At 43.8% G+C, this 141,583-nt stretch overlaps 7 protein-coding genes across 16 annotated transcripts; 6 read left to right on the forward strand and 1 right to left on the reverse strand.

Moving 5' to 3' along the window:
- Positions 1–14,839: 14,839 nt before the first annotated feature.
- Positions 14,840–16,813, forward strand: SPEM2 (SPEM family member 2). The gene is made up of 3 exons (XM_044000364.1): positions 14,840–14,977; positions 15,203–15,260; positions 15,486–16,813. The coding sequence occupies exons 1-3, from the start codon at positions 14,840–14,842 to the stop codon at positions 16,811–16,813; spliced, it is 1,524 nt and encodes a 507-aa protein (XP_043856299.1).
- An 8,270-nt stretch (positions 16,814–25,083) lies between these two features.
- TMEM102 (transmembrane protein 102) lies at positions 25,084–27,568 on the forward strand. 2 transcript variants are annotated; one of them, XM_044005527.1, is made up of 3 exons: positions 25,087–25,201; positions 25,564–25,800; positions 25,909–27,568. In XM_044005527.1, the coding sequence occupies exons 2-3, from the start codon at positions 25,587–25,589 to the stop codon at positions 27,216–27,218; spliced, it is 1,524 nt and encodes a 507-aa protein (XP_043861462.1). In that variant the 5' UTR covers positions 25,087–25,201; positions 25,564–25,586; the 3' UTR covers positions 27,219–27,568. The 2 variants fall into 2 exon arrangements, with proteins under 2 accessions (XP_043861461.1, XP_043861462.1); XM_044005526.1 differs by having other exon boundaries at positions 25,084–25,800.
- On the forward strand, positions 27,470–35,503 carry FGF11 (fibroblast growth factor 11). Of its 4 annotated transcripts, none has more exons than XM_044005530.1 (6): positions 27,470–27,599; positions 31,777–31,887; positions 32,079–32,145; positions 32,277–32,380; positions 34,362–34,560; positions 35,141–35,503. In XM_044005530.1, the coding sequence occupies exons 1-6, from the start codon at positions 27,558–27,560 to the stop codon at positions 35,233–35,235; spliced, it is 618 nt and encodes a 205-aa protein (XP_043861465.1). In that variant the 5' UTR covers positions 27,470–27,557; the 3' UTR covers positions 35,236–35,503. The 4 variants fall into 4 exon arrangements, with proteins under 4 accessions (XP_043861465.1, XP_043861464.1, XP_043861463.1 ...); XM_044005529.1 differs by lacking the exons at positions 27,470–27,599; positions 32,079–32,145 and adding exons at positions 27,840–28,233; positions 29,493–29,793; XM_044005531.1 differs by lacking the exon at positions 27,470–27,599 and adding an exon at positions 29,781–29,793.
- A 2,326-nt stretch (positions 35,504–37,829) lies between these two features.
- Positions 37,830–43,861, forward strand: CHRNB1 (cholinergic receptor nicotinic beta 1 subunit). 4 transcript variants are annotated; one of them, XM_044000647.1, is made up of 11 exons: positions 37,830–37,917; positions 38,027–38,166; positions 38,441–38,485; positions 39,255–39,364; positions 39,512–39,620; positions 39,953–40,100; positions 40,337–40,546; positions 41,032–41,255; positions 42,140–42,315; positions 42,644–42,794; positions 43,415–43,861. In XM_044000647.1, exons 1-11 carry the CDS (start codon positions 37,863–37,865, stop codon positions 43,553–43,555), a joined length of 1,509 nt encoding a protein of 502 aa, XP_043856582.1. In that variant the 5' UTR covers positions 37,830–37,862; the 3' UTR covers positions 43,556–43,861. The 4 variants fall into 4 exon arrangements, with proteins under 4 accessions (XP_043856582.1, XP_043856584.1, XP_043856586.1 ...); XM_044000649.1 differs by having other exon boundaries at positions 41,032–41,102; XM_044000651.1 differs by having other exon boundaries at positions 40,541–40,546.
- Positions 43,862–44,614: 753 nt separating this feature from the next.
- ZBTB4 (zinc finger and BTB domain containing 4) lies at positions 44,615–65,192 on the reverse strand. Of its 3 annotated transcripts, none has more exons than XM_044000645.1 (5): positions 65,062–65,190; positions 54,991–55,063; positions 51,917–51,975; positions 49,709–50,796; positions 44,615–49,236 (listed from the first exon to the last, which is right to left on the reverse strand). In XM_044000645.1, exons 4-5 carry the CDS (start codon positions 50,785–50,787, stop codon positions 47,277–47,279), a joined length of 3,039 nt encoding a protein of 1,012 aa, XP_043856580.1. In that variant the 5' UTR covers positions 50,788–50,796; positions 51,917–51,975; positions 54,991–55,063; positions 65,062–65,190; the 3' UTR covers positions 44,615–47,276. The 3 variants fall into 3 exon arrangements, with proteins under 3 accessions (XP_043856580.1, XP_043856581.1, XP_043856579.1); XM_044000646.1 differs by lacking the exon at positions 65,062–65,190 and adding an exon at positions 55,526–55,991; XM_044000644.1 differs by lacking the exon at positions 54,991–55,063 and having other exon boundaries at positions 65,062–65,192.
- Positions 61,192–68,565, forward strand: SLC35G6 (solute carrier family 35 member G6). The gene is made up of 4 exons (XM_044003346.1): positions 61,192–61,201; positions 64,808–65,006; positions 65,336–65,384; positions 67,528–68,565. Exons 1-4 carry the CDS (start codon positions 61,192–61,194, stop codon positions 68,563–68,565), a joined length of 1,296 nt encoding a protein of 431 aa, XP_043859281.1.
- A 1,510-nt stretch (positions 68,566–70,075) lies between these two features.
- POLR2A (RNA polymerase II subunit A) lies at positions 70,076–99,508 on the forward strand. Its single transcript, XM_044002806.1, has 29 exons — positions 70,076–70,605; positions 80,094–80,226; positions 80,388–80,524; positions 80,612–80,785; positions 81,041–81,322; positions 81,433–81,594; positions 81,821–82,041; positions 82,367–82,499; positions 82,788–82,912; positions 83,031–83,241; positions 83,506–83,715; positions 83,803–83,971; positions 84,202–84,296; positions 84,499–84,702; positions 85,211–85,433; positions 85,972–86,155; positions 87,474–87,645; positions 87,975–88,080; positions 88,201–88,406; positions 93,717–93,941; positions 94,158–94,404; positions 95,249–95,349; positions 95,508–95,612; positions 95,870–96,052; positions 96,560–96,763; positions 96,957–97,143; positions 97,263–97,376; positions 97,655–97,804; positions 97,899–99,508. The coding sequence occupies exons 1-29, from the start codon at positions 70,513–70,515 to the stop codon at positions 99,053–99,055; spliced, it is 5,913 nt and encodes a 1,970-aa protein (XP_043858741.1). The 5' UTR covers positions 70,076–70,512; the 3' UTR covers positions 99,056–99,508.
- Positions 99,509–141,583: the final 42,075 nt, after the last annotated feature.

The following is a 141,583-nucleotide window of genomic DNA, read 5'->3' on the forward strand; positions in this document are numbered from 1 at the left end:
CATTAGAATTGGCTTAAACAGGGAATAATGTACACACTCAATAGGGTGGAGTAATCTCTCTAACCCTGCAGGAAAATAGGAGGGGAAAGGGATAAAGAGAGAGGGGCAAAAGAAGGAAGGGCAGAGTGGGGGAGGGGACACACAAAAGCAAATCCCTTTTGAAGAGTGATAGGATGAAAGAAGATGGATAATAGAATAAATATCATGGGGAAGGGAATAGGATGGAAGGGAAACAGTTAACAATAGTAATCATAAAAAAGAAAAAAGGGGGGGAAATTGTACAAAAAATATTTATAGCAGCTCTTGGTGGAGGCTAAGAATTGAGAATCAAGGGAATGTCCATCAATTGAGGAATGATGGAAAAAGCTGTGCTATATGATTGTAGTGGAATGGACTTGTGCTACAGGAAATGACAAACAGGATGATCCCTGAAAAACCTTGAAAGACTAATGAACATTGATGTATAGTGAAGTGAGCAGAGCTGAGAGGACATTGTGCATAGTGACAGCAGTATTGTTCAATGAGTAATTGTGAATGACTTAACTACTCTCAGCAGTGCAATGATCCAAGACAATCCCAAGGAACTAATGAGGAAGCTTACTATGCACCCCTATAGAAAGAACTGATAAAAGAACACTTGTGGATTGTACATATATAACCTGATTGCAATCTTGTGGAGGGGGAGGAAAGGGAGGAAGGGAGGGAGAAAAATTTAGAACTCTAAATCTTATGAAAATGAATGTTGAAAACTACCCTTACATGTAAATGGGAAAAAAATGTTTGTTGAAAGGGAAAAAAAAAGCCCCAAAAGGAAAAATTCCAGGAATATCATCCAAAGCTTTTGTGTCAAAGAACAATCCTACAAGCAGTCAAAAAGAAAAATTTAAAGTACCAAGGAGCTACAGTCAGGATCACACAAGGCTTGGAAGCTTCTGCTAAATGAGAGCTCCTGGAATACAATATTTCAAAAAGCAACTCTGAATGTAATACTAGAGGAAAAAAATCAGAACAGAGAATGAACTCTGAAATGTAAACACAAGAGTCAAGAGAAACTTAGAAAAGTAAATTTATTTCAGCATTTGGAAGGTTTTAAGATGGAAAATAAAATGGAGGGTAAAAGGAATGCAGTGGTGTAGAAAGGAGGAAGAGATGAAATTTACTATTTCTCAGAATTGGGGTATATGAGAAGAGTCTACAAACACTGAGGAAGAGGTGATAGGAAGGACATCAGATAAAACTCATTCTTATCTGAAGTGAACAGAGCAGAGTTAAACACATGCAAACATGCTCATACACACACACACCACAAAAAGTTTGTTGCATAAACATATCAAATTCAACAGGGAAACATAGAGAATTGGGTTTTAAGAGAGAAGATAATACTGTCAATGGAAGTCACAAGCAAAACAAACTTTCTGATCCTTAAGAGGAGATAAAAGGGGGAAAAAAAGAAAATAACTGGAAACCAAAGGGAAACCCATTAATTGGGGAACAGATATATGAACAAGTTGTATCATATGAATGGAGTAGAATATTGTTGCATTCTAAGACATGATGAAAAAACATCCTAGGAAGCATGAATTGATGCAGTGAAGTAAGAAGACAAGAAGAGCAATTTATCCAATGACATTATTAAAAAAAAAAACAACTTTGAAAGACTTAAGAAATGTGATCAAAACCATGACCAACTATGTCTCTAGAAGACCTATGATGAAGCATACTACCAACCTCCTGACAAAGAAGTGATGGACTCTGAGGTGTGGAAGAAAACATGCATTTTTCAATGTGTACTATATGAATTTGTTATTATATATACTTATTACATATCAAACAGGGTTTTTCACTCAGTTTTTAATTGGGAGGAAATGGAGGATAATGATGATATGAAAAGAAAGAAAAAAGATTCTAACATTTTGAGAAGCACATGGAGAAGTAGAGAAGAAAGTTTAGAAAGAAACACAGACAAGAAAGACCTTTTTTACATTTATTTATTTTTCTCAATTATATGTCAACATTTTTCAATATTCTTTTTTTTTTTGGTGGGGCAATGAGGGTTAAGTGACTTGCCCAAGGTCACACAGCTAGTAAGTGTCAAGTGTCTGAGGCTGGATTCGAAATCATGCGTTTCTACATTCAGGGCCAATGCTTTATCCACTATGCCACCTAGCTGCCCCTCAATATTCACTTTAAAAAAAAAATTGAGTTCCATATTCTGTGTTCCTTCCTCCCCAGTCTCCTCCTTGAGAAGGCAAACAATTGGATATATATTATATATGTGCAGTCATGCACATAGTCTTGTTGCAAAAGAAAGTACAGACAAAAAAACCCCAACAAACAAATCAAGAATAATAAAGTTTTAAAAAGTATGCTTCAGGGGGCAGCTAGGTGGCACAGTGGATAAAGCACCGGCCCTGGATTCAGGAGTACCTGAGTTCAAATCCGGTCTCAGACACTTGACACTTACTAGCTGGGTGACCCTGGGCAAGTCACTTAATCCCCGTTGCCCTGCCAAAAAAAAAAAAAAAGTATGCTTCAATCTGCATTCAGATTCCATCAATTCTTTCTCTGGAAGTAGATAGCATTTTTCATCATGAGTCCTTCAATATTGTTCTGGATCACTGTATTCCTGAGAATAGCTGTCATTCACAATTCATCATTGTACAATATTGTTACTGTATACAATAGTTTCCTGGTTCTGCTCATTTCACTTTGCATCAGTTCATATATCTTTATGCATTTCTGAAAGCATAAGCAGGACCATTTAAAAAGTAATAGGATAAATTCCTTATGTATTTTTAAAGAGCAAACAATATGATATAGAAATTCCAAGTTTCATATACAATCCTCTTTTTGTGTTCTATTTTGTATATGAAAATACTTGACTTTTTAAATTATTAGGTTCAGAAAAAAATTAAGAAAATTACTTTGGTAGCAATGTGGAAGATGAACTAGAGTGAGAAGACAGTTGAGGTAGGGAGGACAATTAATAAACTATTGCATTAATATAGATAAGAGGTTCTGAGGGCCTGAACTAAATTGGTGACTGTGTGAATTAGAAAAGAGATAGTTGAGAGATGTCAAGGAAAGCAAGGAGTCAAGAATATGGCCAAGGTCATCAACCTAGGAAACTAAAAGAATAGTGGTTCCTTTAACAGAAATAGGGAAGTTTGGAAAGAGGATTGAATAAGGAGGGAGGGAGACAATGAATTCTGTTTGGGAATTATTGAATTTGAAATATCTATGGGATATCCAGTTTGAAATGTCCAGTGATGTAGGAGTGAAACTCAAAAGAGGTATTTTGTGTATATCTAGATAGATATGTAGTCATTTACCTATTTATTTATGAGTCACCTTCATAGAGATGACAATTAAACCCATGGGAGTTGATGAAGTCACCAAGGAAGAGAGCACAAAGAGGTAAGAGTTCTCAAGACAGAGTTTGGGGGAGCCCTCACAGTTAGAGGGTGTGAAGTGAAACAAGAGCCAGCAAAGAAGACTGGAAAGGAACAATTAGAGAGGTAGGAGGAGGACCAGGAGACAGTAGTGTCATGATAAACCAGAGAGGAGAATATCCAGGAGAGGTTGGTCAACAGTGCCAAATGCTAAGTCATGAAGTATAAGGACTGAGTAAATTCCATCAGAAAGGTACATTGTTGCTGTATGCTTAAGCTATAGGATGTACCAAAGGGACAACAGATGGTCTCCATCAATGGCTTCCAGCTTTTTTGAGAGAACTCACACAAAAATTCCCCTCAAAATAGAGCAGGATTAATTTAACAAGAATGAACTTTAAAAAATACAAACAGGATCAATAGGATTAAGGGAAAGAAAATAAAATGAAGAAAGGGAAATTATACAACCTGAACAACACCACTGGGCAGGAATCAGCTGAGAACACACAGCAGCGTCCTGTCGCATTCCAGCTTCAAGCTAGAATGGCAAAAAAACTTCTCTTCTTCCCAGCAGACCCCAGGCTGACAACCTTACATGACCCATAATGATTTAGTTATTGTTTATGATTTCTAGTCATATTATTATACTTGATGTAAATATAAATCCAAAACCAAAAAATCACCACCCCAAAAAAATCAGTATCTCTCTCTTGCCTCTGTGATAAAATAGAAACTCCTAACATTGGCATTTAAAATCTTTTACAATCTGAGTCCAGGGGGCAGGTAGGTGGCGAAGTGGATAAAGCACTGGCCTTGGATTCAGGAGTACCTGAGTTCAAATCCAGCCTCAGACACTTGACACTTAACTAGCTGTGTGACCCTAGGAAAGTCACTTAACCCTCATTGCCCTGCAAAAATTAAAAAAAAAACAAAACCAATCTGAGTCCAGCCTACATTTCCAGGATTATTTCACATTACTCCCCTTAATAAACTCTCTATTCCAGACAAACTGCTGGGCTTTCTCCTCCTCAGACTTGTCATTCTATCTTCTGCCTCCATAACTTTCTACCCATCGCCCCAATGCCTGTGTTAACATGTCTATTCAATAAATACAATTCTTATGAGCCTGTACAGAGGGCATCAGCTTATCTGGCTTATGCAATTTCCCATATATGGAAACCCTGCTTCTGGGACAGTTGTGATGATGTTTATTTACACATGGAGATGCCTTGGGGAGACTATAGCATGGGTAGACATTCTGTAACTGGTTCAGGTGGGCTAACCCCATGGTGAATGGCAGTCTCTGGAACAAGAACCAAAGGCCTTTTTAAAAGGCTTTAATTGGCTTCAGCCACTCTCTTGGTTGGATCTCTATCTGGAGTTTAACTCCTTCAATCATGGCACCTGGTGAGAGATAGTGCTGTAAGGTTTGAGAAGTATACAGTCTTTTCTCCACCTGAGACCAACATGTAACCTGTGAAAAAAGCTTTGGTTCTTTATCTTGGAAATTGTTTTTTGCTGTCAATGAGATTAATTTGAAGTCTCTAACCTTGTGAGTTTCTAAAGGTCAAGGAAGCAAGCTTCCCAGAATCTTAGTTGATTGGTTTTGTAGCCAGTCCAGTACATATGCCCTCAGCAGGAACTGAAACAATGACCCATCTAGCAGAGATTCTGCATTTTGAGATGAACTTGGTACCAATGCTATGTAGAAACTGTGTTAAGAGTGCCCAGAGACTGAAGTGGTTATAGGAGAGTATGTCCTTGTATTCCAGAGAAAATGTTTGCACTTTGGTTATTGCTATATCTTCAAAGTAAATATCTATTTTGTTAAGGGCTAAAATTCTAGCTAAACTGTCTAAAATATCTAATGAGTGGTCACCAATAAATTATAAGCTTTAGCAAGAGTTAGACTTTTAAGCATTTATTAAGGAGAATAAGAGTTTAGTAAAGAGAGAGAGAAAGGCCTAGATTCCTCTATCTATTAAAGGGAGAGCACATTTCTAGCTCCCCTCTCTACCAGCGTCCTCAGGAAAAGAGCCTCAGTCTCTTCCTTCCTCCTCCCACTAGCCTGCGTCACTTCCTGACGCCAAAGAAAAGACTCCTGGTCTTGCCCTCAAAGACCTTCGCTTCATGGGCGGAACTCTTCTACAGTAAGTCTCCAGCAGGTGGCGTTATTCCAATTGTTACAATTTGTAAAAGCTATTGGATGTTGAGTTAAATGGAACTGGGGTGCTAGCAACTCACCATTATCGAACAATGAGAGGAGGATTGTAAAGAATTGTTCTTTTTCCAGAGGTGAAGATCTCCTCGTGCCAACATGCCTCTCACGAAAGATCTCCTGCACCCCTCTCCCGAGGAGGAGAAGCGGAAACACAAGAAGAAGAGTCTGGTGCAGAGTCCGAACTCAACTCGTATTTCATGGATGTAAAGTGCTCGGGCTGCTATAAAATCACCACTGCCTTCAGATGGTTCTCTGTGTCGGATGCTCCACTGTACTTAGGCAAGACTTGCAGAAGGATGCTCTTTCAGAAGGAAGCAGCACTAATGACTGAATCAAGATGAATGAGGAAGTGTAAAGTGTAAAGAATAAAACAAATTTGGTACAGTTTTTAAAAAAAGAATTGTTATTTGAGGTTTTAAGACTCTTTTGACTAGAATTAAAAAAAAACACCTCAGCATGCACACTGTCCTCTGGGGCACGGTGCTCCACCCACTGGTTGTAGCTGTTGCCATGTTGCTGGCACCTCACATCATCACCACTCGCTGATGCCTACATGGGCCTGGCAAAATTATAATGATTGGAAGTCCGGTGAGGGCAGTCATGTGACTGAGCGGCCAGCCACTTGGCTGGGGGCTGTGTGTGGTCAGCCTGGGGTCTGCTGGGAAGAAGAGAAGTTTTTTTGCCATTCTAATTTGAAACTGGAAGGCGACAGGACACTACTGTGTGTTCTCAGCTGATTCCTGGGCAGTGGTGTTGTTCAGGTTGTATAATTCCCCTTTCCTCATTTTATTTCCTTTCACTTAATCCTATTGATCCTGTTTGTGTTTTTTTAAGTTCGTTCTTGTTAAATAAATCCTGCTCTGTTTTGAGGGAGGCTGTCTGTCCTTCCTTGCCCCAATATTGCGACGAGCTGCTTAGCTAACACGCCCCAATTAAAAATTGGTCCCCACAGGACACAGTTGGTGGCATTTTGAGCTGATGGCCTTAGAGAAGTGACATCCCAATCCCTCAGTGGTACTCTTACAACTCTCAGGAGGTGATGTACCTGGCCTGGCCCTAGGAGAGTGAGGCAGAGCATACTCACTATATCTTCATTTAAGTCTTTGATGAAAATGTTAAGCAACATAGAACTATGGATAAATCCCTAGGGCACCCTATTAGAAATCTTCTAAATTGATATCCATCCTTTTAAAAAGTTGTGACTCGTGAAGAGCCCAGGGCTTTGCTTCAGGACATGAACATTTAGAGGATCCTAACAGAAAGGTGATAGAGTCAGGATACAAAGTGAGACACACATTTTCAGACATGGCCACCGTGGGTATTTGTATTGCTCCACTATGCATGTTTGTTACAAGTTTTTTGTTTTGTTTTGTTTTAAGGAGGAGAAGAGTAGGAAGAAGAAGATGGGTTAGGGATAGGGTTCCTCTCCCCACCCCCCAAAAAAAGGAAAGTCAGAAGGAATCACAAATAAATAGAACTCTGAAAATTATGTTAAATTTATTGCCTATTTAAAAAGAAAAAGCAAAGTATAGATAATAGAATCCTACCATTTCACATATAATCCTCTCCTGTTCTATAATGTATATAGAAATGCTTACAGCATTTGGTGCTTAAGTTCAGAATAAAAATAAAATTAAATGAATATTTTAAACTAACAATTGGCTGTGGAGCTGGAAAAAAACTGATGCCTCAGGGATTTCTGAGCCAGAACTCAATGAATATATGAAATGAATGACATGCCTTTCAGTAGTCTCTTTCCTTTGAGGCTGAGAGAGGAGGCAAGACTACATTGAGCTCTGACTCCAACCCAGACAATGATGGCCATGAATACCGGACTGCCTCTATCTTTTCAGTGTTTCTTCGATGAAACCACCAAGCAGCAATTTCAACCTAAACATATCCAGGCAATGCCTTTTGAGTTTGGAAGGTGTCAGGTGTCAGGTGTGTGTGTGTGTGTGTGTGTGTGTGTGTGTGTCAGGGGTCCCATTGGAATGAAATGGCAGTGGTGGCAGCGATCATCAGAGTAGTACTGGATAACACTAGTGAAAGCAGCAGAAGCCAGAACAAAACCAAGATGAATAAATGTGAATTTCAGATGATCCCTCATGGCAGAATAAAGTGCTGACTATGAATCCTAGAAAGGCAGGGATCCTAGGAGCCACATGGGTAGCAACATGTTCTCTGTAAATGTGACTCACCATCATACTCTAAATTTGATTACATTCTCCCCATGACTATAATATATATTTGTGGGAGAGTGCAGCTCAGGTTTTGGGGAGAATGTTTTGTACCAAGTGGTCTTACTAACTTTAGCTGGATAAATGGGAATCACACCAATGGGGGCTCATAAGAAATAGTACTAGAAACTCAAATCTTCTGGGGTTACACCCAGGACCCTGAGAGTAGTAAGTGGACCCCAAACCAAATGTAAGTGCAGATTAGAGAAATGGTTTCAGAGGGGGTGCTACATTAAGGATTCTGAGAGGCGAGAGTGAAGAAGAGACTTGAATTGCTGACTAGTCCAATTTGGCAGCCATTTTTGTCAAGGGGGTGGGAGGGAAAGATCTTTTCAAGAATTGAACTATGGAAGAAGGATGCAGTATATGTAGAAAGAGTGAGCCACATGTGGTGGGTGAGGCCACATGTGTGGTGAGGGCTTGCCCCCTGCCTGTACCATGGAGGGTGTTGCTATATGTGGCTCAAAAGGAGACTCTTTTGACCCTACCTTTCTCCAAGGGAGATTTTAATTTCTACCACAAGAAGAAGTTGGGGCTGGAGACTCTTCTCCTCAGAGAGGGGTTACTGGGCTGGAATTATAACTACCTGATCCCTTAAATATAGTTCATCTGGAGCAGGACTTCTTAAACTTTTTCTACTCACAACCCTTTTTTGCCCAAGAAATGTCTATGTCAGGCAGCTAGGTGGTGCAGTGGATAAAGCAGCAGTCCTGGATTCAGGAGGACCTGAATTCAAATCCGGCCTCAGACACTTGGCACTTACTAGCTCTGTGACCCTGGGCAAGTCACTTAATTCATATTGCCCTGCAAAAAAAAAAAAAAGTTTACGTGACTCTGGGTCTATATAGGTATATAAAATAGGCATACATAGCTTTTGGCTGTTGCCAAATCTTTCACAACCTTCACATTCAGTTACATGACCCCATATGATGTTGTGACCCACAGTTTAAGAAGCTTTGGTCCAGAGTATATAATCAGGTTCAGTTTAACTTCTGATTGCTCTGTGTCATTATCAAGGAGGTGTTAAGGGCTAAAATTCTAGCTAAACTGTCTAAAATATCTAATGAGTGGTCGCCAATAAATTATAAGCTTTAGCAAGAGTTAAGACTTTTAAGCATTTATTAAGGAGAATAAGAATTTGGTAAAGAGAGAGAGAAAGGCCTAGATTCCTATCTATTAAAGGGAGAGCGCATTTCTAGCTCCCCTCTCCACCAGCGTGCTCAGGAAAAAGAGTGAGACCGAGCGCCAGTCTCTTCCTTCCTCCTCCCACTAGCCCGCGCCACTTCCTGACGCCAAAGAAAAGACTTCTGGTCTTGCCCTCAAAGACCTTCACTTCATGGGCGGGAATTCTTCTACAGTAAGTCTCCAGCAGGTGGCATCATTCCAATCGTTACAGTTCTCCGCTTTGTTTCCTCAAGAAACGGTCCGTTTCCTTGATGAAACGGTCAAAAATAACAGAATATAATAACCTATGCTAACTAACAATATAACATCAATACAGAAAAGGGAGAGAGGAAAGTTTTGTCCAGAGGGGCTATTTTTTGTCCTCATGATCCGATGCTTTGACATTGGTCTTGCAAAGGGAGGGCCCTGCAGAGAATACATGTTACAGATGGTGTATATTATAACAGAAAGAAAAAAGAGAAAAAAACCCAACAAAACAAAACTGTTCATTTAAAGTCTCTGAAAGTCTTTTTTCAGATGTCCTCTAGGTGTAGTCGTGGAATGGAAGTCTTTTCAGGGGTTGATGTGTGGATGCTGGTAATCAGCCAGGAAAACTTCCTACAAAATTGAGCTTAACACAACTTTAAAATAGCTTTGTCAATAACCAAATCAAACAATGAAAGTTCTCAAAAACATGTCTAAGGGAATTCAGAATCTTAGTTGTTACACATGAAACATATAATAAAACAAAAATTGAAACATTCTTTAAAATTATATTACTATAGTCCCCCCTTATCAAGGGTAATTGAGAAGACAATTGCTGCGATATTAATTTTTAAAAATAATTTTTATCTTTGTTTCATCACTTTTTGCATCATCTGCCTAATTATCCTCATGCCATTATGAGAAATTTTAAAATCTAATATAATTGGTAACAGATGTCAAGGCCAAATTCAACACTGTATTTATCATGACACCTGAGATAATTATGGGGGTTACCATAAAAGAACAGAGAAATGATGGGATATGAGCATTCCCAAACTTGAGCAATATGTACTGCCCATACAGTATGCCAGGCTTAAAATAGGTGGATGGAATATATGTCCATGCCACCAAACATATTGGAGGAAACTGAGTCAGACAATCAAATGCATGGGATTGAGATGTCCATGGCATCGGGCATATAGGAGGGAGCATAAAAGCCAGGTGTAGAAGTGAGATGGGTGGGATCAAAACTTCCAGCCATCTGTACAGTATTGTGGGGAAAAAGAAAATAAAATGTTAAACCAAGAGAATCCAACCTCAACATTTGTCAAAAGCCATTCTCTCAGCCATACCTTGACTTCATGCATGTCTCCCCTCATGTGACAGTTCAGTGTCTGTTTTTGCATGTATTCCTCTTGTGACTGGATGGCATCTTGGCCAACTGGCATCTGATAACTCAGAATAAAGGCAATTAATGTCTTAAATGATAAGTTCCCATAATCCAAGTCTCATATGGATTTAAAAATTGAGGATAATAAATGATTGCAAAAAATGCGAATACATCTTGACTCAGAACACAATATATAATTATATAACAATTTCAAATAATACCCCTTTTTTTACTTAGTATACAATTACTTTTGTGAAAAATCAGAACATATTTAAATACAAGTTAAAGCACAACACAATCTCAATGAAAACTTTTTTTTGAAAAAACTTTTACAAATGTTCCCCTCTTTTTTTTTAATATGCTTATCAAAAATAATACTTCTAGAATCAATTTACACTTGCCATGGCAACCAATTTGCCAGGGAAATGCTTTAAAGAGTTTGATCAAATAATCAGTTGAGAAAAAATAACAAAAACAAACAACTCAGAATATGGGAGCACGGTACTCCTAGAATTAACATTGTATTATGAAATCAAAACCATGTTTCAAAATTAGATAGATGAATGAATAGAAGAAAATACACGTGGAATAATAAAAGACAATGAAATTCAAACTAGGGAAATCTAAATGAATATTAATTTAATATTAATAAGAGTCTTATAAAATATAAACTTGATCACATGACTATAAAAAGCTTTTACAAATATTCTCCTTGTTTTAAAAACTAAGTATAGGGCAGCTAGGTGGCACAGTGGATGGAGCACCAGCCCTGGAGTCAGGAGTACCTGAGTTCCGTCCGGCCTCAGACACTTAACACTTACTAGCTATGTGACCCTGGGCAAGTCACTTAACCCCAATTGCCTCACTAAAAAAAAACAAAAACAAAAACAAAACAAAAAACTAAGTATAAAACACAATCTCAAAAGCATGAATATTTATGAAAATAAACCCATACCATTAATTTCAAAATGTAGATGTAATAGCATAGAAATCCTATGTAACCTCTGAACTAACATTAATACTCTGAGTGAATTCAGAACACTTTTGATTCCGATATTTAAAATCCCCAATATTCATATCAATACCTTGCTGTTTACTTCTACATTTCTGTAAAATATATACCCTTCCATGGCAAAAGAAGCAGAGTCTTGAACTATGTTGATGGTTGTCATTCTTATTCAGCTTAAGTTTTTCTTCTTTAACCCCTCTATATTGTATGTTTCTTCTTTAACCCCTCTATATTGTCTGTCAGTCTTTTCACCATACAAATGCTTTATAAGATTACTAATTAAAGACAAAAGCAGATTAGCAAAATTATGAACAAAACGAGCATATCTGGAATTTAAAGGGTTTTCTAAGGTTGTCTCAGAAGCACAGCCAGGCTGGGGAAGGGCTGAGCCTGAAGCTGCAAATGTAGTTAAAGAAAGTTGCGCATGAGCATTAGATCTCTGGACTTCCCAGGCCGGGGAAGCAATGGGCTTGGCCATGGGAGGAGTAGAGGGTGGGGTCTGGAGAGGAGGGGAAGGACCAGCGCAATTTGAATCAGACTTGATTTTGAACTCAGGCCTGGATTCCTCTTCCCCCACTTTGCCTCCAGGTGCTAGGGGATTAAAAGCTTCTAGAGGGTGGGTCATTGCCTCCAGGCATGCAAAATTAGAGCAACAATTAGTGTTAGAACTGGGAAAAGCTGCAGGAATCTCTTCAGGTTTCTCTGAAAAAGCATGGTTGGGAGAGGGGGAGATATTTCCTTGTGTGAGTAAATTGCTGGCTCTTTTAACAAAAATAAAAAGAAAAATCCACAAAAACAAAGCATTAACATGATCTTATCCCCCATTTGTCTGGTTAAACAGACTAAAATCAAAAATAGGGTCATTAGGGAGTTTAAAAGGTCCATTTGAAAAGATTTAAAGGGAAAACACAGCCAGTACGCCAGTACTTAGCAATTAAAGGGAGAGGGAGGGGAAATTTCTTACCCAACCAGAAGATCAGAAGACTGAGGTTTAGCTTTCCTCTTTGTGGTCAGCCATCTGTTAAGGGCTAAAATTCTAGCTAAACTGTCTAAAATATCTAATGAGTGGTCGCCAAGACTTTTAAGCATTTATTAAGGAGAATAAGAATTTAGTAAAGAGAGAGAGAAAGGCCTAGATTCCTATCTATTAAAGGGAGAACGCATTTCTAGGTCCCTTCTCCGCCGGAGTCCTTAGGAAAAAGCATGAGACCGAGTGCCAGTCTCTTCCTTCCTCCTCCCACTAGCCCGTGTCACTTCCTGACGCCAAAGAAAAGACTCCTGGTCTTGCCCTCAAAGACCTTCGATTCGTGGGCGGAACTCTTCTACAGTAAATCTCCAGCAGGTGGCGTCATTCCAATCGTTACAGAGGAGAACCCAAGCTAAAGCTTGACCCCTTTCCCACCACATGATGGAGACTGCCAGCTCCTCCCAAGTCTTCACAGAGTCTTTTCCTTCAGTAACCTGAAGTAGGGTTAGCATCTTATATGTTCCTTCTTGAAGCCAGAAATGCCCAAAGTGAGTAGGAGCTGGAAGAGTCCCAAAGAAGACTGAAGAAGGCTAGAGCTCTGCTGCTCTCACCAATTCCACCCCAGCCCTTCACATGGGGGGGGGGGGTGGCAGTTAAATTAGGTCCAAAACCTGTAAATAAATATATAGTATAAACACAAACATCAGCACTTTAAAACAATAAAGATGATTTTCCTGGTATCCCAGGTAATCATCCTTCAGTACCACTGAAACTAAAATAAAACAAATGTACATAGCATTATAGAAAGCATCACCTGAAATCCGGCCTCAGACACTTGACAACCTACTAGCTGTGTGACCCTGGGCAAGTCACTTAACCCCAATTGCCTCACCAAAAAAAAAAGAAAGAAAGAAAGAAAGCATCACCTGGGAGGTTACTACAGTGACAATGCATCAGAACATATAACATATGTTTATCAACAACAACAAACAAGCTTAAGAAGTCCCAGGTGGTATGATTTAAGGAGGATAAGGTTCTTCACTTGCCTGGCCTGTTCCCTGGTCCTTAGATGACCCCCACACCAACTTGCTAATCAACCAGCTTTGTGTGTTATGATTGTTAGCTCTGATGAGCCTGTGCCCCTCCCCTACCTGGGCCACTGCTACTCAAGCCTACCTCCTGGTTCTCAGCAGGGGTGTAAAATCCAAGTTCTGCCTCAGCACCAGCATAGACCCCTGCAGTCTTCCCCCTGCCCAGGGCTCAGCCCACTTGCCAGATTGTGAGCTTAGAGAGGCTCTGGGGGTCTCCTTCTCTGGTGAGGCCTTCCTGGGACTGGAACTGTGTCAGGGTGACTGTGAGGTTGGGCCTGACTCCTGTATCAGCACAGCAGCTCCCTCCTTCTGACCTTCCAAGCCATTCTTGGTTAGAAAATGATTTCAGGGGGCAGCTGGGTGGCGCAGTGGATAAAGCACCGGCCCTGGATTCAGGAGTACCCTGAGTTCAAATCCGGCCTCAGACACTTGACACTAGCTGCGTGACCCTGGGCAAGTCACTTAACCCCCATTGCCCCGCCAAAAAAAAAAATTATTTCAGCACATTCTTCTGTGAGTTTTGCTGCTCTGGGCATTTTCCTATAGTGTTATTTGGATTTTTTTGGAGCAATTGTGTCATGAGTTCGAGAGCTCACTGCCTTTCCTCTGCCATCTTCATAACACATTTATCAATAGTACACAGGAATCATTCAAAATCAATAAGCATGGCTAATTAACAAAGCCAAGGTAGCTGCAGCAATAACACATCAATAGGCCAATATAAAGTACAACTTGGGGGCAGCTAGGTGGCACAGTGGATAGAGCACCAGCCCTGGAGTCAGGAGGACCTGAGTTCAAATCCGGCCTCAGACACTTAACACTTAACTAGCTGTGTGACCCTAGGCAAGTCACTTAACCCCAATTGCCTCACCAAAAAAAAAAAAAAAAAAGTACAACTTATCTCTAAGCATTAGCATATATGTACAAAAATTAACACGCACACTGCTATAGCATGAAAATAACACAAAACATAATCAAATGAACATACCAGCAAAATAAGAAAAACAAGTATACAGATATGTTAGATGCAAGAGAAACATTTTAAGTGATTCCAATTTTGATACCTGGGAAGATGGTAGTGCTATTTTTCTGAGGAAAAGGATAATGATGCTGAGGACAACACTGATTCAAAGAAGTGGGAAAGATTCATCAAGGCATCTGGAGGAGATATAAGGCAAATGAAAAGATAATGGAAAGGATCAGAGACCTCAGCAGCTTACTCTTCATTGTGACCCCCACTGCCTATCCCTATTATGACCCAATCCTATCCCCTTCAGGATCTACATCTCCCTCCACACAGGAATCCTGGCCTCCTAGCTCTTGGCATGTGTGAGCTGAGGGCAGGGCCCGGGGTGGGGCCAGGTGACCCTGGGACCCCCCACCATGGCTGAGCAGGCCCAGCATGGGTCACAGATGCACTCAGGCCATAGGCCTGCAAGAAATCTTGATACTGTAGACTTGATCCTTCTGCTCCTTACCCTCATCATCCTGCTCAACCTCGGAATCAATGTGATGATTCTGGTCAGGGATGGGCCCTGGTCTGACGATACCTGGGCTTCTAGGGCGGATACTGGGAGGGTGGGAGAGAACAGCTCCAGGTGCCTGATGATTGGGACAGAGGAGAGGAGACAGGGAGGGAACAGGGGCCAGGGGCCTGGGTCTTTATTAAACAATAATAGTCTTAGCACAATATGCTTTCACACCCATTATCTTCTTTGATCCCCCACCCCCACCACTATCCCTCAGATCTGGAGCTGTCTCACGAGGTCATTCCACCGAACATGTGATTTCTTTCAACCTAAAGGTGAGTGTGGGGCCTGGGAAGAGACCCTGATTTCCTTCCTTTCTATCCTCTGACACTCCTCCCAGCCCTCGTCATCTGCCTGCTTCCATTCTCAAAGGGACTCAGGTGTCTGGTCCTAAGACCCCCCCCCCCACATCCCACATAATTACACCCCACAGGGGCCCAGTGTATTCAGCCATCCAGCCCCCCTCCCCAATTTCACTGCCCTTACCCTACTCCCAATAGGTAAGATTCTCAAGAAGCCCCAGCCTTCCATTAAGAAGTCAACAGGGGTCCCAACTCTGTGCATCCACTGCACCCTGGACCCCGTGGCTCTAAATGTGGCCCACCCTGCAACCAACCGACATCGCTGCCACCGTCAGCATTCAGGAATTTGCCATGGCAGTTACTGGGAAAGCCAACAGGGAAGCCGCCACAGCCGCCGACACCATGGCCGCCAACGCCTTCTTCAATACCATCACTACCCTGGAACATCCATTGCTCCACCCCCTCCTCCCTTACCTGCAACTTCACCCACCTCCTTTTGTCACCAAGAAACCTGGGACACAGATGTAGAAGACAATAAAGAGCCTTGGAACCAACAGTCCAACTACCAACAGAGTTGGGACCCAACTTGTAATCCTGGAAACATCAGGCATTACAGGGGATACTGGAGCAGTTACTATCCAAGTGGACCCAAACCCTCTCCTCAAGACCTGAGGGCTCCCAAGAGGGTGGAAGCTAAGTCTGAGTTGAGGTTAGAGACTTATTATCAGTCATCTCCAAACAGCTGGCCTCAAAATCTAAAAGAGAACAAGGAGCCTGGCCCAATCCCCACCTCCCCACAGCTCATACACAGGTTCCCTCCCAACCCATCTTGGATGCCTGGAACCCACAACCCCCTTCTTCCAAGTGGCCAGATTTTTTATGACTGGGAAGTAAAGCAAAGGATCCGAGATGGGAACAAGGGGACCGATGTCCCCAAGACTCCCCAGTCTGGACCTCGAAGCCCTGAGCCCCAAAGCTATGCTGAGAATGTTGTGCCCAGACAGTCTGTGCGGCGTACCACAGTGCCCCTCATCTCAGCACATGTCTCCCCCCTGAACCGGACTCATGTCTCAGCAGGACATCTGCCCTTCAGCAGCCGGGATAGGCCAGAGATAAAACGATGGAATGGAGAGTACGGAGAGCTTTTGCCCCCACGGACCTCGATAGGCTCCTCCCCCTCCTTCAGTAGACTCCCCAACCAGGAGACACAAAACCACCGTGGCTCTGCCCCAAATGAGAACCTGATACCTGAGGTCTCCCAGCCCTTGTCCTACGTCTCAGCACGGGTGCCAGTCAGAGTTCCAGCCCCTGATACAGGCCGTGCATATGCCTTTATCCCCCTTAGTAGGAGCCCGGGGGGCCTCACCAACTACCAAGTGTATGATAGCCAAGAGCTGAAGCGGCAAATTCAGGAAGGACGTGGGCATCGAGGTGAGGCCTTTTCCTGCTCCCCTGGCACACCCCGCATAGGTCCTTCCTCATCCTGGCACTCTCTACACAGAACCAAAGCTGGGAGGCTGAACTGAAAACCTTGAGGACAGCAGATCCATGTCAGAAGAGACACTGTCAGAGATGGAGTGGGGAATAAAGAGGCCAACAGGGATTGCATGCTTCGGTCTTTGGTAGGGAAAGGCAGGAGACCTTGGCTAGAGAGTCTGGTAGGTGCTGTCCCCAAGACCTGATTTCTCTACCCCACCCCCACCTCCCAGGCCACAGGTTTCCATCTTTCTGGGCATGGTTTCTAAGTCAAGTGATAGAAAGGCAAGCAAGGCAATGCCCCCTACCAATAAGACAATAATTTCTTACCTGCTCACCCAAACTGGCCCTATCACCCTTCCCTCCCTCCTTGGATTCTGTCCTCCAGTGTATCTAGAGGACCCTATCAACTCTTTGTTCTTTCTCTCTGCCTCCACTAGGGATCGTATACATCTATCAGGGTTGCAGGAGATGGTATTCCCAGGCCTCACTGTTCTCTTGTAGGGAGACCTGAGGCCTAGATCCTTCAAGTGTGTTATAACAGAAACCAGGAGGCTTCTCCCCCTCCACCCCTCACCCCCCACCCTCCTATTAGTTTAGATGTTGACTGGCACCTAAACCTAGGTAGGCCACCAACACATCTAGTACTAGTTCAAGAACTCAGGGCAGCTTAAAGAAGACATATGAAAGCAGGTTTCTGGCCTCAGTTCTGCCCCTAGGAACTGTGTGACCTTCAACAAGCCACTGGGCCTCAGTTCTCCTCACCTGTCAAATGAAGGAGTTGAACTAAATAGTGCCCCAAGTCCCTTTTCCACCTCTGACATTCTGTGGTTCTATAATTGCTTATTTGAATGAATGAGTCAGCCCAGAAGCTCTGATAACTGCTGCTTCTGGAACTGGCTGCTAAGGAACAGGAGGCCCTAGAAGCCTAAAACTGAGGGAGGCTTCTGTGGGCTCCCTTTATTCATCTCCCACCCTCATTGTGACCCTTCCACCCTTTAAGCCCTTTGTGACCCGGTGCCTCCCCATCTCCTGCCACAGGAACCTCAGCTCCCAGGGTATGCGGGCAGGGGTGGGGGCTGGGGCACCCCAGGAGACTCTGGGACCCCCAACATGGGCAAGCAAGTCCTGCAAGTGGGCCCAAGTATACTCAAGACCCAACCCCAGGAAGTGCCAGGACCTGGGGGACTCGATCCTGTTACTTCTGGGGAGCGTGATCCTGCTGAATGTTGGAATGAATGCGGTGATGCTGGTCAGGGAGGGCACAAGCCCAGTGTCCCTGTAGATAACAGCAAGGGCTGGGGGGAGCTAGGGGTTAGGGAGGGGGAAGACAGGGAAATCGGGTGCTAAGGGAGGAAGGATACCTGGGGTCCTTTGAGGGGAGTAGGGGGTGGAGGTGGGACTAACAACAATGGGAACTGGAAGGCAGGCTATACCTATTAGAGCCTGGAGGTTCAGTCACCAGGATTTACCCTTGTTCACTCTATCCTCTCTCCTCCCTAAACCCCCAGCTCTGGCGCCATTTGAAAGCCTCCCTCCGAATACTGTTCCATCACTTTTGGGAAAAATGTGAGTGTGGGACCTAGGGAGGCACCCTGAATCTATTTCCCTTGTCCTCTATCCTCCTCCCCTTTTCTATAATGACCCCAATTCCCCTTAAAAACTATAGCTTCTCCTCCACCCCCAACTTCTCCCTTCTCCCCTCTCTCAGACCAGCATCGATGCCACCCAACCTGCATCTGCTGTACCATGGACCCCAAGAGCCTAACCCCCCGGGGCTCTCCCCACACCCAGCAGCATCAAGCCTGTTTGATGGGCCCTTCCCACAGCCTGGATTGGGCCCCAGACACAGATGATGAGAAGGTCTCACAATGTCGATGGCTGCCGCCCCAATGTGGCCATTCTGGTGACCCAAAGATCTCCCAAGGACCAAGGAGGCAGGGGAAAGGGTTGGTGTCCAAGGCAGGAAAGTTTACCCATTCTCAGTCTGCTGGAGTCAGTACCACCCCACTCCTACGCCCCGAGACCCTTTTCTACCCTGGCCAAAAGCCTCAAAGCTCAAGGAACAGTGAAGATATAGAATCCCAATCTGCCAGAGACATTCAGAAGCCATGCCAGGTTTTCCTCTCCTGCTTCCCTGTTCCCCACCCTCCAGCTGGCCATGTGGTATATGATGCCAGGAAGATGAAAGGCCCAAACAGCCAGGTGGGAGGATTTGTGGAAGCTTTGTCCCTTTCCACAGGTGGAGGTTCTCAGCGAGAACTCAATGAGAAGAGCGAAAATCTCAACCCCGAGTCCCTGGAGAGGCCCTCCAATCTGCCCACTTTCCCTGGTGACCACCCCATGGGACACACAGAGTACAGGGAACTGAGAGCCAGCCTTCCTGAAGGAAGGAACAAGGGCAAGGTCTCCTGCAAACCGAAGTCCCATATTGATAAAGATTATTCTGAGAGGAAGGTTCTGAACCCCCCAAACTCTGCCTGTTTACAATCCTCTGACTACCCCGCTTTTCCCCACCATACTTCTACCCCTTCCCAGTCACCCTGTCCTTCTGAAGTCTCCCTACCTGGCCAGGCTCCACTGCACCAACAGCAGCCTTCAAAGGTTCTTGTAGAACCTCTTGAGGTTTCAAAGGGTGAGATGGCTTGTGATACACAGAAATTACCAGAGGTCTCCACTCTCACTAAGACCCATTGCCCCCAAGGATGGAACCAAAATTGGGTGTACAAGTCTCTGGAAATGCCCATGCAGAATCGGCCATCCCTCCATCAGATTCCTAAGAGCAAGGGATCTGGTTTGGCAACAGGTCATGTGGTCTTTGATGCCAGGCAGCTCAGACTAAACAAGGAACAAGCCAGAGGCTGTGTCCCCAGGGCTTCCTACAGCCCTGAAACCTCTCTGACAGTTCCAGGGAAAGGCAAAGGGAAGACTGGAAATACAAGTCCATGACGAAGACTTGGGGGAAAACACACCAATAAAGGGACAGGTATAAAAAGGAAAAAGATTTGCATGGTGGTATTCAGGTTCCAGTGAAATCCAAAATGTGATTAGTCTCTATGGTCACAGACAAGAATCAAGACCATATCTTTGAGGTAACTGCCCTTTCTTACCTCTTAGGAAGCTTCTAGAACCCTATCTATTGGGGGTGAAACTGGCACAGAGATAGAAGACATAGGAGGTAGGATTTGGAGCTAGAAGGGACTTAAAGACCAATTTGGTCTAACTTCCTGATTTTTTTTTTTGGTGGGGCAATGGGGGTTAAGTGACTTGCCCAGGGTCACACAGCTAGTACGTGTCAAGGGTCTGAGGCCAGGTTTGAACTCAGGTCCTCCTGAATTCTTGGCCAGTGCTTTATCCACTGTGCCACCTAACTGCTCCTCAACTTCCTGATTTTAAAGTGAGGAAACTGAGGTTCAGTGACTACCCAAGGTCACCCATGTAAGTAAGTAGCAGAGCCAGGAATTTGAAGGTAGTCCTACTGATCTCAAAGCCAAATAAATTGGGTTGGACTAGAAAATCACTGAAGTCCTTTCCAGCTCTTAGACTTTGTGATCGTGTGAAATACAGAGCTCTTGCACCGACTGTATAGTTTATCCTCCAATAAGGCCCAGTGAATCTTGAGGTCTTGGGATTGCTCTACCATAACAATACAGCCCAGGGACCACCATAAATCTGAACACTATCAGTCTCCAGTTCCACCCCTTTCCCTTTCCCAATTCTGGACCTCCTCTAAAGAGGATCCTCCAACTGCCATCCACATTTTCCTTACGGACTTCAGATTAGAACTAAGGCTGAGAGGGAAGGAGGGCACTTCCCCAGCAATAACACTGGGCCTAGAGAGCCCTGTGACCTCTCATTAAAGGGTCAGCTGGGTGGCTCAGTGGATAGAGTGATGGTGGGAGAGTTAGGAAGATCTGAGTTCAAATCTGCTTCAGATACTTATTAGCTGTGTGGCTATGGTTAAGTCACTTGATTTCTGTTTTCTCAGTTGTAAAATGAGGATAATATCTTACCTCACCAGGTTATTGGGAGGATCAAATGAGATAATGTTTGTAAAGCACTTAGCATAGTACCTGTCACACAGTAGGTGCAAAATAAGTGATTGTTCCTTTCTTCTTTCTCTGTTCCCCAGGACAGCAGAATGCTTAGATATTTAAGATACTTAGACCCACAACATAAGCTTTTTGTGTGTGTGTGAAGCAATTAGGGTTAAGTGACTTACCCAGGGTCACACAGCTAGTAAGTGTCAAGTGTCTGAGGCTAGATTTGAACTCAGGTCCTCTTGACTCCAAGGGCCGGTGCTTTATCTACTGTGCCACCTAGCTGCCCCCAACATAAGCTTTTTTAACCTTGACTGAAGCATCTCTTTAATCCTCAGTAGCAGCTTCTTCCCCCATGGGGAATCGTAAAAAAAAAAAAAATCCTTCGATTCTGGAATCAGAAGGACCTGAGTTAAAATCCAATCTCTCTTTCAAACCTGGGTCTCTCGTCTCTCCCAATTCTAAATCCTATGGTCCACACTAAAGAACCAAATCTGGCCTTAGTCAGAGGGGTTCTAAACTGGTAGTTTCCGACTCAGAATCCTGGAGTCCTTCGAATCTGAAAGGAGGGAAGTGGTGACTCAAGTCTTGCTCCTTGTCAACCAATCATTTATTAAATGCTAGGCATTGTGCTAAGTGCTCAGAAAGGCAAAACAGTTCTTGCCTTCAAGAAGTGTCCGTTCTAGGAAGAGACAACACATGAATAACTAGATACATACAAGATATATACAGAGTAAATAAAAGGTAAGCTCGGTGGAGAAACTGACAGCTGGCCACTCCCACTACCACCACAATAGGCAGGTGGGATTTGAGCAGGCTTGAAGACAATGGTGATTATCCTTTTGGGGGGGTTCCCTTCCTCCTACTCTTGTTTTTCCATTTGCTGAGTTCCTGCCATCATCTCCCATTTTCTTAATGCCAGGAGCCTACCCCTTACAAGCAATTGTCTCTTAGATCTTTCTGTGATGCTAATTTGAACTGTTTATTTGGACTTCTGCTCATCAGTAGGTGAACATAGATTTCTCCTTCAGTAAAAAAGCACCTGATCTCCCCTCCTCCCCCCTTCTACTAATGTCCTAGTCTTGGAATGTACTTAATCTACTCCTGACCCCAGAGGTGTATGTCTAGACTGAAGAGCACCTGTTTGTAGCTGACCTCTCCTCTGAATTTATTATGGTCCTGACCTTTCCCATCTGGTCTGGGGCAGCCTCTACCCAAGTCCTAGTTATTACAAACACCCAAGGCCTCCTGTCTTTTTGTCAAAACATTTACAGTTTACAGGGACCTGTTTGGGGGGCTTTCTAGCATGGCCATTTTATCAATACAGAAAAGCACTTCTCTGTAACAGACTCTTGGAAAATTGCTTGGGGGCACTCAGAAGTTGAGATTTGTCCATGACCATGCAGCCAATATATCTTAGAAGCAGGATTTGCACCTGACTCCAGGTTTGGCCCTCTAGAGATCCACTAAGCTAGGCTGTCTCTAAAATAAGGGTTAGATATCTTTTCATGTAATTAGGGAAAAAAATTTAAATAAAAACAATAAGGTCTAGAGATTCATCCAAATCCCTTTATAGATGAGGAAAGGTTCAAAGTAAAGAAACTTGCCCAGGTTCACTCAGTCTTCCTAGATCCAATTCTTATTTACGAACTTCCCTAACCCTCAAGACCATGAGCTGTCAATGATACCTTGGAAATTGTAGAAAATGGGAGAGGTATGGGCAGCTAGGTGGTGCAGTGGATAAACCACCAGCCCTGGATTCAGGAGGACCTGAGTTCAAATCTAGCATCAGACACTTGACACTTACTAGCTGTGTGACTCTGGGCAAGTCACTTAACACTCATTGCCCCACAAAAAGGAAAAAAAAAATAGGAGAAGTATAGAAATAGAGAAGGGTACATGTCCTGATAAAGTGTGAGCCAGGTGGGCCAAAAGTCATGAATATTTAATAACTTCTTTTTTTTGTTTTTAATTTATAACAAAGCATCATATGCAGTATATATAGGAAATGAATTTACATTGTATGAAAAATCAAATCTCATAAATGGCAAAAACTAAACATTTTTTTAAAAGTTACTAAAACATCAGACCCCTTCATGACTTTTGGTCCACCCTGTACAACTAGCCAGATTCAATGCTGGTTCAAAGACCAGACTCAGTCTTTAAGAGTTTCTTTTTTTTTTTTTTGCAGGCAATGGAGGTTAAGTGACTTGCCCAGGGTCACACAGGTAGTAAGTGTCAAGCGTCTGAGGCTGGATTTGAACTCAGGTCCTCCTGAATCCAGGGCTGGAGCTTTAACCACTGCGCCATCTAGCTGCCCCTAGTTAAGAGTTTCCATGTCACTTTAGCAGTAAGTCTCCAGGGAGTGCCTTAGGGATCCATGTTTGGCCATGTTCTGTTTAACATTCTTGTCAGTGCCTTTGATAGATGGCATGTTTTATCAGATTTGTAGATGACAGATCTGAAGATAGACTTGAACTTTGGGTTCAGTCTAATAATGACAAATGTAAAGTCTTACATTTGAATTCAATCAACCAACTTCACAAGTACAAGCAGTTTGTCAGAAAAAAATTGGTGGGAATGAGATCTAGTGTTCTGTAAGATCTCTCATTGCAGAGTGTGGAAACTTTAGTGGATTGCAAGATAAGAGTGTGATAAATTAGCAAAAAAAAAAAAATCCCATGATCTTAGGGTTCATTAAAACATACATAGCTTCCAGGAATAAAGGGCTAGATAGTCCCCTGGTCAGACACTCAAATAGCCTATTGTGTTCAGTTCTGGGGCAGCTAGGTGGCAAAGCACTGGTCCTGCGTTCAGGAGAACCTGAGTTAAAATCTAACCTCAGACACTTGACACTAACTGTGTGACCCTAGGCAAGTCACTTAACCCTCACTGCCCTTCCCCCCCCCACGAGGTTCTGCACTGTATTCAGTTCTAGTTACCCTACTTTAGGAAGGACATTGATGAGCTAGAGAGAATTAGAGGCAACTAAATTAGAGGCACAGTATCCACTGTTAGAGCACCAAGTTGTAGTCAAAGACAAACATGATTTGAAATATCGCTGCAAACACTTACTAGCTGTGTGACACCCCCCCCCCCAATCACTTAACCTGTCTCCCTCAGTTTTCTCACCTGCAAAATGAGGATACAAATAGCTACCTTACAAATTGTTATAGTAACCTACATCCCAAGGTGGCTGTGAGGATAAAATGTAAAAATGTAAAGTGCTTACCAAACCTTAAAGCACTATATAAATGCTATCATTATAATAAGCTAGAGATGGTCCAGAGGAGGGCAAACAAGATGGTGAAGGATAGTTTGAGCTCATGATCAGCTAAAGGAACTGGAGATGTTTTAACCTGGAAAAAAGAATACTTAGCAAGAACTTAATGGCTGTCTTCAAGTATTTGAAGGTTATCATGTGAAAGATTAGGTTGGGGGTTTTTTTGCCCCTGGAGGGCAGAATTGAGATCACTGGGTGGAAGTTTCAGAGATACTTATTAAGTTTGATGTCAGAACAAAATTTCCTAATTGTTATTTAGTCAGTTCTGACTCTGTGGTCCCTTTTGGGGTTGGGATTTGTTTTGGGTTTTTTGGCAGAGATGCTGGAGTGGTCTTGCCATTTCCTTTTTCAGCTCATTTTACAGATGAGGAAACTGAAGCAAAAAGGGTTAAGTGACTTGCCCCAGGGTCACATAGCTAGTGTGAGGCCGAATTTGAACTCAAATCTTCCTGACTCCAAGCCCAGCACGCTATCCACCTAGCCGCCCCTCTTCATTAAGAGAGCTGTCTAAAAGTGGAATGGACTACCAATAAGTCTTAGAATTAGAATCTTTAAGGTGACCATTTGTCCAGTATTTTTATAGTGAGAATGCCTTTGGAGGTTAGAGTTGTACTGCCGAAGTCCCTCGAAACTATCCATTTCAGTTTATACGTCTAGGACGATCCATCCCTATCCTTACTGGACAGTAGGGTGCAGCAGAGGACCAGCTGGCCGAAAAAGACAACTCCCAAACATGGCTTGGATACAGAAACTAAACTATTTTCTAGCATGCATCCCTGGCCTCCCTAGCAAGTGAATTCGGAATACCGTATTTACTGAAAGGAGCTGGAAGAATGGAGGAACAAGTAAGAGACTTCAATTTCCCGAACGATTCTGAAACGTCTTTGGAACCTGGAGCTAGGGAAGAGGAACCAAGGAATGGGGTGTGGCCAGAAGTTTTCCAGTTAGAGTCTAGGCAGAGAGGGGTGTAGCCTCAGGCAAAAGGGGCGTTCCCTGATGGAGAGAAGGAAGTTACCCGTAGGATTTTTTCCGAAGCTTCCTCCCGCTTTCTTTTCCCTCCCCGAGGTCGGCTGAGCTCCTTCGCCATCATCCTCCACCCCTACCCCCAAATAGCAGGTAAGGGAAGGGACCACTAGGGGCTGATAAAGAATTGTTTCTGGCACCCAGAACTAGACCGTAAGGATAGAACTTTGAGTCCGGAGCTGAACTTGGGGTGGGAAAAAAGACAGCTTTTCTTTTTTTATTTAACCACCTATCAGGTCTAACTGGTACTACTTAGAGGACTAAGGGAGCTCGCATGTTGAAGGGGGAGGGGAGAATCTGGGGAAAGGGTGGAAACTGGAGAAAGTTTGCGCATTTTCCATTTAAATAAACAAGAAAGACCTCCTTAGCCGCCCCAGGCGTAGGCCCCTCTAAAACACAGGGTAGGCTGGGGTGCAGAGGAAGGAAGGAGTCCCACTTTCTCTTTCTCCCCACCGTGTCTCCTGCCTCGGCCACCATATGGCTTCCGCGGTCTGGGGGGGTGCTCCCTGGTGGGGTCCGCCACCTCCAGCCCCTGCCCGTCCCCTCACGGACCTCGACTTCTGCTCTGGAGCGCAGCTGCAGGAATTGACTCAACTGATCCAAGAGCTCGGGGTTCAAGATAGCTGGCACGGTGGGCCAAAGCCCGGGGCTGACCTCCTCCGAGCTAAGGATTTTGTCTTCTCTCTGCTCAGTAAGTGTGTCACCTTTGGTTTTTCCTGTCCTCTCTCCAGTGCTCCCACACAAGTTCTCAACTCTACCCCATAGGGAGCCTTGATTAACCCCCACCCCTTATCCTCAGGTCTCATCCACCGACGGGACCCCCGGGTTCCTGAGCGGACCGAGCTTCTGCTCCTCCGCGGTGGAGTCCGTGAGGGCTCTCTCGATCTGGGGCCCGGACCCCTGGGTCCCTACGTCCGGGGGCCCCACTACGACGCCGGCTTCACGCTCCTGGTCCCCTTGCTCTGGTTGGACTGCGAAGGGGTGAGGCCGGATCTCGAGCTGGAGTCCGGCAGCGCGTGGCTCCGCCTCCCAGCGCGAGTGGGCGGAGCATCGGCCCTGGAAGCGTGGCACGATTGCCTCGGGCCCTCCTCCCCAGCGGGGCTGGGCGGGAAAGGGGTGGTAAAAGAGGCGTGCCTATTGGAGAAGCCTCCGCGTGACGTCACAGAGCCCGAGACTGCGGCGGCGTCCCCGACTAAGCTCGAAGACTCCGACCCTAAGTCGCCAGCACCGGCGGAGCAGCGGCGCGGTGACTTCAGGGATTCGGAAGAGAGCGGCTTATTGGAGGAACCTCCAGGTGACGTCACAGAGCAACTCCCTGGACAGCCAGTGACAGAGCCTGAGGGGCAGGGCCCTCAGGAAAACTGGCCCACTTTGTGCCCCACCCAAGTGGCTGCCTGGTTTTTTTCCTCACTATCTGCTGTAGCTGTCTCCTTGACCCCGGACCCCGGCGCCCTGCGTCTGGTACATGCCGCCCGCCATGCCGGAGTCACTACTATCCTTCTTTCCACCCCAGGCCCTCCCCCCCGGCTTCTGCTCTTTGACTTGGTGCCAGCGGTCTCCGTGGCCGGCTGGCCCGAGAGAACCCGGACCCATGCCTGGATGGGTCCCGCGGCCGCTGGGCCTACTGCCTGCTATCTCGTGCCGGGCTACAGAGCCATAAAGGAGGATGGGCTCTGCTGGCGGATTTGCCTCGCCCGCCAGGAGCTGGCTCTCAAGGCCCGCATCCCCCCGCCTCTGCTCCAGGCACACGCCGCCGCCCAGGCCTTGCTGCGCCCCCTGGTGGCCGGGGCTGGTTGCGCGGCTCCCTACCTCCTGCGAACCCTGCTCTACTGGGCCTGCGAGCGACTCCCGGCCCTCTATTTGGGGCGGCCGGAAAACGCCGGGGCCTGTTGCCTCGGGCTGCTGGACGAGTTAAGCCGCGGGCTCGAGGCTGGGTCGCTGCCCGACTACTTCCTGGAAGGGCGGGAGCTGGCGGCCGGGGAGGGGGCCATGGAGCTGGCGGGGGCTCTCGCCCGACTCCGGGGGGACCCTGTAGGGGCTCTCAGAACTGCGGTGGAGGAAGCCAAGACTTCGCGGAAGGGGGGCGGGGTGGTGGGCGGGGGTCATTAAAATAGATGCGGCTGGATGGAGACGAGAATTTTGGTTCTTCCCCTCCCCCCCCTTCATTCCTTCATTCCCATCTCTGTGAGTGACATAACTCATTCTGGGAGACCTAGCCCTCGAACTTTCTGAGGCTGCTGTGGCTGTCTTGGTCCTGACCCTGAAAAAAAAAATGTTTAGTCCCGTCTCACCACCACTCCAAAATGCACACATCAAGACCCTGACCCTGGGACTTCTCATCCCTTCTTTGTCTATTCTTGCCCTGTCACAACCCCTCTTCGAGTTTCTTCTATGTATGACCCTAGGTGGGAACCAAATAAAGGGGTGGAGAGGAGATGCTGACACAGCATGAGAGCGGATGATAAGATGAAGCCTCGCAAATTTGATCAGGTTGAAAATATCAGAGAAAACAGCTACCATGGGGGGGGGGGGGTCCCTTCCAATCGATGCTCCACTCACGCCCACTACCCTAAAACGCTTCTTTATCTTCAGCCACGGTTCAGTTTCTTCCCCCGCACACGCAGTTTAGCCCCTCCCCCTTTCTCATGCAGACCTAGACATTTGTCCCCCTCTTGGGAGTCATGACTTGCTTCCACCACCAGTTTGCTTGTTCCCTTCCTGCATCCCCAGCTACTTCCATTTCCAGGTCCTCTAACAGATCCAGGAGTCCCTTTCCACCGTCCCCCTTTTGATGCTGTCTCCGCCCCCTGCCCCGCCCTCGGGTAGGGTTCTGGGGCTGAGGTGGGGGAGCAAGATGCGAGTTTGCGGCTGCCGCTACTGCTGCCGTTACTGCTTCTGCTGCCTAGGCTTGCTTTCCAATCAGTCCTGCTGCTGAGGCCTGGAGCGCCGCCATCGGGGAACTGGGGACGCCCTGTGAACCCACCCCTATTTCCCTGGGTGGGAGGGATAGAGAGCGCCGAGGTGGACCGCGCGGGGAACCCTCTGCTGACAGGGGGACAGTGAGGGAGGAGAATATGAGAGCCTGAGCCATCCATCACTGCCGGCAGCACGATCAACAGGACAGGTTTGGGGGGTCTCAGGAAAGTGGGGTACAAGCAATCGCTTGGGAACGTGGAAGGGGACCCTGGGGAGCGCAGAATCTCGTGGAGGGGAAATACAGGAGGCAGGTTGATTTAGGGAGAACCAGGAAGAAAATGGGGTGCAACACTTCGGGGTAGCTGGCTGGAGGTCAAATAGCTCCATATTCCGGAAGACTGCATCAAGACTCTCCAAAGACGTTTTGTGGGATACCCAGAGTGAAATTAAAGACTCAGTATTTTGGGGTGACAGGATGTAAGAAGGGAGCTTCCATACCCACTGCACCTTGATAACCCCTAAATTGCTAGGGCTGGAAGGGCATATTTAGAAGCACCAAAGAAGTGAAGGTAAGGATAAGTTGAAAGGATACCTAGTCACCAGAAACTAGGGCCTGTAGGGTTTGGGGGGGCGGGTAGAGGGTGTTGACTTGGTGAAAAGGGGAGGCGTAAGCCAAGTTTATAGTTGATTTGGAAAGCTCAGAACCCTGTCATATGGAACCTCCCAGAAGTTCTGGGCTATAGGTTTTGAGTGATGGGAAGAGGTAGAAGGTGCATTCCAATTTGGAGACTAAAGGGTGGCAAAGAGGACCCCAGCTCCCGTTAACCTCCTCACAGCTGCTGCACCAAGTGTTGCTGTGAATGGGTGATTTGGAGATGTTGTAGCCCTTGTTTCCTTCTCACCCTTTCTAGATTTCTTGAGCTGACAGGGTGGAGTTGTGAGATTAATTTCCGTCAACACCCATAGCGAGTTAGGGTCTACAAAATCTGGGCAGGGGAGATTATATGGAGAGGTGCAGAAAAACGGGGTCCTTGGACTTACATCGATTTAGGGTCAGGGCAGTGAAGGAAAGGAGAGAAAATTTGGGGCTAAGAGGAAGGAGAACCCAGGAATTGGCGGCAAGAGCTGGGCAATCACAAAGCTTGAACTGAGTAAGAGTTCAAGGATTCCCATCAAGTTTAGGGGTGACAGGGGAAGAGGGCGGTTAAAGGGACCCCTTTGAGGTAGACTTAGGAGGGCTTACCGGGTTACTACTTGACGGCAAGGAATCCAGGAACGCAAAGAGGAGTATCGGGGATAAATTTGGAGGTACCACCTTGTTTGAGAGAGGAGATTGGAGGGTGCCTTCCTGGAAGAAGGGAAGGATTTAACGTTCATCCTAGAACTAGCTGCCAGTTTGGAGTGTTTTTCAATTGAGGAAGGGGATTCTGGGAGTCAGGTTGAGACTGAGGTTTGTATCCTATTGAGGTACCTCCATACAATTTGGGCTGTATACCTCCATTGTGAAAGTGGCGGAGTTAGGGGACATCGTAGGGAGATTCGACTGTCCCCTAAAAGGAGGGAAGGTGGTTGGAGATGGCGGCGCTGGCCAGCAGCCTGATCAGGCAGAAGAGAGAGGTACGAGATCCTGGGACTAGCCGACCGGTGTCAGCCCAACGGCGAGTGTGCCCGAGGGGGACTAAGTCCTTGTGTCAGAAGCAGATACTGATTCTGCTCTCCAAGGTCCGTCTGTGTGGGGGGCGACGGGCTCGGCCGGACAGGGCCCCGGGTGAGTGATAACAGTTGGGGTTTGGGGCTCCTGAATAGGTTGAAGTGGGAGCTAGACTAAGGGAAAGATCTCAGGGATGGAAAACTAAACACCCGGGTCTCCAAGGAGAACAGCTGGGCGAGGAGAGCCGGAGAAGGCTGGACGGAAATACTTTAAAGGGCTGAGTTGAGGTTTGGATAAGACAGACGAAAACTCCCTTAGAGGTGGGCAATGGGGAGACTAGAAGTTCAGATACTCTCCTCTGCTGCTCCTCGGTTTCCTTTCTCTGTTCCCGCATAACCCCGAGCCTCTTTTTCTTTTAAAGCTAAGGAAAATGTGAGGGGTTTTAACAGAGTTTAACCCCCGCCCCTCTCAGGAACCCAAGCATCCTGTTTCCCCACCCACCCCACTCCCAGCATTGCCAGGCTACGTGCGTTTCTTCCTGTCCTTTTGCTGCTTTGCTTTAAGCCCCGAACTGAGAGTACTAAGGACTCGGAACGCCTGGGTCACACAACCTGGTTTCTTCGATTCTCCGACGTCCTTTTCCCTTATCCCCCAGTTTAGTTGATCACCCCTTCCCCATTCCTCTGCTCTTCTGTTACCCCAATCTCTAGCTTGGGTCTTTCTCATTTAACCTCATCTGGGTCTGTGACAACCTTCCTAACTCTCCCTAGGGTGTCCTTGCAGATCAGCCCCTCCCCCATCCCTGCCTCTCTGCTTCCTCCCCCGCACCCCACTCTGCTCTCCCTGCCCGATCCCAGAACTCTACTGTGTCCTCCCTCTTTCCCCTCCTTCACACCCTGGGGATGGAACAAGGAATGTCCTCTGGATTCTCCTCCCCAGTTCTTTTCACACCCCCAAGTCCTGCCTCCTCCAAAGAACACAAAGCCCTGGCACCCGCTGGACTGGCTGCCCCTCCCCACAGGAACCCAGGCGTTCAGAACAGATTCTGGGGGACTAGAGGGATGAGGAGGCGGGGGTTGGGGGGTGTGGGGACGGGTACAGGAAAGACTGATTGGGACTGTACCACCTGCAGAAGGGCAGGGGGTACTACACGAGATTCCCCTTGGGGAATTATACTGTGAGAGAGGGGGTGAGGAAGAGACGACCATGTCTCAAAAAGGGGCGCCGTCCCTGTTCTCCCTTCCCCACTTTTCCCAAATTGATTAGGGAGAGTCTCAATAACCCCCACCCCAAGTTCTCGTTGAACGATTCCTCTTCCCACCCACTCTGCCTTTTTCTGTGGTACAGTCCAGAGCCCACCCTTTGGAAATGTCCCTTTGCCCTTCTGTTCCACACCCCTCTAGCCCTTACACACATACACACACATTTACACTCAGTCCTTCACTTACACTCCTCCTTTGTATGCGCCACTACAATCCTCCCTCCCCAGCTTGGAAGTGCAAGGTCCCTAATGCTAATAAGGTCTGGAGAAAGGGAAGAGACTGGAGCCCCCTGACTCCTGGTTCCTCAGGAAGACAGGTTTGTGGCAGTCTGATTAGTGGCACAGATGACCAGGCAGACGGCAGAGGCCCAAGCCAGGCTGGGCAGCATCAGGTGCTGAGTCAGCGAGCCTGCTTCCAGCAGAGTCAGCTCCCTCCCCCCATGGCTTGAGTAGTCCCCTTCCCACAAGGTCCAACCTGGGTTTACCCACCACAAAAACCATAACATTTCTGTCTGCCTTTGTTACTGTCTTTCCCCCTTATGATAATTCCTTCCCCTCCCCCTCCAGCTCAGCTATTGAGCAGGAACTAAACTATTTAAATAAATTTCAATAAATTAAACTGAGAGCTAATGGTGGGGGCAGGGACAGGGTGCTGGTTTCTCCAGGAGACAGAGAGGGTTACACTCTGTGAGTTAGTGAAAGAGCAGTTGACCTTAATTCTCCCTAAACTGTTTCCCCCATTTCCCTTAACCCCCCCCCCCCATTTCTAGGATCAAACTTGGAAATAGAAATTTTCACCAAAGATTAATGTCAAGTTCTTCCTGTCTCTCTCTCCTTAGAACCCCAGCTCAAAGGCATCATCACAAAGCTTTTCTGCCGTCAGGGTTTCTATCTCCAGGCCAATCCAGATGGGAGCATCAATGGGACACAAGAAGATACCAGCTCCTTCAGTGAGGGGGAGAAGGGAATTTTGGGGGTGTGGGGAATTAGAGAGGAGAGAATAAATGGGAATCAGAGGCTTAGGGCTTCTTTCCTCTTGCCTGAGGCAACTGAGCCTCTGAAGGAATGGCTTAGCTATTATCTATCCTGTAACTTTCCAATCCTACTTCAGTCTCTGTTTCTATCTGTCATTGACATCCAGGAGTGGGGATGGTCCAGAGTCAGAGTCGATGTCCCTAGCGTGGAGCTGATGGTAGGGTGTGCTGATGGTAGGCTCAGGGTTTTGTTGGGGTGGTTTTTTTGAGGGGTTGGGCACAAGGCATCTGTGTTCTGTACACTTAAGGATTGAGGGGTCAGGGGCTGGATGCTTTGGATCTCTAACTCTCGATCTACCCTCCAGCTCAGTTTAACCTGATCCCTGTGGGTCTCCGAGTGGTCACTATCCAGAGCACCAAGCTGGGGCACTATGTAGCCATGAATGCTGAGGGGCTACTCTACAGCTCGGTAAGACTCCTCCCCTCACTTTCCTCTGTCCTCGTGAACCACCTAACTGGGACCCTCCCGGACCCCAGTCACTTGACCCTCTTCTCAATCCTTCAGATCCTGTTATGCTTACTCTACAATAGAATCATTAGTCTCAAAATCATTTTCCTCCCTTAATTCCCTACCTTTTTTTCTAAGATTTTCCTTCCCAGATCCTACCAGGACTCATTTCAAGCTATGTCCTCAGTATCCTTTCAAAACCCTCATCATATTCACTAACTACACAAGAGGTCCTTAGAGGAGATTCCTTCCAAATCCCTTTATAGCCTCCACAAGGTGACACCCTCACAACCACCTGCCTAGGACCCCTTATGGCTTCTCCCTTATAAGTACCTGTCTACATCCCCAGATAATAATGACCAGGAGAGCCAAGCAGGGCATGTGGAAAGAGAGACCTGAGTTTTTCCAGCTCTGCTAATGCACTCTTTGACCAAATCATTTTCACTCTCTGAGACTCAGTCTCCTCATTAGCAAAAAGAGAAGATTGGACAAGAATATCATAGAATCCCAGGATTGGATCCATAGAGGACCTTAAAGACCATCTATTCCAATCCCCTCCTTTTACAGGTGAAGACACTGAGGAATAGGGAAGTTAGGTGAGACTTGTCCAGTGATACCTGAGCCTATGTTTCTTTACTTCCCACCCCCTCCCTCCAGCTTAGAGCCCAAATCCGCTGCAGTACAAGTTGTCAAATTTTTTGCTTCCACCTTATACTCTTAAAAATTACTGAATAATCCAAAAAGGTCTTGCTTATGTGGGTTATATCAATCAATAGTTAACATATTAGAAATTAAAACATAAGGTTTTAAAAATATTTATTAGTTCATTTAAAATAACAATATTAAACCCAGTACATGTTAACCTTGTTTAAGGTATCAAGGTAGTTCAGTGGATAGAACACTGGGCCTGGAGTCTTCCTGAATTAAAATCTGGCCTCAGACACTTACTAGTTGTATGACCCTGGGTAAGTCACTTCATCCTGTTTGCCTCAGTTTTCTCATCTGCAAAATGAGCTGGAGAAGAAAATGGCAAACTACTCCAATATCTTTGACAAGAAAACCCCAATGGGGTCAGATGTGACTGAACAACCATAAAAACATGTTAACCAACAACAATAACATATTTTATGATAAAATAAGTATATGTTTCCAAAGCATAGAAAATTTAGTGAATGGCATTATTTTACAACTTTTTGCAAATCTCTTTAATGTCTAGCTTAACAGAAAACAGGTAGATTCTCATACATACTTCTGTGTTCAATCTGCTGTGATGTGTTTTTTTCTTGTGATATGAAGACAATATGACTTCACACAGATATGTTGAAAAATCAAGGAGGATTTTAATAGGCAAATTATTTATTAGTATTATTTTTTAAATAGTTTGAAACTTGAGGTTCTCTCCCCCATTGGAGTATTCCCAAGGATGTATAGACTAGGGTTTCTTAAACTTTTTTCCACTCATGACCCCTTTTCACTGGAGACATTTTCACTTGACCCTGGGTATGTAGGTCTGCAAAACAGGTAGACATAACCTTTTACTGTTGCCAAATTTTTCAAGAGCATCACATTCAGTTACATGACCCCTATATGGGGTTTCGACCCACAGTTAAAGAAGCTTTGTTATAAGCCACACTCTGAGAACTGTTATACTGGAAGAAAAGGAAGGGATTGGTTAGAGCAAGGGGGATGGGAGACAAGTTGGAGAGTTATATTACAGTAATACACAGAAATCTAGACCCAACCACACAGGCATCTGGGCTCCCAGAGCTCATCTTTATTTCCTCCCTTCACCACAAAGAGGATTTAATCCCACACTGGAGAGTTTATGTATCATTTCCTAAGAGGGCCTCAAGACGCAGAAACATCAGCTTCTTGTCTAGTAACATCAATTCCTTTCTTTCTCCCTGCCTTTGTTTTGTCTTTCTGTTACCTCATCCTCAAGCCACACTTTACAGCAGAGTGTCGCTTTAAGGAGTGCGTCTTTGAGAATTACTACGTCCTCTACGCCTCTGCCCTTTATCGCCAGCGTCGTTCAGGCAGAGCCTGGTATTTGGGTTTGGACAAGGAGGGCCATGTCATGAAGGGAAATAGAGTCAAGAAGACCAAAGCTGCTGCCCACTTTGTGCCTAAGCTCCTTGAAGGTATGAACATCCTCAGGGATGGGAGGGTCTGTCACATCAAATACATTTCCATCCCACAGAGAGAATCCTGTGTATCTTCACATCCCATGAGGGTTATATATCAAATATCTCAAACTAGGTCATGGGGAGAGGGGAGAAGGGAGAGGGGAGATTCCTGTCCTCAGTCACTGTGCATGGCAAGGCTTCTGCTTCTGTTTGTGGTTTTGTTTCTTTTTCCTAACAAAAACAATTTATATTATGACAGCAAAGTTGTATAGTGATACAACTGTTGGGGCTGGAAGTTTTGTTCTAGAAATACTGTATGTTGGGACAGCTAGGTGGCGCAGTGGATAGAGTGGAGTCAGGCCTCAGACACTTAACACTTACTAGCTGTATGACCCTGGGCAAGTCACTTAACCCCAATTGCCTCACTAAAAAAACCAAAATAAAACCAAAAAAACCTAGAAGGGTCCTTAAAGATCATCTAGTCCATCCTTTTGGCCAAGAAAGGCTCCAGTCATGTCTTTCATATTTCTCCACTGCTTATTTCTGTTTCTTGATCCCTGACTGTTTCTCTTTCTCTGTTCCATCCTCCTCACAGTGGCTATGTACCGGGAGCCTTCCCTGCACAATGTACCTGAGACATCTCCTGCAAATGAGAAGCCTCCTCCAGCCTCTTTGCCTCCTGAAACATAACCCTGTTGTCTGGGAGCAGCCCTCAAGTCTTCCATCAAGACAGCCATACAGATCCCAGACTAAGCCAGTCATTCTGGTCTCTCATCTTTTTTCATTCCTTCTTTGCCATTCCCCTGCCACAATCCCTGACTTAGAATATTTCTTTCTGAAGGGCAGCTAGGTGGCGCAGGAAATAAAGCACCGGCCCTGGATTCAGGAGGACCTGAGTTCAAATTTGGCCTCAGACACTTGACACTTACTAGCTGTGTGACCCTGGGCAAGTCACCTAACCTTCACTGCCCCCCCCCCCCCCCCCCCCCGCAAAAAAAGACTATTTCTTTCTGACATTCCTTAGGCAATTTAGGGAGGACTACAAAAGTGGTGGCCATTACAACAACTATCAGAAAGATGAGGGGTTGTCTGTGACTCTTGAGCTATTGCTGCAGAACCTAAATCCTAGTAAGATCTGCTCTTTCTCTATCAAAGGATCCTTATGGGGGATCTGGAAACATTGCTATATTCCATTAAGGAGCCTGGATAATCACTGTTTTTTTCCTTTTCTGCTCAAGCTCTCAGAAAATTTCCCAAGAGATAAAGTTGTGGGTTTTAAATAAGGAAAGACAAAGCCTGGTTTCTAGGGTCCTTTGTCATTCTTCTACATAACAACAAAGCCACAGTCAAGTAGAGCACAGCCCTTTTCTCTTGCTTATCCCCTCAGCCTTCTGACTTTGTTCTGGATGTATTCTGAAATCTGGATCTTACCCAGAGTCAATTTGGCATCAAAATCTTCTGTATTACAATAGAACCACATTGCAGACTTCTGTTCTGGGTCAATGAAGATTAATGTGGCTGATCAAGATGGATTCTTGATCCAGACATGGAAGAAACCCACATCTAGAGCACAGCACAGATATTGTCCTTGTCTGCACTTGAGTAGACCACTGTCCTAACCTCTGACCTGGAGGAGCCCAGTTCCAGAATCTCTTCTAATGGCCTGTGGTTCTAGCTTGAGGTTGAAGTCATCCCCTGTCCCTGGATGGAGCTAGAGTCTGAATAACCACATGCTTGCTCTAGGAGATGTTCTAAACAATGGATCACACTTCTTCCATGAATGCTACTTGTGGTCCAGAGAGAATTACATTCGATATGGACCAAAACCCACCTCCTTTTTTCTCTGTAGAAAGTTTTCTAAAAATCTTATTCTTCCATGTATAGAAAAAATCATCTTTTTAAACGTACTTTCTAAAGCTTAGGATTCAATCTTTCCCTAAACATGGGTATTTGCAGGGCAATAGGCTGGGGAGTCTAGGGGTAGGGGAAAGGAATGAAAAGTCATATTTAATGAAATTTCAGGGTAAAGGCACTGAGACCCATATACTGTGAGTGAAAGAGGCAGGAAAATATCTGAGGGTGGGGTGGGGAGGTGGGGACTATGGGAACAAATTTCTGGATTATATGGAAATATGAATACTTAGCTACCTCACCAGGGACTCCTTAGGGGTCCTCTATAAATAACATGAAATTCTCAATGTCTGGAATGAAAAGAGGATAATGAGACACTGGGAGATGCTGTCCATAGGAGAGCAAATAGGGAACTCTGAATCAGCAATAACATTCTCATATTGGTCAGGCAATGATGGGGAAATTCAGGGAACTTTGATTCGAGATCTCACTATCCCCAGATGTTTAACCCTGGGTTTTCTAAGAATTTTGCCAGGGGATCAATATTTCTGGAAGGTCCCACCAACTTAGAAAGGCTTCAAGTATGTCCCAGAGACAAGCTGTATGCCTGTTGTCCAAAGATTTCTCTAGCAGAGCTCAGAGCGGCTTGTATTCAAGGTGATGAACTTTTCAGCTAAGGCAAGTTTCAAAGGCTATTTGCTAAATTGCAGGGAGGTTTGTAATCCATGTTTGTGGAGGGATTGCTCGATTGTATTGATGAAATACCTTCAAGTATTGAAAAGAGAATGTCTTTCTAAGTCACAATTCAACTAAGCTAAAAGAAAGGGATGCTTGTAAATAGGACTAAGATGAAACTAGAACCAATCAGTGGTGAGTTGAGGGGTGAGGGGGGATGTTGTACTGTGACTCCCTGGGAACACTAAGGTGATGATGGGAGAAGATTCAAGAACTACTAGGAGGAATTGGGACAGAACTGGAACCCATTGGGAAAGAATTTAGAAGAACTGGGGTCAGGATGAAGGATTATCTCTCAGAACCTATTTCAACCTCCCCAGATTGTTGCATGATTGGTAGAACCCCAATCCCACCCCACTCCCTACTACAGCAGACACCTGCTGCCTGTGGATCATCCCTTTCCGGGGAACAAGGGTCCTTCCCCAGCTAATTTCCTCTATTAAAGGCAATTTGTACAATCTCTATGTCTGTTCTGAGACTGGGAAGATTGAGTGCCTGGAGTTTTGAGTGGGAGAGGGTAGCTGAGCAGGAGATAAAATTACTTTAAGTTTTTAGAGCAGAGGGCAGAAAAGGGGAGGGGAAACACGAGTGTTAGGGCTAGGGTCCCAGCTGCTGCAGGCTGACGAACAGGTGCACATTCCTCAGCGCCTAGTCATTTCCTCTGCCACACGATCCCAGCTCACTTGGGCTGTTGCAGTCAGCCTCGGACGAGCAAAGAGGCAGTGGCAAGCATGACCCTAGGAGTGTTGCTGCTGGGGACCCTAGGGGTCCTGTTCTCCATAAACGGTAGATAATGGGACCTTTGGGTACTGGGCTGAGTTCCTTGGGTCACTAAGAAGGGAGATTGGCATGTGTGTGTGATATGACTGGGGGCCCTTCACGGTCCCATTCCTAGGGACAAGCGGCACGTTGGCTGAGGGTCAGCTCCTGGAAAAGCTTTTCTCGGGTTACGATAGCTCGGTGAGGCCCGCCCGGGATCCTGGGGACCGCGTGCCCGTCAGCATCGGCCTAACCCTAGCACAGATCATCAGCTTGGTGAGCTAGAGGGAACGGGCCAGGGTTGGAGGTGGAGATAAAGGTAGAAGAAGGCATGGGCCCAAGGAGTGATGGATTGGGACATAGGGACAAAGCTCCGGAGTTCGTGGGGGAGGGGCCCTCAAGAGGAGGGGCTTAAATATAATTTCTAAGTATATGTAGAAGGGGTGGAGCCTGAAACTGGCTAGACCAGCCACAAGGAGCGGGACTAACCATGAAATGGGCGGGACCAACGAGCCTTTAGCCCCTTTAAACCTTGCTCCTTCCCTTACAGAATGAAAAGGACGAGGAGTTAATCACCAAAGTATATGTGGACCTGGTACGGAGGAGAATGTATGGGAAGGTTGAGGGGTTAGGGATGGCGGGGGGAGGGGGGAGGGGCCGGGGAAGCCCTAGCCCTTATCTAAAGTGCCTCCTTAGCCTAGAGGAGGTGCTCTTAATCTGGGGTCCACAGACTTGGAGGTTCGTGGAGAGAGCTCAGGGGATCCGTAAGAAAACAAATCACATCTTCATTTTCACTAACCTTTAACTGAAACTGAGCATTTCCTTCCATTACTAATGTAGGCGACAAACATTAATCTGCGAAGGGGTCCATAGACTTTACCATACTAGCAAAGGAGTCCATGAGACAAAAAAAGATTAAGAACTTTTGCACCAGAAGGACCCAAGAATCCGACAGCTCCCTTCCCTCCCACCCGCATCTCCAGGCTATTCATTCAACAACATTTATTAAACGTCTAGTGGGAACTGGACTTGGGGTCAGGAAACCCGCATCCATATACTGGCTCTGACACTATAGCTGTAACACTGCATGCGTATGACATGCGTCACTTCATCTTTCTTGGGTTGTTTTCTTTAAAATGAGGATAATCATGATCCTCCTTATCTCGCAGGATTGTGGTGAGGAACGGGTTTCGTGAACCTTCAAGCTCAATATCAATAAAGCGAGTTGTTAAAAAAAAATTACTGTGTTCAGAACACCAAGTTAGAGGAGATACAAAGTTTAGGTCCCTGTCTCCAAGAACCTTACAATCTAAGGTAAATTGGTTGTCAAGCCCTCGCTAAACCATCACCCTCCACGTCCCTAGGTATGGACAGATTACAGACTAAGCTGGAACCCTGAGGAACATGAGGGAATAGACTCTCTGAGGATTGCATCGGATTCTGTGTGGCTCCCGGATGTAGTACTCATGAACAAGTAGAGGATGGGGGTGGGGTGCGGGCAACATAGTCACTGGGAGGGTATGGGGTGGGACGGGGACGCAGGGGGCAGGGTAAATGGGAGGGTCCCAAGGGCGGGGCTTGTAAAAAATATATACTTGGTTGATCCTGCCGCGCCCCTCAGCAATGATGGAAACTTCGACGTCGCTCTAAATATTCATGTGTTGGTGACCTCGGATGGCTCAGTGCACTGGCAGCCTCCCGCCGTTTACCGCAGCAGCTGTAGTATCCAGGTCTCTGACCTCTGGCCCCTTCTTCACAGAGCTGATCCAGCAATAAATTCAACAATTAATCTGCAGTCTCTCCCCAGCGGCCACTAGTCTCCCCCAACTAATTTCCCAAGGACCATCTCCAGTGATTCTCAGTGCTTCTTCAATAACCCCTCCTCCAAGCTCCCAGTCCTTCCCAATGACCTTCCCTAGTGCTTTATTCCTCTCCTCCCAAGTGACCCTTCCCAGTGTCCCCTAATCCCAGTGACCCAACCACCTCTCTTAGTAACTCCTACTCTTCATCCTGACAAGTAGCTGGGGAATATCTCTCTGATACTTCTTTCCTCACCCCTCAGGTCACCTACTTCCCGTTTGACTGGCAGAACTGCACTATGGTCTTCAGTTCTTACAGTTATGACAGCTCTCAGGTCAGCCTGAGCCCAGGGCTTGGTCTGGATGGACAGCAGAGGAGTGAGATCTACATCCATGAGGGAAACTTCATTGGTTTGTGCTTGGCACAGATAATTAGGGAGGGATACTGTGGTACATACACTGGGTACATATACCACATATGCATGTGCATGACCCATATGAAGATGTGATTTTTTTCCTACTTAAATGAACCAGCTAGGACACACACATGCTAGTGGGGGATATCTAGCACACATGTTATGGAAGTCATCACACAGCAAACCCAAACTGCTGTCATCTATATACCCTTTGCCTACCCCCTCCTCCAGAGAATGGCCAGTGGGAAATTATCCATAAATCCTCTCGGCTGAATGACCCTTCAGGAGAGGGACAAGGAGGGAAGGAAGGAGAACGGCAGGATGTTACCTTCTACCTCATCATCCGTCGGAAGCCACTCTTCTACCTGGTCAATGTCATAATTCCTTGTGTCCTCATCACTCTCCTTGCCATTTTTGTTTTCTACCTACCACCAGATGCTGGTAAGGGGAATCTGGGAGTTGGGGGGGGGGTAGAGAAGAGAGTATCTGTGGACATCTTTTCAGCTGTCACACTCCCTTTCTCCAATTCAACCTTTCCTCAAACTCGTTCAAGGATTCTCCTTCTGTAATCCAAACAACTCAATCCAGCCCACAGCCAGTTACTGAGTTTTCCTTCCCATTTTGCCAGCTCTCCACTTTGAAATGTCCCATTGCCTCTCCACCACACCACCACCATCTGGGCCTCACAACAAGCCTCCTCAGTTCTCATATTCCCTGTGAGACCGATGTCTCTTGCCTTCTCTCTCCCAGCTCTCTCAAAACTGAGTTCCTTCTTTAGCAACTCCCTTCATTAGCATCCTCAGTCTAAGAAAGAAAAGGGAGAGCTATCTGGAAAACACCCCTCTCCCCCTGAAACGCCACATAACTTTCTTGGGATGGGGTGGTCTAACCCAATCTGTTCATTTCATCTCTCACTTACAAACAAGGGGAGAAGATGACACTCTCAATCTTTGCCCTGCTGACCCTGACGGTGTTTCTACTGCTGCTGGCCAGTAAGGTTCCTGAGACATCCCTGGCTGTCCCCATCATTGTCAAGTACCTCATGTTCACCATGATTCTGGTCACCTTCTCAGTCATACTCAGTGTCATTGTCCTCAACCTTCATCACCGGTCCCCTCAGACCCATCAAATGCCCCTCTGGGTTCGTCAGGTAAAAGGGACTCTTCCTCAGAGACATAAATTTCCATCCTTGGCACTCAGCCATCCACCTCCTCAATTTCTGTGAAACTGTGCAAGGGTGGGAAGAAATAGAATCATTTCTTATGCCACCTGTTAGGCAACAGAGGAGCTAAAAGTTTAAAAATGACAAAATCGGGGCAGCTAGGTGGCAAAGTGGATAGGGTACCAGCCCTGGATTCATGAGTACCTGAGTTCAAATCTGGCCTCAGACACTTAACAATTACTAGCTGTGTGACCCTGGGCAAGTCACTTAACCCCAATTACCACACACACACACACAAAAGACAAAATCCCTGCTCCTGAGGAGTTTATAATTGATCAACAATCGACTTATTAAGCAATTCTGTGTCAGACACTTTGCTAGGTGCTGAGAAAGCAAAACCAAAAATGAAATGACTCCTTTTTAAAAGTAGCTTACATTCTATAGCATGTTAGAAAATAATGAAGTGAATTGGGGAGGGAGTTAAATCATGTGGCATAAAAGATTTAAGGAAAAACAGCTGGGATATAGTGGAAAAGGCATCGAGCTGGGTTAATTCCACCTCTGCCACTTACTACCCATGTAACCATTACATAAGCTCCATGTCCACATCTGCAAAGTGATGGGGTGGATTCAATAACCTTTGAGGCCCCTTCCAGCTCTAAATATAGGATCTGATGATAAAATATGTGGAACTAGTTCTTAGAGGAGTAACTTTCAAAAGACAAGAGATAGGATGAGATTGGAGTCAGTGTGGTCAGGGTCCTATTCCTATCCGGGCCCCTCCACCCTCATCCATCCTTTTCTTCAAAGTACAGAAAACATCTTGGAATGGGCTGCACTGGGGTTGGTTCTCAGGCTCTACTCTTCTCTAGATCTTCATCCACAAACTCCCCTGGTACTTGGGTCTGAAGAGACCCAAGGTGGAGCGAACGCTGAAGCCCGAGCCTCCAATTCTGGCGCTCAGGGAATCTCCAAGCAGCGGCTGGGGTCGAGCCACTGATGAATATTTCATTCGGAAGCCTCCAGGGGATTTCTCTAAAATAAACAGGTGAGCCCTGACCCCTCCCCCCACCCCGACTTTGCAAAATGTGAGAAAAGTACAGCTTTAGAAGTTGTCCTGAAAACCAACGCCACTGCCTCATGGAATCGTGGATGTTGTAGTTTTTCGTGTAGGAGGTGTTGGCAAAGAGCCCGGACCCTTCCATTTCTTTCCATCCTCGTCGGGCTTTTGGGAAGGTCCAAAGCTTCTTGGGGGAAGAGTGAAAGGTCTCCGAATAGATCCCCAGAGAAGCCAGACCAGGAAGCCGGGGCAGGGAAACTTCAGAGGGAGCTAGGTTTTGGGCTGCTGTCCAAGTCAAATTAGCCCCACTCCCCAGGTTTCAACCTGAGCTCTCGCCTCCCGACCTTCGGCGTTTTATTAACGGGGGTCAAAGCGGGAGTCGGAGGCTGCCTCCAGAACTGCGGGAAGTGGTGACTTCCATAAACTACATCGCTCGTCAGTTGCAGGAGCAAGAGGACTACGAAGACGTATGTATGGAAAAAAAGAGGGGAGGTTAGGTTCGTTGGTCTGGGCTCCTTACAGTTTGTGGACTTGGAGCCAGAAAGACCTGGGTTCAAATTCTGCGCTTAGATAGTTACTAGAGGGGCGACTGGGTGGCGCAGTGGATAAAGCACCGGCCCTGGATTCAGGAGGACCTGAGTTCAAATCCGGCCTCAGATACTTGACACTATCTGTGTGACCCTGGGCGTCACTTAACCCTCATTGCCCCGCAAAAAAAACAAAACAAAACTTACTAGCTGTGTGACCCTGGCTTAGTCCCTTAACTCCTCTGTTCCTCGGTGTTCTCATCAGTAAAACGAGAGGTTTGGCCTCGTTGGAGTCTAACGTCCCTGTGAGCGCTGTAATCTAAGATTTGAGGATTTCCTTTTCTGTGCCCCACTCTTAGGTTGGTCAGGTTCCCGGCTTCTGATTCGCTCTTCGCTTGGCCCGAGGTCCCGCCCCTTCCCGGGGGGGGGGGGGCTGGATTATAATTGTAGGAATTGGGTGAGGAGGTTCCTGCCTGTTGGACGTCCAGAGCTGGTAACCTAGGTCTGTGCGTTTGGAGTCAGTTGATTCTTCTCTCCCCGCCCCCGCCCCCCCCCCCCAGCTGAAGGAGGATTGGCAATATGTGGCTATGGTGGTGGACCGACTCTTCTTGTGGACTTTCATCATTTTCACCAGCGTGGGGACACTCATTATCTTCCTGGACGCCTCCTATCACCTGCCCCCTTCCGACCCCTTCCCCTAAAATGACGCCTGAGCCCAAAGAAGAGTTCGTGTGGACTAGTCCTCGGGAGCCCGGTGCCTGGATTGTCTGTCTTCCCCTCACTTTCCTCTGTCGGGATCCAGACACCCAATTTAAACTCCTTGCCGGGAAGTGCCCCAACTTACGTTTTCCTTAAATCATGTATCTTCCCCCGCCCTCTCTGCACACAGCAGGTGATTAATAAATGTGTCGTATGTTATATGACATATTTTCTTTTTAAATCTTTTCTTTTTAAAAAATGAGGTAGGATGCTTTACGAACGGGTCGGTGCCTACTTATCGGATGAGGCTTTGGGCAGCACACAAAACAATTTCATAACATCCAGCTATGCCTGAAAACTGTCAACACAGACTTAAGTCTTTTTGCTCTTAAAAGTTTTCCTAGGTTCGAGTTCTCTATTCACATGGGCTCAGGTTGAGTGACACTATATCGTACAAGAGAAAGCTGGTCATAGGAAAAGGTAGGAGGAAGTCCTAAAACCTCCGTTGTTTTGTTTTTTTTTTTTTCCTGAGGCCCGGATGAGGGACATTTATGGGGTAAGGAGAGAAAAGAGGAAGGAGATGACAAAATGAGGGAGAAGCAAGGGGCAGAATAGGGTGAATCCTCAGGCTAGGGACAGTTGAGGCCGACTTATTTCTGTTCTCTCCAAAGGTGGAAGAATGATCCAAATACCAAGGTTAGACTACAGAGAATTGCAAGAGGGGTGTTTTTACCCCGTTCCAGAGCCACTCTTCAGACAGCTAGGATTTCCTAGTTCCCAGCTAGTTCTAGGGACTAATATGCTGAACAGTATTTTGTCATTAAGGGCTGCTGTCACCTTAAGGATTTCACTCAGGGTCAAGGAGTGCAGACCTGCATAACGGTAGGACCCATAAGCCCCCAGGAATGGAATGGTGTGGGGAGGCATCCTCACAGAGCAAATCAGTTGTCAGTTCCCAAGTACCTCCTAGGGCTTGTGGGCTTTGTGGCATCTTTTTTCTTTCCCAGTGAACCTCTTGAACCACCCCTTCCTATGGAAATAAGTGCAGGAGGCAACCCTAATGCAGAGCACAGTCCATTTGTCTCAGTTTATTGACCTAGAAGGTAGAGAGTTGGACACACACAGATGGTGGAAAGATAAATATAATCAGTTTTTCTAAGTCTGTTTCCTTAAAAATATAAAGCTAAAAAGTTTGTATTATCTTAAATCTTTCCTTTCTCTTCGCAGCACTGATCCAGAAGCCTTCCCCTTCTTCACTACAATGGCTTCCCTCTCAGTGAGGGAGTGAAAGGGCTTGGCACAACAGGGATCACAATCATTTTCAATCTAAAACTTCCAATATCTAGTATTTCCACAATTGCAAGATGCCCCATTCTAAAGAGAGCCCTTCCAATTTCCTACAATCTTAATTTAGTCAAAGCTTCCAAATCCTGGAATCTGGATTTTCCCAAATATCAACATTGCCAAACCTTCAAATTCCTGGACTCCTAATTCTTCCAGAATCTCTATGTGTTTGGAATGTCAATCTATTTTGAAACAAAAATTATTTGATAATTTCTCAAGAGTCCCTAACTCTCCTCTTCTTTCTTCCCTACTCTCTCTGGAGAAGGGTAAAGGTAAAGGTTAAAAGGGAAGGGAGGCCCTTAGTGCATCTACTCCCTGCCTCCAGGCATTCTTCAGTCTCTTTTGTGGTTCCACTATATAGCTATATATACACACATATGTATATATACATATACATAATATATGTATATTTGTGTGTAGATATATTTCTTTTTTAATTATGTATTTTCCCACAGTTTTTCTCTAAAGTGCCAGAAACAAGTTCTTTTTTTGGGAAAAGGGGGGGATGTTTTCCTGTATTTTTAGTTTTTTCCTTAAACATTGGGACTTGGTACATTCAGTAGGAAACTCTTTACTTGGGTTTTGGCCAAGACCAAAAAAAAGTGCAAAGAGAGAGGGAGGACAGAGAGAGAGGAATGATACTCCTTAATGTACGAGTGAGGCAGGCCTTCTCTCTCACCCCAATGCCCCTGATTGTTTTGCTTGTGGAGGAATAACAAGCAGTTTGGGACCTGGGGAAATAATCCCTATACTCCAAATCCACCTGCCTCTAGGAGTCATTACCTTGACTTTAGCAGTAAAGCATGCTGAGGGCTGTGATCTTGACCCCTGACTGGTTGTTGGTGGAGAAAGTCTACAATTATAAGCAGAAAGCAGCTTTTGCTCTTTTCAAATGACTTCCTGACCATCAAACTTACTCCCCTACCTGACTCTCCTTGTTTTGTGTTTTCATTTAGACATGGGTAGGGGAAGTTATCTTTCATCTAATCTCAGACAGGGGGAGGCTCAATCTGAGAGGTGAATAGAAATAGGGTTTTAGCTCCAGTTCCCCAGCAGAAAACTGAGATTAGGAACAGATTATTTTTCATGGGCTCAGAGGATTGGGGAATAGTACCCATTTTCCCTACTGGGAGAAAATGAGGCACCCCTTAATGGGGTATCACTAGTGCAAATTAGAGGCTTGGGGGCTATTTGGGGGGTACCTTCTTCCCCATCCCTTATAGAGGATTTTGGGGTATAGGGAATTGGGTAAGGTGCTCTTTTGAATGGAAAGGGACCTCCTGAATAGGGGAGTTGGGGGTGCTCTAATACTCAACCTGGGGAATACAAGTTCCACGTGCATCCATACCAGAGTATTGGTAGACATGACATTGGGAAAAACGGAGCTGTTGAAAGGGCAAGAGGGCATGTGCAAATTTTAGTACCTCTCGTACCCAGACATTACTCCTATAGTTTTCCTGGCTATTTGATCTGGTCCGGGTGAAACCATCACCAAAAGAAAAAAAAATGAAGGTGATTTTGATTATCCCCCACATCTGGCTGAGCAGAGAAAGAGCCTCCTATATATGGCCCAACCAGCAACCAATTCTTTTCACTTGAAAGAGTCTAGGGATGATCAACATTGAATTTGGGGGACAGAAGAACATGACTATTGCTCTGGACAGGGAGAAAATATTCCCCAGCAGCACAGGAGAAGTTATTTCAGAAGGTCCCTGGGTGTGCAGGTGGTGGGTATTACAATGGTTCCGGCATTAGGCCATACTACCCTGTCAGCTGTACTGGGGGGTGGGGGAAGAGGTGCTGTGGAATGTGCTGGGAAAAGTCTTTTTTGGAGTGGTAGGAAGGAAACAGTAGAGGGGAAGTAGGTTACAGGGTGAGAGGTGGCATCCCCCCCAGATCTAGAAACCACAAGTGGTATTTCTGAGGGGGAATATATGCACACACACATATACATATATATGTATATGCATTTATATATGTATGTGTGTACTCCCACTTGTATCTATGTTGCTCCAGTAGCTGGGGATCTGGGTAACTACATTGATACAGCAAGATACCCTTCCCATAGGGACCACCCTGGGCTGATGATGAAGCAGGGACAGGGATTTGGGGAAGAGGGGAAGAAATGGTGAGACCCATCAACCATCACTTCCCATGAAATGGGAAATTGCTCTAAACCCCAAATCAGCCTCAACCCAAGAGATCTCAGGAATCTTCTTTCGTGCTCCTCTCATCTTAGCAGTTACAGCACAGAGGTTACTTGAGATCTCCAGGGGAATTGGGGGACAGCTTAGGGACAGTGGGGCAGGAGCAGGAGGAAAGAGGGTGGGTAGAAAGCAAGGGTGGCTTCTGGTGGAAGGGGCAAACCAAGTAATGAGTTCACCCCACATCTCCCTTCTGGGCCCTCTCAATTCCTTCCCCACCCCCATCTCCCTTGGGGGGGACTGGTGAAGGCATCGACTGAGGGAGAGGGGGTGTAGGGGGTGCTGCCCGAGGATTCACAGCATAGCTGAAGACCCCAGGCAGGAAGGGTAGGGCACCACCACCCTTCTCATCAGGCAGGACCATGTTGAGGGCAACTGGGAGTGCAGTCAGGTTACTAAAGTTGTACGGGTAGGCAGCAAGGAGCTGAGGACCATACACCAGTGGGTAGGGCTCAGGGTAGAAAGTGACTTTGGAAGGTGCAGTCCCCTCCACACCACCCCCTATCAATCCCTCAGCTCCAGCCTTCTCCCCACCACCCAAAACCTCCTGCTTGTCTTCAACCAGGGCCAGGGGGAACTCTTGCACTGGAGGATAGCTCCCACCTCCCATTACTGGGGGTTCCTCCCCTCCTGAGATAACAGGATCCTGGAGAGAGGCAGCCTCAGGACCCCCCCCACCGACTCCCCCTCCTCCACCGGCCTCACCACTGGATGATGACACCTGCATTTCCTGGGGGGCCTCTTCTTTCACCCCACCATCACCTAATCCAAGTCCTGACCCAGACCCACTTCCTCCACTGCTCTTGGAATAAGCAATAACAGGTGTAGGGGTACCCCCTGGCTGCTCCCCAGTGTGCCTCTGTCCATGGCGGCTCAGGGCAGCTGCTGTCTTACACACCTTTGAACAGTGGGAACAGGCAAAGCGGGTCAAAGGCTTTCGGCCAGCCCGGGGTCCCTGGCCCCCCCCACCACCATGGACTTCCTGGTGTTTGTGCAGCTTCCTCAGGGCTGAGAAAGCTTTGCCACATTCTCCACATTGATGTTTCCACTCACTGCTGGCCTGGCCTGAGGGACTCTCAGTGGATCTGCTCTCCTCCCAGCCTCGTCTGTCAAACTTCCTTCTCCAGCGAGGACGGCGGCACTTGGGGGTCCCACCACTACTGCTGGTCCCGCTACTTCCCCCACCAGTGCCAAACAATTTTCGTTTAGGTTTATAGGAATAATATGGCCGCCAGAGTTGGTCCTCACTCCCAGCTTCAGTCTCTTCTTCCTCCTCCTCTTCTTCCTCCTCCTCCTCCTCTTCTTCCTCTTCACTATCTTCTTCTTCAAGGCCACTAGCCTCTCCAGGGTGGAGGTCAGTCTCTGAAATTCTTCGAGTGACAATAGCCTCTTCACCTATTCGAACTGTGATCTGGCATAGCGGTGGGGGAGGCTGAGGTTGAGAAGAGTCTCCGCCCCAGCTGAGCCCTCCAGAAGGGCCCATTCCTGCCCCACCAGCTGGTTTGGCTGTGTATGTCAGAGTCTTTCCTGCCCGGAGATTCCTTCCCTTGGTCTCTTCGGCAGTGGCCCCTGTCGTGGTAGTGGCTGGAGTGGATGGTGTTGCTGTGACCACTGCTACTGCTGGCTGTGGTGGAGGGGGTGGGTATTCCCGTTTCTTGGGAGGCCTTGGTGGAGCTGTGTAGGCAATCACTGAGGCAGCCTGAGCTCCGGTAGTGCCAGCCGTGCTGCTTCCTGTGCTGCTGCCCCCATGTACAATAACTGAAGGGGCTGGGTGAGCAAAGGCAATGACAGAGGGTGGAGGAGCAGGGGTTTGGGGGGGAGGAGGGACAGGGGGTGGGGGTGGTGTTGTGGGGAGGAGTGGGGGGACTGTCGATGCAGATGGAGTGGGTTCTGGTGACAAAGGGGCGGATGCAGGGGCAGAGGGCACCCCTTGGCTATAAGTCTTATAGGGTCGCTTGGCAGACCGCATAGGGAGGAGGCGGTATAGCTTGAGGGTATTCAGCTTGGGTTTGTAGCCACCATTGGGGGTCTTCTCACTGGCCAAGAGGCCTGGGCTAATCCCATGGAAGGCTCGCTGGTGAGTCTTCAAGTTGTAGTAGGTGACAAATGTCTCCCAGCAGAAGATACACTGGTACCTAGACAGAGGCAACGGGTGAATAGGAAAGTGTTACATGGGAAACAGGTTCAGGTCATTTCAGGCAGCTTCCCCAAGGGTCAGGAGTTCAGATTCCTTGTTCCTTTTTGTCTGAGCACACTTCCAGCTGTCTGGAACATTGTCCCAGAGGGGCATCAGATTCTAAGGTTGGAAGAGACCTTAGAGACCCTTTATGTCCAATCCTTTCATTTTGTAAAACATGCTTGAGCATGCATACACACACACACACACATGCACACATGCAATAACAACAACAACCCTATGGCTTTGAATCCAGGTCCAAGGCTCTCTTTGAAATAGAGAACCTTAAAAAGACAGAAGGACCAAGATCTCAGACTTGCTGATGTATAGAACCATAAGCTCTGAGCTGGAAGGGAATCTATAGACAGAGAGTCAGGATTCCCTTCCCCCCCTTCCCCACCCCTCCAAGGCCTGGGGGCCCAGGTACTCACCTGCGTTCCCCTGTGTGCCACACCTCATGCTTGGTCCGGTATTCAGCCAGGGCAAACACCTTTTCACAGTAGCGGCAGGGATATTTCCTCCGCCATGAGTGCACGTTGCTATGCCGCTTCAGACTTGAGAGTGTCACATAGGAGCGTTCACAAGCCCCACATACATATAGCACATGACCCCCCACCACCTTCACCACATGCTCTGGACCTCCTCGGAAACTGGTGCTGGGGGAAGCAGATGAATTTCGGATCCCTTCTGGGCTCTCTTCCTGGGAGCCCCCATCTCCTTGCCCACCTGCTGGTCCCCGAGCCCCTGTCCCTCGCCTACACTGTGCCTCATGTGTCTGCAGCCGTTTAGCATGAATAAAACTTTTCCCACAACGTGGGCAGGGCAGAGACCGCCGGGGAAGGGAAGTCTGAGATGTAGGGACTTCACTTCCACTCCCCTGCCACTCCTTCGAAGGCCCAGTGGTAAAGCTATCAACCTCAGGGGAGGCTTGGGGTGGTGGGGCAGGAGGAACCCAAGCATCCCCACTTTCACTGAGACCCTGAAGTCGTGAGATACCCAGACGCCGTCCCAAAGCCCCAATTTCTGCCATAGCTGCCCCGTCCCCACCACCTCCAGGTAGTGCCAGTCGGGCACTGTAGATGAAATTGAGGACGTCAGAGAAGGCAGCTGCTGGGACTCCTGGCAACTCTAGAACCCGGGGTGGGTGTGAAGCTGTAGGAGAGGAGGATAGTGGCGGTGGAGAGGAGGAAGAGGAAGAAGAAGAGGAGGAAGAAGAGGAAGAGGAAGAGGAGGAGGAGGAAGAGGAAGAGGAGGAGGAGGAAGCAGAAGCAGCAGAAAGGTTTGGGGCAGGGTCTCTTGTTACAGGTGGCAGTGGTGATGGGGCTTGGGCCAATAAGGCCTCTCTGAAGAAGGGGCTGGAGGCAGCCAGGACGCTTCGATGAGCAGGAAATTTGGTGTCTCCAGCAATGAGGGTGACGTCACAGAAGAGGCCACGGAGACGCTGTTCATTGAGTTGGTGCAGCACAGCTGGGGCATGGGACGGGTCTGTCACCTCTGCAGGAGGGGGCATGGCGCCAGCCTGCAGAGGGAAGAGGGAAGGGCAAAGAAGATTCAATCTAGGCTAGAAAGAAGCTGTCCAGGAGGTTTGGAGACATTGGCTGGGGAGGATGCATTAAACCAGAGGGCGATAGGATACCAGGGGATTGGGGGTGGTCAGGGGTAAAAAAGGGAAGGGGATCATAGGAAGCACCAGGGAGACAGCAGTCAGTTGTCAGAGACTGTGGAGAACAAATGTCAAGAAAGAAGAAAGGTAAAGGGAGTCAAAATTAATAGAGATAAATTGGGAAGGGTAAACTGTTGTGGATCAAAGGGCAAATAAGGGGGGAAAAGTTCCTTGAAGCATCTCATCAAAGGTGAAGAATAAAGTGTCCAACACTGGGGGTTCCAAGAATCCAAAGTAGAAAGGCTGGTGGTCAGATGAAAGTCAAAGGTCAAAATGCAGGAGAAATATGGATTTTAGGGTTTGGAGCTAGAATGGGGCCTTAGAGATATAGTTCAACCCCCTTATCTTATAGAAGAGGCTCAGAGAGGTTAAATAGCTTGCCCATGATCACAAAGGTAGCAAGTAGCAAAACCAGGATTTGAACTCAGGATTTCTGACTACAAATCCAGTATTTTTTAAATTAGACCACAATCTGATCTACTCAGAGGCCAGTTACTAGAATGTTGGTCAGAAAGAGAGGGGTTAGAGAGTCTGAGTTTACAAGGTCACAAAGGATGAGGGTCATTGGCAATGACAATCAAAAGCCATGGAGGTCAGAGGGCAAAGGAAAACCAGAGTACCTGAGAAATTGAGGGCAGGAAGAGGAAGCGGCAATGACCCCCATTTTGTATAACTCTAATCCCTGGACAAAATGCCCAATTGCCCATTTGGCACACTGTTCTTTGCCTACCCCACTTCCCTATCCAAATTCTAGATCTTATACCAAGATTATCTGCCCACTTCCTTCTCTTTTTTTTAAACATTTTTTGGGGGGCAGGGCAATGAGGGTTAAGTGACTTGCCCAAGGTCACACAGCTAGTAAGTGTCAAGTGTCTGAGGTCAAATTTGAACTCAGGTCCTCCTGAATCCAGGGCCAGTGCTTCATCTACTTTGCCACCTAGTTGCCCCCCCTCCTTCTCTTGAAACTCCCCTTTACCTGAGGGAGAGGTCAACATGGAGTGAAGGGGGTAGTTCCTTCAGCCTGGTCTCAATTTTCTGTGGAGAAATAAACAGATGAGAAATCAGTGGAATCTTATAGAAGATAGCAGGGGAGCAGAGAAGGAAAGAGCAGAAGTAAGAAGCTACAGAATGGGGAGGGGGGGGGGTCAAAGTAGCCAGGCTGGTTTGACTGCACACTTTCATCTCTCCAAAGGTAGCCCCAGTCAGGTCATTTGCATAGCATGGTTTTATTGGCTCTAAGAAATAAGACAATTCATTTGCATTCTGCAAAATTATTGGCCTAAAAAAGTCTTGTCAGTTAATTTGTATATAAGCATCTCATTGCCCCACACTGATTCACCTACACAGCCCAAATTTGTTAATAACCCTTTAGACAGCCTCACTGGATTGGTTATTTGATTTACATAGTGCTAACCAAGTATTGAAGAAAACTTTAGATCTGTATGTTGCCTTTCATAGAATAGGTTTCTTTATAAACTGATGATTTGCATAATCTTTTCCATAGGTCCCTTACAGTTCTAGAATTCTATGGTTTCAGTTGGCTAGTGTTTCTTTTTTCTTTTGGTGAGGCGATTCTGGTTAAGTGACTTGCCCAGTGACAGCTAAGTAAGTGTCAACTGTCTGAGGCTGGATTTGAACTCAGATCCTCCTGAATCCAGGGCTGGTGCTTTATCCACTGTGCCACTTAGCTGCCCTACTAGTGTTTCTTTCTTTCTTTTTTTTTTTTGGAGAGGCAATTAGGGTTAAGTGACTTGCCTAGGGTCACACAGCTAGTAAGTGTTAAGTGTCTGAGACCTGATGTGAACTCAGGTCCTCCTGAATCCAGGGCTGGTGCTCTATCCACTGCGCCACCTAGCTGCCCCACTAGTGTTTCTTAATACCCAGTTATGGGGAGATTTAATGTCCACAACCATAGACTAGAGGCTTGTTCCATCACAGAGACTTTAATAATAGGCCAGCTAGTAAATTTCAATTTGAGTCCTTCTCTGCTCTTCCCAAAGGAACAGTTGCAAGATTGATATAAGCTTGGTTCCTACTCCATCATCAAGAACTCTGACAGATCTCACACATATGCATGTCCACATACCCTCTATTTCTTAGTAATTTAGGGGAAGAACATAAACGTAGAAGTTATGAGACTTTGGGTTTTAGTCTTGAATTTGTCACTTACTATAATATGTTTATATAGTGCTATAAGTTTTGCAAAGTGTTTGCTTAAAACAACCCTGAGAGCAGGTAGTCCAAAACCTATCATTCCTATCTTACAAATGACAACCCCAGGACCCAAAATGGTGAAGTAGCTTCCCCCAAACCCACACTTCAATCTGAACCAGGGTCTTCTGGCAGCAATTTCAGCCTTTTTGTTGATAACTAGCTATGTCACTTTGACTATACAAAATGAAAAAACACCTGCCCTTATGACATCAAGATCCCATGAAATAATATATGGCAAAGGCCTCTGTAAAACTTTTGGCACCATTTAAACTTGAAGCAGAATGATCTCCTATATGCTACAGCACTTAATATGAAAATGGCTTTCATACAAATGATCTCATTTGATCCTCACAAGGACCTTGGGAGGTAGGTTGTACAAGGGTTATTATCTCCATTTTACAGATAATCAAACTGAGGCCCAAGATCAAACATCTACTAAGTGGCAGAACTCAGTCCAATGCTCTAGCTCTCTCACTTATACACACCCCCTTTATAAAATATATATTTGGGGATGTCTTTTAGGTATCCTTATACAGTTTCCCATAGTCTCTTATGTACATACCATCTTACACACAAACACTCCCCACATAGAGTGGCTTGCAGCTTTCTGCACATTTGTTGAATATTAAAAATTAGAAACTCCTTACAAACTTTATGAATACATATCTACAAATACAGCTTCTTCTCATGGACAGCCTAGCCTTCCCTGAAAAGATACAACTTTCCAGAAAGACATATCACTCTTAGATGGGAAGGGAGAGAGACAGAGATGCTATGAAAAAACAAGACAGCCGTATATTACGAGAGGAACAGCTAGAGACAGAGGCACATAGGTCTACCAATACTAGATCTTTGCGGAGAAAGATGGTATTTTATGTATCTTTATATCTCCCTTAGTGCCTAGGACAGCTTAGGTTGTACATGTTACATGCCTCAAAAATGTTTACTAAATAAATGTTCTATTGCTGTGGAGATTTTGCAGTTACTAAACCCTTTTCTATAGTTACAAAATGTTTCATTTGACCTTCACTGACAATTCTGTGAGACAGGTGGTACGTTATTATCTCCATTTTACAGACAAGGAAACCAATGGCCAGATAAATTAAGTGACTTGGCCAAGGTCACAGATCTGTTGCATGGTTTAATTCTAAATCCTATTTTTTCCATCCTCTCACTCACATGAAAAGAGAATGTGTGTGACATGCTTATTCACATGTGTCTTCTTCTTTACTCCTTTGAAAGTGGAGATAGTATCCAAATGTCCATATTATTATGTATATCATCGTCTCCACATATTTATAGAGAGCATGCTACATGAAAGGCCCAGTGGCAAGTAACAGGCAATTAATGGGACAGGTATATGGCTCCTCCTATCTTTGGGCAAATTGAGTTTTGTGGACCACTGAACCTAATTTTCTCCATCTGTAAAATACTTACACTACCTATCAGGCAGAGTTGTCATGAGGAAAGCAATTCAAAAACCTTAAATTCTTCAGTGGATGTGGCAGCTCATCAAGATAGATACTTCTGCCTGTTGTATAGAATACAACTCATCCATGCCTTCTCATTCTATTTGATTCTTGTCCATGTAGTCCACATAAATCTACCACAAAAGACCTACTCAACATATTGGAGGTACTCAAAGTCTTTCAACCTTCCTTAGGTACCAGTGTAGTGTTAGGCTACCTTATTTCTTTATTCTTCAGTCATTACATGACTATACCACCCCTTTTTTCCCATCACACATTTAATATTTTTACACCATTTCTTGTGCACAAGTCATTGCTGAAAACATGTTATAGCCTACTTATATTCACCATGCATCTTTTCATTTACCTTCAGTGACCTTCAGGTTACTCAAATTTTGATTCTTCAGAGATTTCCCATTATTTATAACCATATATTATCACTGGAAAAACACAAAAATGTGATTTTTGTGTTAATGAGCAATTTGGAAGTATTAAAAAAAATTGCAGCACTTTTCACTTCATTCTTATCTTTAACTTCCCCCATTAGAATGTGAGCTCCCTAAGAGAAGGGGCTGTTTTCTGGTTTGTTTTTTTTTTTGGATCCCCTGTACTCAGCAGTACCTGGCAAATAGCAGCTGCTTAATAAATACTAGTTTACTAGTGACTATTCAATGGTAGGACATGTTGCACTGTTACTCTGAGATATATGGACTGACAGACTAACAATGTAATTCAATTATGTATCAAATAGATATTCTTTATCCACTTGGCTTTTCCTGTGTGGATTGTTAGGCCAAACTCTTTTGGATTTTTGAATCTCAATGGGAAGCTCTCTAGCATTTTGGGACTTGATGCAATCAGTATAATATCATTTGTGAACAGGAACATCTGGAGGACCTTACCATCTATAAGGAATCCCTCCTCTTCCATTTGAACTCTTCCCAGGACATCCTCCACAATTGGTAAACAGCTTTGGCAAGCATACATTCTCCTGTTTTATTTCTTGATTGTATGATCAATATAATCAAAGGAACATTTATCTGTTTCATCCATCTTGTGATCTTGTATCATCTTAACATATACATGAAAGATAAATTTGTTGGAGTAGAACATCAAGGATGAAATTTGCTCTGCCATGAAAAATGTGTTCTCACAATTTAAAAAAATAAATGCAATGGGATCTTGTGTTCTGTGTGATTATGAAAATGTGGTCTCCTAAGCTCTGCATATTTTTCTTTCTTTTAAAAAGTTTTTTTATTTTTTTCAATAAGTGATGATTTTATAACATTAATCTGTCCCTCCCACTATCCCTGACTACACAGAATTTTGTTTGTTTGTTTTTTTTAGCAGGACAATGGGGGTTAAGTGACTTGTCCAGGGTCACACAGCTAGTAAGTGTCAAGTGTCTGAGGCCAGATTTGAACTCAGGTACTCCTGAATCCAGGGCCAGTGCTTTATCCACTGCACCACCTAGCCGCCCCTACACAGAATTAAAAAAAAAAAACATCCCCAGAAAAAAAGAATTTAACAAAAAGCTGCACAGGTTGGTAAAACAAAGTCTCACATTAGCATGTCTGAAAACATATGTCTTTTTCTGTCAGGTGAGTGTTCTGTTTCATCTTCATTCTTTTGGCCTCATGGTTTATCACTTTACTGATCAGAGTTCTAAATTTAAAGTTGCTTACTACAATGTCATCATTGTATAAATTGTTCTCCTAGTTCTGCTCACTTCATGCTGCATCAGTTCAGAGTTCTTCCCACTTTCCTTTGAAATTAACCATTTCATCATCTTTTTTTTTTGGTGAGGCAATTGGGGTTAAATGACTTACCTAGGGTCACACATCTAGCAAGTGTCAAGTGTCTGAGGCTGGATTTGAACTCAGGTACTCCTGAATCCAGGGTTGGTGCTCTATCCACCACTGCACCATCTAGCTGCCCCTATTTCATCATTTCTTATGGCATAATCAATTCAAAACAATTGTTTAGGCATTTCCCAATAGGAGGACACTCTCTTAATTTCCAAGTTTTGGCTACAGTGAAAAGAGCTGCTATAAATGTTTTCATGCATTTATTTTTCCTCTTTTATTTCTTTGTGGTATAGGTACAGTAGTGGTATAGACAGTTCAAAGGATATGCACAGTTTAGTAACTTGGGGGACTTACAAATTGTTAAAGCTCCATACAAATGTTAAAGCATTAGTCCTTGCTCCGCACTAAATTTGCTGTGTGACCTTAGGCGATTCACCTCCCCTCTCAGGAGCTCAATTTCATTTGTAAAAGAAGAGATTAGACTAATGAGCTCTAAATTTTCTTCCAGCTCTAAATCTATGATACTATGAATCTGAGTTTCTTCAAACTCATTTATCACATGAATCTGTGATTAATCATATCCTACTCAGGCTTTCCCTATCATCTGGTATCCATGCTTACTAGCCTATTTCTTGATCTTCCACCAGAAGAAACTGCATGAGGAAGAGAAATTGTAATTGATCTCTTATCAGCTTTAGGTAAAAAGCTGTGTGGGGTGGGGCAGAGGTGGTGGTGGAAGTGGTAGTGGAATGAAATATATGGGATGATATTGGCTTAAAAATGGCTTTGTATTATCTTTAGTTTTCAATATTTCAAGTTCTTCTAGCCCTCTCCTCCCTCTATTTCCAGGAGAGATTAAAATAATTGCTCTTGTCATTTGGGGAGGGGTGGGGTGGGCTGGGGAAGGGAACCCAATAGGAATCAATAGGAATTGGAACACCTGGGTTCAAATGCTGGCTCATGTGACCTTGAGCTAAATCACTGTGTCTCTCTGAGCCTTAGCTTCCTTGTCTGTAAAATGAGAGGGATAGACTGGATGATATTGTACTTTACAATTAACTTTCTCCTTGCAATGGTCAGTTAAGTATTATGCCCACTTAAAACAAAAATAATAATAATAAAAGTATTATGCCTACTTTGTAAAGAAGAAAACAAGCTCAGAGAGGTTTTCACCTCTTCAATCTGGTAAACATTAATTGCCTAACAGGCACTGGGGACAAGAAACAAACAGTTCTTGCCTTGAAAGAACTTACATTCTCTTGGATTCTTGTCCAAGATCATACTATATTTGAGGACTCAAAGCCAAGTCTTCTAGTCTTCTTTTCACTGTTACGCCATTTTGCTAGTTTCACCAGAATTTAGGTGTGACCTTATAAGGAACAGAGTGAAATGCCCTGAAGGGATAATGAAGACTAGTAGTAAATTTCAAAAGAGGCAGAGGTAGGAACCCTGGAAAGCTGGAAGGGTATTCATCATGGAGCCACCAGGGAAGAATCAGTGCAGAACCTTTGTGGGGTTATGTGCATGAAGGGATAGGGCAAAATGCTAACTTCACGATAGTCCAGCTTGGCTTCTATTCACCCCCTTTCCTCATGATGGCAGCTATTGTTTGGTCCCTACTTACCTTCCTTATCATCAATACCCACTGTACTCAGGGTACCATAGAACATTCTGATAATGTTGTGAAGATGTATGAGCCCTCTGAGTAGTCTATGTTTTGTGGAAATTATACTAAAACTGGATCTTGAAGTGAGGGTAGGACTCAGATTAAGAGGTGAAAAGAGTGGACCATTTTGCAGGAAGAGGCTCCAAAGCTATTCCAAACTTGGTCCTGTTCTACTTTTCAAAAAGGCCTTATTTCTCCCCTCCATGCACTATAATTTAGTTAAATGCCCTCTCTGTTTCTCACGAGTCACCGTCTCCCATTTCTATGTTTTGCCACGGGCTGTCCCCCATGCCTGAAATGCATTCTTTCCCCACCTCTGCCTTAGAATTTCTAGCTTTCTTCAAAGTTGAGTCCTTTCTTATTTCCTTAACTAATTTTCTCAGTAATTTGCCTCCTCACCAAATTATCTTTTTAACTCTGGTTTAATTAGTCACAAACACTTTGGATATTATAACTATAGGGAATAGAATCTTGGTGGGGAGTTAGTTGAAGTATCATTTAAGAGTTAACTGTCATGTCTGAGATAGCCTGTGTGAGTTACTAAGAGAGAACTATAGGGGGCAGCTAGGTAGTGCAGTGGATAAAACACTCACCCTGGATTCAGAAGGGCCTGAGTTCAAATTCAACCTCAGACACTTGACACTTATTAGCTGTGTGACCCTGGGCAAATCACTTAACCCTCACTGCCCCACCAAAAAAAAAAAAAAAGGGAGAGAGAACTATGAGAACATCTTTCCTGAGAGACTGAGTTAATTGATACTCTTTTGAGGAAGACTAAAGAGATATTTTGAGAGAACTTCATTTAACTCATCCTGCGAAGACATCCTGAGAAGAGACTTTAACTCCCCTTCTGGGAGAGTTGAATGGTGGGACTATGTCTCCAGTGCCAGTTGAGAAGCCAGCAGTTGCAATTGATGGCTAGAGGTGACTCTATATTTTCTCAGAGCAGATACACTGTTGAAAAATTTAAATGTTTTTTTCATTGTTGGTCTCTTAATAAATCATATTGGCAATAGCACTGATGCTTATGCAAGTCTATGAGAGTGGGAAAAAGAGAAAGGAGAAGGAGGAAGAGATGAAGAAGAGGAGGAGGAAAAGGGGGAAAGGGGAAGGGGAAGGAGAAGGAAAAGGGAGGGAAGGGGAAGGAAAGGAAAGGAAAGGAAAGGAAAGGAAAGGAAAGGAAAGGAAAGGAAAGGAAAGGAAAGGAAAGGAAAGGAAAGGAAAGGAAAGGAAAGGAAAGGAAAGGAAAGGAAAGGAAAGGAAAGGAAAGGAAAGGAAAGGAAAGGAAAGGAAAGGAAAGGGGAAAGGGAAGGGGAAAGGGAAGGGGAAAGGGAAGGGGAAAGGAGAAAGAAGAAAAGAAAGGAAAGGAGAAAGAGGGAAGGGAAGGGAGTTTATTCAGTTTATAAACTGTGGTAAGAGATTCAGAATCAATGAGATTGTACATTTCTATTAATTTAAGAGCAAGTATCAGAAATACCCTTTCATGGCCTTAGAATCTCATTAGAGAATAAGTAAATGAGCCAGTAGCAGTTAGCAAGGGGGTGATGATTGTTAGGTATAGTAGTTGACAACCACACCATAGTGTATCACACAGCCAATCTGACTCCACCCAGGCTACACAACAATTGTTACACCTAAACCTTGTTAGGTCTTTTATTTTGTATATATTTCATATATACTTAGAGTATACGTGTTATGTATGTATGTTCCCTAAGAGAAGGAAATAATTCATTTTTGTCCTTATATGCCTATAGCATCTGGCATTTAATGTGTTGATTGACTGATCAAAAGTATGCTTTGTAGATGTGGGACAATTTTTAAAACATTTAAAAATTTTTATTTATTTTTTGATGTGGGACAATTTCTAAAATTGGTCCTTAAAAGGATGGATAGTACTTAAACTAGGAGAGAGGGTAATGGTAGTAAAAGTGCATTGAAGGTAAAGAAAATGGTTAAGAAAGCAAAGATTTATTATAAGCAAAGGCTCTAGAGAATCCTGCCATTTTCTTCTCTGGGGTAGGGATGCCTGAATGGCCAGTGCTAGGAGTGCAGGGATAGGGACAGAGCCAGACTTAGGCACACACATTCACATGCAACTTAGTAAAACCTTATATTTATACAACATTTCAAACTTTGCAAAACCTTTTCATATATTTTACCTCATTTCACCCTCACAACAACTTTGTTGCATTTGGTAAGTGAGATTTTATTATCCCTGTTTTACAAATGGAAAAACTGGAACACACAGGGTTAAGTGGCTTATCCACAGTTAAACAGCTACCTAGTAAGAGTTAGGTCTCCAGAGTCAGTCCAAGTCCTGTGCTTTTTCCCTTCTATACTACACTGGCTCACACAGCTGTTCACGCTCTAGATATTCCTCTCCCACATAAACAGTCATACCAAGTACACATTTATACTCACAACACAGATTTGCCCCAACATATCTTCTCCAACACCCATTCCATGATGCACGTACATCACTATCCACAGGCACATCAAGTGTGTCCACACCCAGATACTACCACATACATATGTGCACATGCCTCTCATATGAGCCATCATTCACACACACCTCTCCCCCCCCACACACACTATACACACACACACACACACCCCATACATATATATATATATACATACACACACTATATATATATATATATATACATATACACACACACACACACACACACACACACACACACACACACACTTATATAAGGAAGACCAATCCAAAGACCTGAAATACAGACTAATCAGGAAGTGAATTCCCCTTCCTGTCCCCAAAGGCTCAAGATTCTGAATGGTTATCATTCAGAAGAGACTATATAGGCACAAGGAGAGATAGTCACAGAACTAAAGTGAAATAGATTGAAAACTTCAATTTGGTGTTTTGCACTTTGATGACAAACCACATTAAGCATATGAACCCAAAAGCCTACAAATGCTAACATACACACTTGCACACACAAACATACACCCTATTCCTCCCCCTTACCCTAACCTCAAACTTCCTGTCCAACTTTTTTTCTCCAAAGTCCACTGGTCTTCACTAGCTGGGAGGCCTGAACAGACATAACACAATTCCACTCGTATGTACAAAGGTAAATTCAGGGGCACGTTGTATACAAGGGTGATACTGGTCACATGAATAACACCTAGCTCTATCTGTTTCACGGTTTCCCTTATACGCATATCTGTGTTTGGACAGCATTCTTTAAACACACACACACACACACACACACACACACACACACACACACACACACTCTACAAAAGTAAATAATGCAACAGAGATATATACAAAACAACACAAAAAGCACTTCCATACCAGAAGCATACACCCAAACCAACCTAATCATTTTCTTTCTCCGAAAGAACATCCATCAACTAACAAGCATTTATTAAGTTCCTATCCTATACCAGGAACTGTGCTTTAGCACCTACCTTAGCACTGGGGATATTAAAAACAAAAATGAAATAGTCCCTACCCTCAAGTTTAATTTTATGGGTGAGATAACAGGCATATATATATTTAACACATACAAAATATAGGGGGGGAAAGTTAATTTTTCTTTTTTGGCAGGACAAACATATTAGTAGTCAGGGCAATCAGACAAGGCTTTATGTAGAAGGTGATGTTTGAGTCTTGAAACTAAAGATTCTAAGAGTCAGAAGTGAGGAAGGAGTGAATTGTACATATATATGGGGTTAAGTGGCATCTCTATACAGAAAACTTTCAGATTATATATTTCTAGCCCCAATCTCTTTCCTGAACTCTAATTTCATACCAATAATTTCCTCTGGACAGTTCAAACTGAATGTTCTATAGACATCTCAAACTCAACAGTCTTTCCATGAGCTGTTTTTTATGAGAGCATGGTATAGTAATAAGAGTACTGGACCTAAAGCCAGGAAGACTTGGATTCAAATCTTATTTCAACTACTTATAAATTTATAAGCTGTGTGACCATGAGTGAGCTTTAGGCCTCAGTTTCTCATCTATAAAATGAGGGGGGTTGGCCTTAATGGCCTCAGAATTTCTTCTGGCTCTAAACCCTATGTCCAAAATTGAACTCAAAATTTTCTAGGCCCCCACTCAAAATCCACCCCTGTTTTGAACGTCACTATTTTTGTAGAAGACACTATCACCCTTCCAGTCGCCCTGTTGTGCAACCTCAGTGCTGTCCAACTTCTCACTCTCATTCATCCCATATATTATTTTTTTGGGGGGTGGGGCAATGAGGGTTAAGTGACTTGCCTAGGGTCACACAGCTAGTAAGTACCTGAGGCCAAATTTGAACTCAGGCCCTCCTGAATCCAGGGCCAGTGCTTTATCCACTGTACCACCTAGCTGCCCCCACCCCATATATTCAAAGAGTTGCCAAAGAATGTTTCTATTACACAAACTCTTTCCATTATACTTTTTTCTTTCCTCTCACAAAACTACCACCATAGCTCAGTCCTTCATCACCTGTCTCCTGAACTACTATAATAGCTTTCTTTTATTTTTTTTTTAAGTGAGGCAATTGGGGTTAAGTGACTTGCTCAGGGTCACACAGCTAGTAAGTGTTAATCGTCTGAGGCTGGATTTGAACTCAGGTACTCCTGACTCCAGGGCTGGAGCTCTATCCACTGCGCCATCTAGCTGCCCCTATAATAGCTTTCTAATAACCAGGCTGTTTTAAAGTTCTCCTCTATTCACATCTTACTTTTCCAGTCTTATTATTCCTCTCTATGCATTCTACAGTATAGCTAAACTGGCTTTCTTGCTGGTCCAAACCCACAAGGCACTATTTCCCTTCTCTGTGCCCTTTTACTATCCCCGCAAGACCAAAATGCACTACCTCCTCACTTTCCCCACCTCTTGGAATCTCTGGTTTCCTTTAAGACTCATCTCAGGGGCAGCTAGGTGGTGCAGTGGATAGAGCACTGGACCTAGAGTCAGGAGTATCTGAGTTCAAATGTGGCCTCAGACAATTGACACTTACTAGCTGTGTGACCCTGGGCAAGTCACTTAACCCCAATTGCCTCACCAAAAAAAATTAATTAAAAAAAAAAGACATCTCAAATGCCACCTTCTCCTCAATGAGTCCTCTCCTGACCCCCTAGTTGTTAGTTATCCTATATATATGTTTTGTATGTACTTATATAAACATACATGTTATCTTCTCTCTTAGAATGTAAGTCCCTGAGGGCAGGGACTGTTTGACTTTTTTCTTTGTATCCAGCTTATGTGCCTAGCACATAGAGGTGCTTATAAATGCTTATTGATTGAGTTGGTAAAATGTAATCTTCACCTCTCTGAGCTTCAAACTCCTCATCTGTACATTGTGAATAAAGATTTTACACAGGGCTGTATCTCATTAGACTGTTGAGAGGCTCAAATGAGATAATGTGTATTATCTCACTTGGCAAACCATAAAATTCTGTGTACATTGTCAACTACTATTTTTATTCTAGGTATGATATCCATCACACCACAAGGGGACATATACCACAGGAACACACAAACACTACAATCAACATATACATACATACTTCCCAGGAGCACAGAATCACAACTGATTTATCTCATCATAAAGGAATATTACATAGACACAACCTAACATTCAAAACTAGTTCACATATTACCTTTCTCAAGTTTTCTTTCTACAATATGTAAGATTCATATTTGTATATAGATAACACAGAGGCAATAAGCAAGGAGGGGAACCGTATGGTGCCAGGCAAAGAGCTAAGGTGAAATTAAAGGAAGTTGAGTTTGAATACTGGCTGGTTGATTTCTTTCCTGACCTTGGGACAGTTACTTCAATCAATCAATAAACATTTATTAAACTCCTATTAAATGCCAGGCCCTGTGATAAGCACTACTTAACCTCTCTAAGCCTAAGTAACCTCATTTGTGAAATTGGAGGGGTGGACTAATGACCTCGAAGGCCCCTTCCAACTCTGGATCCTTGATCTTATTTATGTACATTTCCCGGAGAGCCAAGTCTACAAGGCATTCTTGTACTAAGTTAAACAAACACGCTATGAGACACACAGACACATGGTAATATCATAGGAACACAGTCTATCCGTATAACAAACTACGTTTGGCAATACCGAATGTCACATACACTAACACACTGTAACATAGCCACGCAGCACTGTACACCACTTCACCTTCCCCAATCGTGGGGGTTGGGGGGGGGTGAAGGAGGGAGAATCCAAGACCCCCACCCCCCCGGGCTATTCCTCTTCCCCACCCAAGAAATCTTAGCGCCCAAAAGAAAACAACTCAATGCCACAGCACACACGCCAGCCACTATACATACTGAACACCCCAGCCGCACAGACCCCCACCTCTTACTCTAGCTAGCTTTCCATCTCCCTACATTACAACTCCATTCGCAGGCTCATAACTCTGCATCCCCTCCCTCCCTCTCCGCTACTACGCCATCACCCTCCTAGCAGAGAGCAGAGCCCAGACCCGGCCCCGCCCCACCCCCACCCTATCCCCTTTGGAGGAGGGGGACGAAAGGGGGAGGAGAGACACTAGGTTGCATAATTAACCCTTCCTCAGCCAAATCCCCCCTTTAATGAAGGGGAGGGTCGGTAGCCCCCCACCACCTAGGCACAAAGGCATCCCAACAGCTCGTTCCCAGTGGAGAGGTTGCCCACCAGATGCCACTAACTCGGGGTCCGTGTTGGCGATTCCCCGGAAGGGAGGCGGGTGCTCCTAGCGGGTTCGGACCAAGAGTTCTGCGCCGCCCTGGGCGGAGCCTGGAGGGGGTCCCGGGGTCTTCCCCGCCCGGACCCCCCTAATCTGGGGCCCACAATCCTCCAGCGCCCCGCGGCCTGGTGGCTAGGGGAGGGCCGGCCGTGCGCGTCCGCGTCCGGGGAACAAGGCCTGGGCCGGTCGGGGTGAGGTGAGGCGGGACGCGGGAAAGGGGCCCAGGCGTCCCTGGCTCCGGCCCACCTGACTGTGATGGCGCCTCGTCCGCCAGGCCCAGTTCATCGCCTTGGCCGCTCCCGGCCACTCCAGCTAAGGCCACTTCTCGCTCCTGCTCCGGCTCCTGCTCTGACTTCGGTTCCGGCCCAACCCCCCCACCCCCCCCACCCCCCCCCCAGTGCCCGGCCCGGCCCCGGCCCTGCCGCCGCTGCCGCCACCGCCGCCGCTGACATCATCGGTCCCCCTCCCTCCTCCCCGGTCCCCCCCTCCCCCCGGAAACACCCCCAACCCCCCCCCCCAGACACACCGTCCCCCACTGCCGCAGCCGCTGCCTGGCCTTGAGAGAGAAGGTTGGGGGGGGGGCGCTCAGCATACACAACCCACACACTCACCCCAGCGCGCTGGGTCAGCAACAACAAGCACAGGGACACAGTGCTACAACTGGGAGGAAAATGTAACATGTTACTCGTGGTGACAGACAGCTGTGCCCCTAACAACATTACACAGCAATACCCACAGTAACTGCTCTCCACTGGGCTAGGCCATTGGGCAAAGGGTACACATAAGGAGCAGCATCTTGTGTGGATGCAAAACAAAGCACTTGAGCACAACTCTGCATGGAAAAGGGGGGCGAGCAGAGAAAAGAACACATATAACACAAGGTTCACATAATGCACCAACAGCAGGAATTAGAAAAATCACCATGCCAGGGAGTCACAAAATGCACAAAACAGGATAAAGATGCACAGGATAGCAATGCAGTCACAAAAAATCAAAAGAAGAAACAGAGACCAATTCTACCCTGGAAGTATACATACCACTACTGGTATTGAGTTCCACAGAAAATGAATGGACAGAAATACACATGACTCTTGGAATGCCTCATAGGCCCTGACAGTAAGACACAACAGGAATGGAAAATAATAATTCTCACATGGGGGAAAGTGGGGAGAGAGTTGGACCAATACACTTTTTTATTCCAATGTGAGCCAGACATTCCTAATACTAGGACATACTGAGACCCCAACAACTTGCCATTCAGCCAAAGTACAAAATACATAGATTCATACACCAGAATAAGTATCCATATATATATGGCTAATATACTCTGTGGTTGGGAAACTCAAAATACTGTAAACACAAGTACCCAAGGAAAAAAAATTATGCAAATGTGGAAATTATGGCTCAGAGAGATGAGGGTCAAAAGCTAGAAATATAGAGGCTGAAGTATACTTGTAAAAAAATTTTTTTTAATTAGGAAAAGACAGCCCCAATCGTACCTCCAAAAAGGCAGGTCATTACACACTCATCCTTCCAGAAACATAGAATAGCAGTAAATGATTTAGCACTCTGTAGAATGATGGAGACTCAAGAAAACAGACAGCAAATAGAGATCTATGATATTTAGACATTTGGAGGTCAGGGATGACAATACATTTAGAGATGAGAAGGCAATCTCAGAGAATCAGACACAGAGTCACAATTAAAAACAAACCTGATGGGACAGCTAGATGGTGCAGTGGATAAAGCACTGGCCCTGGATTCAGGAGGACCTGAATTCAAATCTGACCTCAGACACAAGACACTTACTAGCTGTATGACCTGGGCAAGTCACTTAACCCTCATTGCCCCCCCCCCCCAAAAAAAAACACCTGATAAAACACAGAAAAACTCAGGAAATATGAGTCAGGGTTAGAGACAGAGACAAAGATACCTTGTCTCTTGGTTGGGATGCCCCCCAACCCCCACTCCAAGGAGATTCCATAGGAGAACTTGATCCCCAACCTGAGGTCATAATGGCCAATGGCCCAAGCCCTGAGAAGCCAGGAATAACAGCAGAAGGCAGAGAGCAAACTATGGTGTCCAGAGAACCATGGTGAGTCTAAGGGCCCAGTAGGATATATGCTAACACCTAATCCCCACTTTAGGGGCTGCTTTCCCTCTTCCCCCAGCCCTAAGCTCCTCCACCACCCAGAACCCTGATATATTACAAATATTCCTGAGTCAGATTGTACACAGAGACATGAGATGTCCCTGGAACACACATGACATCACAGATACACATGTGACATCCAGGAACCTCCTACAACCAAGAAAGCACAATATTGAATACCCCACTTATCTAAGGAAGCAAAATGCTTTACCACTTTTTGACTGCCCTTTCCACCTTGTCCATGATCACAGTCACTCATCAAGCATCACAACATCCTCCATTCTCTAGGTCACCGAACTCCTCTTTCCCGACCCTCTCCAACCCCTAGTCTTTCCATAATACATCAGTTATAGGATTATTGAGACTTTGAAGAATGGGGTGGGGGAAGAACTTGTCCACTAGGACCACCTATTACCCTCCTTGGCTTCTCCATGTCCCAAAAAGTCTCCACCCTAACCATATCCATGTACCCCAAGGGACCCTCCTATCTCCTCTCTCCCTCTATCCTTCCTATCCTTCCTGCTCTCTCCTGTCCCCCCTCCATTTCCCCTCTCCCACAGGTTGCCATGCGCCCCTCCTCTTTGACCTTGGATGACTTCACCCAGCCATCACCGTCCCCCTCTCCACCAGGGGAGACAAGGGAGGAGAGCCTACCCTGGCACCAACGATGCCGCCCCACAGATGCCACCAAGGGGCTGCTTGTGGCACTGCTGGGTGGAGGCCTTCCTGCAGGCTTTGTGGGGCCCTTCTCTCGAATGGCCTATCAAGCCTCCCATCTACCCTCCCTTGAGCTTCTCCTTTGCCGATGCCTTTTCCACCTTCCCATCGCCTTGTTCCTCAAACTACGAGGTTGTCCACTGCTGGGGCCTGCAGGTAACCGACACAGAGCCTGGCTCCATGCCCTCCTCAACGTCCTCAGCATTGGTTGTGCCTACAGCGCCGTCCTGGTTGTACCCGCTGGCAATGCAGCCACTGTCCGCAAAGGTTCCTCCACCGTCTGTTCTACGCTCCTTGCCCTGTGTTTGGAGAGCCAGAGACTCAGTAGCTATGACTGGTGTGGCCTGGTCGGCAGCACCCTGGGCTTACTTATCATTGTGGGCCCAGGGCTGGGCACCCTACAGCAGGGATCAGAAGGGGTCTACACAGCACTTGGCTATGTGTTGGCTGTCTTAGGTGGCCTGGCCCTTGCCCTGGGGCTGTTGGTTTACAGATCCCTGGACTTCCCTTCCCGCCTACTGACTGTGACATTTCTCTTTGGTATTGTAGGGGTAATGGGGGCCTTGCCAGGGCTCTTCCTCTTGCAGACACCTGTGATACCCCATGACCCACTAAGTTGGAGCTGTGTCTGGGCTGTTGGGGTCCTGGCCCTGGTTTCATTTGTATGTGCCAGCTATGCTGTCACCATGGCCCACCCAGCACTGGTGTGTGCTGTGCTACATTCTGAGGTGGTGGTGGCATTGATGCTGCAGTACTATGTACTCTGTGAGACTGTGACACCATCCGACATCATGGGGGCAGGAGTTGTATTGGGTAGCATAGCCATCATCACTGCTCAGAATCTCAGTTGTGATCGAGAAAGAGAGGGTCTTAAGGAATGAGGCAGAGTATATGTGTGTGTGTAAATGTGTGTGTGTTTGGGGTAGGAAGTTGGGGCTTGGGAGACTTATGACTCAGAAGTTATTGGAGGGAGGAACTCAGATGTATATAGTATGTGGGTTGTTACTAGTGTAATCCAGAGACAAAGTACAAGACTGAATGTTGGGAACCTGATTGACATTAATGAAAAACAAAGAATGGTTCTGGAGGACCTGGGCAAGAGAATATTAAAAAGGAATATTAAGGGACAAAGTAGTCCTGGAACAATAGGATTGGGGAGAGGGAGGGACAAAAGGGAGGGGTATTAGAAGGCCAGTGGGCAAGAATCAAAGAGCAAATGAAATGGAAAAGAATAGTTGGGGTTTCCAGGATGAAGCGCACACTTTCTGTATGGAACAGGGCAGGTGATCTTTGATAAGGCTGGAGAAGAGAGGCATCCAATTAAAGGGAGAATGTGACAGGTCATAGTGGGGAATGTGGGAAGAAAGGGATTGGTAAGGATTAACCTGAAAAAATGGGTACATGGGAGAGACTCGATGTTGACTTCAAACAAGGAAGAATCTATGCATAACTCTGCTCTTGGTGTCATCTCTGCTTTGGGGCTGAGGGTGGTGGGAGTGCCAACCCCTCTCCAAATGATCCTGAGTCACCCAAGTGACCCCATCACAGGTATTTTTGCTGTCTCCTAAAAATAAAATTAATTAGTGAAAGAAAGGAGCCCCTCTGGGGTATCTCCATCCCTTTCCCTGGGAATATCTCCAAAACCTAAATAACAGGCCCTCAGGATTCTTCTACTGATCTTCTGCTATCGGGAAGGTCGCTTAGTAGACTAGGCCCGGACGCCTCGCTGTGGAACAGGCCTCCAAGCCGCGGGCCTTTCCTGGTGTCATAAGGGACTGGGAGACCCGGACTCAGTGCGGACTTCTCCAGGCGAAACCGAGGTAGTGATGGCTCTTCTTCTTCTGAGGCCCTTAAACCAAAGATGCCAACTTCCGGAATTGCTGAATTAACCCGGCCATCTCGTTACGACAAAACATCTACGGAGTCATTAAATATTCATTACTGTGAGGTGGGCGGGGGAAAAGAGAGGCAAAACTACCTCCCAGGCCATTTTTATCTGGGCGGAGTTTGGGCCGGGCCGCGCCTTCTTTAGCATTCATGGATAAACCAATTTTGTTCCTGACGGTGAGGGGGAGTAGGTGCGATTCAATGAAGATGAAACAATATTTCAGAGTGGGGGAAGCGGTATTCATTGGCCCTTTCTATTTAATGTCTTGAGGGCTTAATATTTAGGGGAGGAAGAAGCCGGGACGGGGATGGAAGTAGCAAAAATAAGATTACAATCGGTTCTCCACCCCCCCGTCACTTTACTGTTATCCACAAGAAAAAAAACGAGTGGCCCGGAAGAGAGGTTTAACGTCCAAAGCACGCGCCCCTTACGCATCCACGCTTGCGGCCTCCTGGCGCAAAGGAGGGCGGGAAGGGAAGGGGCGGGGGAAGTGAGGGGGCGAGTCTATAAAGGATGGTGCTCTGGGGCGCTCTCTTCAGAAGCGCCGAGAGCGCGGCTGGGACGGTTGGCGAGGAAGGGTTTCCCGGAAGCCGAAGAGACAAACTGCTGTCGCTTCGGCCGTTAAGGAGCCCGGTTACTTATTTATTTATTACTCTTTCTTTTTTCTGTCCCAAGGATTTTCCTTTAGCCCCTTAAAAGCATTTTTTTTTGGGGGGGGAAGGTAAAAGCCCTGGAAAAGGGGAGGCGAGAAGGTTCCTTTTGCTTTTCTTCGTAGTTCCCCAGGTCCTTTAAGACCTCCTCCCCTCGCCGGCAGGCATTTCCTCTCGACCCCGGGAGGTCTTACCCGGTGGCCGCCCCGGCGGGGACTGGGCGCCGAGGCAGAGGCAGCGCCGGGTTTTTGTAGGGAGGTTTGCGCCTGCGCGGCGGGCCAGCCTCAGCCATGCACGGTGGGGGACCTCCCTCTGGGGATAGCGCATGCCCACTACGAACTATCAAGCGCGTACAATTCGGAGTCCTCAGTCCTGATGAACTGGTAAGCAACACCCCTTACTCGGGACCTAGCCTCGGGTTGTGGCGGGGCGTGTGTTGAAACATGTTATATTGTATTGCCCTTTATTGTAGCCCTCATACATCGACTGCAAAGTACGAGAGTTGCCATAATGGTAGTTCGAGGTCACCCCCGAAGACGTTGCATCAAAAACTTAATGAGCACTGACCAAGCTGAAGGGCTTGCATAGCCCTTGTACAGTTGGATGGTGGGATAGGGTGCACTTGCAAAGTTCAATTCGGGATGGGTTACACATCCTCGGAAATAAGGATCTGGGTTGCAATGCATCTCATCGCATATACTAGTATTTATTAGATTTTGGGGAAGGGTGATGTAGATTGTAAAACTGGGGGTTGGGAATATAGTGGAGATTTCACTTCATCTGGATATCAAAAAGTGGTATCTGTTGTCAGGAGCGGATTTGTAAGAACGCCTTAGGTAGGGCAAGAAGCAGCATGAGAATAGACATGTATCTTGATACTATAAAGCTTATTAAAAGGATGAAAAAATGATTATTTCTATTAGTCCTGTTTAAGAGATGGAGGAGAACCCCTCAGACTGGTAGTGGAGCAGTCAGTTTTTTGGTTTTGAGGTGGTTGAGAGTTTAAAAGGGAGCCATTCTGGGTTTATGTAAAAATTGGATATTAAAATACATGGATAACAGTGTGCAGGTTGATAATGAAGAGAAGGATGAAAGAAGTTTGGCAGGGCATTATAGAAGGCTGCCAAAAAGTGAGCAGGGGGATTCCTGAAAGATTTGGTATTGATTTTGAGATGGGGTATTGGAGGAAGACTTTAAAAGGCCTGTGAGCTTAGCTCTGTATCCCCTTCAGGTGTCAGGCACTAATAAAGTCATTTTTTCCAAGAATCCAGAATGTTCAAACTTCCAGGTCTTGGATAATTTCTTCAAAAATGAGACTAATAGGGGGCAGCTAGGTGGTAAAGTGGATAAAACACGGGTCCTAGATTAAGGAGGACCTGAGTTCAAATCTGGTCTCAGACACTTGACACTTAGCAGCTGTGTGTGACCCTGGACAAGTCACTTAACCCTCATTGCCCCAAAGGCTGGGGGGGGGGGGATAATAATACCAGTTTTTATCTTGAGAGGCAGTATGGCTTAGAAGGTTGGCTTTGGAGTCAGGAATCATTCAATCAATAGACATTCCTTGTGCCCTGACTATGTGTGATCATGACAAGTCGTTTATTTAACCTCAGTATCTCAGGCAAATCTTTTAAGATTTAATTTGCTGTGCTCTTGATCTTATTGGTAGAAAGAGATTCTACATAAAGAGTCCTCTGCTTTTTTACTTAAGAGTTGTTGTAAGAATGAAATGATAATGAACACAAAACATTCTGTAAACCTTAAAACACTAATAAGGGGGGGCAGCTAGATGGCACAGTGGTTAAAGCACCGGCCCTGAATTCAGGAGTACCTGAGCTCAAATCCGGCCTCAGACACTTGACACTTACTAGCTGTGTGACCCTGGGCAAGTCACTTAACCCCCATTGCCTGCAAAAAACAAAAAAAAACAAAAAAACAAAACAAAACAAAACACTAATAAGGGGCAGCTAGGTGGTGCAGTGGATAGAGCACCGGCCCTGGAGTCAGGAGGACCTGAGTTCAAATACGGCCTCAGACACATAACACTTACTAGCTTAGCTGTGTGACCCTGGGCAAGTCACTTAACCCCAATTGCTTCACTTTTAAAAAACCAAAACTATGTAATATAATAGGTGGTGCAGTGGGTAAAGCACCGACCCTGGATTCAGGAGAGCTTTAGTTCAAATCCAGCCTCAGATACTTGACACTAGCTGTGTGACTCTAGGCAAGTCACTTAACCCTCATTGCCCCACCCAAAAAAACCCCCACTATGTAATATCTGTTATTTTTAGTTTTTGCTAGAAGTAATTGGCTGTATGACTCATGGGAACCCTCTAGGAGTCAGAAGACAAAGGAGAACCATGTGACCCTTGGCCCTCTTCACTCTAGCATTTACTTAACACCTACTCTGTGGTATTAGAGAAACAAATGCAAAGAATAAATCCCTGCTCTGTAGGAACTAAAGATCTAAAGTTGTAAAGGGGGGGAGGGAAGGACATGTATAAGTATATGTCAAATAAATATAAAGATGCTTTTTAAAAGGGGAAAGGAAGGCAGGCACTAACTATCATTGAGGGATTAGGAAAGGCTTCGTGCTTGAACTGTGTCTTGAACAATAGGATTTTCTGAGGTAAATTAGAGGACAGATAACATACCAGGTATGGTGAATGACCAGTGCAAAGCATAGAGGGGAGAGATGGTGACCTATACAAGAACAGAGAGAATACCAGGTTGTTAAATGAGGAGAGGAAGCTGGAAAAATAGGTGGGGACCAGACTTTTTTTTTTTTTTGGTGAGGCAGTTGGGGTTAAGTGACTTGCCTAGGGTCACACAGCTAGTGTGTAAAGTGTCTGAGGCCGGATTTGAACTCAGGCCGGTGCCCTGTCCACTGTGCCACCTAGCTGCCCCAAGAGACTATATTTTTTTTTGGTGGGGCAATGGGGCGGGGGGGGGGGGGGCAGACTTAAAGGTTTTAAAAAACTGAACAGAAGTTCACATTTGGTCCCTGAGGGAATGGAGGAGTCACTGGAGCTTATCAAGTAGGTGGAGTGGTATGGTCAGATCTACCATTAAGGAAAGACACTGGCAGTCAAGTGGAGGAAGAACTGGAGGGAGGAGAGTCTTGATAGGGAGGGGAGACCTTTGTTGTTGCAATGATCTATCTAGGTGATGAGGCCTTGAAGTAAGGTAGTTGCTACGTACATAGAGGGGTCAGTTGAGAGGCGTTTTCTGGAGGAACAAACGAGATTTGATCACTGATCAGATAATATGGGTTGAGTGAGAGTGAGGAATTGAGGATGACACAAACTTGAGAAATAGTTGGTACCTATGACAATAATAGGAAGATTTGGAGGATATGGGGGAGAGTTTGAAGGAAGAGATAATGAATTCCATTGTGGATATTAGTGGGTTTGAGATGTTACTGGCACATCCAGTTTGAAATGCTCAGTAGGCAGTTGGTAATATGAAGCTGAAACTCAGGGAATATACCGGTGGGCAATATGAATATTAAACCCATAAGAGTTGATGAGGTCAGGGCAGCTAGGTGTCACAGTGGATAAAGCACTGGCCCTGGATTCAGGAGGACCTGAGTTCAGATCTGGCCTCAGACACTTGACACTTACTAGCTGTGTGACCCTGGGCAAGTCACTTAACCCTCATTGCCCCACCCCCCCAAAATAAGGCAAATGTTGAAAACTGTCTCTACATGTAACTAGATAATAATAAAATGCTTTTATGATCAAAAAAAAGTTTAGGTAATGAAAAGTCTGGGAAGCACAGTGGCACAGGAAAACCTGGATTCAAGTTCTGCTTCTGACACAGGCTTTATGACCATGGGCGGGTCACTTAATCTCTCTGGATCCCAAGAAAACTATAGAAGAGCTGCTGATCTTCCTAGATAGAGGGAGTTTGCATACTGGGAGTAACTCACTAATGAAATCACAGATTTTGAGTTTATATTCTTATGAGGGACTATGATAGGAATTTCTAGAAAACAAAATGGTAAAATGCTTGTGAGAGATTTAAACATTTATTGTAGGGAAGTTTAGTTTGGGTTGAGGAGATCTGGGAAGTCTTCATGGAGAATGTGAATTGAATTTTATATGGTTTTTAAACTGGTAGGATTTTAGTCAAGGAGGAAGGAAAATAAGGGAATGTGGTGAACATGAAGACAGGGAAGCCAGGCATAATAAAATCTAATGATGTCATCAAAAGTAGGCAATCCTGAGGATTTTACTTAACTGCTTATCCCATGTGAATATTCTTTCAGTGTCTCAGATTAGAACCTATTCATGCCTTCCCATTCTGTTTGACTCCTGTTTATGTTCACCATCTGTCTACTCAACATGGCAGGGACCTTTTACATGTCTTGACATTGCATGGCTGCCAGAAGTTGTACATTTGCGAAATTTCCATTGGTTGTTCCTTGGCCCTTATTCATTGGTCTATTTTGACTTTTGTTCTTACATCTCCAAATGATGTCTTTTAATCCACTTCTGTTGCTAAACTCTGTTAGCCTACTCATCTCTGTTACTTTTTGGGGTTCCCCCCAACTTTTAATTCTTTGGAGCCTGTCCCAATCATAAGTATCACCCTATCTGGTTTTTTAAAAGTTGGATACTTGTTTCAGGGAGAAGTTAGGGGTTACTAAAGACCTGCATTTTTCTCAAAAGTAATTTCAGCTCTCTCTCCTGTCAATTTCTAGTCTCCCTAATTGAACATCACATTGTGTGTACTGATCATCAATTCTTATCAAGTGCACCGAACTTTTTGAGTTGTACGTCTAATTTAGGAAATTCTTTGATGATCTGCACAGTTAGCAAAATGTCATCTGCAAACAAAAACGTCTGTATGACCTCGCGATCTATAGAGACTCCCTCTTGCATTTGGATTCTTGAGTATATAGGTCAGAGATAATCTGTTATCTTTTGGTAATGATCTCATCATTTTTTTCTAAGCCTTTTGGTATCTGTTCTCTCGTTTTATTTATTTATATAGTTTTTGCTTGAGCATCAATCTCAACTCGGAATTGTGTGCTTCCCATTCTGGGTGTACTCTTTATCTCCAGTCAAAATGTTCTTCCCAACTTTGTTTGGTTTGGTTTGGTTTGGTTTGGTGAGGCAATTGGGGTTAAGTGACTTGGCCAGGGTCACACAGCTAGTAAATGTCAAGTGTTTGAGGTCAAATTTGAACTCAGGTCCTCCTGACTCCAGGGCCGGTGCTCTATCCACTGCACCACCTAGCTGCCCCTCAACTTTGTTTTAATACCCTTCCTTCTTCCTCATGCAGAAGTGCTGTGATGTTAAAAATCCAGATGTGGTGATTGCATTAAGTCTTGGAACCAAGTCCTTTGATGAGAAAAAAGTTTATTATAAAGTCTTTATAGATCTTTCCCATTTTAAAAAATCTGTTCTTTTTCCAGTTTTCATTCTTCATTGCCCTCAGGATGCTTTTGCTGAATTGATTATCTCCAAACTTTCTATAAACTTTTTTCCCTCAGCTAATTCTTCTTGTTTTATGAAGTGATACTACTTATAATCTTCCCCCATGGAATCTTACAAATGAATTTTTATTCTAAACCAGTGTTATTTTTATGTCTCTGCATGGCAAAGAAATAAAATGTTTTATGTCTGAGGCAGTTTTTAGGCTCCTTTGTGCTAATCGATTTACATTGGTTAAACTTGGCAACATCTCTCTCTTCCCATTTTTCTTAGCCCTCAAATATGTCAGATTAGAGTTGTCTCAACTTCACCCATATCTTGTCATTTTTATTCTTGAACTTTAGAATTGGTTTTAATCTTTGCTCTAATAAATTGGTCTGACTATACAAAGATGGCTAATTTGAAAATGATTCACATATTAGTAACTAGTCATGTGTCAAGATAGAATGTTTTATTTTTTGTGATGTTATTTGGTACTCATCATAGCCTATCTTCTCAAAGATATCATTCATGAAATATAGGCATGAAGCTATAGTCTAGAAAACGGACCTCTTTCATTTCTTATTCCTTAACTATGTTTTCCTACATATTTTTGGTGGTCTCACCTTTGAATGGAAGTCACTGAGTATTAGAATATATATTGACTTGATGTTGAGGTTCTAATTGAGTTATTCAAAGAATGTATCCACCTCCTTGTTTCTGGTGTGTCATCAACTTCATTTATTTTCACAATGGGCTTTTTGCAAATGCTTCTCACAAGGGCAGTTCAAGATGTCCAAAAGAATGTTTCCAGGAAGGGGGGAGGGAAACTGTTCAAATAAGTATTTTTATTCACAGTGGCTTCATTTGTAATAGCGAAAAGTTATAAACAACATACAAATTCGGTGATTATGGAATGGCTAAATAAATTGTGACAGATCAAGATATTGGGATACCATTGTGCCATTAAAAAAACTGGCTAATATAAATAATACAAAGACAGATGGAAAAGAGTTATAGAAAGTGATTTGTGGCTGTGATAGGAGAATTATCAAACAATAGACACATTGTGATTATATAAAATGAACAGTGGCAATAAAACTAAGCACAACAGAGAATGAATTATTTTGTTAAAAATTTATATTTTCTAATCAAAATGTAAATAATTTGGATAATATGGTTATATTTCTTTATCCAATTTGTTTGCATTTGTTGAGTGTTATATTTATAACTAAAAACTATATATTTAGGAATTGTGGGAAGGTGGCAGGTTGTTAGGATCTAGTGGGAACCCTGATCTCCTGTAAAACAACCCAGTAAAATTAAAAGTATACCAGAAGGAACAATGATGAAACCAAAAGGGGGGGGGAGGTATTGTGGGAAGGTAGCAGAGGAGCCAAGACTCCCCCCCCACACACACACACACAGAGTAAATCCTAAAATGCACTGATTTTTAAAAGAACAGGAATTACCTGTAGACTTCTCTACTTAGTACATGAATGCAGGGAAAGATAGCAACCTGGGGTGAGAGTAAGCTGTGGGGTGGGTGCCCAGCGTAGAGGAAGTTGGAACAGGCCCAGAAACCGGGTTGAAGAGCCCCAGAGAGCCTAATGCTGGGGCCCTTGGGCCCTGGAGTAAGAGGCAAGTCTAAGCAGAGCCCAGCCTGCAAGCAGCACTTGAGTCCCTTGGTAAGAGCCTAACAGGGAGGTAGTCTCAGAAGCCTAGCAGCAAGGGATGGGTCTCAGGCACCAAGGTGGTCATCTACAGCCCCATGACAATAGTCAAGCTTCTTAGCAAAAGAAAGAGGGAAATGGGCCCTGTTTTCATCCCAGTGAGGAAGGCATAAGTCTCACAGTAACAGGTGACTGGTCTCTGTGAAGACAGGTATAAGGGTAGCCTGGAAGTTCTCACAGCAACAGGGGAAAATTACATTAGTGGCAGTGCTGCCAGTAAACCTCTCTGAAGTAGAGAAGCCTAATGGCATCCAGGAAGCCTGGGCCTGCACAACAGGAGACAAGGCCAAACAGTTCCTTCAGGAGGGGCCTGGTCTTGGCTACCACACTCAGGACTAGCCAGAGTTTTTTCCATGACCTTCATTGGGACAGAAACAGATCTCCCCAACCTAGACACTGAGGCTGTCAAGATTAGTGCAGGAGGGGGCGGCTAGGTGGCGCAGTGGATAAAGCATCAGCCCTAGATTCAGGAGTATCTGAGTTCAAATCTGGCCTCAGACACTTGACACTTACTAGCTGTGTGACCCTGGGCAAGTCACTTAACCCCCATTGCCCCGCAAAAAAAAAAAAAGATTAGTGCACCAAGTAAAATATAGGCTGCTATTCGGAAATACCTTGGACTAAGAAGTGCCCATGGGGTAATAAACCTTGAAGAGGACTAACCCCACAATTCCCAGTAGAACCCCAGAGGGGGAAAAAGAATCCTGGCCACATGAGGATTATAAGAATACTTAGAAGAAATGAAACAAGAGGAAAACATTAGAATACCTAGGAAAACTGACACCTTAGAGGTGGTGGGAAAACTTACTTAGTACTTGAATGTATTGAAAATTAGATAACTCAACATATTAAAACAGAAAATTGAAGGAAAAAATAGAAGAAAATGTGTAAGGGTGTGTGTGTGTGTGTGTGTTTTAAATGACTTGGAGTCCAGCCAAAGAGAGAGAATTGAACTCTTTTAAAGAAATAGATTTCCAAACATTCCTGATGAAAAGGTTAGAACTGAATAGATAGATACACATAGCCAAGAGAAACATAGAAAAGCACACATGGGACTGTGCAGGGATGAATTGTTTACATGCTATTAGGGGACTAAGAAACAATTGTTGGGGGCAGCTAGGTGGTGCAGTGGATAAAGCACTGGCCCTGGATTCAGGAGGACCTGAGTTCAAATCTGGCCTCAGACACTTGACACTTACTAGCTGTGTGACCCTAGGCAAGTCACTTAACCCGGCAAAAAAACCAAACCAAAACAAAAAAATGATGAACACAAAAGATAACAAATAAGAGGTATAAGGAAAAAAATTTGCTTTCAGGTAGGGGAAGAGTTAATGACCAATAAGTAATAGAAAGGATCAGAGAAGATAAAGCAGATAATTTTGATTATATAAAGTTTAAATTTGGAGGGGGGTGAAGCAATTGACTTGTAATGCAGAAAGAAACATATATTCTGTTTGTTGAACTTTGCATATTTCTTATGAGGGTTTACTTTTTTCATAAAAAATTATTTAGTGGAGGAGTAGTGAGAGGGAAAGATAATAAATGTTTGTATAAATATTAAAAATTTTTAAAGGAAATTCATCCTGTCCAAGACAGTATAAAAAGACTGCCAAAATCATGATTGCAGAAGACAAACTCAGAACAAGAGACAGGGCCAGGATGCCCAGGGCCCATTAGATTTGTGTGGAGGCCATTGAAGACCTGTGATAGCTGTTTTAGGTGAGGGAGGGCCACATGCATAGACAATCTTTTTCATGAAATTGGGGGGTAGTGGTGAAAATAACACTTTAAGGTTTCCAAAGTGTTTATTTAACTCCCTACCTTGTATTTGTTTCCATTTATGCTGTACATGTCTGTATTGTGTCTCCTGCTAGAATGTAAATGAGCTCCTATAGAGCTTCAAGCTTGTCTTTGTACACCTGTCACTTAGCACAGCTCTTCACATATATTTAATAAGATACTTGTTGATTGATTATCTCATCTGATTCTCACAACCACCCTCTGAGCAGAATTTGCAGCAGGTGTCCTTATTATACAGGTGAGGAAACCTAGCCTTCAAATAAGATAAAGGTCCTACAACTAGTAAGTGTAAGAGGCAGAATTCTCATGAGTCTCTCTCCTCTTTAAGTCCTGAGCTTTTCCCACTACATCATGTTTCTTATTAAATATTTACTTTGTGTGTTTTTGAATGCCCTGCTCTCTGGTAAAGGAGGATGTGGTAGAAGAGTTCAGGGAAGGTTTTAGGATTGGGGTGAGCTGAGCATGTTTTGGGCAGATGGGAGGGAGTCAGTGGAGAGAGAGAGAAGTGATGACTGTTAGAGTAGACAAGGCTAGAGGGAATAGTGTCAACTTTAGCCAAGCTCTTTGGATCTGAGTTATATAGCGTCAAACCTCAAGGGTTTTCTCATCCCTGAACTGTGGTAGCTGTTTGGGCCCAGCACATATGTTCTAGCCTTCGTTTAACTAAAGAGTGACTAAAAGAGCCTCTGGCTATGGTAGTTTATAGAGACCTTCCTAGGTACCTCTTCCTCTCCTAAAGATAAAGGACTAAGCGCTTTGCATATAGTAAGTGCTTAATAGATGGTTTATTCATTCCTCTCAGGTAGGTCCCATTTATTCCAAAGAATCTAATATAGAATTTTGTACATTGATATATCTGCCCACCCCTGCTTCAGGAACTCCAGAAACCCAGTTATTTTTCTCTCTTCCATCCTCTAGAAACGGATGTCTGTGACAGAAGGTGGCATCAAATACCCTGAGACAACAGAGGGGGGGCGCCCCAAGCTTGGGGGACTGATGGATCCCAGGCAAGGAGTGATTGAGCGGACAGGACGCTGTCAGACATGCGCAGGCAGGTGCTGGGAAATCAGGAACTGGGTGTTTAAAGGAAAAGTGGCCTTGGTGGACTGTGTGCATGCACGGCTTGTTGGGGAGGGGAATGAAAGCTAAGGGTCAGGGAGCCTCTGAAAAGAGTGAAATGAATTAAAAGGCTGAGTTTATCTGGTTCTGCAGGTAACATGACAGAATGCCCTGGCCACTTTGGGCACATTGAGCTGGCTAAGCCTGTATTCCATGTGGGTTTCTTAGTGAAGACAATGAAAGTTCTTCGCTGTGTCTGCTTCTTCTGTTCCAAGTTACTTGTGGACTCAGTGAGTAGGGGAGTGGGCTTCAGGTCAGGGGTGGAGAGGGATGATGGCAGTACAGTCCCCTTGATCACCCTGCTCTTTCACCCTCAGAACAATCCAAAAATCAAAGATATACTGGGTAAGTCAAAAGGACAACCAAAGAAACGACTCACCCACGTTTATGACCTCTGCAAAGGCAAGAATATCTGTGAAGGAGGCGAGGAAATGGACAACAAGTTTGGAGTAGAGCAACCTGAAGGTGATGAGGATCTAACCAAAGAAAAGGTAACAACTGCTTTCTGGGGACCCTGAGGGAAGAAAGGACTTCGGGAGAAAAGAGAAGAGACAGGATCTAACTAGCTACATGTGGAGGAGAAGAAGGATGAGGATGAGGAATAGGGGAAGGGTACATCAAAAGAGAAAGGGGAAAGCCAGTGAGGCAGATGAATAACAAGATGGGGTAGCCATAGACTCAGGAAAGGCCAGGATAGTTAGTGTCATTTGGTTCTGACCCATTTTCCTTCTTCCTTCCCCCTGCAGGGCCATGGAGGATGTGGGAGATACCAACCTCGGATTCGACGCACGGGATTGGAGCTGTATGCAGAGTGGAAGCACGTGAACGAGGACTCGCAGGAAAAGAAAATCCTGCTAAGTCCTGAGCGTGTGCATGAGATTTTCAAGCGTATTTCAGATGAGGAGTGTTTCGTCTTGGGCATGGAGCCACGCTATGCTCGGCCAGAGTGGATGATTGTGACTGTTCTCCCTGTTCCTCCTCTCTCTGTGCGGCCTGCTGTGGTTATGCAGGGGTCTGCCCGGAATCAGGTCAGAATGTTACAGGGAAGGAGGGGTGGGGAGAGAAGGTGTGGTAGGAGTGCCTTCCCTTTGATACCTGAGTCCCTTTAAGCCATAACCTTGTAGCCTCTTCTCCCCAGGATGACCTGACACACAAGTTGGCTGACATTGTAAAGATCAACAATCAGCTTCGGCGGAATGAGCAGAATGGAGCAGCTGCTCATGTGATTGCTGAGGATGTAAAGTTGCTACAGTTCCATGTCGCCACCATGGTGGACAATGAGCTGCCTGGCCTGCCCAGGGTGAGTAAAGCACATAATCTTGGGAGACTATAGAAAAAGGAGATTATAAATAACTGGCTGGTAAGTGTTGGTAAGAGCTATTAGAAGATGAAGTTGGCAGAGTGAGGATTCCTAGAGCTTGATAATTGGGGGAGGAAGCACAGAACAGTGATTTTCTAGAAGTATGAGCTAAGAGATGATAAGAATTGCTGGATTCATTCTCCCCACTTTGATCTCTTCCCTTCAGGCAATGCAGAAGTCAGGTAGGCCCCTCAAGTCCCTGAAGCAGCGGTTGAAGGGCAAAGAAGGGCGAGTCCGTGGTAATCTGATGGGCAAGCGGGTGGACTTCTCTGCCCGAACAGTCATCACACCTGATCCTAACCTATCCATCGACCAAGTAGGCGTGCCTCGTTCTATTGCTGCCAACATGACCTTTGCAGAAATCGTCACCCCCTTCAACATTGACAGGTATGACCATAGGAGCCATGGAAGATTAGGATCATGGGTACTTTGAGAAACACTTAAGAACATGTTAGAAAACTCGTCAGTGTCCAGAGTTTCTAATGTAGTGTGGTTTATTTAGAGGAGGGAACAAGGATGGCTCTGGGACCAGAGACAGAGGGGAAGGCATGTGGAACTAGGGAGGAGTTACTGGTACTCTTTCTTCTTTCAATCAATGGGGATATCCTTAGGAAAGGGAAGCCTCATTTGGTGAAAAGGGAGAACAGGAAAAAAAAGGGGGGGGGGGCAGAGAAGGCATTTAGACCTGAGCCATATCTTCTCCTGTCCTTAGGCTTCAAGAGCTGGTACGGAGGGGAAACAGCCAGTACCCTGGAGCCAAGTATATCATCCGAGATAATGGTGACCGAATCGATTTGCGCTTCCATCCCAAGCCTAGTGACCTCCACCTGCAAACTGGCTACAAGGTACTTCGATGCCTCTGTCGTTTTCCTCGACTGGAATACTTCATAGAATGTGGCTTTATTTCCCATAGTCTATAGTGTTAGAAGGTTATTGAGAAATTACTTTGTGTCACCATCACCCTAGGGCATATTAGGAGTTACTAACATTAGACATAGTAGTTATGGGTAGTGTGGTAGTGGTGAAGGAGACAGAACTGAAGGAAGTAGGACAGAGGGAAAAATATGAGTCTCTAGAGATTGCAAATGGGAATGATACTGTTTTATTGACAGATTCCCCACCTTCTTCCTCAGGTAGAGCGTCACATGTGTGATGGGGACATTGTCATCTTCAACCGGCAGCCAACACTGCACAAGATGTCCATGATGGGTCATAGGGTCCGCATCTTGCCTTGGTCTACATTCCGCCTGAATCTCAGGTCAGTCCAGGGATAAAACACTTGAATCCCCCAGAGAAATTAGGACTGGTGAAAAGAATTAGGATTAGAGTACTTTGCTTAGGTCCTAATCCAGATATTGAATTCATGTTTTCCCCAGTGTGACAACGCCCTACAATGCAGACTTTGATGGGGATGAGATGAACTTGCATTTACCACAGTCTCTAGAGACTAGAGCAGAGATCCAGGAACTGGCCATGGTGCCCCGAATGATTGTTACACCCCAGAGCAACCGACCTGTCATGGGCATTGTGCAAGATACACTAACTGCAGTGCGAAAGTTCACCAAAAGAGATGTCTTCCTAGAGAGGGTGAGCTGACTTGGAAATATAAGACCTGGAGTTATAAGAGCTGAATTGCTCTTTGGCTCCAAACTACTTTCTTCTCTTCCTCCTTCCTCTCTTGTTTGTTTCTTTTTGTCAATAGACACCAAGTAATTCTGGTTCCTGCCATTGATTGGGTTGCCCTGCTTTTGGAATAACAGAAAGGCCCAGGAATTTGGGGCAAAACTTATAGGGCCTGGACCAATGGATTAAAGCCATGCATAATGCTTGAATCTTCGTTTTCTCCCACAGGGTGAAGTGATGAACCTATTGATGTTCCTTTCAACATGGGATGGGAAGGTACCCCAACCAGCCATACTGAAACCCCGACCTTTGTGGACAGGAAAACAGATCTTCTCCCTTATTGTGCCTGGGCACATCAATTGTATTCGAACCCACAGTACTCACCCTGATGATGAAGACAGTGGCCCTTACAAGCACATTTCTCCTGGGGACACCAAGGTGAGGCCAAATGCCAGTATTCATGAAAGGTGTGGGACTTGAAAGTATAGGGAACCAAATTGTTATATAAAACTTATTTATTCCTAGGTGGTAGTGGAGAATGGGGAACTGATCATGGGTATTCTGTGCAAGAAATCTCTGGGCACATCAGCTGGCTCCCTTGTCCACATCTCATACCTAGAGATGGGCCATGACACTACCCGTCTCTTTTACTCCAACATTCAGACAGTCATCAACAATTGGCTTCTCATAGAAGGTGAGGAGGGGAGGCAGGAGGCAGTGCTCCAACCAATGCTTTTTTAAATTTAATGCTCTCCCACCCCATGCTGGTAGTTTTCTTTGCACACCTCTTTCTCCTCAGCTTCTTCTTGTGTTCCATACCCACCTGGAGTCTTAAAAGGGTCCTCCACACTGACTCCTCAGACTGTATAGCTCATCTCTAGCCTGTGTGGGGAAACTCTCTCTGATATTACTTATGAATCTTAGGTCATACCATTGGCATTGGGGACTCCATCGCTGATGCCAAGACCTACCAGGACATTCAGAACACCATCAAGAAAGCCAAACAAGATGTAATAGAGGTGAGAGGAAAGGGGGAGGTTGAAGGAAGAAGTCTCTGTGGAAATGACAGGGATGTTAGACATTAGAGTTGGGGATGAAAGGAGAAAAATGAGGAAGGAAAAGGTAAGTGGTGTAAAGGGGGGTGGGGCTGGGTTTTTTACGCCAGGGTACCTCTTTATTCCATGTCACTCTCATCTCCTATCTCCTAAAAAAATTCCTTAGGTGATTGAGAAGGCACATAACAACGAACTGGAACCGACACCGGGAAACACTCTTCGACAGACATTTGAAAATCAAGTGAATCGAATCCTTAATGACGCAAGAGACAAGACTGGCTCCTCTGCCCAGAAGTCCCTGTCTGAGTACAACAATTTCAAGTCCATGGTTGTATCAGGAGCTAAGGGCTCTAAAATCAATATCTCCCAGGTGAGGAAACGTATTTTTTTCTTCATAGATAACAGGGCTGTATTGATAATAGGGAGATGAGAGAGAGAGAACAATGGCAATTGGAGTAAGAGGGAGAACCTTGGGGTCAAAGATGGAAGTGGAACATTCTTTTCTTGAAAGGACAACAGAGGGACAGCTAGGTGGCACAGCGGATAGAGCACTGGCCCTGGAGTCAGGAATACCTGAGTTCAAATCCAGCCTCAGACACTTAACACTTACTAGCTGTGTGACCCTGGGCAAGTCACTTAACCCCAATTGCCTCACCAAAAAAAAAAAAAAAAAGAAAGGACAACAGAGGGTCAGCTAGGTGGTGTAATGGATAAAGCACTGGCCCTGGATTCAGGAGGACCTGAGTTCAAATTCAACCTTAGTCACTTGACACTTACTAGCTGTGTGACCCTGGGAAAATCCCTCATTGCCCTGAAAAAAAAACAAAACAAAAAAAAGGACAACAGATCTCACCTCACTCTTTTTTCCCAACCTTCAGGTTATTGCAGTAGTGGGACAGCAGAATGTAGAAGGCAAGCGGATTCCCTTTGGCTTCAAACACCGGACCCTTCCCCACTTCATCAAAGATGATTATGGTCCTGAGAGCCGAGGCTTTGTGGAAAACTCCTACTTGGCTGGTCTCACACCCACGGAGTTCTTCTTCCATGCCATGGGTGGGCGAGAAGGACTTATTGACACTGCTGTCAAGACAGCTGAAACTGGTGAGACCTTAATCTAATCCAGAAATCTTGGGGAGGATTGAGAATTATAGTTCCTCCATGAAGAAATCCCTTTTCACCCAGGAACTTGAGCTCCCAGCAATCCATGAAAAGATTTTCAGAGGTTGCTTGAAGCTATTGCTGTACTGTGAATGTCATCTAATAACATAATACAAAAATGTGCCCTTTTTGTTACTTTGGGGAGGGTTGAGGACCAGTATTGTAGGCAGCTTTATGCTAGAGGCATTTGGGAGAACTTATACATCTGCCTTTTAGAGATTTAGTCTCAGTCTACTAGAAAGATATAATGATATATATGACCTATGTCAGATTGCCTGCTGTCTAGGGGAGGGAGGGAGAAAAATTTGAAATTGAAAACTATCTATACATGTATCTGGAAAATAATAAAATACTTTTATTTAAAAAAAAACAAAACAAAAGATGTAATGGAGGCACTCCTGCACCCTGGGACAATTAAGTCCCTGAGCACATAGGTGGGGGGTTGTCTCAGGCTTGTCTTAAGGAGTTACATCTTCACCAGGCTATATCCAGAGACGTCTAATCAAATCAATGGAGTCTGTGATGGTGAAATATGATGCAACAGTACGAAACTCTATCAACCAAGTGGTACAGTTACGTTATGGTGAAGATGGACTGGCTGGTGAAAGCGTTGAGTTCCAGAACCTGGCAACCCTCAAACCTTCCAATAAAGCCTTTGAGAAAAAGTGAGTAAGTGAAGGTGACAGGGTCCTAATGTCCCTGAGTATTGAGAACTAGGTATGGAATGAAATACTTGCTCTATCTTACAGAGTGCCTTTTATTTTCTTGTAAAAGTTTTTGTTTTTAAACAATCGTGAACATTTTAATATGCAAAGGCTGTTAGGAAAGAAAATTGTATATGAAACAACTTGTATTAACACCCACTTTTTAAAGGTATTTTAACAACAAAACTGTTATGCCTGTTTATCTCTCTTTATGAATAATTTCTCACTTCTCTGAACTTTTTTAATGTGTCACCGTCATTTTTTTGTATCACCGTCACTCCTATCATTAGAGACAGCATGGTGTAGTGTAGCTACACCTCAAAGCCAGGAAGACCTGGATTCAAGTCTTATTTATAATGTATAGGGACTGGGACAAATCACTTGACCTCAATGGCATCTTTTTGAGAATCTAAGTTGTAGAGAATGTTCCATTCCACATTGATAGAGGGGATTTCATCACCCAGCTGCTCCCCAAATCAACAAAATACAGGTCCAGTTACCAACAATTTCCCACACTCCTTTCTGTTTGTTTGTTTGTGTGAGGCAATTGGGGTCAAGTGATTTGCCCAGGGTCACACAGCTAGTGTCAAGTGTCTGAGGCCGGATTTGAACTCAGGTCCTCCTGACTTCAGGGCTGGTGCTCTATCCACTGCACCACCTAGCTACCCCCCTACACTCCTTTCTAATAAACAGTAGTCGAGGAAAAAGCACACAACATACTGGGTTATGTCTGAAGATGTCTCCTTCCATGTCTCTAGTCTATCACCTCTTTGCTCTCTGAGTTGATTTCCTTTACATTGTTGTGTTCCTCTTGGTTCTGCCCATCCTCTTTATGGAACATACTTTAATTTCTTACAGAGCAATATTCTATCATGTCCTAATGCCATAGTTTGTTCAACCATTTCCCTGTTAATGGGCACCTAATTTGTTCCCACTTCTTTGCTACAACAAAAAGTGCTACTCTGAATATTTTTCTACATGTCCATTCTTTCCCTCTGTTTTTAACTTCTTTGGGGGATATGCTTCCTTATTGTATCCTAAGTCATCATGCTTTATACTTTACAGTTCACTTGCAGATGGATAACCCCATTTTGTCATGCCATTACTGTGCAGTAGGAAAATGTTGAGCAAATGTACCTTTATTCACAGAGGCAGAGTGATTTGCTCAATGACCACAGGGCATTGATGATGACAGTTTTCTCATCTCTCAGGGTGATCTCTCCTGTGACTCCTCAAGCTCTATGGTGCATCAATCTCTGTCTTTGGTCCTGCCACACAGGTTCCGTTTTGACTACACCAATGAGCGAGCACTACGGCGTACTTTGCAAGAGGAATTAGTTAAGGATGTGCTGAGTAATGCCCACATCCAGAATGAGCTGGAGCGTGAATTTGAACGAATGCGTGAGGACAGGGAGGTGCTTAGAGTCATCTTCCCTACTGGAGACAGCAAGGTAAGATGTGCCTTTATGGCATGCTCGGTGAGGGCAGAGGTTGAAATAGGGAAGTGGCAGGGGCAGCTAGGTGGCACAGTGGATAGAGCACCGGCCCTGGAGTCAGGAATACCTGAGTTCAAATCCGGCCTCAGCCACTTAACACTTACTAGCTGTGTGACCCTGGGCAAGTCACTTAACCCCAATTGCCTCACACACAAAAAAGAAAGAAAGAAAAGAAATAGAGAAGTGACATGAAGGAATCTGGCTTGGAACTAGCAACTAGTCTCTGCTCAACTCATTGGCAATCCTCCCACCACCCTTTTTTTTTGCCACCCTTTTTTCCATAGGTGGTTCTTCCCTGTAACTTGCTGCGTATGATTTGGAATGCCCAGAAAATCTTCCATATCAACCCTCGCCTCCCCTCGGACTTGCACCCAATCAAGGTTGTCGATGGTAAGTGGTGAGTCCAGACGCCAGGACTCATGAAAGAAACAGAGTGTGAGAGCAGAGTTGGGCTGGGGGCTGGAAGACAGGTGTCCCAGTCCTGGTCTTCTCCCTTGTTCCTTACCTCAGGTGTGAAAGAGTTGAGTAAGAAATTGGTGATTGTCAATGGAGAAGACCCTCTGAGCCGTCAGGCACAGGAAAATGCCACACTGCTCTTCAATATTCACTTGCGCTCCACTCTGTGCTCGAGACGCATGGCAGAGGAGTTCAGACTGAGTGGGGAAGCCTTCGACTGGTTACTAGGGGAGATTGAGTCCAAATTCAACCAGGCTATTGTGAGTACTGCACCTCTTCCCACAGTCAACTTTTTTGGATCCCTAGGACAAAGATAACCTTTAACTACATTTTGAGGGTTTAAAAAAATTTTTTAATCCTTTGTTTTTACTTCACCTCTACCCTCTCCCAACCAGAGAAGGGAGGAGGTGGAGAAGGAAGTGTTTATTTTGGTATAATATCTTTGACCACCCAAGAATTTAAAAAGAAAGAAAAGCAGCTCAGGAAAACTAATACAACATATCATCCAAGTCCACCAGCACATGCATTGTTCCAAATACTTTGTTTTCTCAACTCTGCAAAGAAGGGAGGAGGGTATTCTCGAATCACTTCTGACCAAGGCTTGGATGTTAAAATTATATAGCATTCCATTTCAATTTTTAAAAAAATCCTTTCCATTTAACACTATTTTCATTGTGTATATGTCTTTTCTGTTTATTTCCTTTTCCATCAGTTCATATAATGCATACTTCTATTCTGTATACATCATTTCAGTAATCTCAGTAATATTCTTTTCCATTCATGTATCACAGTTTATTGACCCATTCCTCAGTCAGTGGACTTTTGTTTTGTTCCAGTTCTACTAAAGATGATTTCAAAAGGTGATAGAACCAACAAAAAGATATTCTATTCTTTTTTTTTTTTTTTTTTGGTGAGGCAATGGGGGTTAAGTGACTTGCCCAGGGTCACACAGCTAGTAAGTGTCAAGTGTCTGAGGCCGGATTTCAACTCAGGTACTTCTGAATCCAGGGCCGGTGCTCTATCCACTGTGCCATCTAGCTGCCCCAAGATATTCTATTCTGGATCAGATTCTCATTAACAGGGAGGACCTCGTTGCTAGAGTGGAAATGAAGGAAATCCTGGGAGCAAATGACCACTCCCTTCTAGAATTTGTGATAGAGGAAAGGAAATTTGGTGTGTAATTTGATGTGTACCTTAGATTTGAGGAAAGAAGATTTCAGAGAATCCAGAAGATAGATTCAGTTCAGGAGGGATGGGATATGCTCAAGAATAAAATTCTGAAAACACAAAGGGAGACAATCAGGAAGGAAAAATGGAGTTTGTCTGAAGAGACAAATGCACAGGAAACTTCATAACCAATGTGAATTTTTTTTTCAAAACATATGCAGAAGATGGAAGCCAGGGCAAAGTAACAGAGAATGAACATAAACACACTGGCTGTGAATACACAGTGTCAGGAATGTGTAAAGAGCAAGAGGAAATGAGGAGACGAAGGACAGTTGTGGGTGGCTTAAAGTTACATTGGGAGAGAGCATTTGGCCTAGAGGGGTACAGTACAGTTTGCTTGGGGTGATAATTACTAACAACAAAGGTGGCTCCATTATAATATTGCTTATTTCCTCTGCTAAGGAAAATGACCATTTACAGGGGAAATAACAGAACAAAAATGGCTAATATGTTGACAACCATAAGGAGAGTAAGAGCACACAGCAGTACCTGGCCCAGGTGAAGGACAACTCATGTACTGAAAGAACAGGCAAATGGAATTGCTGTATAGATAAATCCCTGTCAGTAATATTTGAAAGAGCATGGAAAACTAGAGAGGTGTGCTACAAGATTGGAAAAGGACAAGTTATCCAATTTCCAAAAAAAGGGAAGAGAATAGTCTCTGAATTAGAGGCCAGAGAACTAGATTGCAATTGCAGAGAAAATTCTAGAATAGATCATTTACAAGATGGTTAGTGAACATCTAGAAAAAGAAGCAGTGATTACAAAGAGCCAGCATGGCTTCATTAAGAATAGACCATAGGGGGGTGGCTAGGTGGCGCAGTGGATAAAGCACCGGCCCTGGATTCAGGAGTTCCTGAGTTCAAATCCGGCCTCAGACACTTGATACTTACTAGCTGTGTGACCTTGGGCAAGTCACTTAAGCCCCATTGCCCTGCAAAAAAACAAAAAATACCAACAACAACAAAAAAAGAATAGACCATGGGGGGACAGCTAGGTGGCACAGTGGATAAAGCACCCGCCCTGGATTCAGGAGGACCTGAGTTCAAATCCAGCCTTAGATGCTTGACACTTACTAGCTGTGTGACCCTGGGCAAGTCACTTAACCCCCCTTGCCCTGCAAAAAAAAAAAAAAAAAAGAATAGACCATAGGGACAGCTAGGTGGGTAAAGCACCAGCCCTGGATTCAGGAGTACCTGAGTTCAAATCTGGCCTCAGACACTTGACACTTACTGGCTGTGTGACCCTGGGCAAGTCACTTAACCCCTCATTGCCCCGCAAAAAAAAAAAAAAAAGTAGACCATACCAGCCTAACATTATTTCCCTTTTTGACAGGGTTTTTACCAAACTTAGGTGGATCGGGGAATGTTGTAGATCAGGAGTTGACAGATTGTGGGCTAAGGACCAGATCTGACCCACCACCTGTTATTGTAAAGTTCATGATACTTTTATTTTAAAACATGAGAACCATTTAAGACCAGCATGAGGACTATACAAAATAGGTAGTGGGCCAGATCAGACTATAGTTTGCTAGCCCATGCTGTAAATCAGTAGTATCAAACTCCTAGAAAAAGGAGTCACTAGTCCATCCATAAGGATCCCTGCAGGCCACATATTGACTTCATTTTTTTGTTTTGTTTTGTTTTGTTTTTTGTTTTTTTGCGGGGCAATGGGGGTTAAGTGACTTGCCCGGGGTCACACAGCTAGTAAGTGTCAAGTGTCTGAGGCCGTATTTTAACTCAGGTCCTCCTGAATCCAGGGCCGGTGCTTTATCCACTGGGCCACCTAGCTGTCCCCAAAAAATTACATTTCAAAATGAAGTCAAGGGGGCGGCTAGGTGGCGCAGTGGATAAAGCACCGGCCCTGGATTCAGGAGGACCTGAGTTAAAATACGGCCTCAGACACTTGACACTTACTAGCTGTGTGACCCCGGGCAAGTCACTTAACCCCCATTGCCTAACCAAAAAAAAAAAAAAGGAAAGAAAAGAAATGTAATATTTTCAGTGTTTTACTGTATTTTTATTTATTTTGTTAAATATTTATTGGTTACATCTTTTTTTTTTAACATGTTTTATAATTATTTAATGGTCAATGAATATCCCGTTTAGGTTTGTTTGTTTGTTTGGTTTTTTTTGGTGAGGCAGTTGGGGTTAAGTGACTTGCCCAGGGTCACACAGCTAGTAAGTGTCAAGTGTCTGAGGCCTGATTTGAACTCAGGTACTCCATCTAGCTGCCCCTATCGGTTACATCTTAATCTGGTTCAGGTCATGTATTTGATACCTGCTGTAGATATAGATAATAACAAAACTATTTGTGGAGAAGAAGAGAGTTGTTGACTAAATGATAGTACCATTGAATGGCTTCAGAATTGATCAACTCAAAGTAGTTTTTATTGATTCATTGTTAACATGGGACAAGGTCTCTAATGGAGTACCCCAGGATCTGTGCTATCAAGAAAGTATGCTTGGGGGTGGCTAGGTGGCGCAGTGGATAAAGCACAGGCCCTGGATTCAGGAGTACCTGAGTTCAAATCCAGCCTCTGACACTTGACACTTACTAGCTGTGTGACCCTGGGCAAGTCATTTAACCCCCATTGCCCCGCAAAAACAAACAAACAAACAAAAGTATGCTTGGCATGTTTCTCAGAAATACAAATCATGTTAAGCTGGAAGGAGTAACTAACATCCTGGGTGACAGTCAGGATCCAAAAAGATAAGTTAAAGCATCGGGGTAAATTAATTTACACAATATTCAGTGGGGATACATGTAAAGTTTTACAAAATTGGGTATCAAACAGCCACATACACAAGTGAAGGTATTTTGTCTGGAAAAGATCTAAGAATTTTAGTTGGCTATGTAAGCTCAATAAGAGTGATATGTGAGTGAGAAAAGTTAATCTAATCTTGGTTTACATTCAGGGAAGGCTTACCTGTCAGCCATAAGGAGATGATAGTCCGTTTGTATTCCCTATTTTGTATTTTGGGCTCCACAGCTGAAGAAGGGCATTGACGGTATTTGAAGAGCTATCACATGGAAGAGGGAGTAGATTTGTTCCCTTTGAGTTCACAGGCTCAGGGGGCAAAAATAAAAACAAAGGTACAAGTTACAAAGAGGCAGATTTAGGCTTGATGTCAGGAAAAACTTCCTAACAATTCAAACTCCAAAAGTGGAATGGGCTGCCTCAAAAGATTGTGGTTGGGGCAGCTAGGTGGCACAGTGGATAGAGCACTGGCCCTGGAGTCAGGAGTACCTGAGTTCAAATCCGGCCTCAGACACTTAACACACACTTACTAGCTGTGTGACCCTGGGCAAGTCACTTAACCCCAATTGCCTCACTAAAAAAAAAAAAGATTGTGGTTGTCTGTCTTTAGATGGTTTCAAGTAGAGACTGGATAATCAGTTGGCAGGTATTGTTGTATTGGAATTCCTTTCCTTCCTGTCAGATTAGATGACCGCTGAAATTCCTTCCTATTCTCAAATGATATGATTATGTATAATAGTACTGCACTAAATATTTTGGTATAAGTGGGCCTTTGTTTTCTTTTTTTATATTTTTCAGCACATTGTAATAGTATATACCTAACAATGGGATCCCTAAATATGGGGTATGGACATTAGTCACTTTTTTAGTCTAGTTTCAAATTGCTTTCCAACATGGTTAGACCATTTCACAGGTCCCCTGGCAGTGTATTAGTGTGCCTGTCTTTCTATAGCCTCTCTAAAACTGACCCTCTGAGGCTCTTAGAGATGAAAATAATAGAAGTAGGGTCTTTAGATCAGAAAAAGATCTTTTTACCAGAGTACTATTTTAGATGCTAGAAGGAAATACAAACTTGGGATCAGAAAGCACTTTCCCTGCATTAGGGGAAACTCAGTAATGTCTTACATGCGCATAATACTTCACTGTTTACTGTTTGATCTTGATAACAACCTTTATGTTAGAACCCCATTTTATAGATGGGAACACTGAGAGAAGGGACTTGTCCAAAGAAAGCTTATAGTAAATTTTTTATAACTATTAGTGTTATAAATTTGTGATTATACACTCTCCCTAGAACAGTGCTTTCCACATGGGCACTTAGTGTTTAAATAAAGGAGTAGTGTAGCACACATAAGCAACAGACATGTCAGGTGCTAAAAATGTGCTGTTAGTGGTTGGGGAACAATCCATGAAGGCTTTGATTTATTTAACCCCTCATTCTTTCTGGATTCCAATTTGGAGTCAAAGAATTTGGGAAGAGGGAGTGGAGAGCTACATCCTCTTCCCTCACTTGACAGTGAAATGAAGGAAGGATTAGTTTCCTATTTCATCCTGTTAACACTGATTTTTCCCCACCCACCAGGCCCATCCTGGGGAGATGGTAGGAGCTCTGGCAGCCCAGTCCCTGGGGGAGCCAGCCACCCAGATGACTTTGAACACTTTTCACTATGCTGGTGTGTCTGCCAAGAATGTGACTCTGGGTGTGCCCCGTCTCAAGGAACTTATCAACATTTCCAAGAAGCCCAAGACACCCTCACTTACTGTGTTCTTGTTGGGTCAGTCTGCCCGTGATGCTGAGAGAGCCAAGGTAAGATTGGAAAGCCAGGGAAAAGAGTGATAGCAAAGTCCATCTGCTATAGAAGGCATTTGGAATTCTTTTCAAGGATTTGTAGCCATTGTAGACTTTATCAAGTTTGATGACTGGGTTCCATATAATATCATTTCTAGGCTTTTGGGTATCCAGGTCTTTTGACTCTATTATGATAGAGTCACCCATGTGCCTACCCTTTATCCATGTATCTAGGATATCTTGTGCCGGCTGGAACACACAACTCTGAGGAAGGTGACAGCTAACACTGCCATCTACTACGACCCTAATCCCCAGAGCACAGTAGTAGCTGAGGATCAGGAGTGGGTCAATGTCTACTATGAGATGCCTGACTTTGATGTTGCCCGAATTTCACCCTGGCTGCTTCGAGTAGAGCTGGACCGTAAGCACATGACAGATCGAAAGCTGACTATGGAGCAGATTGCTGAAAAAATAAACGCAGGTGAGCATAGAAAGCAGGGTTTAATTCAGCATTGTCATTTTCCAGTTAGGGCTGGTGACATCTGCAGGCTCATTAGACCCAGCCAAGTGGGAGACACCATCTTCATCCTTGAGATCCTGGAGCTTTGTTTGCATTAACTGCTCATTGTCCTCTTTCATTTTACAAATCCTGCTTAATAGAATAGAAGTGTTAATTTTATCCCCTTCCTCAGCAATCTCTTTTCCCAATAGTTTCTTGTATTCTTTAATTTCTTTCCCACTATTTCAATTTTCTGTCCCATTCCAATTTTCCTCAGAGTCAGTTGTTCACTTCATTTGGTAATGGGATTCTTGAAAGTAAAAGAGAAGACCTAGTTTTTATATTTCTTATATGAGAAAGAAGGGACAGGAAGAGGAGTGAAAAGAGTGACTGTTAAAAAAGAAGCCCTAGGGGCAGCTAGGTGGTGCAGTGGATAAAGCACTGCCCTTGGATTCAGGAGGACCTGATTTCAAATCCAGTATCAGATACTTGACACTTACTAGCTGTGTGACCCTTGGCAAGTCACTTAACCCCAATTGCCTCACTAAAAAAAGAAAAAAGAAGAAGCAGCCCTAGAGACATAAAGAGGTCTGTTAGTTTTTTGTTTTTTTTAGTGAGGCAATTGGGGTTAAGTGACTTGCCCAGGGTCACACAGCTAGTGAGTGTTAAGTGTCTGAGGCCGGATTTGAACTCAGGTACTCCTGACTCCAGGGCCAGTGCTCTATCCACTGTGCCATCTAGCTGCCCCAAGAAGTCTGTTAGTAAAAGCAGAAAGAAGAGCAGATAGGAGTGGTAAATTGGGCCCTAAACAATTTTACATTAACAGGTTTTGGTGATGACTTAAACTGCATCTTCAATGATGACAATGCAGAGAAACTGGTACTCAGGATTCGAATCATGAACAGTGATGAGAACAAGATGCAAGAGGTAACAGGGAATTGATATCTTGCTTCCTGAGTAGGGTAAAGGTTCTGTGGGCTGCCCAGAGAGTTAGAAAGTTGGGAACAAACGAGGGTCTTTGAGAAGACTAGGTTAGGATGACACCAGAACAATCTGGACATAACTTACCTTTGTCCCCTCTGTAGGAAGAAGAGGTGGTGGATAAGATGGATGATGACGTCTTCCTGCGTTGCATTGAATCCAACATGCTGACAGATATGACCTTGCAGGGCATCGAGCAAATCAGCAAGGTTCTACTCTAGATACATGCCCCTTGTTGTGATCTTCCCCTTGCCTATCACCTTCTTTTTTTTTTTTTTTTTTTTTTTTTTTAGTGAGGCAGTTGGGGTTAAGTGACTTGCCCAGGGTCACACAGCTAGTAAGTGTTAAGTGTCTGAGGCCAGATTTGAACTCAGGTACTCCTGACTCCAGGGCTGGTGCTCTATCCACTGCGCCATCTAGCTGCCCCTAGCCTATCACCTTCTAATCTTAGCCCCTCTTCCCCTAGGTGTACATGCACTTGCCTCAGACAGACAATAAAAAGAAAATTATCATCACAGAAGATGGAGAGTTCAAGGCATTGCAGGAGTGGATTCTAGAAACAGATGGAGTGAGTCTGATGCGTGTGTTGAGTGAGAAGGACGTGGATCCTGTACGCACTACATCCAATGATATTGTGGAGATCTTCACGGTGAGGACATTCCTGTTGGCATTGGCTTGAACTCTTGACTATGTTACAGGATTTTGAGGAAAGACATTATCATGGTTCCCCTAACTATATGAGAAAGTTATCCTGAAGTCTAATCTTACTCTTTGTCATGATTGAAGCTCATTTTTTCTTATTATGAATAGCTTTTATGCTTTTATTTCTCTTTCTCCTTTATTTGCATTACTTCCCCTGTGCCCCTGATAGGAAAAGGAGAGATAGAAGAGATAGGAAACAGGTATTGTCTGTCCTTCACTCTTGTGACACTAGCTCAGTATTCCAATTGTTATTTAACAATATGTATGTAGGCATCTCTTTTTAGTTTTGAGTCTGTTATTGCTTGGTCTATCCTCACTTGGGCTGGGAGGAGAGCAGGGCAGAGCCAGAGGTAGCTGTTTAGCCAACAAGCATTAATGGCCTGCTATATGCCAGGCACTCTGCTAGATAATGGGATTGTAGAATTCTTAATCCTAACTCTGTCCATCTCCTCAGGTGCTGGGCATTGAGGCTGTGAGAAAGGCATTAGAACGGGAGCTGTATCATGTGATCTCCTTTGATGGGTCATATGTCAACTACCGCCATTTGGCCCTACTTTGTGACACCATGACCTGCCGTGGACACTTAATGGCCATTACCAGGCATGGCGTCAACCGACAAGACACAGGACCCCTCATGAAATGTTCCTTTGAAGAGACGGTAATGGCCAGTACTGGGGAAAGGTGGAAGAATGAGTAGTCAGGGAAGTAAGAGAGAGATACCAGGAGAACCAATGTATCTTGGAGTCTCTTTAGTGACTAGGGATGAATGATTATACCTGGGAGCTATTAAGTTGCTTTGTGACAGTGCTGGCAGTCCTGTGCTCTTAACCCACTCCTTGCCCCTCTGTCAGGTGGATGTGCTGATGGAAGCTGCAGCCCATGGAGAGAGTGACCCCATGAAAGGCGTGTCTGAGAACATCATGCTTGGCCAACTGGCCCCTGCTGGCACGGGCTGCTTTGACCTCTTACTGGATGCTGAGAAATGCAAATATGGCATGGAGATCCCCACTAACATTCCTGGCCTGGGAGCAGCTGGACGTGAGTATTGGGACTGCCTCATTGGAGGGTGCCATGATACATTTGGATTTGGGTCAGAAGGCCCAAGTCCTAGGGGAGGACCTCAGAGCCTGACATTTTTGTTCTCTGTTTCTTGACAGCTACTGGCATGTTCTTTGGCTCAGCCCCCAGCCCCATGGGAGGCATGTCTCCTGCCATGACGCCCTGGAACCAGGGGGCCACCCCTGCTTATGGAGCCTGGTCCCCTAGTGTTGGTGAGTAGTCCCAGCCCAGAGAAAAGGTTGAATGAACCTCTCTAGGCTGTGCACATCCCAAAATACAATCCCCAAATCCAGTGTCATCTGTGTTGTTTCCCAGGGACTGATTTTGAATGAATTAGGGAGAGTGATGATAGTGGGGGAGAGCTAAGGAGAGGTAATTGTGAAAGAAAAGGGGCCTAGAAGTCATGATGAGTGGATGAAGAATGTATGGAGTTTGCTTTCTATTTAGCCCTAACCTCAGTTTTGTTTGGGGGTATGTTCTCTGAATGCAGGGAGTGGGATGACTCCTGGAGCAGCTGGCTTCTCCCCTAGTGCTGCATCAGATGCTAGTGGCTTTAGTCCTGGCTACTCCCCAGCCTGGTCCCCTACACCTGGCTCCCCGGGATCTCCAGGTCCTTCAAGCCCTTATATCCCTTCACCAGGTGAGTATGCACATCAGGTTTATAGCTTTATGTGCCCGTTCTGGGTTAGCATTTTGTTTATGCTCATCACCTATCTTAATCTCCTTTCCTACAGGTGGAGCCATGTCTCCCAGCTATTCACCAACATCTCCAGCCTATGAGCCCCGGTCTCCAGGGGGTTATACCCCTCAAAGTCCTTCCTACTCTCCCACATCACCCTCCTACTCACCCACATCTCCCAGCTACTCTCCAACCAGCCCCAACTATAGCCCCACCTCTCCCAGCTACTCCCCTACCTCTCCCAGCTACTCCCCCACCTCTCCCAGCTACTCCCCCACCTCTCCTAGCTACTCCCCTACCTCTCCCAGCTACTCCCCTACCTCTCCCAGCTACTCCCCTACCTCTCCTAGCTACTCTCCCACCTCTCCCAGCTATTCCCCTACCTCTCCCAGCTACTCCCCTACCTCTCCCAGCTATTCACCCACCTCTCCCAGCTATTCCCCTACCTCTCCCAGCTACTCTCCTACTTCTCCCAGCTACTCTCCCACCTCTCCCAGCTATTCCCCCACTTCCCCCAGCTATTCCCCCACCTCCCCCAACTACTCACCTACCAGTCCCAACTATACCCCAACATCACCCAGCTATAGTCCAACTTCCCCTAGCTACTCACCCACCAGCCCCAACTATACTCCTACAAGCCCCAACTACAGTCCTACCTCCCCGAGCTACTCTCCAACCTCTCCCAGCTACTCCCCAACCTCTCCTAGCTATTCTCCCTCAAGCCCACGCTATACACCACAGTCCCCAACCTATACTCCAAGCTCTCCTAGTTACAGTCCTAGCTCTCCCAGCTATAGCCCCACTTCACCTAAGTATACGCCAACTAGTCCTTCCTATAGCCCCAGCTCGCCGGAGTATACACCAACTTCCCCCAAGTACTCACCTACCAGCCCCAAGTATTCACCTACAAGCCCCAAGTACTCACCCACCAGCCCTACATACTCACCTACCACCCCAAAATATTCACCTACATCTCCTACTTACTCGCCGACCTCTCCAGTTTATACTCCAACCTCCCCCAAGTACTCCCCTACCTCCCCAACCTATTCACCTACCTCCCCCAAGTATTCACCAACCAGCCCAACTTATTCACCTACTTCTCCCAAGGGTTCTACCTACTCTCCCACCTCACCTGGCTACTCCCCAACCAGTCCTACCTACAGCCTCACCAGCCCAGCCATCAGCCCAGATGACAGTGATGAGGAAAACTGAGGGGGCACTGGAGATATTGGAGGCCAGAGAGTGGGAGAGTTCAAGGCCAGGTTATCTCAGTTCTCTCCCTGCCACTTCCAAGATGATCCCCAATGACCTTCCAGTTCATACCCTGATTTTTAATCTCATTCTAGATGGGTATTTTTCCATTTGTTTTTTTTTTTATTGTGCTTTCTTGGTATCATTTATCTGTTGCAACCTTCCCCACACCAAGCTCCCTAGAGATTAAGGGTGGGAAGAGTGACCAAGGACACACCCCTAAGCCTGTCCCCAATAGGGCCCTAACTTAATTAGTTTGAAGTGGGGAAAGGAGAGAGAGGTTTTAAAACCTGAAGAGGAGGGGTAGTATACCTGTCCATGGGATCATATGCTCTTCTCAGGCAGCATGAAGCTGCCTCTTGTCTGTTTTATTTTATTGAAGTTTAAATAAAGTTTTACTAATTTTGACCAAAAGTGTGCAGAAGTATTTGGTACTTTTTCTTTGATGACAGGGAGGAAGAGAGTGAGACTAGGGGAAATGGTAGGAATTTTTAAAAACGAGGATAACATCTTCACTGCCTAAAAATGAACTGCACTCATCTTCCTCTCTGGGCTTGTACTGATATCTAGTGGTTAAGTAGTAATAGGCTAGAAGGGGTAGGAAGAATTTGGACTAGAAAAATATAAAAATTAACATAAAAATTCCACTGGACATTGAATAATTTTTTTTTTTGGTGGGGGGCAATGAGGGCTAAGTGACTTGCCCAAGGTTTCACAGCTACTAAGTGTCAAGTGTCTGAATCTGGATTTGAACTTAGGCCCTACCAAATCCAAGGCCAGTGCTTTATCCACTGTGCCACCTAGCTGCCTCTGAAAAATCTTTTTATTTATGAATCTTGGAACTGGAACAGACCTCAGAAGTCATCTCATCCAAATCTCTTGTTTTATAAATAAAGCAACAGACCCAGAGAAGGCTAATGAGTTTTTCAAGGCCATGTAGTGAATTAGTGATAGAACTGGGATTTGTTACTGTTGTTCAGTTATTTCAGTCATGTCTGACTCTTTGTGACCCCATTTGGGGTTTTCTTGGCAAAGATACCATAGTGGTTTTCCATTTACTTCTCACTCATTTTACAGGTGAAGGAAGTGAGGCAAATAGAGTGATTTTTCCAGGATCCACACAGCTTGTAGGTTGTCTGAGGCTGGATTTGAACTCATATCTTCCTAACTCCAGGCCTGACAATCTCACTTGAGCCACCCAGTTTCCCAGAACTGAAACTATTGACCAAGTTTCTCAAATCCCATTATTTTTTTTTTTTTTTTTTTTTAGTGAGGCAATTGGGGTTAAGTGACTTGCCCAGGGTCATACAGCTAGTAAGTGTTAAGTGTCTGAGGCCGGATTTGAACTCAGGTACTCCTGACTCCAGGGCCGGTACTCTATCCACTGCGCCACCTAGCTGCCCCAAATCCCATTATTTTTGATAGAAAACCACTGCAGTCTGTTGCAGGTTCTGTAAACCTAAATACCCAGGGTGCTCAATATGAACATAAAATACTATAGACCAACTTTATACCCTAACCTAAAGTCTGTTTTTCAAACAAAACACTGCTATCCTTAAAAAATGACAAGTACTATATACAAATATAGGGGTAGCTAAGTAGTGCACAGTGGATAGAGTTCCAGACCTGGAGTCAGGAATCCTGAGTGTTCAAATCTGGTCTCAGACACTTAATAGCTGTGTGAGCCTGTTTCCTCATCTGTAAAATGAGCCGGAGAAACCACTCCTGTATTTTTGCCAAGAAAACCCCAAATGGGGTCAAAAAGTCAGATGTGACTGGGGTAGCTAGATGGCTCAGTGTATAGAGCACTGGTCCTGGAGTCAGGAGTACCTGAGTTCAAATCCAGCTTCAGACACTTAACACTTACTAGCTGTGTGACCCTGGGCAAGTCACTTAACCCCAATTGCCTCACTAAAAAAAAAAAAAAGTCAGACATGACTGACAAAAGAACATGTAAAGAACGTAACAAAAAATTTTTATTTGATCATTATGGTTGTAGATTGTGGGTAAGTGGGAGTTCTTGGTCAGCTGCTGCTCTTTTCATGTGCACCATCTATCTGTATATTAGTCTTAGGCTACTTTTTCTCACACACCATGTTTCCCAAAGCTTCACTTGTCAACATCTCAGGAATCCAAACTGGCATTAATACTGAGAAGCTAAAATTTGTGCTCAGGTTAAGTAACGTGTTTGAAGGTAAAATTGAAAGGATATGGAGACCATTGTCTAGAATGTCTAGGTCTTCTCCATTGGCAGGAATAATAAAGTGCTAGTATATTCTATCTCCCCACTCCAGAACATCTTTCACTCAAATTGGTCTTCCTAAAGTATAAGTGTGACCATGTCACCCCATTTAGTAAACTCCATTGGCTCCCTGTTAAAACCAGGATTAAATATAAAATGTTTGCCTTTTAAAACCTTTCTAACCTGACTCCTTCCTGCCTTTCAAGTCTTCTTACATCTAACGTCATCAGTCAATAAACATTAAACATCTGTGTGCCAGGCACTGTGCCAAGTTCTAAGAATATGAAATGAAAAAGAAACAGTCCCTGCCCTAAAGAAGCTTACCATCTATTAGAAGACAACACACAAAAGGAGGCAGAGATTTGGAGGAGGGGTGAGCTTTCCATCTTCCAAATCAGGAAGCAGGGGCAGAGGGTCCAGATGAGACATGGGTTCCAGGTCTCAAGTGATCTTGCAGGGTGAAATCTGTTGGCAATGAAGGACACGTGCAGAAGAAGGCAGCCACTTGGGAAATGAAGAGATGGCTGACCCAGGCCCCTTCCTTGAGTGGAGATTTTGAGGAGCAGCTCTGTGTCTTCCAAATTCTACTCTTCTGTGTTCTGATCCAGAGGCACTGGTCTTGCCAGTCCGCACACATAATATTCCATCTCCTTACATGACTGCAATTTCCTTGACTATTCCGCATGCCTAGAATGCTCCTACTCCTCATGGTTTCCAGTTAAAATCCCACCACTTAAAAAAAAAATCCCACCACTTGCAAAAGACCTCTCCCTATCCCTCTTAATCTTCCCTGTAAAATTAGCTCCAACTTAGCCTGTATTTTTCATAATGTTTGCACCTAGAAGGCAGGGCCTCGTTTTTGCCTTTCTATCCTTAGCCATTTAGCACAAATAGGAGGGCATGTTATAAATGTTTGTTTACTTGACCATCATTCAGACGAATGAGTACTCTTCAAAGACCATCTACAAGGTTCTAGTTTTTAAATTGTTTTACATGCATAACAATATGGTGTAGTGAATCCTCTATCTTCTATCCTCTGGCCTTAAAGCTAGTGTTTAAGGTATTTTTTTTTTTGTTTTTAGTGAGGCAATTGGGGTTAAGTGACTTGCCCACAGTCACACAGCTAGTAAGTGTTAAGTGTCTGAGGCCAGATTTGAACTCAGGTGCTCCTGACTCCAGAACTGGTGCTCTATCCATTAAGGTATATTTTTTATACTGGCTGTGTGACCCTAGGGAAGTCACTTAATTTCTCAGTGCTGTAGACCACTCTGTAAGACTCTAAGGTGTGAGGAGGTGCTAAACTTGCACTGGTAAGAGGAGTTCCCTCACCTGTACCAATAAAATTATAGATCCAGTCCCCATTCCTGTATGTACATAACTGAGAGACAAGTGGTAAGAGAATGGTGACCTGGGTAATTGATATTGATCTTTAGGGTCACTTTAGTACATGATCATTTGTGATCACAGGAAGCTCTGGTCCTAGTCTCAGCAGACCCTAGACCCTGCCCTAGCAAGCTAACTTAAAAGGAGGGAATATTTGAGTTGTTTTCTTGGTACAGCCAAAGTAGGTGATGGTATCTAGAAACTGATCACCTTACTGTAGCATTCTGAAAAGGAAGTTTATTTTAAAATAATGAGCAGAAAAGGCTTGTCAGTGGAAAAACTGAAAAGCATCCCAAAGCTGGATTAAAAGTCTTGAACGATTATTACCACTAGGTTAGGAATTTTCCTTCTCAGGACAAAAGCCATAAATTCTAGAGAAGATTCAGTACAAAGGTGAGGAGGTTGTGCTACCAAATTAGCACAGCTAGAAACACATGGGGGCAGCTAGATGGCACAGTAGATAAAGCACCAGCCCTGGATTTAGAAGGGCATGAGTTCAAGTCCGGCCTCAGACATTTGACACTAGCTGTGTGACCCTGGGCGAGTCACTTAACTCTACCCCCCCCCCAAAAAAAGAAAGCATCAAAGAGCCAGTTTTAAATTTTAAGTGAAGTTTGAAGATTGTTAATCCTGAGATCACATGGTAAGAATGCCTGGGAAGACTAGAGATATTTTAGCAGGGGCCAGACATTGCAAGAAGGGTTATACAAGGTGTCAGGTAGACAACATTTGGTGAAAAGTGGTAAGGTCCTCTGACCTTGGTGTTTGAATAGTCTACCTAGTTGCTGGTAGAAAGAGGAGAGGTACAACTTGGAGAAATGGAATAAATCAGAAAGGAATGAGTGAGCAAAGGACTGCAAGATTAAAAAGAAGCCTTGTAGCAATTGTTCAGTCGTGTCCAACCCTTCATGACCCCATTTGGGGTTTTCTTGGCAAAGATACTGGAGTCATTTGCCATTTCCTTCTCTAGCTCATTTTACAGATGAGGAAACAGGCAAACAGGGTGAACACTTGCTAAGGGTTACACAGTAAATGTCTGAGGCCACATTTGAACTCAGGGAGATGAGTGTTCCTGACTCTAAGCCTGGCACTCTAGCCACTGCAGCACCCAGCTGCCTGACTTGGATGCTAGAGCTAAAGAGGAATAGATAATTTATAATGAATTACAGGAAGCAAAACACTATCACAAGATGGATCTTTGAGTCCAGAGAGTGGCCAGGTTGAGAAAAATCCAAATTCAGCTAACTTGAACACTTCACAGATAGACCACAAAGCAAGAAACTTGACTTCCAAGGGTAACACAAATTCAAGGCCAGGAGCCTACAGAAAGCCTGGTCAGAAATGGAACTGTGGATGAAACGTCTACCTGGAAAAACAAAAGAATAGGGGAACAGCAAAGAAGGTAGAGAACATCTCCAGCAGGTACTGCAGAGGGGTACTATCTCTTGTTCCCACTGAAAGGTTTGAATGAACCCATGAGAAGCCCCTGACAGAATCATGTGGGACTGATGTACCAGAAACCAGTAAAGTGGTTTTGGTTTTTGTTTTCGTTTTTGGTGAGGCAATTGGGGTTAAGTGACTTGCCCAGGGTCACACAGCTAGTAAATGTCAAGTGTTTGAGGTCATATTTGAACTCAGGTCCTCCTGACTCCAGGGCCAGTGCTCTATCCACTGCGCCATCTAGCTGCCCCTAAAGTGGTTTTTAATTGGAATTTTTAATCTTCTGTGGGTGTGTGCCCTTTGCATTTTCAACCTTTGAACCCCTTTACATTTGGCCTGCAAGTAGCTAGGTAGGCCTGCATTATAGAACCTGAGCTTGTATGTGGCTCAGGCCAGCTATTGGCATCCTCAGTGTGGGAATTTATTTTGATTTGGGGACCCTGACTTTGGGCTGAGATTAAAAAGCCTTAGGCCCTCAGGGTTTTGTTTTCTGTGTCAGAGGGGCTGGTACCCCTCCCCCTCTGCTTCAGCTGAGCCAAAAAGCCCCATGGGTTTTACTGGACACCAGGTCAGATGGCTGGGGAATAAAGCCCCAGCTCCCTCTTCCCTGAAGTGATCTACCGCAGAGATCCCGGGCTCCTGCAGGCCGGCCTCTGGCACAGCCTGTGCAGAGGTCCCAGAGGTGTGGCAGGGGGCACGGACCCCTGAAGCCCTGGGTGTGGAACGCATGGGACATTCGAGCCCTCCAGCTCTAGCGCAGCTGGCTGGTGCAGGGGCACAGGGAGCAGGAGGTTTGAGGGGAGAGAAAGGAACAGATATATAGAGCTAGCGAGACAGTGAAAGGGGAACACTTGGCAGACATACGGAGATTGGGAGAGGCCGGAAGATTAAGAAGACAGTAAAAGAGGAGACAGACAGAGGAAGGAGCGGTAGGGAGTAAGGGGCTTTTTAGGGGTTCATCGCTACGGTAGTGAGAGAGAAGTTAAAGAGTGAAGCAGGAGTGGATAGAGCACTGGCCCTGGAGTCAGGAGTACCTGAGTTCAAATCCGGCCTCAGACACTTAACACTCACTAGCTGTGTGACCCTGGGCAAGTCACTTAACCCCAATTGCCTCACCAAAACAAAAAAAACAAACAAACAAACAAAAAGAGTGAAGCAGGGGGCTATTCAGTGGGGCAGCCAGCACAGAGGAGTTGGAGAAAGGGCTTTCCAGTTAGAAGGTAGAAGAGGACAGAAAAAGCTAAGAAAGAGAAAGAGAAAGCTGGAGCATACCCTAAGGCAAGAGGCTGCATCTGCCCTTATTATATTAAAAGCAGGCAGGTTGTATAATTTGCATTTCCTTACCTTTATCCTTTACATTGATTTTTATAAATAAAATTCTGCCTTGATTTTTTTGACTCCTTTTTTTTTTTTTGTGAGGCAGTTGGAGTTAAGTGACTTGCCCAGGGTCACACAGCTAGTCATTGTTAAATGTCTGAAGCCGGATTTGAACTCAGGTCCTCCTGAATCCAGGGCTGGTGCTTTATCCACTGTGCCACCTAGCTGCCTCCAATCCTTTTTTTGAAAAAGGAAAATGATGTGAAAATTAAAAAAAAATATATATATATATATATTCTTTTTAAGAAAAAGGAGAGGCAGCTAGGTGGCACAGTGGATAATGCACAGGCCCTGGATTCAGGAGGACCTGAGTTCAAATCCAGCCTCAGACACTTGACACTTACTAGCTGTGTGACCCTAGGCAAGTCACTTAACCCTCATTGCCCCGTTTAAAAAAAAAAAGTATTGTGACCTTCTATTTCTTACATCATCATAGTTATCTCGCTTTTCTCCTCTTCTCCCTCCCAGACAGCCATCCCATATAGCAGAATATTTTTTAGAGAAGAAAAAAATCAGCATGACTAATCCAAGTCTGGAAATATGTGAGCCAAGCAGTAGCTCTAAAGGGTATAGGCTGGTATGATTACTATACAAATGGTAGACGGTCTTTTCTAAAAGTTTGGTAAACTGACTCTCCATTGCTTCTTTCTTTCTAATAAACTAACTCCAGGCACGCACTGGCCTGGGGCTCTGCAAACTGCACAGTGCTCTACCCACTGGTTGTAGCCGTTGCCATGGCGCTGGCACCTCACATCATCACCACTCATTGATGCCTACATGGGCCTGGCAAAATTATAATGATTGAGGGGCAGCTAGGTGGCGCAGTGGATAGAGCACTGGCTCTGGAGTCAGGAGTACCTGAGTTCAAATCCAGCCTCAGACACTTAACACTTACTAGCTGTGTGACCCTGGGCAAGTCACTTAACCCCAATTGCCTCACTAAAAAAAAAAAAAAATTATAATGATTGGAAACCTAGTGAGGGCAGTCATGTGACTGTCAGAGCGGCCAGCCAATTGGCTGGGGGCTGCATAGGGTTTTCTGGGAATGGGGAGGAGAATTTGCCATTCTAGCTGGAAGCTGGAAGGCAACAGGAGCTCTGCTCTGTATTCTCAGCTGATTCCTGGGCAGTGGTATTTTTTCAGGTTGTATAATTTCCCTTTGCCCATTTTATTTCCTTTCCCTTGATCCTACTGATCCTGTTTGTGTGTTTTTTTAAGTTCGTTCTTGTTAAAATGAATCCTGTTCTGTTTTGAGAGAGGCTGCCAGTCTCCTTCCTTTGCCCAATATTTCAGTAATAGGCCTGAGGTTATCTAGGGACCTGAGAACAGGCCAGGTGAGATTAAAACCTGCCCCCCCTCAACCCAAAACACATGGGACCCTCTGAAGCTGAGAACAGGAGCGGAGCCGAGAAGCAGCCCCCACCCCCCTACACATACACACCCCAATGGAGAGTTTAAAATCAAATGAAAGCGGGACAGCTAGGTGGTGCAGCAGATAGAGCACTGGCCCTGGAGTCAGGAGTACCTGACCTCAGACACTTAACACTTACTAGCTGTGTGACCCTGGGCAACTCACTTAACCCCAATTGCCTCACTAAAAAAAAAATCAAATGAAAGCAAGGCCAGGCAGGCTGAGAAGAAGCCCAACCATCCCCCAGGCCACGCTGTACACTTGAACAGTGTGTTCTGGAAGCAGCACCACACTTTAAGAAGGAGTTAAAAGCCAAGAAATAGTAAGCCAGGATGAGTAGGCAGAGAAAGCAGAAGACCATCGAAAATTTCTTTGGGGGTAAGGTAGACCACAATACAACCTCAGAAGAAGAAGATAATAACAGGGTCAAAGCTCCAACATCCAAAGCTTCCAAGAAAAATATGAACTGGTCTCAGACCATGGAAGCTCTTTGAAGAGAAAGTAGGAGAAATAAAAAGAAGATGTAGAGAAAAGGAGGAAAGAATGGAAAGGGAAATGAGAAAGATGCAGGAGAGTCATGAGAAAAAAGTCAACAGTTTGAAAAGCCAAATGGAAAAGGAGATTAAAAAACTGTCTGATGAAAATAACTGCCTAAGAATTAGGATTGAACAAATGGAAGCTAGTGACCTTATGAGAAACCAAAACACAGTAAAACAAATCCAATTGAATGAAAAAAATAGAGGGCAATGTGAAATATCTCCTTGGAAAAACAGCTGACCTAGAAAATAAATCTAGGAGAGATAATTTGAAAATCATTGGACTACCTGAAAACCATGACCAAAACAAAAGCTTAGACACCATCCTCCAAGAGATTGTGAGGGAAAATTGCCCTGATGTTCTAGAAGCAGAAGTTAAAATAGAAATTGAAAGAATCCAGCGATCACCTCCTGAAAGATCCCAAAAGGAAAACCTCCAGGAATATTATAGCCAAATTCCAGAACTCAAGGAGAAAATACTGCAAGCAGCTAGAAAAATGGAATTCAAATACTGTGGAGCTCCAATAAGGATAAAGCAAGATCTAGCAGCTTCTACATTAAAGAACCGGAGGGCATGGAATATGGTATTTCAGAGGGCAAAGGAACTGGGACTTCAGCCAAAAATTACGTACCCAGAAAAACTTGAGTGTAATCTTTCAGAAGAAAAAATGGGATTTCAATGAGAAAGAGGTCTTTCAAGCATTTGTGATGAAAAGACCTGAACTGAATAGAAAAATTTGATTTTCAACTACAAGACCCTGGAGAAGCATAAAAAGGCAAACAGGAAATAGACTTCATGAGGGATATTAAAAGATCACACTGTTAACATTCCTATATGGGAAGATAATACTTTTAAATCATAAGAACTATCTCAGTAAGCAATTCACAGAAGACTGGACTGAACTGAATATGAAGGGATTATATCTGTAAAGCATTTATGTTTTGTTCTTTGTAGGGCAGACAGGGTGGGGTATCATGTCTGGGGCTGGATTTGGGCTTGGGGCCTCCTGGGTCCAGGGCTGGTGCTTTGTCCACTGTGCCACCTAACTAATCCATGATGACATCATTAAAATAGGGTTGAGGTGTAGGAGGAATAAACTGGGGGAGGGAGAAGGGGAGAGATGGTCTGGGGAGAGGTAGTTCACATGAAGGAAACAAGAAAAAAGCTTATGGAGGAGAGTAGAAGAGGGGAAAAGAGTTGGGGAGTGAGTGAACCTTAATATCATCAGAATTGGCTCAAAGAAGGACTAACATACATACTCAAGTAGGTATAGTAATATATTTTTGCCCTGAGGGGAGGGGGGGAGGGAGAAAAGGGGAGGGGGAAAGAGGGGAAGGAGGAAAGGGCAGATTGGGAGAGAGAGCAGTAAAAAGCAAAACACTTTCAAGGAAGATGAAGATGTTCTGCATTACTGCACCAGTATGACATATTGAATTGCTTGATCTCATAGGGAGGGTTGAGGAGGGAGGGAGGAAGAAAAATTTAGAATACAGAATTAGCTCAGGGACCCTGATCTCATTGAAGTGGGCTCATGGAGGGAATAGCTTTCATACCCAATTGAGAGGAGCAATCTATTTAACCCTGCAGGAAAATAGGAGGGGAAGAAGATAAGGAAGGAAGGGTGAAAAAAGGGAGTGCAGAGTGAGGGAGAGGATAGTCAGAAGTAAAACACTCCTGAGGAGGAATAGGTAAAAAGAAGATAGAAGAAATGTCACGGGAAGGGAGTGGGATGGAGGGAAATAGTTATGATGATTGATTATAATGGCAAAATGTATGGTACCTACTTTGCTGGGCTTTTATGAAGAAAATTCTCTGTCAAGCTTAAGGTACTATATACAGGTTATGATGAACAGGATACTATCAGAAAAACCTGGAAAGACCTACATGAACTGAAGCATAGTGAAATGTACTGTATACAAAATAACAGCAATAGTGGGGGATGATCTGCTGGGAAGCATGTGATTATTTTCAGCAAGGCAATGATCCAGTATAACCCTGAAGGCCTTAGGAAGATTGCAGCCCGTCTGCAGAGAAAGAACTAATAGTATCTGAAAACAGATGGAAACACATTAAAAACATTTTTTTTCTTTTCCTCTTTGATAATTCATTAATCTGAAGTTTTGGTTTTTTTGACTGTTTTCTCTCACAACTAGCTAATATGGGAATTTTTCCATGACTACTCATGTATAACTTATTTTGAATTGCTTGAGTTCTTGTGGGTGGGGGGTGTGAATGGAGGAAGGGAAGAGAAGTTGGAACACAAAGTGTTTTTTTAATAGAATTTTATTTTCCAAAATATACGTAAAAACAAATTTTAACATCAATTTTTTTTTAATTGTTCCAACTTCTCTTCCTCCTCTATTCCCACCCCCCACCCACTAGAACTCAAGCATTTCAAAATAAATTATACATGAGTAGTCATGGAAAACATTCCCACATTAGCTAGGTTGAGAGAAAAAAACAGTCAAAAAACTCCCAAAACTTCAGACTGAGGAATTGTCCAAGAGAAAAAACATTTTTTTAAAAAAATGTGTTTCCAGGGGCAGCTAGGTGGCGCAGCGGACAGAGCACTCACTGGCCCTGGAACCAGGAGCACCGGAGCCCAAATTCGGCCCCAGACACCCAACACCCACCAGCCACATGACTCCGGTCAAGCCACCCAACCCCAATTGCCTCACCAAAAAAGAAAAAAAAAAGAAAAAAAAATGTTTCCATCTATTTTCAGATACTATCACTTCTTTCTCTGTAGATGGGTTGCCATTTTCATAAGTCCTTCAGGGTTATATTGGACCATTGCCTTGCTGAAAATAACCACATGCTTCCCAGCAGATCATTTTACACTATTGCTGTTATTTTGTATACAGTGCATTTCACTCTGCTTCAGTTCATGTAGGTTTTTCCAGGTTTTTCTAATAGTATCCTGTTCATCATAACCTAAATAATGTACCTTAAACTTGACATTTTCTTCATATTAGCCCAGCAAAGTCATCATAACTATTTCCCTCCATCCTATTCCCTTCCCATGATATTTACTCTATTTTCTATCTTCTTTTAAATTATTCCTCCTCATAAGTATTTTACTTCTGACTGTCCCCTCCCCTACTCTGCACTCCCTTTTTTTTCCACCTCTTCCCCTCATACTTTCCTATAAGGTTAAATAGATTACTCCTCCCAACTGGGTGTGAATGTTATTCCCTCCATGAGCCAACTCTGATGAGTTTAAGGTCTTTGAGCTAATTCTATGTTCCAAATTTTCTTCCTCCCTCTCTCCTCAACCCTCCCTATGAAATCAAGCAATTCAATATTTCATACTTGTACCGTTATGCAGAACATCTTCACCTTCCTTGAAAGTATTTTGCTTTTTACTACTCTCTCCCAGAATCTGACCTTTCCTCCTTCCCCTCTTCCCCCACCCCCTTATCTCCCTCCCCTCCCTCAGGGCAAAATATATTACTATACCCACTTGAGTATGTATGTTTTCTTTGAGTCAATTCTGATGATATTAAGGTTCAATCACTTCCCAATTCCTTCCCCCTCTTCCCCTCCCCTCCATAAGCTTTTTTCTTGTTTCCTTCATGTGAACAACCTCTCCCCAGACCATCTCTCCCCTTCCCCCTCCCCTAGTCTATTTCTCCTACACCTCAACCCTATTTTAAGGATATCATTATGGGTTAGTTAGGTGGCACAGTGGACAATGCACCAGCCCTGGACCCAGGAGGCCCCAAGCCCAAATCCAGCCCCATACATAAGACACCCCACAAAGAACAAAACATAACATCCCTTCGTATTCAGTTCAGACCTGTGTCCTCTGTATTATCTTCCCATATAGGAATGTTAACAGTTTGATCCTTTAATATCCCTCATGAAGTCTTTTTCCTGTTTATCTTTTTATGCTTCTCCAGGGTCTTGTATTTGAAAGTCAAATTTTCTATTCAGTTCAGGTCTTTTCATAACAAATGCCTGAAAGTCTTCTTTCTCCTTGAAGTTCCATGTTTGCCTCTGAAAGATGATGCTTAGTTTTGCTGGGTACATGATTTTTGGCTGTAGTCCCTGTTCCTTTGCCCTCTGGAATATAATATTCCATGCCCTCCGGTCCTTTAATGTAGAAGCTGCTAGATCTTGCTTTATCCTTATTGGAGCTCCACAGTATTTAAATTCCTTTTTTCTAGCTGCTTGCAATATTTTCTCCTTGACCTGGGAGTTCTGGAATTTGGCTATAATATTCCTGGAGGCTTTCCTTTTGGGATCTCTTTCAGGAGGTGATCGGTGGATTCTTTCAATTACTATTTTAGCTTCTGCTTCTAGAATATCAGGGCAAGTTTCCCTCACAATCTCTTGGAGGATGGTGTCTAAACTCTTGTTTTGGTCATGGTTTTCAGGTAGTCCAATGATTTTCAAATTATCTCTCCTAGATTTATTTTCTAGGTCAGCTGTTTTTCCAAGGAGATATTTCACATTGCCCTCTATTTTTTCATTCAATTGGATTTGCTTTACTGTATCTTGGTTTCTCATAAGGTCACTAGCTTCCATTTGTTCAATCCTAATTCTTAGGCAGTTATTTTCATCAGACAGTTTTTTAATCTCCTTTTCCATTTGGCTTTTCAAACTGTTGACTTTTTTCTCATGACTCTCCTGCATTGCTCTCATTTCTCTTTCCATTCCTTCCTCTCTTTTTCTACATCTTCGTTCTATCTCTCCTACTTTCTCTTCAAAGTCCCTTTAGAGAGCTTCCATGGCCTGAGACCAGTTCATATTTTTCTTGGAAGTTTTGGATGTTGGAGCTTTGACCCTGTTATTATCTTCTTCTTCTGAGGTTGTATTGTGGTCTACCTTACCCCCAAAGAAATTTTCGATGGTCTTCTGCTTTCTCTGCCTACTCATGCTGGCTTACTGTTTCTTGGCTTTTTACTCCTAAAAGTATAGTGCTGCTTCCCGGACACACCATTCATGCTACAGCGTGGCCCAGGGGGTGATTGGGCTTCTTCTCAGCCTGCCTGGCTTGTGAGTAATCAGCTGCTTTCTCTTTGACCCGGAAACAGAAGTCTGATTGAGCTCTGATGCTCTATGGTTGGAAGCTTGGCATGCTTTTACCCCTCCCCCACTGGGCCACCACCACTCGATTCAGCCCACTGGTTCAGACCCAGGGCGCTTTGCCCCAACTCCAGTAGATACTGCCTCCACTTCACCCTGGCCTACCACAGAACCCCCTCACCAGTCCGTGATCGGAGCCTCAGAAGCTGCTGGTGCGGAAGACTCTGACATGCGCTGGAAGCAGTGTTCCTGCCTGGGTCCGGACTGCGTGCTGAGCTGTTCAGCCTGATCAGTAGGTGATCAGAATTGCCCTCGTTTGCGGAGAAACAGTCTCACTCTGTTCTTATGTGCATTAGACTGTTCTGGGTTTTGATTTTTACCACATTATTTGGGCGTGAATGGACGGGTTTATCTGGAGCTTGTGGGAGTCACAGCCTCTCCTCCGACATCTTGGCTCCGCCCCCCCAACACAAAGTTTTTAAAAGATTGATGTTAAAATTTTGTTTTTACATATATTTTGGAAAATAAAATTCTATTCAAATGGAAAAAAATAAAAAGGCTTCAGGGGAAAAATATTAAATGCATCCTTTATATATCATAATGCAATAAAATAATCATTAATAGGGGAAGACAAGCAAAAGACACTGACCTAAATGGAAACTTAATAATGTACTGGCCACTAGGGGGCCTAGTCCCTTCAGCATGAGCTTTGCCTGGTGGCCACCAACAGAATTGCTCTTATAGCACTTGGTGTTTTCACCCAGGGTAACCACAAAGTGTACACATTACCCACACCACTTTCAAACCTTATTCCTCTACAAGCTGACTTCTACACTGGAATTCGCACATTAAAAGTCCCCTCTGTCCCCTCAACCCCTGGCTGTGAACCTCTTCTCAGAACTTCCATTTAAGGTGGATAACATGTCTAATCAAGTCTCATTCCTCCCAAAGCTGCATTCTTGCTCCCTTAGCAGCTTCCCCTTTTCAACTTCTTTATATGTTGTTTTCCCCTATTAAAATGTTAAGTTCCTTGATGGTAGGGACCCTCCTTTTTTTCCTTTGAATTTTTATTCCTATGTTTGGCACCTAGTAAAAATTTAATAAATGCTAGTTGAGTGACTGACCTCATTTTACAGATAAGTGCTTAAACATCTGATATTGACTTAATGATGTGTATAAAGAGCAACATTTAAGTAGGCATGAAGGACTCAAATGGAGGGGATGAGGATCTCAAGGCCTGTGAATCTGTAATGTGGAGTTAGAAACGAACCACCCAAAATTCTTTACAAGTTCTATTGGATGAGGGGTTAGGAGGTGAGGAATATGGGGATGAATTAGTAGATCTAGAACTTCTCAACATCTCTTAGGAGGTCTCATGGTTTAGAAGAAAAAGCAAAGGAGACAGGTTCTAAATTCTTTCATTGATCCTAACTGGCTTTGTTAAGTCAACACAGTTTCATGATTTTCTCCAATAAGTCACTTAATTTCTTACTTTCACCATTTTTTGAGAGGAAGAAAATTCTAGCAAACCAACCAATATATGAAAGAAATTTGATGTTATATATGCAGTATTCCACAAACATGATTCCCTACTTCTGAGAAGTGGATAGTGGTATATTCTCATATCTCTTCTTTGGGGCCAAGTTTATTAATCATTTACTTAATTATTAATTATCTCTATGGTTTGTGATGTTTAAAATCTATGTTGTGATCACATTAAATTATAAGCTTCAGCACCAGTCTTTGGGCATTAAACATTTATTAAAGCATACAGGTATTAACATGGAGTTCAGAAAGTTAAGAAAAGGCCTATCTCTAATAGAGTCCTAGCCTGGTTGGGTTCTTCCTCAAGTCCTCCTCCAGGAGCCTGCTTTAATCAGGAACTCTTTAACAAACTGATTGTGGAAGCTTTTTATAGGTCTGGAACAGAGGCAGTCCTTACACACTGCTTCAATCTGATTGGTTGACATCCTCCAAATCCATTAAGGGCTAGCCAGGTGTGATTACAGTCTAGTTAACTTTGAAGTAGGCTAATCAGCAGTCAATCGCTCTCACTTGATTCAATCAGTTTAGATTAATTTCCAGGTGGGTCTTTGAGTATCTGCTAAATCCCATTATTTCATCACAGGTTTGTTCTTTGGCTTCATATTTATTCATAATGTTATTGATACAGAGAATAGTCCAATAAATGAGATCACTGGTACATATGAGTATTTGAAAGAACTCAACAAAATGTTGAAGAAGTTAAATCTGGAAACTTATGACTTCTGAATGAAAATATAAAGAATATATACATTTCCCAGTATCACATGGTACCTTTTTAAAAGAGACCATGTGTTAATGTAAAAAGAAATTATAAGTAAACATTAAAGTATAGAAATATTAAATGCATCCTTTGTGTATTATAATGCAACAAAATAGTCATTAATAGGGGAAGACAAGCAAAAGATACTGATCTAAATGGAAAACTAATAATGTAAGAACCACTAGGGGGCCTACTCCCTTGAGCCTGAGCTCTGCCTGGTAGCTTAAGAAGCCTGATTCCAGAAAAATGGAATGAAAGGCCCTACCCTCCACTTGAGAAAAGGTGCAGATATACTGTGACTATTTCCTACCTGTTTACTGAATGGTGAAGAAATTTTTTTTAATTGTTTGCTGAAGCCAGAACTGAGCATGCATACAAAAGGCACTAATGGAGTAAAGCATGTTTTCTTTCCTAATGGCAAATGAAGGAAGCCATATTGTAAGCCTCTGGGTAGGCAGAGAAGGTCTGGGCTCTCTCTATCCATGACCCAAGAATGCATGACCCTGTTGTTACCTGTAGGGGACCTAATGCATTGTGGTAAAGATTAAGAATGTGTATCTCATGTCTACCATCATTTCCAATATTTATGTAAATAATTTTTAAAAGATATTTCATAACAGCATTTGCAAAACTTTTGACAGGATCTAGATGGGGTAGACTGAGTGGTAAAGACTATCCATACCTGGAATACAATAAGGTTAGCTTGAGATTCCCTAAAGAAGTTGCTGGTGTCAAAAAGAAAGTAGATGCGCTTCCTATATTGTATGTCTAGCCCTTCCAACTATCAATGGAGTGACAAAACTAAAATTCCAGCAGGATATAGCAGGCTAGGACTCTGTATGGGCACCCTTTGACTATACATGCAGATCACGCAGTAACTTGTGTAAAGAATAAATTGTGATTTGAGGTTTTTATGACCCCATCTTTTGACTAGAATTAAAAAAAAAACCCGGCACCCACACGGGCCTAGGGCTCAGGCACCTAGCCTCCACAACAGCAAGGTGCTCCACCCACTAGTTGTAGCCATTACCATGGGCCTGGCAAAATTATAATGACTGGAAGCCCAGTGAGGGCAGTCATGTGACTGTCAGTCAGGGCTGCCAGCCAATTAGCTTGGGGCTGTGTGTGGACAGCCTGGGGTCTGCTGGGAAGAAGGGAAGAGTTTTGCCATTCTGGCATGGAGCTGGAAAAAAGACAGGATATAGCTATTTATTCTGCTGAGCCCTGAGCAGTGGTGTGATTCAGGTTGTATTGTTTCCCTTCCCCTATTCTTTTTTTTTTCTTTTCCTTAATTTTACTAATCTTGCTTGTGTTTTTAAATTCATTCTTGTTAATAAACCCTGTTCTGTTTTTGAAAGAAGCTGTTAATCTCCTTCCTTGCCCCAATATTGTGGCAGCCGACTAACGCTCCCCAATTAAAATTTGTCCCCTACACTTGGAAGAGAATAGAGAAAAGAAGTACCAATGATTGTCATAGGAACACTGACTTTTTTTTTTTTGCGGGGCAATGTGGGTTAAGTGACTTGCCCAAGGTCACACAGCTAGTAAGTGTCAAGTGTCTGAGGTCAGATTTGAACTCAGAAACTCCTGAATCCAGGGCTGGTGTTTTATCCACTGCACCATCTAGCCGCCCCAGAACACTGACTTTTTTTTTTTTTTTTTTTTAGTGAGGCAATTGGGGTTAAGTGACTTGCCCAGGGTCACACAGCTAGTAAGTGTTAAGTGTCTGAGGCCGGACCTGAACTCAGGTACTCCTGACTCCAGGGCCGGTGCTCTATCCACTGCGCCACCTAGCTGCCCCCGGAACACTGACTTTTTAACCTCTGGAATAGATAAAAATAGCTTGCAATTATACAGAACTTTAAGGTTTGAAAAATATTTTAGGCATATTATCTCATTTGTTCACAATAACCTTATAAAGCAGATTCCATTATTATCTTCATTTTACAGATGAGGTAATTGAGGTAGAGAAAGGTTAAGAGACATGTCCAGGGAAATGCTTCTAACTTTTCTCCAACATACAGAATATTTGCTCTTAAATTTAAATAAATACTATTTAGCATATAACGAAAAGGTTAATTTCTTCTATGATTCTTTTTTTTTTTTTGGCAGGGCAAATGGGAGTTAAGTGACTTGCCCAGGGTCACACAGCTAGTAAGTGTCAAGTGTCTGAGGCCGGATTTGAACTCAGGTACTCCTGAATCCAGGGCCTGTGCTTTAACCACTGCGCTATCTAGCTGCCCCCCTCCCATTATTCATTTTTAATAGAAATGAGTCAGTGGATAAAGCACTGGATAAGTGCATAAGGTGAATCTGGGGACAAATTTGGCCTTTTCTGCACATGTCTCTTTCTGTTTCCCATGACTAGTTTCAAAATATCTTCATATTGGGCAGCTAGGTGGTACAGTGCATAAAGCACTGGCCCTGGATTCAAGAGGACCTGAGTTCAAATCCAGTCTCAGACACTTGACACTTACTAGCTGTGTGACCCTGGGCAAGTCACTTAACCCTTATTGCCCCACCAAAAAAACAAAAACAAAATATCTTCATTTTTCTTGTATTTCTAGTCTAAGTTTCTATAGCCTGTCATTTTTACATTGTTATAGTCTCAGGTCTTCATGGCCCTCCTCCCTCTGTTCCCGTTATGGGTACTGATTTATGTGGGCAAGAGAACTTAGCATCCTGACTTGTAAGTTATCCATTAACTGGGATCTGAATCCCTTTTAGAGCTCATATCTGAATTAGACCTTAGGTCTTAAGTTTTTCTGTTAACCCCTTTTTTGCCTCCTAAATCAAGCCTAAGTCTTAAAAATAGAATTAAAATTAATTTCCAATTTTACAATAATATTGTACAGTATCATTATTGTTGTAAGCGCCAAATTTAGTATGGGGAGAGTTAATTGGGCAGCTCACCATAATATTTGGGTAAGAAAGGAGATTAACAGCCTCTTTTAAAAAGAACAAAGCAGGTTTTATTAATGGGAACAAATCTACAACACAGGTGAAGTTAATAGAGCTAGGGATAATGAAAAAGGGGATAGACAAACTCACCACTACACCAGTGTCTCTCTCTCATAGGAGTGACCCCTCTCCTCCCTTCTCTCTCCCAGAAGCCCTGTCTCCCACGGGAAACAGGGCCGTCTACACACACACACACACACACACACAGCCCCAAGTTAATTGGCTGGCAGCCCTGATTGACAGGACTAACAGGCGGCTCTACAAATGCAAGCCAGTCAGCTTCTGGATGCCAAAGACCACCTGAATTGTCCTTATCAGACTTCTCATCATGGTGGGGCTTCCCTACAGTATAATTTCTCCAGGCCCATGCAGACGCGCAGGTGTCCAGTGTGAGGCCAGCATGCATGGGCACACGCTAGGGCCCCTAACCTTAGCCAAAGATGGGGCCACAGAAATCCCAAATCCCAATCAATTCCTCACAGCGCTTGGCAGCATCGGAGACTCAACCAGGGTCTGTGGCGAAAACAGCATTCTCTCCTTAAGCACCTGAGGAAGGCCAAGAAGGAGGCACCCCCCATGGAAAAGCCCGAGGTGGTGAAGAAACACCTTTGAGGCATGATCATCCTGCCAGAGGTGGTGGGAAGTATGGTGGGCATCTACAATGGCAAGACCTTCAATCAGGTTGAAATTAAGCCCCTGATGATCGGACACTACCTGGGCGAATTCTCTATCCCCTAAAAGCCTATGAAACACAGCCAGCTGGGTATTGGAGCCACCCATTCCTCTCGTTTCATCCCTCTCAAGTAACCCAGATCCTAACAATAAAAACAAGAAGGTTCTTAATGGGAAAAAAAAAAAAGATGCCATCAGGGAGTCTAGATTCTGGTTGTCTCTGGTGTGAGTGAGATTTTCCCCATCCCTTAGTTATAAGAGATTTACTATAGTTTAAGTGATTTGATTAAGATAATAATCAATATATTAACAAAAAAATTGTGATTCATATAGATTGCATAAGGTTAGAAGGTCAAGTCTTTTCCCATATTTCTCAATTTTCCTATGACATAGTGTGGTTGATCTTGTGATATCTGCATTAGGAAATATCACAGGGTCTGGTGGATCAGCAATACTGTTCACACTGCTGTCCACTGGCCTACCAATGATCCACCCTATTGATATCAAAATGCTGATCCGCTGTTATTTCTCAAGAATATGTTCTAATTTTAGAAAATGTTTGAAAGGGTATATAAACTCGCGTATTTTGTACTTCTGGGTCTTTCAGGCCCAAAGCCTGGATGATCTGTTTTGTTGAGGGACTGGCCCTCTCTCAATAAACCTATTTGCTATAGCCTGGACACTTTGTTATTTTCATTCTTCCGTCGGACTTAAAAATTTTTTTCGTGACACTGGGTACTTCTACTTCTTTAGCTGTTTAACTGCTGGATTTCCACTAATCTTTAGTATAGTATTGTCAGTGATCAAATTAAACAGTGAGAGTTTTTCAAAATATAGAACAAATTTAAACTTGATACATGCAGCATGTCACATTTATATAGCATTGGAATGAACTGTTCTGTGAATATTTGGTAGAATTTGTGAATCTATCTATTGGTGGAGGTTTTTTTTCCTTTGGGATTTCATTTATTACTTGAATAATTTGTTTTTCTACTATTGGCCTATTTAAATTATCTATTATTTTGCTAATCTGGGGATTTTATATCTTTAAGTATTATCTTTTCCATTTATTGTTATTTAGTTGGGAATTTTAAAATTTGTTATTGTTCAAATTTTGTAAACCCTTCCCAATTTATTGATTTGTTGTTGTTGTTTTTCTCTTTTGTTGGGAGGAGCAGAGGGAGAGATACATGAGAGACTTGGGTAGCTTATTGGTGCATGTTATGGGCCTGGGTACCTCATTTGAATGGACCTGGGTACCCCAGAAGTTTTGTGGGGTAAACCAAAGTACCTTCTCTTTGAGAAACTAAACCAAAGGACAGACACACCTAAAGAGATAAGTGGCACTGACGTAGGAGGCAAAAAGGGGTTAATAGAAAAACCTAAGATCCAAGCTCTAATTCAGATATTGGCTCCAAAAGGGAGTCAGATCCCAGTTAGTGGATAACTTATGTTAGGTTCTTGTACCCATAGTGATCAACATCCATAACAGACCAGAATGGGTCAGGTCAAAATAACAATAAAGGAAAAAGACAACCTAACTGTCTTTCCTTTCCTTATTTGAGAGATACCTTTCCAATATTCTGGTTCTCTCCCTGTGGTCACCCACAGTATTGCAATAACATTTGGGAAACTGAGTCACTGAGTCATGTAATTCTTTTGGGATGACTCACGATCAATTTGACCCCAAATTCCATCCCACATCAGCACTGGATCAGGACTGAATTAGCTCTAGGACCACCACCCTTTATTCCAGTCACCCCCACTCCTTGGGGAGATAAGATTAGGTATGGCTGCTGCCTTTGTGGCATGAGGGGGAGAGAGATCGATTGAGAGACCCAGAGCCACCCCTCACCCAAATTCCCCCAGCCACCACCAGTGGGGGTTGGTCCTCCCCCAGTAAGGGAACTTTCCCCAGTCAAATGATCACTCCAACAGATCACCACCATCTCTCCTCTATAAAAGGATTTCCCTATCTCAGAGAGCCACACCTCTGTGCCATGCCTTCTCCCCATGAGAAGAAGTCCAAGGATTTCTCTTTTGGTTTCCTTCCCCCAGCACCTAAATAAACTATTATTTTATTCTAATTGGATTTGTGTGCAAGAGGGTGTAATTCTTTATAGAGAAATTCCTAAGAACCCCTACTCCAAACCCCCAACTATTTCCCCATGACAATTATTTTTCTGGAAGAAATCATGAAGGAGATAAATTCAGAGAAACCTAGGAAGACTTTTATGAAGTGATAGTGATATGAACAGAATCAGAAAAAAATTCTATAATAATATTTTAAAGACAAATAACTTTGAAAGGCTTAGGAACTTTGATCAACACAATGACTAAATACGATTCCAGAGGACCAATGGTTAAGCATGCTACCTATCTCCTGACAGAAAAGCTATAGACTGAAGGAACAAATTGAGCTTTGTATTTTTTTTTTTTTGTATATTGTAAGGAAATGGGGATTGGTCTCCTCTCAAGAATATAATAGTCACCATTTAAATTACACTCTTCTGGACCTGTTTGAGGAAAAAGGTCTCCTTCTTCCCCTATCCCCCCAAATCACATGGTTCAGGGAAACCCTGAGCTGGTCCAGATTAGGTCTGCTCCTGAGCTGACATATAAGGACATATATGGACATATAAGGGAGGAATTCAAGAATTGTCCCTGTATCACCTCCCCCATTGGCTAAGAAATACTGCACTCTGATTAGCTAGTTTTTGGCGGGTAGTTTGTAACCCTTGAGTAATTGAAATAATGGCAAAAAAGGGGAGGAGCCATTTGCATTAGGGACTAGGAGGTAAAAGGAGGTCTATGAGCCTCCATTTTTGGTCACCCACCAGCTAGACACGGGGTGGCCCATTTTTGCAAGAATGACCATAAATGAGCCTTTGACACAGCACCAATGCTAAGTTACTGAAGTTATTGGAGTGATATTTCTCACATATATGGTGATACAGGAATTTAATTTGTGTAATTATGTATATTTGTTAGAAGGAGTTTATTTTTGATTTTTTTCAGTGTGGGGGGAATAGAAGAGAGAAAATATATTTTTGTTATTGGAAAAATTTAATTTAAAACCCTATCTTATAATCGTTGACTCTTTTTTTCCCTCTCTAAAAATATACTAATTGTCATATGGTATGACTCTTTGGGAGGGGCAGAGGGAGGGATACATGAGATACTAGGGTGGTGCGGCTTGTTGGTACAGTGGATAGAATGCAGGGCCTAGAGTCAAGAAGCCACATCTTTTTTGAGTCCAAATTTGTTCTCAGACATTTACTAGCTCTGCAACCATGGGAAAATCACTTAACCCTGTTTGCCTCAATTTCTCATCTGTAAAGTGAGCTGGAGAAGGAAATGGTAAACTATTCCAGTATCCTTGTCAAGAAACCCCCCCTAAAAAAACCCATCCAAATGGGGTACAAAGAGTCAGACACAACTGAAAACTGAACAACAAATGGTGATACAAGAAATAGAAAATATCAATAAATTTTTTTAAAGTCCTGCTTTGTGCTTACTTTTGAACTTCCTTCTGTGAAATTTAAAAAAATGCTTCAGTGGCCTTCATTTGGGGGTGGTATCACTATTGCTAACCCACCTTCACTTCAATCTCTCACTGCAATTACAAACAGAGAGGAAAAAAACAAAGAAGCATAATCCAGTACAACAAATCCACACAGTGGCCATGTCCAAAAATGCATTTTCATTTCATCACCTCACTATCAGGAGGAGAATAACATGCTTTATTCTAGGTCCTCTGGAGATGTCGCTGGTCCTTGCTTTGATCACAATTCTCAAGTCTTTTAAAGCTGCTTTTCTTTACAATGTTATCATTGTATAAAATATTTTCCTGACTCTGTTCACTTTACTCTCTATTACTTCATTCATCGTTTCCCAGGATTCTAGTTAACTTTCATCATTTTTTTAAAGCACAATAATATTACTTTACCATATCCATGTACCATATTTATATATCCATATACAAAAATTTGTTCAGCCACTCCCCAACTGATTGTCTTAGATTCTAGTTTTCTTTTCTTTTGTCATGGGGAAAATGGGGTAAGGGGTAGGGGTTTGGGGTCTTTAGGAATTCCTCTTTAAAGAATTACACCCGGAAAAAAAAAAGAATTACACCCGGGGGCAGCTAGGTGGTGCAGTGGATAAAGCACCAGCCTTGGATTTAGGAATACCTGAGTTCAAATCCAGCCTCAGACACTTGACACTTACTAGCTGTGTGACCCTGGGCAAGTCACTTAACCCCCATTGCCCCGCAAAACAAAACAAAAACAAACAAACAAAAATAATTGCACCCTCTTGCACACAAAAGCAGTTAGAATAGTTTATTTCAGGGCTGAGGAAGGGTAGGGAAACCATGAAAGAAGTCCTTGGACTTCTCATGGGGAGAAAGGCATGGCAAAGAGAGAGTAGCTCTGAGATACCAATCTCCTCAAGCAGGTGACTGGCAGGTACTTTTATAGAGGACTGATGGGGGTGACCATCTGACTGTGGAAAGTTCCTTTAGTGAGGGAGGACCATCCCCCACTGGTGGTGGCTGGAGGAATTGGGTGAGGGGTGGCTGCAGATCTCTCAAGGCATCTCCTCAGGACACAAAGGAAGCAACTACACCTAATCTTATCGCCCCAGGGTTGAGGGAGACTAGAATGAAGGGTAGGGGTCACAGAGCTAGTTCAGTCCTATCTGGTTCCACTTATCTCTCTAGGTGTGTCTGTCCTCTGGTTTAGTTTCTCAAGAAGTTTCTTTGATGTGCCCCAGAGAACTTCTAGGATGCTATGGGCCCATAACACTTTTTAATTTTCCTTTCAGGGTTATGAAATTTGTTTTGTTTGTAACTATTACCTACCTGGTATCATTCTGTCTCCAAACTGTGTGTGTGTGTGTGTGTGTGTGTGTGTGTGTGTGTGTGTTTGTGTGTGTTTTCAATCCTCCTTTATCTGGTTCAAATACAAGTATATAAGTGTGGCTCATCTGATGCCTGTTCCCCTCACCCTTTCCTCCATGTTTGTAAAATCTCCTTCTGAAGCACATCAATTATGAGAAATAATAAGTTCTACCCACTTTCTACATTAGTGCATTCCTTTTATTTTCTCTTCTCTTTTTCCTCTTAAAGCCTTCAGAACAGAACCAACCTATGCCCCTGGTCCTCTATTTTTCTTATTTAACTTCCTGAAATTTCCCTTTGAAGACAGTAAGGTTCTGAAAGGATCCTTGTTTCTTCTCTGCCATTAGAATGTTAGCATGATTTTGTAATGGGGGAAAATGGGGTATGGGGTTGGGGTTAGGGTTCTTAGGAATTCCTCTTGCACATAAAAGTAGTTAGAATAAGGTGGTAGTTTATTTAGGGGCAAGGGAAGGGAAGGGGGATGGGAAGGGAAACCATGAAAGAAATCCTTGGACTTCTCATGGGGAGATAGGCACAAAGCACTTGGCTCAGAGGTACCAATTTCCTCCAGCAAGAGACTGGCAGGTACTTTTATAGAGGACTGATGGGGGGAGGGGTGACCATTTGACTGTGGAAAGTTCCTTTAGTGAGGGAGGACCATCCCCCACTGGTGGTGACTAGAGGAATTGGGTAAGGGGTGGCTACAATCTCTCTTCAGGACACAAAGGCCCCAGCCACACCCAAATTTATCTCCCCAGGGTTAAGGGAGACCAGAATGGAGGGTGGGAGGTCCCAAAGCTAGCTCAGTCCAAACTGGTTCCACTTATCTCTCTAGGCTATCTGTCCTCTGGTTTAGTTTCTCAAGGAGAAGATTCCTTAATGTGCCCCAGAGAACTTCTGGGGTGCTCTGCACCCCATGAAAATTTTGTCATGGGGAAAAATGGGGTAAGGGATTTGAGATAGGGGTTTGGGTTCCTTAGGAATTCCTCTTTAAAGAATTATAACGCAGTGGATAGAGCACGGGCCCTGGAGTCAGGAGTACCTGAGTTCAAATCCAGCCTCAGACATTTGACACTTACTAGCTGTGTGACCCTTGGCAAGTCACTTAACCCCAATTGCCTCACCAAAAAAAAAGAATTACACCCTCCTGCACACAAAAGCAGTTAGAATAGTTTATTTCAGGATTGAGGAAGGGAAGGAAGACCATGAAAGTCCTTGGACTTCTCATGGGGAGAAAGGCATGGCACAGAGAGAGTGGCTCTGAGATACCAATCTCCTCAAGCAGGAGACAGGCAGGTACTTTTATAGAGGACTGATAGGGGTGACCATCTGACTGTGGAAAATTCCTTTAGTGAGGGAGGACCATCCCCCACTGGTGGTGGCTGGAGGAATTGGGTAAGGGGTTGCTTCAGATCTCTCACAAGCCATCTCCTCAGGACACAAAGGAAACAGCCACACCTAATCTTATTGCCCCAGGGTTGAGGGAGACTAGAATGAAGGGTGGGGGTCCAGAGTTAGCTCAGTCTTATCTGGTTCCACTTATGTCTCTAGGCATGTCTGTCCTCTGGTTTAGTTTCTCAAGGAGAAGGTTCTTTGATGTGCCCCAGAGAACTTCTGGGGTGCCCTGGGCCCATAACAAAAGGTACAGCATTGGCCTCCCAGCATGACATGACATACACTCCCCCTCTCTCTGCTAACATCATCTTTGTAATTTCAGTAACACTGAAGCCCACCCTGCCTCCCCAGTGTCCATTCAGTTAGCAATTTCATCATGGATCTCAGGTGTCCCATATAGCTGTCAGGTTTCTTGAACCACTTTCCTTTGGGGCAGTCTAGAAGATGTCTTGTCTCCAGGGCACTTCTCCAGTAGATCCAGTTCTTATAGTTCCTATTAAAAGCTCAATAAAATCATAACATGAGTGCCCTTCCCATATTGTTTACAGCTTTATCCAATTCTATCTTTACCACATAAAGCAGAACTCTTAAATCTTTCCAAATTACATACATATGAATTTGACCAGCAATTCTTCAAAAATTCTTACTCAATTGTTTAAGATATAATCCTCACATAAAACTTAGGTTACAAAATACCTCTATAAGAAAATTATCACAAATGAACTTACATAAAAATTAGTATACTTAAACAGTTAATTTCAAAACAGTACATGTCAAATAAGTAAAGTAAGGTTTGTATGCTCTACAGACAGATGTTATCTTCACGCAACATAATAAAACTTGAACAGAATTGACTTTTCATCAGGTGTAACAAAATTTTCTGTAAATTACCCTCCTCTACTTTTCTTGAAACAAATTTGAGATGTTTCTGATAAAACTTTCCCAAGCTACCTACAAAGGAGTCCATAAGTTAATATAAGGCAATTAAGAAAATAATTTTCTTCTTTGTTTCATCACTTTTTGCATCATCTGCCTAATTATCTTCATGCCATTATGAGAAATTAAAGAATCTAATACAACTGGTAACAGATACTATGGCCAAATTCAACATCATGTTTATCATGACACTTGTGATAATTATGGGGGTTACCATAAAAGAACAAAAGTTGCCAAGCCTCGTGGAAGCCAGTGCAATATATGGAGGGGAAACTGAGTCAGGCTTAATCAGATGCATGGGATTGAGATGTCCATGGCATCAGGCATATAGGAGGGGGGAATCGAAGTCAGGGTAGGAGATGGCATAGCCCGGCCTTCCAGTGCTATGTGGGGAGGAAATTAAACTAAGAGAATCCAACCTCAGCTCCTGCCAATGGCTGTTCTCTCGGCCTTTCCCAAAGCAGTGTAGTACCTGGACTTCATGTGTGTCTCCCTTTCTGTAACAGTTCAATGTCTGATCTTGTATGTCCTCTTATGGATAGCTGGCACCTTGGATGCTCAGATCTGATAACTCAGAATAAAGGCATTTAATGTCTCAAATGGTAAATTCCCCTAATCCAAGTCTCATATGGATATGAGAACTGAGGATAATGCTGACAACAAAAAAAACATGAATTAAGTTTGTAAACTCAGAATATAACATGCAACAACTTCTAAATATTACCATAAAAATGGTCATAATTAGCCAATAAGTTACATAATAACATATTAATTAATGCATAATTTCTATCCATCAACGATTTACCAATTAAAACATAGACTCACAGTGAATAGAATATATTTTTAGAATCACCAATTGAGTTGTATCACCTGAAAATCTGGAATCACAATAGGTTTCTGATTTCTATTTAATAATCTGATGTTATTAAAGCTTTCTTTTTTCTTTCTTTCTTTCTTTTTTTTGGTGAGGCAATTGGGGTTAAGTGACTTGCCCAGGGTCACACAGCTAGTCAAGTATCTGAGGTCAAACTTGAACTCAGGTCCTCCTTACTCCAGGGCCGATCCTCTATTCACTGCACCACCTAGCTGCCCCTGATAATTCTTAAAGCTTTCTTTTTGCTATTACATAAGTGACAAGTTCTACAAACTCAATGAATACCATATTAGAAATTCCTAATTATTATTATCTGGAACTGGGACAATTTCTCCAGGAAGTGTAACAGTGAAAGATTCCCAAGCAACAGAAATATCAAATGAACTAAGACTAATAGGAAAAGCCATCAATAAAATGTTAACCCAGGGCAGCTAGATGGCACAGTGGATAGAGCACTGACCCTGGAGTCGGGAGGACCTGAGCTCAAATCCGGCCTCATACACTTAACACTTAATAGCTGTGTGACCCTGGGCAAGTCACTTAACCCCAATTGCCTCACTTAAAAAAAAAAAAAGAAAAAAAAAGAAAATATTAACCTGTTGTGTCTAGAAACCAAAATATGCTGTATAAATTAAAAGTAAAGATCTCGGGCAGCTAGATGGCACAGTGGATAAAGCACCGGCCCTAGATTTAGGAGTACCTGAGTTCAAATCCGGCCTCAGACACTTGACACTTACTAGCTGTGTGACTCTGGGCAAGTCACTTAACCCTCGTTGCCCTGAAAAAACAAACAAACAAAAAAAGTAAAGATCTCAGGATTTAAAGTTGAATTCTCAAAAATTTTTTTAATGATTTCTCACAAAAGTTGAAAACCAAACAATTTTTTTACACAATTTTTCCCTTAAATTTCAGAATTTTCATACCAGTTTTAAATTTCAACTTATTACCAGTTATAGTTTTTAAGCAGGGCAGAGTTGTTTGGAGTGAAAACCCTTTCACAAATCATAGTATATCAACCCCAACAACTAAATCCTTATAAGTCCTTTAGAGTTATCAAACAGGAGCAGATTATGTATCAATGAAAACTAACTCTATACTGACTTGAAAATAAGTGAAAATAAATCATTACAATTAAATTCAATTAAATTACAATTAAATTCAAACTATTGATACATCCATGACATTTGCTAAGAGTATAACTGTTGGGGTCACAAGCTTAATTCCCTTCACGGGAGTTGAGGATCGGAGATGATTAATCATTGACACATCAGCACCACATTATGTGTGATAAACTATGTGCTCTTTATTATCCAGGATAGCTCAGTATTTCTAGCAGAAAGCCATAAAGAAATCAAATGGCGTCTCTGCCAGAATAATTTTAAGAGAATAGGAATAATTTTCCAACCCTTCAGCCTTGACCTGGCAGAATTTGTTCTAGGCTTAGGCAGAGCAAGGTTTGTACAGCTGAGGCTTTGGACCCCTGGGAGGCCAGCCAAGCATTGTCTCAGGAATTCAGGCCTTGACCACAAAGTTTCCTAGGAGACTTGCTGCCTCAGTGACCACGGCCCAAGCCTGGGGAGGGGGAACTCAATCAGAGGGGCAACAGAGAGCCTTCTGGGTTAGCCACATATAACCAAATAATACCTTAAGAGAGACAAAGAAATGGGGCAGCTAGGTGATGCAGTGGATAAAGCACTGGCCCTGAATTCAGGAGGACCTGAGTTCAAATCCAGCCTCAGACACTTGACACTAGCTGTGTGACCCTGGGCAAGTCACCTCCATTGCTTAGCCAAAAAAACAAAAAACAGAGAAATAGTTCACATTCACTCAACAAATAACATAATGAAAAAGGAGAAGTTCAAATCATATTCTTCTGAATATTTGTGTCATAAGAAAACTAGAATATAAACAACTCCAACATCAAAACGGAAGTAAATCTACCAGAAACAGAAAGAAATTTAAAACAAATGTAAAAGGTACATTAAGTTCAGATACAATAAAACAGAGACAAATTCAAAAAGATTGGAGACAACTCCAAGAAGTAAAAGGAACAGGTTTACTGTGTGAATAATGAATCCATGAATCTTTCTATTGCACTAGAACTTAAAAAATTTCTCATGTGTACCAACTTACCAAATCAAAAATTATGTAATTTCCTAAATTTACTTAAACTCTAGAAAGTACCGTTTCAGTAAAATAAGAACTTTTATCTGAATCAATTTTAACAGGAAAGCCATATATTAACCTTGTAAGCATAATTCCTTTAAATAATGGGAACATCTTAACTAGCCTGCCTGTGTTTCTACACATGTTCTGATTTCAAATAAGAATCATAAGTAGGTAAACTTCTATTTCCTATAAGACAATTCATAAGTTACCAAGGATACCAATAAGTTCAGATTAAAACAGCAAGATCCTTTTCACAGCCCAGTGTAGCAATTTAGCTGCTCTAGTAACAAACTTCCACTTTCCCTACTCTTATGTCATAAGAGTTACAAGGACACACCAAGTCCAAGAATGAAACTCAAATATTCAAATATTCAGAAAAACTTTTTCCATCAATTAATAAAATCTCACAACTCATGGTAGCTTGAACCCAATTATTATCAATATCAAATTGTCTTTGCAACAAATTAACTCTCAAATAAAAGGGACCTCCTAAGCCCCACGAGTGCACACATTATATCTTGAAAACACACACACACACACACACACACATACATTGCTTTGCTCTTTTTCCTTTTCCTTTTCCCCTAAAAAACAGCTTAAAATTTGTCCTTATGTTAAAAAGGAACATTCATCAACCCTTCATGAGATACTTTCTTTTTTTTTTAATTAATAAAGTATTTTATTTTTTTCCCGTTACATGTAAAGATAGTTCTCAACTTTTGTTTATACAAGCTTTCTAATTTCAGATTTTTCTCCCTCCTTCCCCTCCCTCCCCCCTCCCCTAGACAGCAGGTAATCTGATATAGGTTATATATATACACACACACATATATATATATACAAACACATAATAACATTAATCCTATTTCTGCATTAGTCATGTTATAAGAGAAAAATCAGAGCAATGATGAACAACCTCAAAATAGAAAAAACAACAGCACCAAAAACAAAAGAAATAGTATGGTTCATTCAGCATCTATACTCCACAGTTCTTTTTTTTTTTTCCCTTGGATTTGGAGATCCTCTTCTATCATGAGTTCCCTGGAACTCTTCTGTACCATTGCATTGGTGAGAAGAATATAGTCCATCACAGTAGATCAACACTCAATGTTGATGGTACTGTATACAATGTTCTTCTGGTTCTGCTCATCTCACTCATCATCAGCCCACACATGACCCTCCAGGTTTCTCTGAACTCCTCCTGCTCATCATTTCTTACAGCACAATAGTATTCCATTGTATTCATATACCACAACTTGTTCAGCCATTCCCCAATTGATGGGCATCCCCTCAACTTCCAATTCCTTGCCACCACATAAAGAGCAGCTATAAATATTTTTGTACATGTGGGTCCCTTTCTCCTTTCCATGATTTCTTTGGGGAAAAGACCCCAAAGTGGTATTGCTGGGTCAAAGGGTATGGACAGCTTTATCGCCCTTTGGGCATAATTCCAAATTGCTCTCCAGAATGGTTGGATCAGTTCACAGCTCTACCAACAATGCATTAGTGTTCCAATTTTTCCACAGCTTCTCTAACAGTGATTATTTTCCTTTTTTGTCATTTTAGCCAATCTGATAGGTGTCAGGTGGTACCTCAGAGTTGTTTTAATTTGCATCTCTCTAATCATTAGAGATTTAGAGCATTTTTTCATATGGGAATAGATAGCTTTGGTTTCTCCATCTGAAAACTGCCTGTTCATATCCTTTGACCATTCATGAGATACTTTCAAATGACAAATATTCCTCTCTTATTCTGCCACATCTCTCCCTCTCAAAGGAACTTACAGGATTCAAGAAAACATCACAATGACCCATTCCCCACTTTTTTCACAAAGAAATCACCCATCAATTCTGAGCCGCCCCCTCAGGCCTCAGGAAGACAAGACCAGGTGTGGCCACACCCGCGTGGTGCCAAGGGGAGATCTTGAGCTGCTCCTCACCCAACCCCCATCACCAATGTGAGGGATGGTCCGTACATTGTCAATTTCCCACTCAGGGAAAAAGGTATCCCAGAGAGCCACACCCCATGCTCTCTCCCCTAGTTTTCCTTCCCCCAAAATAAACTATCATTTCCCCATAATATTTTGCTCTATACAGAAAATCATTCTCTATTTCTCTACACACATTCCTCTTTCACCACACATTATCTCTCAAGAACTACAACTCTCCAGGCACCTCAGTTCACCTCTTCCTCACAGCATCATTCTACCTCTCCACAGATTCTGCAGCCAGCCCTTCTTGAACAGGCTCTCTGAGAATCCTTTCCGAATTCCACTCTCTCCAGCGTACACTTCCTCCCTCAGTGACCACTGCCCCAGCTGTGTCTCACTCCATATACAAATGCACTCTGCCATTCCATATCACTCCCACCAAGCACTTGTTCTCAGTTTAGACATTTCCCTTGCTTCCTTCTATGCACTTTCTAGAATACAGCACTCCTGCCTCTTCACATCTCTCCCACTCTCCTTCCCTTCCCGCTTCCCAGTAGACTCCAGTCAGCTAGCTATAACCTATGCACAGGCTAGCTTTTCCCATGCCTTCATCTCTGCCTTCTACCTCCTCATTACCTCCCTACACATTTGGATTATGTCTCTTGATTTCCATCTCAATCCACCTTTCTCCTCTATCACTCCTGCTTTTTGCTTCAACTGTCTTCCTTGAGGACTCCCAGTCTACAGTCCCATTCTGTCATGACATTTTCACAGATCCCACCGTTCCACATACCTCGGGCTAACTCTAAATCCCCATGCCTCTCTCCAAATTCACTTCTTTCCTGCGAGCTGCTGGATATTCACCCCCACTTTGTGTCCAACTTCATCAAGTCTCCCCACTCTACCTGTTCATCTGGATTCATTCTCTCTATTCATCAAGCAGTCAGACAAGACTTTTCTTTCCCAGACCTTTATTTTTCTGTCCTTTCTGTCCCTCTCTGTCCCCTTCACAGAAAACCACTGCCATAGTCACCATCCACATCCCGACAATATGTCCAACACAATGAAAACTGCTGGGTACCTCTCCTCCACATATATATAATAAATTTCAACTACCCCTTGACATCCCATAGAACCTCAATTGACAATTTCATTCTAGTACCGATCCACCCAAGAACCACTCTCTCCAAGCATTCTACATTTCTCCTTCTATTCCATTCCACCACACAGCACAGCTTTCTTTATACCAATTATTTAAAATTCTCTGGACACCCCTTTTCCCCAATTTTCTAAACATTCCTCACCCATAAGCAACCTTATAAATCCTCAGTACACGCACAAATTTAAAAACAACTTTAAAATTTGAACAGTATTCCAACAGTATTTTAGTTTCCCAATCAAACTCAACCACTCCTTGGCTCCCTCCAGCATTCACAGACCCTAAAACTGAAGGTGAGCACTCAAAGTAGACAGTGCCCCCTCAAATAAACTCTGTTTTTACTTCAGTTTGTGTGAATTCCTCCCCATTTCTTAACTAGATGGCCAAAATAAAATTCAATGATTTCCTTTCCTTTGTCAGTTAAATATTAATAACTAATCCTATCCACAGTTTTTAACCAGTTTGCAAAATGCTTCTAAGCACAAGCTTAATCAGTTTTACAGAGACTTGAATATGTAAGAATTTTACACAAGACACACTCGAGATGAGACACAAACACTCTTAGACTTCCTTTTGAAGAAGTTAAAGTCTGTAGATGATTGAGGGGAAAGATGAGGGAGATAACACAGGGGTCTGATGAAAATCCTGCTGTCTTCATGAGCCGCTTAGCGGACTCTGAAGAAATATACTAACCTAGACCCCCAAAGAGATGTAGGAATAACTGTCCTCAATATTCATTTTATCAGCCAGTCTGCTCCTGATATTAGGAGAGAACTCCAGAAGTTAGACTGGGGTCCCCAGATCCCATCCTCACAACTCCTTGACATTGCTTTTAAGATTTTTAATAACAGGGACCTTGCAGTAGCCAAAGAAGGAGAAAAGATGGCTCGTGCCCGCTCCATAGACCAAGCTTCTATAATAGCAGCAGCCATCACATCTCCTACCAGAAGAACTCTGGCTGGCCGAGATTCTGGCAGCTGAAGTTAAGCCAGGACACAGAAGTGGGGGATGCCGCATGAAGGTGAGGCCAGCTCTCCTACCTCTTTGTCCCCAGGGCAGCACCCAAGAGATCAGCTTAGCGAAAATCCAGCTCTCTGCGGCTTGCTCTCCTGGCCAGCACCTTGTCAGGCCCATGGCCAAGCTGGACATAGGAGGCAAGCCTAGGAATGGTTTTGGGGTGACCTCTGTCTTACTCTCTGGTTCAGGTCCTAGCATGCCATCAAGGCACAAAGTGGAGATGGAATAAAAGGACGCTAAATGTAGACAGACACTGCTCCTCACAGAACTAGGCTTTCATCTGATTACTTAACTCCGGTAAAGCAGGCCACACCCTGTCCTGCATTCAGCCTTTCCAGCTTCCACTGGGAAAAAAGTAGTCACACTTTACTTCTGATCTGATAAAGTCCCTTTTCGTTTTTTGCTCTGGTCAGTTTTAATTTTTTTGTTTAAGTCTGTTCCATCTAGGCTCAAGGATTCATGGCACTGTGCCTACGTGCTGCCTCTGGACTCTCTGGACCTCACAGCTCCTCACACTCCAGGCCTTCTCCACTTCTCTCCCCTCCCCCTCCCTTGTGCCTTGAGTTCTTTGACACCCCCGCCCCCCTCCCCGTCAGCATCAAGCAGTTTCAGAAGAATCTTTGTCCCCTTTCCTTATATATAGAGAAGTGGGGAAATGTCATGGGGTGCAGAGCACCCCAGAAGTTCTCTGGGGCACATCAAGGAATCTTCTCCTTGAGAAACTAAACCAGAGGACAGATACCCTAGAGAGATAAGTGGAACCAGTTTGGACTGAGCTAGCTTTGGGACCTCCCACCCTCCATTCTGGTCTCCCTTAACCCTGGGGAGATAAATTTAGGTGTAGCTGCGGCCTTTGTGTCCTGAAGAGAGATTGTAGCCACCCCTTCCTCTAGCCACCACCAGTGGGGGATGGTCCTCCCTCACTAAAGGAACTTTCCACAGTCAAATGGTCACCCCTCCCCCCATCAGTCCTCTATAAAAGTACCTGCCAGTCTCTTGCTGGAGGAGATTGGTACCTCTGAGCCAAGTGCTTTGTGCCTATCTCCCCATGAGAAGTCCAAGGATTTCTTTCATGGTTTCCCTTCCCATCCCCCTTCCCTTCCTTTGCCCCTAAATAAACTACCACCTTATTCTAACTACTTTTGTGTGCAAGAGGGTGTAATTCTTTAAAGAGGAATTCCTAAGAACCCTAACCCCTAATCCTACCCCATACCCCATTTTCCCCATTACACTTTCTCAGTCCTTCCCTTCTCCCATAATAGAAACTGCCATTTGAAAAGGGGGGGGCTCTAGAACACACAGCATTCCCCCCGTACCCAAATTCAAAACTCATTCACCCCAAAACATTTTATCCTGTTCCTTTTTCACTGTCAGCACAAACAGGGTTCAACTCCTTTCCCTGATCACCCACCAGGAGGCCACACTCAGTTAAGCACCATCCTTCCTTGGTGCCTTTTCTAATTTGTTGTTCTGGGGTTCCCCATAATCCCCTTTACTTCCCCTCAATCATCTACAGACTTTAACTGCTTGATGATGTCATAGACAGCTGGGGTTTGCCTCAGTTTCCCCAAAGTGCCAAAACCACCCCCAGAAAGAACTTACTCAGCAGTCCCTTTCTTTCTGTGGGGATCTATGTGCATAGACTTACATGGCTTTAAGATCTCTTCCTCAGTCCCTGGTTCCTGCTCTGATAAATCCTTACCCCACCCTCACTTTTTGTGAGCTCACCTAATCCATCTGCATTTGAAACAACTCCAACCGCTGGAGTGGAGTTCCTTCTCTTAACTGGCACCACCCAGCCTCAGCTTCCATACCCAGCCTTCCCTGGACTGCTGATAAGAGCTCAGCAAGAAGTACTGTTGAAAGAAAACTGAAAGGGCAGCTAGGTGGCTCAGTGGATAAAGCACTGGCCCTGGGTTCAGGAGGACCAAAGTTCAGATCTGGCCTCAGATACTTGATACTTACTAGCTGTGTGACCCTGGGCAAGTAATTTTTTTTTTTGTGGGGCAATGGGGGTTAAGTGACTTGCCCAGGGTCACACAGCTAGTAAGGGTCAAGTATGTGAGGTCAGATTTGAACTCAGGTCCTCCTGAATCCAGGGCCAGTGCTTTATCTATTACACCACTTAGCTACCCCCTTTTCCCACAGCTTTTAAGAAGAACAGTGATTTTTTATTTGTCTCTACTTAATCTGTTTTCTGGGTCAGTTTTTAAAATAGCATATATCTTACATTTTCTTCTATTTTTTCACCCTTTTGATTTTGTTCTTAGGTTTTTATTCTTGCTGTCTCGTGAAGTCATTGCTTTGTTTGGTTTATTTAGTTTTCAGAGAGTCTAATTTACCACTCTCTATTCTCCTTCCAATTCTTTCCTTAGAGCTTTCCCTCCATTTTTTATCTTTTGCTTCTGTCAACCTGAAAATTAATGAAACAATCAATACAACAGAATTAAGATCTTTAATCTGAGCAGAGGAGCTATAACTTGGAGTATCACAGAACAGATTGCTAGGAATACCCAAAGATGGGGACTGAGGACAGGGTTTATATGGGGTAACAGAACAGAGGCAGCTGTAAGAATGCCCTTGGGAAAAGTAAGTTTCTCACAGATAGAAACTACTTAATGTAAATGAATCTTTTGCATAATAACTAGGAAGTAAGCCTGAGAATCTTTGGGAAGGGGATAGTTTGTTTGGGAGATCCATAAAACAAACATTGGTCAGCCCCAGTTAATTCATTGGCCTGGGAAAGGAAAATAGGTGAGGATCAATCAGTCAGTTCTCAGTAAATTGTGGTTATCATTTCATATCTTCTAGGTATTCATGTAGTCCTAAGGAATTTCCAATGTTTTTTTTTTTAGTCTCTGCTTACAGCTGCTACAAAGTTACTTTCTCCTTCTATGCTGTGTTTTTGGGATCTCTAGAGCTATAATAACTTTTTGTTTTTGTTCTTGCAGAGCAATGAGGGTTAAGTGACTTGCCCAGGGTCACACAGCTAGTAAGTGTCAAGTGTCTGAGTCTGGATTTGAACTCAGGTCCTCCTGAATTCAAGGCCGGTGCTTCATCCACTGTGCCACCTAGCTGCCCCCCCCCCATAATAACTTTTTATACTGGTTGGTGTCTTCTTTGGCTTACTCATTTCTCCAGCTCTAGCTCCTAAACTGGGGCTTTGTGCTAGGGCCAGGCTCTGTCCACCACTATGTTTTTGGGCCCTACTTTGTCTCATCCTATGTCATCTGGGTTCCTGTACTGACCTCCACCTCATTGGGTTAGGCCTTGTTGGATCTTTTAGGTTCACAGCACTGGCTTTTCAAAGGTCCTCTATGGCAGAGGTGTCAAACTTGCTGTCAGTGGGCAGAAGCAAGTACCAGATTAAAATTGAGACATGTTTAACAAAATAAATAAAAATGGAGCCACCAGGTTTCTGTTTCTACCTGAGTTTGACCTCACTGATCTATGGCATCTGCATCTCAGGACAAAGCACTAGGGACCTTGGAGCCTCTAGAATAGCTAGGTATTTATATGTTCCCAGATATGACATGCTGTCATACTGCTCTAATCATTACCATTCCCAGGGATTCCAGGGGGATGCATTCACTATGGGTTTCAGATGCCCCTGGGGCTTTCTGGCCCCTATCCCTGGGACTTTCTCAGAAAAGCCCTCTGCTCTTACATACTATTGTCATGGGGGAAGGAGGAGGTGGTGAGGGTCCTTAGGTATTCCTCTTTAAAAAAATTATACCCGGGGCAGCTAGGTGGCACAGTGGATAGAGCACTGGCCCTGGAGTCAGGAGGACCTGAGTTCAAATCTGACCTCAGACACTTAACACTTACTAGCTGTGTGACCCTGGGCAAGTTACTTAACCCCAATTGCCTCACTAAAAAATTTTTTTTTAATTAAAAAAAAATTACACCCTCTTGCACATAATTCAATTAGAATAAAATAGTCTTTTATTTGGGTGCTAGAAAAAGGAACCAAGAGAGAAGTCAAAGACTCAAGGGGAAATGGTTCAGAGACATGATTCTTTGAGATACCTATCTCCTTGAACAAAAGAAAGGAAAAGTTTTTATAGAGGACAGATGGTGGGGCAACAGATGGGGTGACCACCTGATTTCTGTCTCTGATCAGGCAACAGCCACACCTAATGGGCTTATCTCCCTTACTTCTCAAGATGTGTCCATCTAGTAGGTCAGTTGAAACTTTAATAGTCCCAGCCCCCATGTCACCATGGACACAGAGCCTTCAGGGTATCTGGCCCATTTATTATCTCTATTGGTTTGTTTGCTTGATCTTGACATTGAGTTTGCTGGTGGTCCCCTTTCCTTTTGCTTGTGGGTTTATGGCTGACTTTTTATATAATCTGGGGCATGAGAAGTCACTACAATTTCTTTTTTTAAATTTTATTTTAAATATATTTTATTATTTCCAGTTACATATAAGGATAGTTTTCAACATTTGTTTTCATAGGATTTTTAGTTTCAAATTTTTCTCCCACCCTCCCTTCCCTCCCTCCTCCCCAAGACAGAAAGAAGAATCAGAGCACAAGGGAAAAAACTCAAAAAAGAAGGAAAAAAAAACTGTCCAAAAGTAGAAACAGTATGGTTTAATCTGCATTCACAATCCACAGTTCTTTTTTCTGGATGTTGAGAACATTTTTTATCATGAGTTCTTTGCAACTGTTCTGTATTGTTACACTGCTGAGAAGAGTCAAGTCTATCCCCATTGTTCATCACACAATGTTGCTGTTACTGTGTACAATGTTCTCCTAGTTCTGCTCCTCTCAGTCAGCATCAGTTCATGTAAGTCCTTCCAGGTTTCTCTGAATTCTTCCTGCTCATCGTTTCTTACAGCACAGTAGTATTCCATTACATTCATATACCACAAATTGTTTAGTCATTCCCCAATTGATGGGCATTCCCTCAACTTCCAATTCTTTGTCACCACAAAGAGAGCTGCTATAAATATTTTTGCACACATGGATCCTTTTCCCTTTTCTATGGTCTCTTTGGGATACAGACCTAGCAGTGGTGCCACTGGGTCAAAGGGTATGAACAATCCCATAGCCCTTTGGGCATGGTTCCAAATTGCTCTCCAGAATGTTTGGATCAGTTCACAGCTCTACCAAAAATGCATTAGTGTTCCAATTTTTCCACAGCTTCTCCAACATTTATTATTTTCCCTTTTTGTCATATTAGCCAATCTGATAAGTATGAGATAGTACCTCAGAGTTGTTTTAATTTGCATTTCTCTGGTCAATAGTGATTTAAAGGGGCAGCTAGGTGGCATAGCAGATAGAGCACTGGCCCTGGAGTCAGGAGTACCTGAGTTCAAATCTGGCTTCAGACATTTAACACTTACTAGCTGTGTGACCCTGGGCAAGTCACTTAACCCCAATTGCCTCACTAAAAAAACCAAAACAAAACAAAAACAAAAAATAGTGATTTAGAGCATTTTTTCATATGGCAATAGATAGCTTTGATTTCCTTATCAGAAAACTGCCTGTTCATATCCTTTGACCATTTCTCAGTTGGGGAATGACTTGCATTCTTTGTGTGTGTGTGTGTGTGTGTGTGTGTGTGTGTGTGTTTTGGTTTTTTTTTTCTGTATGATCAATTCATTTATCTCCTCTGTCTCTTTTTTTATTCATGTAAGCATTTAGAGATATAAGATTTCCTCTAAGTACTGCTTTGGCTACATCCCATAGGTTTTGGTATGTTGTCTCATTATTGTCATTCTCTTGGGGTTAAGTGACTTGCCCAGGGTCACACAGCTAGTAAGTGTTAAGTGTCTGAGGTCGGATTTGAACTCAGGTCCTCCTGAATACAGGGCCGGTGCTCTATCCACTGCGCCACCTAGCTGCCCCATGACTTACATTCTTATGAATTTGATTTAGTTCCCTATATATTTTAGAAATGAGGCCTTTATCAGAAGTACTGGCCATAAAAATTGTTTCCCAGCTTTCTGCCTCCCTTCTAATTTTGGATGCATTGCTTCTGTTTGTACAAAACCTTTTTAATTTAATGTAATCAAAGTTTTTCATCTTGCATTTCATAATATTTTCTATCTCTTGTTTGGACATAAATTGTTTTCTTCTCCATGGATCTGAGAGATAAACTATTCCTTCCTATCCTAATTTATTTATGGTATCACCCTTTATGTCTAAATCTTGAACCCATTTTGACCCTATTTTGGTATATGGTGTTAGATGTTGATCTATGCCTAATTTCTGCCATTCTATCTTCCAGTTTTCCCAGCAGTTTTTGTCAAATACTGAGTTCCTATCCCAGAAGCTGGAGTCTTTGGGTTTATCAAACAGTAAATTACTATAGTCATTTACTACTGTGTCTCCTGTGCCTAACCTATTCCATTGATCCACCACTCTATTTCTTAGCCAGTACTAAATAGTTTTGATGACTGCCACTTTATAGTATAGCTTCAAATTTGATACGGCTAGCCCACCTTTCTGTGCATTTTTTTTATTAGTTCCCTTGATATTCTTGACTTTTTGTTTTTCCAGATGAATTTTGTTATTATTTTTCTAATTCTAGAAAATAGCTTTTAGGTAGTCTGATTGGTACGGCACTGAATAGGTAAATGAATTTATGTAGAATTGTCATTTTTATTATATTAGCTCAGCCTATCCATGAGCAATTTATATTTTTCCAGTTACAAAGATCTGATTTTATTTGTGTGTTTTGTAATTGTGTTCATAGAGTTCCTGGGTTTGTCTGTTGGTCATGTATAGAAATGCTGATGATTTATGTGGGTTTATTTTATATACTGCAACTTTGCTAAAGTTGTTAATTGTTTCAAGCAGTTTTTTAGTTGATTCTTTAGGATTCTCTAAGTATACAATCATATCATCTGCAAAGAGTGAAAGTTTTGTTTCTTCCTTGCCTATTCCTTTAATTACTTTTTCTTCTCTTATTGCTATAGGTAACATTTCTAGCACAATATTAAATAATAGAGGTGATGATGGACATCCCTGTTTCACCTCTGATCTTATTGGGAATGCCTCTAACTTATCCCCGTTACATATAATGTTTGCCGATGGTTTTAGGTAGATACTTCTTATTATTTTAAGGAAAGCTCCACCTATTCTTATGCTCTCTAGTGTTTTTGTTTTTGTTTTGTTTTTTGTGGGGCAATGAGGGCAATGAGACTTGCCCAGGGTCACACAGTTAGTAAGTGTCAAGTGTCTGAGGCTGGATTTGAACTCAGGTTCTCCTGAATCCAGGGCCAGTGCTCTATCCACTGCACCACATAGCTGTCCCTCTCTAGTAGGAATAAGTGTTGTATTTTGTCAAACGCTTTCTCTACATATATTGAGATAATCATACGATTTTAGTTTTGTTATTGATGTGGTTGATTATGTTGATAGTTTTTCTAATGTTAAACCAGCCTTGCATTCCTGGTATAAGTCCCACCTAGTCATAGTGTATTATTCTGGTAGATCATTTGCTGTAATCTCCTTACTAATATTTTTTTTTTTTTGCAGGGCAATGGGGGTTAAGTGACTCGCCCAGGGTCACACAGCTAGTAAGTGTCAAGTGTCTGAGGCCAGATTTGAACTCAGGTACTCCTGAATCCATGGCCGGTGCTTTATCCACTGCGCCACCTAGCTGCCCCCTCCTTACTAATATTTTATTTAAAATTTTTGCATCGATATTCATTAGGGAAATTGGTTTGTAATTTTCTTTCTCTGTTTTAGCTCTGCCTGGTTTAGGTATGAACACCATATTTGTGTCATAAAATAAATTTGGTAGAACTCCTTATTCACCTATTTTTCCAAATAGTTTGTATAGTATTGGAATTAATTGTTCTTTGAATGTTTGGTAGAATTCACTTGTAAACCCATCTGGTCTTGGAGATTTTTTCTTAGGGAGTTCATTGATGGCTTGTTCAATTTATTTTTCTAAAATGGGCCTATTTAAGGATTTTGTTTCTTCTTTAGTTAACCTGGGCAATTTGTATTTTTATAAATATTCATCCATTTCATTTAGATTGTCAAATTTATTGGCAATGTTTGGGCAAAATAGCTCCTAATTATTGCTTTAATTTCCACTTCATTGGTGGTGAATTCACCCCTTTCATTTTTGATTCTGGTAATTTGGTTTTCTTCTTTCTTTTTTTTTAATCAAATTAACCAAAGGTTTATTTATCTTATTGGTCTTTTCATAAAACCAGCTCTTAGTTTTATTGATTAATTCTATAGTTTTCTTCCTTTCAATTTTATTAATTTCTCCTTTGATTTTCAGGATTTCTAATTTAGTATTTAATTGGGGAATTTTAATTTGTTCTTCTAGCTTTTTTAGTTGTATGATCAATTCATTGATCTCTTCTTTCTCTTTTTTTATTCATGTAAGCATTTAGAGATATAAGATTTCCTCTAAGTACTGCTTTGGCTACATCCCATAGGTTTTGGTATGTTGTCTTATTATTGTCATTCTCTTGGATAAAGTTTGTTGATGATTGTTTCTATGATTTGTTGTTTGATCCACTCATTCTTTAGGATGAGATTATTTAGTTTTGAATTAATTTTCAGTCTACCTTTCCATGGCTCTTTATTGCATGCAATTTTTATTGCATTGCATCATGATCTGAGAAGGATGCATTTACTATTTCTGCCTTTCTACATTTGACTATGAAAGGTTTTTTATTTATTTATTTATTTATTTTTGTGGGGGGAGGCAATTGGGGTTAAGTGACTTTCCCAGGGTCACACAGCTAGTAAGTGTCAAGTGTCTAAGGCCGG

Source organism: Dromiciops gliroides, chromosome 4, assembly GCF_019393635.1.
Source record: "Dromiciops gliroides isolate mDroGli1 chromosome 4, mDroGli1.pri, whole genome shotgun sequence".
NCBI classification, from domain to species: Eukaryota; Metazoa; Chordata; class Mammalia; order Microbiotheria; family Microbiotheriidae; genus Dromiciops; species Dromiciops gliroides.

Excerpts from the sequence above, each read along its gene's own strand:
- SPEM2 (XM_044000364.1), top strand. The coding sequence starts at position 14,840 with ATGGCTGAGCAGGCCCAGCATGGGTCACAGATGCACTCAGGCCATAGG. Across the intron at positions 14,978-15,202 it reads GAATCAATGTGATGATTCTG|ATCTGGAGCTGTCTCACGAG; the intron begins GTCAGGGATGGG and ends ACTATCCCTCAG. Across the intron at positions 15,261-15,485 it reads TGATTTCTTTCAACCTAAAG|GTAAGATTCTCAAGAAGCCC; the intron begins GTGAGTGTGGGG and ends TACTCCCAATAG.
- TMEM102 (XM_044005526.1), top strand. The coding sequence starts at position 25,587 with ATGGCTTCCGCGGTCTGGGGGGGTGCTCCCTGGTGGGGTCCGCCACCT. Across the intron at positions 25,801-25,908 it reads TTTTGTCTTCTCTCTGCTCA|GTCTCATCCACCGACGGGAC; the intron begins GTAAGTGTGTCA and ends CCTTATCCTCAG.
- FGF11 (XM_044005528.1), top strand. The coding sequence starts at position 29,601 with ATGGCGGCGCTGGCCAGCAGCCTGATCAGGCAGAAGAGAGAGGTACGA. Across the intron at positions 32,381-34,361 it reads AGGGGCTACTCTACAGCTCG|CCACACTTTACAGCAGAGTG; the intron begins GTAAGACTCCTC and ends CTCATCCTCAAG. Across the intron at positions 34,561-35,140 it reads TGTGCCTAAGCTCCTTGAAG|TGGCTATGTACCGGGAGCCT; the intron begins GTATGAACATCC and ends TCCTCCTCACAG.
- CHRNB1 (XM_044000647.1), top strand. The coding sequence starts at position 37,863 with ATGACCCTAGGAGTGTTGCTGCTGGGGACCCTAGGGGTCCTGTTCTCC. Across the intron at positions 37,918-38,026 it reads GGTCCTGTTCTCCATAAACG|GGACAAGCGGCACGTTGGCT; the intron begins GTAGATAATGGG and ends TCCCATTCCTAG. Across the intron at positions 41,256-42,139 it reads TGCCCCTCTGGGTTCGTCAG|ATCTTCATCCACAAACTCCC; the intron begins GTAAAAGGGACT and ends ACTCTTCTCTAG.
- ZBTB4 (XM_044000644.1), bottom strand. The coding sequence starts at position 50,787 with ATGCCCCCTCCTGCAGAGGTGACAGACCCGTCCCATGCCCCAGCTGTG. Across the intron at positions 49,237-49,708 it reads TGGCACACAGGGGAACGCAG|GTACCAGTGTATCTTCTGCT; the intron begins GTGAGTACCTGG and ends GCCTCTGTCTAG.
- SLC35G6 (XM_044003346.1), top strand. Across the intron at positions 65,007-65,335 it reads CAAGGCCTGGGCCGGTCGGG|ACACACCGTCCCCCACTGCC; the intron begins GTGAGGTGAGGC and ends CCCCCCCCCCAG. Across the intron at positions 65,385-67,527 it reads GCCTGGCCTTGAGAGAGAAG|GTTGCCATGCGCCCCTCCTC; the intron begins GTTGGGGGGGGG and ends CCTCTCCCACAG.
- POLR2A (XM_044002806.1), top strand. The coding sequence starts at position 70,513 with ATGCACGGTGGGGGACCTCCCTCTGGGGATAGCGCATGCCCACTACGA. Across the intron at positions 80,227-80,387 it reads ACGCTGTCAGACATGCGCAG|GTAACATGACAGAATGCCCT; the intron begins GCAGGTGCTGGG and ends CTGGTTCTGCAG. Across the intron at positions 81,323-81,432 it reads AGGGGTCTGCCCGGAATCAG|GATGACCTGACACACAAGTT; the intron begins GTCAGAATGTTA and ends TCTTCTCCCCAG.